The sequence below is a fragment of the Pezoporus wallicus genome, unplaced genomic scaffold (genome assembly GCF_028554395.1).
Source record: "Pezoporus wallicus isolate ANWC-B61680 ecotype Strahan unplaced genomic scaffold, APGP_CSIRO_Pwel_v1 contig_4161, whole genome shotgun sequence".
NCBI classification, from domain to species: Eukaryota; Metazoa; Chordata; class Aves; order Psittaciformes; family Psittacidae; genus Pezoporus; species Pezoporus wallicus.
Window position 1 is genome coordinate 4,655,600 of NW_026639584.1, and position 144,179 is coordinate 4,799,778.

At 40.3% G+C, this 144,179-nt stretch overlaps 1 long non-coding RNA gene across 1 annotated transcript; it reads right to left on the minus strand.

The window, feature by feature from the left end:
- Positions 1-23,003: 23,003 nt before the first annotated feature.
- Positions 23,004-119,300, minus strand: LOC130602325 (uncharacterized). Its single transcript, XR_008972874.1, has 3 exons — positions 119,240-119,300; positions 24,956-25,202; positions 23,004-23,036 (listed from the first exon to the last, which is right to left on the minus strand). It is a non-coding gene; the product is annotated as an uncharacterized LOC130602325 (long non-coding RNA).
- Positions 119,301-144,179: the final 24,879 nt, after the last annotated feature.

The following is a 144,179-nucleotide window of genomic DNA, read 5'->3' on the forward strand; positions in this document are numbered from 1 at the left end:
TTGCAGAGCTGTAACAGTCCCTTCAACTATCCTACCAATGAGAACTCAGAAAGCCACCGCTAGTTTTAAAACTCTGCCACAAGAGCTTCTTCAACAGCTCATAACAAATTTTCTACAGCGCCTCTCTATAGCATTTGCACTTCTTTTACTGCAAACTTGTTTTACTAATTGAAGCTGAGGCACATACCTAGATACTTCTTCATTGGCAAGTAATTGACAATTCCTGATGTAATTACCATTTCAGTCATTTACAAAAAATAACAAAATGGGGATTCTGTCTTTTTCTTAAAATAGACACTACTTTATAAGTTCTCATATAACTATTAAAACCTTTGCAAGCGAAGATCTTGTCATTTCCTACTGGTAAAGATTGTCCCTATCTTTTTCTTTCAGTGACAAAGAGCAGGCTTTTGTGCATGCCCATTTGATGTCATGAGGCATAATTTTAGGTTTGTCAGTGAAGAATGTAGAGCCTTGCAGAACATAACAGCTTATCTGCAATTCGTGTGACTGATCCAACTCTATCATTAACTTACACATCCTACAGTACACATACATAGCCAGTGCCATTCTCAGTGCATACTTCTGGTTTTCTCAAAAATTGTGGACTGATGCTTGAAGTTTTATTGAGTTCAAACTGTTTGGTGGAAAGTGATCTTGCCAAACATCTGCTTTGGCTTACTTTTCTTTGTTTGTTTTTGTCCTGGGTTCAGCAGTAGCAGTCATTTTTCTCCTTCTTGGTAGCTGGTGCAGTGCAGTGTTTTGACTTTCGGCTCTGGAACAGAGCTGGTAACAGTGAAGTTTTGGTTTGGCCAAGGACTTTGTGAGCCTCATGCTCTGCCAGGGAGGAGGGGAAGCCAGGAGGAAGCAGAGACAGGACACCTGACCCAAACTGACCAAAGAGGTATTCCATACCACAGCACGTCATGCCCAGGATGTAACTGGGAGTTAGCCGGGAGGGCTGGGAGACTGCAGGGTTGGAGGAGGTATCGGTCAGTGCTTGGTCAGGCTGGGGGGCCGAGTTATCGGTTGGCTGGTGGTGAGATGATGTATTCTCTTCCCTTGTTATTTCCTTTATCATTGTTATTATTGGTGGTAGCAGCAGTGATTTGTGTTATACCTTAGTTACTAAACTGTTCTTATCTCAACCTGTGGGAGTTGCATTCTTTTGATTCTCCTCTCCATCCCTCTGGGAGTAGGGAGAGGGAAAGAAGGGGGGGAGTGAGTGAACGAGCCCTCTGCCTGGTTTTAAACCACAACAGTTTACTTATTTAATATCAGTCAAAATAGTATCATGTGCCTGGAGATCAGACTTTTCAAATAATGATGTGGTGGGAAAAGACACATATTACTACTGGTATTGAAATAAATCATTTATTTTTATGTTAAAAAGCCTCAGAAGTACTTGTATGTTTCACAGCAATTACCTCACAATGAACATGAACAGGGAGCTGTTTTACTATTGTGGTTTCATAATTTCTGCTCGACTTTCCATCTGTAACATTACAGTGTATTTGTATCCTTTACACTGTATGAGATGGTACTGATAACACCTGCTTTCAAACCTTTCATTTTGATAAATCAAAAGAAATGCTAGGACTTTGAAAAAAAAACACAAACAAACAAACCAAAACCAACTTTGCATCACTAACATAAATTATGTAGATTTAGTATATACTGTAGGCAAACCCATATGCTAATAAATTTTACAGCACACTATAGTCCTTTAAAGTTGCATTTTCTGCTGTAGGGGCTGCTGTAAGACCTAGGTGGAAGGAAAGTCTATTTCATCAGTTTTTCCCTTCTTCCAAGACAGAGTGAGCTATTAAAAAAATAATTTCTCAAGCTAATTTGCAATTGTTCAAGTAGACCTGTGTGCCACCTTGTTACACCTGCATTAGCCTATTTTTTTTTTTTTTAATGTTTGAATAATTGTATTTTTAAGACCTACCAAACAATATATTATTTCCTTTTAATCCACTATTTCTGATTTTGAGTGCACCACATTATAAATGTAGCAATAATCACACTTTGGTATAGCCTGCTCATGCAATATGAGACAGGTAAGTACACAGGAAAATAGGGCACTAAAGCTTATAGAGCTGACAGACCTTTTATTCATCTCAAGGTTTGATGGTTTCTGGACAAATGCACTATGATTGAAATCCCATGCAGAAGTAAAACTTTCAAGGTGCAATAGTATTTCATTTTCATTATCATGCAAGAAAAGAAGAAGAAATGTCTGCAGTAGCAGAATGCCACAGCTATATGTTAAGACTGGCAGTTTTGTGATTTAAGTGTAAACAGGATGGCGTTCACTGCTGTCTTTTCCCTTCCTCCTGATCCTTATTTCTTTCCTTTTCTTTCTCTGCACTTTTCCAGCAGACAGAAGTAATAAACAAGAAATGCTGCACCAAAATTATGTGCTTTTGAAGCACAATTCAGAGCATCGCTGCCTTCCCTGGAAATGAAAGCAACCTCCTTATCTCAGGTACTTTATGAAGAAAGGCAGGAAATGGTAAAATAACCTTACTGTTGCATATTAAGTACAACAGTATTCTTACATATTAAAGAACCAAAATGCAATGTTTTATCTGGTGCAAATCAACTCCCTTCGGGAAAAAGGCTGCTCTCTGTCCTTAATCTTATAGATCTCTCACAACACCGTTCCCAGCACTGCTTTACCTAACATGAGAAGAAACTTCACCGTAACAGTAAAGCAGGGGGTGTAGCTGCCAATACTCTATGTCCTTTATACTTCAGTTAGCAGGGTCCTCTCCTGAACAACTGTCTGGAGGCAGCGCTGCCAGACAACATGCATTTTATGACCATATGTAACCATCAGATTTTTTGTGCTGCTGCCGACACAAGGGAGTGTCGAGTGGAAATAATCAACCAGTCCCAGTACAGCTGAGAATAAACGAGTAACGTGAAGATTATTTTTTTCCAAATTTCTCAATAGAGAACTAGCATTATATACAGAAAGCTCCCAAGATTTGGTTGACTGAAGTCATGAGCAGGAAGTCCACTACAGATGCAGGAAGCAGTTGCACTCTGTAGTACATTTTCAGTCTGAATACCAGGCTCCCCAGGAGAAGCCTATCACTAGGCTCTGTTAGGAAGTGAAAAAATAAGGTAGAAGAACTGTTCAGACAATGACTTCCTTACTCTTTGTCTGAGGCAAGAAGGCCTTTTTAAGGTCTTGAGGAAGTTAATATATAACTTATTCTTCTGAAAAAGAAGCAGGAAGGCAGTAGAGCTGGGGCAGGACAGGCAGGTCCTGAGGGGCTGTGGGGGGAAGCGCTGGGAAGCTCAGAGCTGCCAGCCATGAGAAAATGCTGGTGTGTGGGGTGGCTGAGGGAAGGAACAGAGATTGGATTGCAGCCTGGTTAGCTGGTTTTTTATCCCTAAATTCAGCAGTATCATTCTGTTGTCTTTCTTTGCCACATCCCAATATATTTTTGAATGCTGTAGTTGCTGGGCGAATTTGGCGTCTCCACTATATAAGGGGAACAGCAGCAAGGGTAGTGTTGCACAGGGCCCTGGCATGAAGAAATCCTGTTCAAAATAGTGCACAAAAACTGGAAACACAGTAAAAGCCTGAAATACTCAGGCAGCGGTGAAAATGCTGTTCCAGTGACCCAGATATTATAATTCTTATCTGTAATCAACACTTTATGACACCGAAATATTTATTGCTATGCAGGAAAAAGAAAAAAAAACCCAACAGACGAATCTGTATCATTCCCATCAAACACAGAGAGCCCTACAGTATTAATGCACTACATTATTAATGGATGAAGATGAATTGTTTCATGTTGCAGTTAAATTCGAGACATTGTTTCATTGATCTGCGAAAAGCAAAACACTTAAAATGGTAACAAACTTCATCTCCACCCCACAAGAAACAACTGTTCCTAGGAAAGTTTGTCTCTGACCTATTGGATACATGGTAAAGGGTGTGCCTAAAACATCTGCTGCAAGATAGGCTTCAGAGAAAACTAATTAACACCATGTCCAGGAATTACATGAGCAGATGTATCTTGGATAAAGTCACTGACAGGAGATCACTTTATGCCAACACAATTTTAGCTTGGAAAGAAAAAGGTTTGGAAAAGCCTTTATTGGAAAAATTGTGTAGGTTGAAATGACAAATAAAAACAGCAAAAGAGACAAGCTGAGAGGAGGAATCCCATCATCCCATCCGTGCTTACACTGGAACTCACAACTGTGAAAGTCAACATATTAAAAAATGTCTGGAGACATCCTAGTGAAGAGACTAGCACGTTGAGCTGATAGGAATATTTTAGAGCCTGCTGATGGTGTTGATTGAGATAAAAGCCCAAATAACAGCCTCAAAATAATGAGAGCAGGTATCAGTGTCTTTCTGCTTGCAGTCAGCAGCAAACCAACCTGAAAAACAGATTGGAATCTGCATGACTTCATTGCTAATGTTGAGGTTCAGATCACTGCAATCTACAATAAACTGTGCTGTCACCTAAACAAGGAATCCAGCATGATTTCTAAACAATGATGTCTTACAGCTTTTCGCCCCCTTAATTAAAAACAAACTCAGGCCAATTTTTGAGTGCAGGAGTTTAATCTCTCACTGTTGCATTTTTAGCATACTCTTTAATGTGATTTTCACTTTATTGATTGAAATTGCCAAATCTATTTCATTGCCTCTTCAAAGGACTGAACTCACAGAGGGAGATAAACAAAAACTATCATCATGTTTAGAACTGGTTTTCAGCATCTGTGCTACCTCTCTTCCCAACCACCTTTTGCTGATAGCTTTTCAGAGAAATTTTCAGAATGACTGAAAAGATGCAATGCCAGCCAGGTTTGCTGTAGGTTTTGTGATATGTTTCTGAAAGATTAATGTTTTGATTAAAAGAACTTTGGTTGAATTTTCTCATAGAAAATTGTTCATAAACACGTGACTCTTATTTTTTTGGTCCTAGATTGGTTTTCTTGCTTACAGTGAGACACCATATGTAGAAGCAGAAAAGAAGAGAACAGAGATGCTAAACCCAGGCAGTGCTCAGACATATCATGGTTAAATAGTAGGTGGCAGCACAGAACAACCTGGCAGGCTCAGGCTTCATGTTAATTTTAGAGCCAGCTTGGACAACAGTCCTCCTCGATCAGAGTTCACAGGTTCCCATAAATAACAGATGATTTCATTGTAATGTCCACTAAATATTTTACTTGTGACAGGTCATGTTTCAGGAATGATAACAGATATGACACAGGTGGCAAGTAACATGTTCATTCATTTTGACTTGCAATTAAAGAATTGCCACCTCAGTCTTATTAAATGCTTCCAAGGAGATTGACATTTTTTGTAATTTTTTTGTCAAGTAGAGTCATGCATTAGAACAATCTTTTGATCATATATTTATGGAGTAATTAGTGTCTAGTGGGTAGAGAGGAAGCAGGCGATGAGGCTTCCTCAATTTTACTTTTAAGTTCAGCCACTGATCTCTGTTGCTTTTGGCAAGTTGCTTTTTGTGTTAGAGTTGATCTAAGTATAAAATACTGTAAATAATGCAGGTGTGCTGAAGTCACAGGCAGGATTTAAGCAAAGCAGATGCCCAAACACCACTGTGATAGGAGAGATCTGAAATACCAACTGGATTAGAAAAATCAGTAACATGTTTATTGAGGTTTCAAGGGTCAGCCTCAAAACAAGCAATTTTCAGGTATCATTCACATACTACTTACATCTCTGTGATTTTTTTCATTAAAAAGATTTCCTTCAGTCATTGACAAAATGACAGATTCTGTTAAAGCTAATGGTAAGGGCAGCTGTTTTTCCTATTTTAGTTTCATGCCTGATTTTCCATCAACTTGAATCCTGAATAGTCCTTTTACATTATGATTTTGCATTCACTTTGAACAGACATAAATGAGAATATGCATTTTAAGGCAGTGAAGAAGTAAGCTTTTGATGCAGAAATTTTAATAGTTCTGCAACTATTATTTAGCTCTCATTTTAGTATCCTGAGATGGGATGGAAGTAGAGATCCCATCTCCAGGATCTTATAATTGCTACAAAAATGAAGGCAGAAGGATATTTTCAGCTGGTAAATTCTGTAGTGCTCATATGTAACAGCAGAAGAGAAAAGTAGAGATTAAGTTATATATCAGCCTTGGAAGGATAATCCGTGCTTAAGAGACAGTAAGAAAGAAGTTATCAAGATTTTTAATGAAATTGCCAAAGAGGAAGGAAGCGAAGTATCAGTAAAATATACATGGGTAGACAAAGGAAGCCAGTATGCAGCAGAGCTCTGAAATTAGTAAAATAAATTTGGATTTGGTGTTGAAAGAAATGCAGGCTAAAAATATATCAAAAAAGGGATGCAGGGTGACAAAACAATGCAGAAAATATGGAAAACCTGGGGCCAACATGTCATTAGGGAAGTAAGAGATTACAGTCAGGCAGTAGCTGCAGTTTTAAGCAAGAAGCAAATACAGAAAGAGACCCGACAATACCATGTAAAATAGAGATGAATGTTAGGTTCCAATTTAGGAGCACAAAGCTTCAATGGTCGCCCGGCCCTTGACAGCAACCACAATGCAGTCAGCCCCCTAGTGGGGCCCGCGTATAACCCAATGCAGTCAGCTCCACTTGGAGCCTGCCTGTAGTTTTATTGGTGTGCTCTACCCTCCCGCGGATAGAGGGCACCTGTTTCTAAGAATCCTGACTGATAAATAGATTCAAGATCCACAAACGAGGCACGGTAATGGTAACCCAAACTCGTGTCATTTTATTAATTACACTCCTGAGGGCAATTATCTAATGTACGGAGAAAGAAAAGAAGTAGAGAAAGGGGAAGAGAAAAGATGTTAAAAGTAAAACTAGTCACCACCCTGATCCAGCGGCATCCCGTGGATCTGCTGATGGTCCTCAGCAATCGGTGGTGGGCGCACACATGGGTTCTTCAGTGATGCTCTTATAGTTTTTAAATTCGCTGAGTCATTCCATGTGAGCCATCTTACGCCAATCACTTTCTCGGTGACGTCAGCATTGCTGAGTGTGGCCTAGAAATTCGCGCCCCTGAGCCTCCTGTTGCTTGCCAGGTACCTGCAGTGGGTGCCGCCTGCAGCCAATCAGTGTCCACTGCACGGGAACAGGAGCAGGAGGAGGACAAGGTGAGGGGTAAGGGGGTATTTGTGGCTGACATGGAGCTGTCCTTGGCCCCCTAATACACAGTCTCTGTGGCCATGACTGTCCTTGTTCGGTCGGCCATTTTGAACAGAAGGTAGAACTTCAGATTTTCTGAGTCATCACAAAAAAAGGCAGAGACGAGTCCCACACCACTCTGTGGCTCAGAAGATCTTTTGGGATGTCATGCATTGGGCTCACAGGGGTTAGGAAAAAGGGGGGGAGGAGAAAGAGAGAAAAGGAAAGAAAGAAAAGAAAGAAAGGAAAAAAAGGAAAACGTAAAAGGAAACTGGTATGCGTAACTATTCATAAACAATTTATACAATATTTACAGTTTCATTCAATTTATACAATGTTTACAGTTTCATTTTCAACATATGCAGATACTCAATAATTTTTGTGTTTCTGAGGGATTGGCTGGGGTAGCTACAAAATGTATATTGGTAACTAAGGGGGCTTATAAGGATGCTGGGGAGGGACTATTCATTAGGGACTGTAGTGATAGGACAAGAGGTAACGAGTTAAAACTTAAACAGGGGAAGTTTAGATTGGATATAAGGAAGAAGTTCTTTAGTGTAAGGGTGCTAAGGCACTGGAATGAGTTGCCCAAGGAAGATGTGAATGCTCTATCCCTGGCGGTGATGAAGGCCAGTTTGGACGAAGCCTTGGGTGGCATGGTTTAGTGTGAGATGTGCCTGCCCATGGCAGGGGGGGGTGGAACTAGATGATCTTAAGGTTCTTTCCAACCCTCACTGTTCTGTGATTCTATGATAACTGCACTTTTAATTGAGTGTATTATGCAAGGAATTACGCAAGGTAATATAAGCAACATAAGACGTCCCCAAATTAAGTAATAAAATATCTTTTTAGTCCATGGTTCTCCTGGAAGCCAGGACCACATACCAAAGTCCCACCTGTTCCATGTCTGAACAGGAATGTGTGCTAATTTACAAATTCCTGTAATCTACAAATTCCTGTAATTTACAAATTCCTTTACAAAATCCTTTTAACTACTTCTCCACTATCATCAATTTGTAGGCTACAGTTGGAATCATTTTATTTTCCAAAAACTTATCATTTCTCTGCTAGTAAGTAATCGAGACCAATCTATGTTGTAAAATTGCCATCCATATTTGAGTGGCTTACGCAGCCAGTGAAACTAAAGCTGTTGCAATTTGATTTGTAATGATTTCTAAAATGGCTTATAATCAAATGATACAGTTTAAATTATAGATAGGTTCTCGAGCACCACTGATGGGTTCGTAAAGGTTCCAGTTTGCAGGCCCATAATGTTTGATAATTTGCTCGGGGGACCATTCATCATTTCCCCATCATTTTGCAGAACTACCAGTAAAGGAGAGGTCAAGGGATTGTTTACTTTTAGGTAGATCATCATAAATTGGGACACCGAATTGACCACCTTTTTTATAATCAAGTAAAAAGAATAAGGGTCAGATCACTCCACTATAACACACCCCCATCCCATTGGTAGGCAGGAGGTTATACGCATAATGTCCACATATCCAGTAGTGACCTTTTAGGCTGGGACAACTGTTTGAAATGGTCCTGTCCAATTTATGTTAGCCATATATTTGCTCCAATTTCCAAAGTACAGGTCTTTGGGAAAAGGTGATCCCACTGTGTTGAGACACCACCATGCTTGGTATCCTGGGTTATGATCACAGGTGCAGTTTCCCCCATTTATGTCTAAACTCCACCAGGAACCCAGGGTTTTCCAGTAATCTCCAGTGGAGTTGTACCATCCCCATATGGGAACAGCGAATTTGTTACTGCAGTTTGAATACCCACTGCAACCCAGCCTAAAAGTGCACTCACATTGAGTTTCCCCCATCCAGACTCCATTTGATTGGTTACGAGATAGACAGAAGTGACCCCTTTCTGGTTATGTTATAGACCAAGGTGTGGTATCATCGTAGAGGACATTTGCTATGGAACTGTAATTGTTCACTAATTGGTCAGGTTCCAAAGGGATGGAAATCCAGGGCCAACTAGACAGTCTCATTGGTCCTCCAGAATTTTGTTAGATTGAAAGCCCAAGTGACAGCTCTCCCGAGTAACAAGAACGCATTATTTTCATTTAGTGGGGAGCTATCATAGAATCATAGAATAGTTAGGGTTGGAAAGGACCTTAAGATCATCTAGTTCCAACCCCCCTGCCATTGTCAGGGACACCCCACACTAAATCATGCCACCCAAGGCTTTGTCCAACCTGGCCTTGAACATTGCCAGGGATGGAGCATTCATAACCTCCCTGGGCAACCCATTCCAGTGCCTCAACACCCTAACATCTGCTTTGTTGGTCTTAAATGGCATGTCTAAAAACTGAAGGCTGTGGAGTCCTTTTGGAGATCCAGTTACAAATCTGGCAGTTTCCTGACCATATGTCATGAACAGAGCAGAGCACAAACCAACACTTTAGCCCAGTTGGTGTAGATCTCAACAGACAGCATTGCTACACCTGTGACTTTCTCTTGGTACAATTTTCAGCGTCAGTATAAACATATTGTACTATAGTAACGAATGCAACCTTGGTTTTATAAGACCTGGAGCCATAATTTTACTTTATGCCATTCAAACATGCAACCACTGAATCACCCAGTGGTCTAAGCTGCTTTTTTTTTTTTACCATATTTTTTCTTCAATCCTCCTATATTTTGATGTGTTTCAAGATGTCTTAATGATGTACTTTACAGAAATAACTCTCACAATAACTCACAGAATTGAATACCTGTTATCAAGAGTGCACTGGAGATTTTCCATCTCCCTGAGTGACCATATAGCCATCTTTCTTGCAGCCCTACACCTAATTCTTTACATTATTTTGCAGTTAAAGTTTTAATCAGATCCTCTTTAAGACTGTCTTAGTCCTATCACCGGAGGAACTTTTGGTGATCCAAAAGAAACAAATTATAGTTAGCCAGATTCCCCTTTCCCATGATAATACAGACATTTTATAAACATTACTGAAACCAAACCACATAAACAAATACATGCAGTCAAAGTCTTTATTCCAAGTTCTTGTCTTCTAGGTGCAGCTCTTCATCCTGTAAATAAATAAAAGGGAATTATCAGTCCCTGTTAGAAGGAAACCGCATCTGGTATAGGTTAGAATGATGGGGTGATCCATCAAGTATTAATTTTGCACTCTTTTCCCACTGTATCCTTTGCCTTCCGGGCATATTCATTGAGTGGGGTGTCAAGCACTAGGGGAACATCTGTTACGATGGGGATCGTTACAAATACTGGTTGTCCAGGGTAATATAATGGGTTTTGGGATGATCAGGACCTTGAGGAGTGGGTAATATTGTTGGAGGTCCTGGGCAAAATGCTGTGATTTTGGGGCTCCCAAATTTTCTCCATCTGCTATTTACTAGAGTGAGAGCCTTCTGTATTCGTGTTGCCCATCCTGGGTTTTGTGGTTTGAGGAACCTTTTAAGCAGACCATTGGTTTTTTCCACTATCCCCTCTGCTTGAGGGTAATAGGGGGTGTGAAAAATTCATTTGACCCCTTCCTCAGTGGCCCAGTCTTGGACAACTTTGGCAGTGAAGTGGGAACCATTGTCTGATTGGATTGATCAGGGTTTTGTGAAGGAGCTGAACCATCCTTTTAGGGCTTGAACTGCATTTTCTCCTGTTGCACGTGTGAATGCTTCTGCATGCACTAACCTGGATACAACTTTGACTCCTACTAATGTGTATTGCTTTCCTTTGGATCAGTGAAAAGGCCAATATAATCTATCTACCAAGTGTCCCATAATCCTTTCCCACTTTTAATGTGTAAGGGGAATTGGTCTAGAGGGTGTTTATCGAGTCAACTATGACGTAGGCTGCATGCGGAAATGCGTGTACGACAGTTTTCTCTGGTGATGGGCCAGCCTCAGGCATGTGCTTCACAGTAGAGATCCTTGCCACCTTTATGCCCCCTTTTAATATGTAGCCATTCTAACAATCATTCCCAATTTTCCATTATGGATTCATTTTTTAGGGGAGCCAAACGAAATAATTAATCTATTGTTCCACTGACTAGTTGGATTGCTTCCATCCTGATGGGAAACCACCCAAGCTATGGCAAAGTTGCCTTGCTTAGCAGTTCTTAGGATATCTTGCCATTTTGCCTTTTGCCATACTGGCACCTGATTCACTTCCCATTCATTTTGTTCCCAGAAGGGAAGCAATTCAGTGGACCTCTTAAAGGCAGCAAAAGAGTCAGTATAGATGTAGACAGCAGAAGAAGGTAGATTGAGCTTCATGTTGGAATATGCTCCAAACTGCAACTAGTTCTCGTACTTGTGCACTGACTTCTCCCTCTGTTACAAATTTTTCCTCAGTCTGAGTTTGAAGAGCCACAGCCTGATATTTCCATACCTTTCCCTCATGTCTATCTGAGGCATCAGTGAGCCAAACTTTTCCTAACTGTTCAGAAAATGAGGGCAACCTGTAGAACTGGAGATGGAGGATCATCCATATGGTTTATGGAAAATTACTCTTGTATAGCTTATTTTTTGGGTGTGCCCTCTGATACTTCGAAAATGGTACAATAATGCTCTGTCTGCGCATACCATTTCCGTAAGGAAGCATGTTGTGCCACCCCATCGGGGGTAGGGTTCCAGGTAGGATGGGTTTTAGTACCTTAAAAGGGCCTCTAAGTATGATTGATTGTTGGCGGATGGTACGGTCTGCCTCTCATAATGCTTGGCTTGCCACAAGCAGTCCCTTTTCCCATACTGCATAGTGTTTTTTGTCATCCTTAAAGCGACGTGAATAAAATACAGTGGGCCGTGGGGGTCCTTCTGGTCCCTTTTGCCAAAGATGGATCGACAGGCCTGACTGAGCAAACCCCCATTCAGTTTGAATTGGGTGAGTGAGGTGAATGGGACACAAAGCTTGATAACTAAAGGCCTCAAATATTAATGAATACAGGGCTTCCTCATGGAGAGGAGTCCAATCCCAAGAAACACCTTTTCGAAACAAATCACATAATGGTCTAGCTATTATGGAAAAATCAGGAATGTGTTCTTTCCAGAAGACTAAGGTTCCTAGCACTTGTAATTCTTGTTTTAAGGTAGGTCTAGGTTTGATGGAAATTCCCCCACCACCATTAGCACAATGATTAAATTATTATCTCCAGGGAGTCTAAGAGAGGTTTGTACCAAAGTTTGTACCTTAACATTTCCCAATGCATCTGATACCACTAGGGGCATTTTGGAGGGTTTAATCCCACATTGCTGGGCATACTTTTTTTGTATGGCGGAAATTTGGGCCCCGGTATCTACTAAAAAAGGAATTGGTATTTGTTTAGGTCCTACAATACAAAATAAAATTAAATCACCTCTTGATGTAAGAGTGAGCGGCCTAATGTACATCCACCCTTTGCCTGTGTCCTGGCTTCAGCAGTAGCAGTCATTTTTCTCCTTCTTAGTAGCTGGTGCAGTGTTGTGCTTCTGACTTTCATCCTGGGAACAATGCTGACAACACCGATGTTTTTCGTTGCGCTCAGTAAAGTTTACTCTGACCAAGGACTTTCTGTGTCTCATGCTCTGCCAGGGAGGAGGAGAAGCCAAGAGGAAGCAGAGAGAGGACACCTGACCCAAACTGACCAAAGAGGTATTCCATACCACAGCATGTCATGCACACTATATAAACAGGGGGCAGTTACCCAGAAGGGCTAGATCACTGTTCAGTCAGGATGGGTATTGGTCGGTGGGTGGTGAGTGGTTGTATTCTCTTCCCTTGTTATTTCCCTTATCATTACTGTTATTGATGGTAGCAGCAGTGGGTTTGTGATATACCTTAGTTACTGGACTGTTCTTATCTCAACCTCTGGGAGTTACATTCTTTCGATTCTCCTCCCCATCCCTCTGGAGGTGGGGGGAGGAAGTGGGTTGAAATGAGAGAGTGGCTGCATGGTTCTGGGTTACCAGCCGCAGCCAGTCAGCGTCTGTGGTGCGGTAACAGAAGCAAGAGGAGGACAAGGTGGAGTGTAAGGGGGTATTCATGGCTGACATTGAGCTGCCCTTGGCCCCCTAATACACGGTCTCTGTGGCCATGACAGTCCTTTTTTGGTCAGTCATTTTGAACAGAAGGTAAAACTTAAGATTTTCTGAGATATCACAAAAAATGGTGGAGCCGAGTCCTACAATGAAAAAAAAAGGAGAAAAAGGAGAAAACCCAAACACACAGCCGGGTTCTTTCTCAAATCCTGTCTTTCAGCTTTCTATTTCATCTCTCATAATATTTCTTCTTCGTACCTCTAATCTTTCATACCCTCACTCTCTGTTCAGCATTCAGCAAGTCTCTCAGCATTCTGCCCTTGATCTGTCCCACATTCTTTCAAATGCTTCCTCCACAAACACAAGTCAGGCTGTAGCTATGACGTTTTGTCAATCTTCTCTACGCTCCAGACCTGTCTTTACTGAGACTAAGAGAGAGCTGCATCTGTGAGTTCTCCATGGGTCTATATGGTGCTACTTCCATAGAGCTACCTATAAAATTAAGAGAGAGCTCTTAATCCCGTATCATTAACATCTTCCCATATCTCTCCCATAAAACAAACCAATAAAATACCTACAGTCTTCTCAGCATCCCCATCCTGTGCTTTCATTGAGACCCAGGGCATTCTTTATAAATCCAACTGCTCTCTAGGACCTCGTATCAAGAGCATGCCAACCCCTTACAGAACTTTTCTGTATGACACGCAAAACAGATGTGCAACCTTTAATAATTATGCAATATTATTATTATTGAATAATAATTTAATAAATTATTATTACCTACTTTAAATAATAATTTAGGTAATTATGCAACCTTTCCTACTAATCTTTGAAAACACCGTTTTCCTAGCTTAGCTATTTTTCTTACGGGTCCTTTCTTTAGGCACTTCCTCATCCTCCTCTGTTACCTCAAACATGAACTGCTTATCTGCATGTTCAAAGCCCTCCTTGGCCTGTGTCTATCTGACTTGGCTCTTCCTGAGTATTAGGAGGTCAAACCCTGCCTCAGGTAAGCCCATGACCCCAGCATCTTTTATCTGCTTGTTACAATTGAAACAAACACATTCTTCCCTATTGCTCTCACACTGGGAAGAGGTCCCTTAAATATCCACCAAATTATCATTATACATCTTCAAATACCTCTTAAAACCACACTATGATGCCCACAAAAATTTTAATAAAGCACATGCCACATGTTTTGTAAGACCATAACCAACTAATGCTGTTTCATATGTTCCTCCTATACGTCTGAATCTGGTGTACCCTCTCAAATACTTAAATGAAATGCCTGTATAGTCTCTTTTTGATCTGTGTGCACACTTTGTCTGGCATATATATGTGAATTTCCAGATGCTACTACACAGGGATGTAGTTCCCATGTGCTTTATTGTTATATATATAAATATGTGCTTTACTAAATCATGCAGGCATAAAGCCCTGTAACAGTTAGAATGAGATCCTTGTCAATGAAGCAGAGATTTAAACAATTAATTTCAAAGTCTGGAGTTTCATAATGGCTCTATTTTTGTCATAGTGCAAGTATTAGAAAAGAAGCTGTAACTAAGTTTTTGGGGAAGCACTAATGAATTATAACAGAAAAAAACAGGTACTGATTTATAGACTAACACGAAGAACCCCTGTTGGTATTACTCATATATGATTAGACTAACATTCACAGTTATAGGAAAAGAGTAATTTCTGCCATCTTCTGCCTATTAAAAGTTTATAATCTTTTTGCTGCCAAAAACAGGAAATGTGAAGCAACCTGAATTCTAATTTGGAGCAGAAAGTTAATTTCGGGGAGATGTGCAATGTTTTGGTTTTTTTTTTTAATATCAATAATATGTAGGGCTTTTTATTGAAACGAAAATTTAGTGTAAATGAATAAACAAAATATTAAAGCTTTCGGTTCTTCAGAAGCCCTCAGCAGAACGGAGATTCACTCATTCACCTTACTTTGACATATGTTTGACTTCTCAAAGTCATATTTTAAAATAAGTCATATTTTAAAATAAGTCATATTTTAAAATAAGTCAAATAATCTCAGTGTTCTAAATGAAATCATTAATCTGCAGACTGAACCTAATGCTGAAGTAATGTAGAGTCTGACCTTTCCAAATAAATCTCTTTTAATAACTATTCCTCTCTAGTCTCTGGAACAGAAGTTTCTAAGGCATCAACAAACTAGGAAAAAGGGCAAGATGTAATAGTGAAGCAAGAGGCAGTGTGATTTAAGGGTGAAAGGATTTGGACATGACACTGCTGGGCAAAAAGAAGTGGAGAGCCTATATTTTTCATGAGCTCCTGAGGCATCTTGTTGGCAGAGTCTGATGCTCTGGTGAACAGCTCACTGCAATTCTTGTTGTCTATTTTTGAATTTTGTTCACCTGATTTTTAAGTCAGAGAGTTGAAAGGTACACCAGTTCCTGTGCATCAGTTATCTGTTGTCTGCTGTGCATCAATGAAACACCACTACATATACCAGCTGTTCACAATGCCTTTAGAGGTGTTGTTATTATTTTTACCAGCATTGGTTAAGTTTTAATTCCCAGGTACAAAGAACACTTCTTTTAAAAAGTTCTGTAGAAATATAAAATGAAATAATCCCACATAGACCCATCTTTGGTAGGATGATGTTTCACTTTTAAAGTAAACCAGGATAAAGGATTGTAACACAGGTGAGGCAGAAATGATGCTAATAACTGGACAGAAATGAGTATTTGAGAAGAGATTTTCTGAAAGAGGATTAAACAGAGGGGCATAGCAGGGATCCAGAGTCTACAGGGAAGCACTAAGAACATATTTAGGGCACATGTGGGTAGAGTTCTTAAACAAATTGTACCACTTACAGAGTACAGAGAAAGTTCCTTTCACATGTAATAGGCTGTAATGGTTCCTCCTTTGTTAGCCTGAGTATTTCAGCCAAAGAAACTCCAGTCAGACACTAGTTCTTATTGGACACCTGTAGAGGTAATAACATTCAATGACCCATCTGAGTGGCAGGCAAAACACAAAATGTCTTCTCAATTGCATCTAGGATGAGGTTAAGATACACACACAGACTCATACACAGCAGAAATGCTGACAGAGAAGCGCAGCAGAAAAACTTGCTCACACAGCATAAACCCCAGAACTCTGTAGTTCTCCTGAGATTTCAAAGTGATGCCCTCTGCTCAAAGCCATGCTGATGCTTCTTTGGATCTCTTCTATCTAGGTGGATAGCAGCTATGCACCAGTGAGGCCCCATAATGACTGTTCAGGCAGTTTTTATTCAGTGAGTTCATTCTTTAGCAAGAAAATTCTGGATGGATTTTCTTTTTCTCCCTCAAACATTGAAAAGATTCAACAGTTTGCATACAAGCACACTGAAATGTCCTCTAATGATCTTTCAGAAGAAAATATATAAATAAAAATTCCTTGCAAGTTTGGTGACTACTCCTGTAAAGGACACAGAGTAGACCTGCGCTGAGGTAGTACTCCAGTTATGCACTCCTAGGTAATGAGCTTTATCGTACAGGATCAGTTTTCCATTAATAGTTTTCAGAGCTCCATCCAACTTTCAAATTAATTTGATCTGTGAACCTGGGATGTTCTGACGCTGCTTTTTAAATACTGGAATGTAATGCCAACATAACACAGAAAAATTATAGCAGCAAGACTCTAATGGCCAAACTAATGCCTGCTGGAAAACTTTAAGGCATTTTAATGGCAAGTAGACAGTGTAAACTAAGATGGCACCAAAAAAAAAACCAAAAAACCAAAAACCACCCCCAAAGAAACCCCACCAAAAAACAAGGCAGGGATGGAAGAACATTTTTTAAATACCGAGGTTTCTGCTGTCTCTACCTGAGCTGTTGAGTAAGATAATCAAACCAAAACAGCATTTATCAGGATTGTCTAAAGCAAGAAAAAAATGTGCTGTGCTATTGAACTGCAAGAAGTTTATTTCTTCCACTCTGCAATGTTAAAGGAATCAATCTATTAACTAAAGAAAAAAAATAACTGTATTGATAATCAAAATGACAGCTTAGCTTTTGTAGGACAATGAGTGGGTTGTATTGGTGGCGCAATAGTGTAGCTGCCAGATTTGATTGTATCTTTGATGTGCCAGCTGGGAGGTTATGATTACAGGAATCAATTCTTGACAGTGAAAGAAACATCTTGAGAAAGTTCACTGGACTTTCATAAGCAGATCATTAGGAGACCAACTGCATTAATCTCTCAGGATTGTGCATGGCATGGGTACACTTTACAACACATAGTCCAAAGGGCTGAAAACATGTCTGAGTGAACACAAATGAAATACCTGTAGTCAGTGTCAGCTTGAAGTACATTTCTAGCCATGTATCTATCGCTGTGTACATAAGCTTGCATTCCTGACTTCTCTTTTTTTCTTTTTTTGAGGCAGGACTCCTAAAGTGCATTGTTTTGATTTAAAAAAATACCAAAATCTGCTATCCAAAAAAAGAAATTATTGGAAAAATATTTTTAAACTTGTAGAGTTCTTAGCTTTCCCGGAGTCATATATCTCGTTACATAGAATCATAGAATGGTTGGGCTTGGAAAGGACCTTAAGATCATCTATTTCCAAACCCCCTGCCATGGGCAGGGACACCTCACGCTAGACCATGCTGCCCAAGCCTCTGCACAACCTGGCCTTGAACACTGCCAGGGAGGGAGCATTTACCACTTCTTTGGCAACCTGTTCCAGCGCCTCACCGCCCTCACAGTGAAGAACTTTTTCCTTATATCTAACCTAAACTTCCCCTATTTAAGTTTAAACCTATCACTCTTTGCCCTATCACTACAGTTCCTGATGAAGCTCTCCAGCATCCTTGTAGACCCCCTTCAGATACTGGAAGGCTGCTCTGAGGTCATCATGCATCTCCTCTTCTCCAGGCTGAACAGCCCCAACTTCCTCAGCCTGTCTCATGAAGTTCAACAATGCAAAGTTCAAGGTCCTACACCTGGGATGGAGCAATCCCAGGCACAGCTACAGGTTGGGTGGAAGAGTGATTCAGAGCAGCCTGAAGAGAAGGACTTGGGGGTGTTGGTCGATGAGAAACTTGACATGAGCTGCTTCAGTGCGCACTTGCAACCCAGAAAACACCCATGTGGTTGCATCAAAAGGAGTGTGATCAGCAGGTCAAAGGAGGTGATCCTGCTCCTCTGATGATCTTAAGGGCCTTTCTGCATGCACTAGGCCTTTCCAGCCTAACTATTCTATGATTCGATGATTACAGTTCCTGGAGATAATTTGTATTCAGGAATACTGAGCCATAGCAACTGAAGAACTTGGGTCATTACTTAGAAAGACCAAAAAATACCTACCATGACAGACAAACCTCTGAACTTAACCTGTGGATAAAATTCTGTTCCACTCTTCTTAAAAAAAAAACCCAAAACAACAAACAACAAAACAACTAACCACTTTGATGATTCAGTCATACTATTCTGATGTATTTGCTCACTCACTGAATTAAATTCAGTGTATTTAGAGAACATGGCTTATTTTGTGATTGAAACAAAGCAAAGATGTTTTCCTTGGTCTTTGCCTTTCATGGAATCATAGAATCAACCATTCCCCAGCACTGCCAAGGTCACCAGTAAACCATGGCACTGAGGGCCTTTTCTACACAGTTTTTGAACACTTCCAAGGATGGTGACTCCGCACTGCCCTGGGCAGCCTTTTCCAATGTGTGAGCACTCTTTGGGGAAGAGATTGTTCCTAATCTCCAGTCTAAACCTCCCCTCGTGCAGCTCGAGGCTTTTTCCTCTTGTCCTGCCACTTGTTACTTGGGAGAAGAGACCAACCCTCACCTCACTACAATCTCCTTTGTTGTATTCAGTGCCTCTCACTATCAGAGCTGGTGGAAAATTCATAGGTTTTATGCGATACGTATGCATTCAGTTGGCATTTTTGTTACAGAAAGTCCTTCTTAATTTCTTTCAACAGGAGCAAAAATTGCTGTTGAGGACGCTTCAACATATACCTAAACAAACATGCCTGGCACTTATAAATGACTTAACTGCCTATTGCTTGTTACACAAAAGAAATACATTCCTTGTAAATGCTGTACTGAGTAGGCCAAACTTCCAATAATGACATTCAAATCTAAACTTATTACTAAAGTATTGCAGGGCTCAGATTCACTCTGTTCTAGACACTGTCCCTTCATGATGTCTTTTTTTCTGAGACTTTAGTGAATTTACTGAGTATTGAAGGAGTCTGACACACGTCTTTCAAGGCTTGCCTTTATCTCTTGTTCTCAGGAAAGGCAGCCAGAAAATACAGATAATACCTGTATTTTTACACTGCCTAGTGCATGGCACTTGGGCCTCCAAGAAGCTTGCAGTATAAATAATACAGAGTAAATAATAATGACACACACCTTTAACTGCAGAAACCCATCAACCATGATATTGTCTCTCACTGTTCATTAAAAGAGAATAAATCCTGAGGGAGGCAACATTGAATGTCTCCAACACACGAGATCATAACCTCAACCTGCAGTAAAGCTAATAAAACCATATTAAATAAATTCCAAGATTTCCCTTGGCTTAGTCCATGTCACTTGAGGAATTTGTAATTGAAAGGAGAATATGAGATTAGAGAGATTTGAAAATAGTGTGACCTAGAATTTGAAACAAGAGTTTAACTATTTCATCATACTCAGAGGATGTGTTTACAGTACATAGTACTGAAATTTGCCCATAGAGAGTTCAAGTTCCCTGTATTTTCACTTTCATGAATTGTATGTCTAGTGATGTTGGACTCCCAGATAAATGACAAAAATATAGTAAAATCAGTATAGTCAAACCCAGTACATTTTAAGGATGTGTTTGTTACAGTGATTACATATGTATGTACATGTTATATCTGCCCTAACAGTAAACAGCATCCTGCTATCTTGGCTGATGTGGCTTTTAAGTGGTAATGCCTGAGATGCCTCTCTGAACTTGTCTGAGCGTTGAATTTTGTAATGGTGTAACATCAAAGTTTTATTATTTTTATCAAAAAGCTCAACATATAATTAACCAAGAGGCTCTTACCATAAACATTAACTCTTTATGACCACTGAAATTCAGCTTCTGAAAAAAGGTGAACTCTAGAAAAATTCTTTACTAGGTTATTTTTAATTATTAAGATTACATTAACTCTTGTTTCCATTCAAGAGCAACAGTACTGATGCTATCCTGAAACTGTAATAGGAATGCTCGCTTCCTAAGCAGAGCTGGTTTGCCACCTGAGTTCTACTACAGGCCCACAAAAAAAATGTAACAGCAGACACACTAGTAAAATCTATAGTGCATGCTTTTTTTTTTTTTTAATTCTAATATTTACAGAAAAAAAATGTCATATTTATCTTCCAGAGAGATATAATCTCTGGGAATTTTCTTCTGTGCAGAGTCTTCATGAAGTGCTGCAAAGATAAACAAGCTTTATGTGATGACAGCTTTGTTTTTATATTTTTCTGCTGTATTCTGTTGCAAATAAAAAATTTCATTTGAATTGGCCTTGGCTCAAAAAACAACCTGATAATACTTTATACTAATTGGAACTGAAATTCTTTAAATGGTGTCATGGTTTAAGCCCAGCCAGTAATTCAGTACCACACAGCTGTTCGCTCACTCCCCTGCTCCTTCCTCACCTGCTCCCAGAGGGACAGGGAGGAGAATCAAAAGAATGTAACTCCCACGGGCTGAGATAAGAACAGCCCAGTAACTAAGGTATAACACAAACCACTGCTGCTACCACCAATAATAATAATGATAAGGGAAGGGAATACAACCACTCACCACCCGCCAACTGATACCCAGCCCAACTATATACTGGGCATGACATGCTGTGGTATGGAATACCTCTTTGGCTAGTTTGGGTCAGGTGTCTTGTTTCCGCTTCCTCCCGGCATCCCTCCTCCCTGGCAGAGCATGAGATTCAGAAAGTCCTTGGTCAGACTAAACATTACTGAGCAGCAACGAAAAATATTGGTGTTATCAGCTCTGTTCCCAGGCCAAAAGTCAAAAGCACAGCGCTGCACAAGCTACTAAGAAGGAGAAAAATGACTACTACTGCTGAATCCAGGACCAGTATCCACCCCTTATTCCATGCTTATTCCATTCACATCATGCTCAGATCCCATATTTTTCAATATACCATCACTCTTGTCTCATATATATATATATATATATATATATATATATATACACAACCACACATACATGAGAGAGAGACAGAGGTCATTAGTGCATGGACCAATCCCTATAAAGCTGGTGAGTTTATCCAGTCCATGATGTTGGGCTCCGTCTCTTGTAACAGTCTTTCAAAGCAGGAGAGAGTGTGATGTAGTCAATCTGCCACTCCTCACCATATCTGACTTCAGCCTTTGTCCTCCATACCAAAGAGACTTTAACTGCCTGGCTTGCTTCATTGCAGCATGTTTCACACTCGTGATTAACCTCGGCAATAGTGTCCATTGCTAAGTCCACCCCTTGATCATGAGTCCATCTCTATGTTGCATCTCTGCCCTGATGGCCTGAAGTGTCATGGGCCCATCAGGCTCAAAATAATTCACCCTCTCTTTCAGCAGTTTCTGCAACTTGTCACTGGGGACTCCATACAGGTGCTTTCGATCTCCAACGCTTCCAAAGCACTGGAGGGGCCCAGTGGACTAGATACTTGCCCATACTGTCCCACACACCCTGACACTCATGACTGTCCAGCCTTGGGGAAAATCTCTTGCTCCTCCTATATCGTTGTTTAATCCTAGACAAGACCCAAACACGACTCTGTTTAACTTTTGAGATCAGACAAAATGGTCGTGGGTAAAACACACTCTGTGTGTGCGCCAACATGCTGATCCCCATCACAATCAGCAGGCAGGTCTCAAGGGTACCCAAACCCCATTCAAAACCTTCAGAACTCTCAAAAAATTCTGCTGTACTTGTCATTGGGCCTGGTGTAGCTGCTGTGCCTGAGGCTGGAGTAGCTGCACTGTCTGCTGCTCTTGGAGTTTGAGTAGCTGCTGTACTTGTTGCTGGGGCTGGTGTAGCTGCTGTGCTTGGAGTAGCTGTGTTATCTGTTGTAGTCAGTTTGAGTAGCTGCTGTACTTGTCAGTAGGGTGTGTGGGAATGTCTCCCTCATAGGCTGACCACCTGAAGTGAAGAAAAAAGTTATGTAATTGCTATACACTTCTATTGTATACCTCCCAAAGTATAGAGGTGGTGACCACACTGGGAAAGCAAGCAAGATCAATTTCATTATCAAGGATTCTATTGTATTACAAGTCATTACCATAAAGTACAGTGAAACGAGAACCTTAGCCCAAGGCCCCCAGCCGATAAACACTAACACAGCAAATACCGGCTGTAAGTAAGGTACGACATGCTGGAACTGTGAGATCAACACCAACAACTTTGAGAGCCAGTAAATCAGCACTGTGATGAGCAACTATTAATCCAAAACAATGAAGGCGTATCACACATATGACTAGACACACTCCTGTCAGATCTGTCCTTATCTCAACCCTTCATGCCCCACCTTGGGCACCAAAAAGTACTGTTGTGATTTAAGCCCAGCTGGTAATTAAGTACCACTCAGCCGTTCTCTCACTCCCCCCCCTTCCTCCCCTCATTCCTGGAGGGATGGGGAGGAGAATTGAAAGAATGTAATTCCCATGGGTTGAGATAAGAACAGTCCAGTTACTAAGCTATAACACAAACCCACTGCTGCTACCACCAATAATAATAATGATAAGGGAAATAACGAGGGAAGAGAATACAACCACTCAACACCCGCCGACCAATACCCAGCCCAGCTGAGCAGTGATCTAGCCCTTCTGGGTAACTGCCCCCTGTTTATATACTGGCCATGACGTGCTGTGGTATGGAATACCTCTTTGACTAGTTTGGGTCAGGTGTCCTGTTTCTGCTTCCTCCTGGCTTCCCCTTCTCCCTGGCAGAGCATGAGACTCAGAAAGTCCTCGGTCAGAGTAAAAGTTACTGAGTGCAACGAAAACCATCGTTGCTATCAGAGTTGTTCCCAGGCTGGAAGTCAAAAGCACAGCACTGCACTGCACCAGCTACTAAGGAGAAAAATGACTGCTACTGCTGAACCCAGGAGAATGGATTTGACTGGTAAATCCTAAAGCTTATTTTTTTAAAATGAATACCTCCCTTTGAAAGATGGTCTATTTGAGGTAATCAGAGCTTTTCAAAACTTTGCTCATTTGTATAAGCTAAACTACCATGGAAGATTAATCTAAAAACTATGCAGTAACCTAGGAAGTAATTCCAGCATGCTGCATTTTGAGATGCAGTGGGGAGGAATTCACATTAACGCGTTATATCAGGATAAGGTGAAAGGAAAAATAAACTTGCACATATCATAACATCCAAATCTGTAAACTCTCTCTCCCAGTTCATCTCAAGTGCTCAAAATTCTGGGAACTTCATGAGGTTGGCGTTGGCCACCTCTCAAGCTTGTCAAGGTCCCTCTAGATCCCATCCCTACCCTCCGGTGTATCAACCAAACCACACAGCTTGGTGTCATAAGTAAACTGGCTGAGGGCACATTAATCCTACTCTCCATGACGTGGACAAAGATATTGAACAGGATTGGTCCCAACACCAACCTGTGAGGGACACCACTCGTTACTGGTCTAAAATTGTACATTGAGCTATTAACCACAACTCTCTTGGTCTTCAAGAAATAATAAATGAACTGTGACAAAAAAAAATATCTTTGACCTTTCTAAAACTTGCATTAGAGCCTCCTATCTTCTGTCAATCCCATTTGCAGCAAGCTCTACTAATAACCCATCTGATGTTCTTTCAGACAGGAGAGCACAACACACAAGTAAGCACAGGGGTATTACTATCATCACCAGTGAGACGTTGCTCTCCTCCAGCACTGACTGCCGCATTTGCTGCTGCTGCTGTACAGGCCTGCCCTGCACAGTCCTGCCAAAGAAAGTGTTGGATTTGCAGCTGTAGCAACATTTATTTCTAGCCATTCAATTCCACACTGCTCCTAATTTCAGTGGAACTTACGGCTCATAAAAAGAGCAGTATAAGAAATATTTACAGCCTCATCTCTCCTTCTGTCTTCATTCTTGATAGTGAAGATATTTAACTCAAGTCAATCTCTTAAAGAACTGAGGGATTCCTAAGAGAAAACTAAACCAAACTAAAAATGACCATAACAAACAGTTAATTAGTTTAAATGAACTGGTGAACAATTACTGAGACAATAGTCATAAAATGAGTGAAATAATGGAAAAAAACTTTTTAGCTAATTCTGTCACAGTTCTTAAGAGATTTGGTTGAATGTGTAAGGTTTTCAGAAAAAGAATGTCAATAAACTGCATGAGAAATTAAATACGGAATTCAGTGATATGAGTTTATTTTCTCTATAGAATCTTTAGCATCTAAAGTCCCTTTCCTGATATTACTGTTTGTTGTGGTTTAAAGCCAGCCACACAACTCGTTCACTCACTCCCCCCCTTCTTGCCCTCCCCCTACTCCCAGAGGGATGGAGAGGAGAATCGAAAAGAATGCAACTCTCAGGGGTTGAGATAAGAACAGTTTAGTAACTAAGGTATAACACAAATCACTGCTGCTACCACCAATGATAATAATGATAAAGGAAATAACAAGGCAAGAGAATACAACACCTCAGCACCAGCTGACCGATAACTCACCCCACCCCACCAGAGCGAGCACCAGCCGATACCTCCTCCAACCCCGCAGTCCCCCAGCCCTTCCAGGTAACTCTCAGTTACATCCTGGCCATGACGTGCTGTGGTATGGAATACCTCTTTGGTCAGTCTGGGTCAGGTGTCCTGTCTCTGCTTCCTCCTGGCTTTCCCTCCTCCCTGGCAGAGCATGAGGCTCAGAAAGTCCTTAGCCAGACCAAACATTTGAGCAGTAACTGAAAACACTGGTGTTATCAGCACCGTTCCCAGGCCTAAAGTCAAAAACACAGCCCTGCACCAGCTACTAAGAAGGAGAAAAAATGACTGTTACTGCTGAACCCAGGACATTGTCTCACAACACCATTACATTTGGCTAGTAAATCTGAGCTTCCTGCCTGGGCTTGACCTTGAAAAGGCTGAGGGTCTTTAAATCAAGTTATTGGGAGGGCAGAAATTCACTCACAGTATGCACTTGCATTTCACATGCGTTTTCCACTACTTGGGAGCTTCTGCACAGTTACTGAAGGCTCCAGCACTGCCTGGTTAGATATACCACTGACCCAGTGGAGAGACCAAAATACCTACCAGCAGCATTTTCTTAGCAACAGATTTAAGGAAACTCATCCCTGTGAAGTGATTGGTAACTTTTGGCTAATTGGTACTTTGCGAGGTCTGTGTAGCAATTGTCATGGAATCACAGACTGGTTTGGTTTGGAAGGAACTTTAAAGCTCATCTAGTTCCAAACCCCCTGCCATGGCCAGGGACACCTTCCACTAGAGCAGGGTTGCACAAAACCCTGTCCAGCCTGGCCTTGTCCATTTTGTTTATGTTGCAAAATAGTAATCCCCTAAAATGCAGTGACAATAGCTTTTTCTCAGGGGTCTAAACCCAGCTAATTTTCAGGGTCCACTTGTTTCTGCAGGGTACATGAACTATTAAAACTACACAAATCCTTTTGACATGGAATTTAATTGACATCGAATCAACTAAATAGCATATAACTAATAAAACTGTCCCTACTTATCAGAGACTCAGCTCATCTGGAGGGAGCAGTACATGTCAAAGGAAAACTGCCTGACAGCAGAATCCAGGAGCGCAGTTTTCTCCTTACCAGTCTTCGCATGCACTTGCTGACAACCCACTGCTCACTGGACAAGTGACTGTTCCCTACCCGCTGCTAATAAGCATTGATGCCTCTGCTTTTAAATAAGAGAAATCCTTTGCTGTTTAACATGAAACAAGTTACTTCATCATGTCTCACTCCACCGATCTATAGTGACTATATATCCTACAAATGTTTTGAAAGAGATTTTCGCTTACTGCCTTTGGGCACATCCAACAACAGAATCATAGAATCCTAGATTAGTATCAGTTTGAAGGGAGCTCCAAAGATCATCTAGTCCAACCCACCTGCAATAAGCAGGGACATAGACATCTAGATCAGATTGCCCAGAACTACATACAGCCTGGTCTTAGAAGTCTTCAGGGATGGTGCATCCACCACCTCTCTAGGCAACCTGTGCCAGGATTTTACCACCCTCATTGTAAAGAATATTTTCCTCGTCTCCAGTCTGAATCTCCCCTTTTTTTATTTTAAAACTATCACCCCTCAACCTATTGCAACAGGCCCTGCTAAAAAGTCTCTCCCCATCTTTCTTGTTGACCCTTTTTAAGAACTGAAAGTCTGCAATAATGTGTCCCCAAAGTCTCTTCTCCAGGCTGAACAACCCCAACTCTCTCAGACTTTCTTCACAGCAGAGGTGCTCCATCCATCTGATCATTTCTGTGGCCCTTCTCTGGACCCTCTTGTCTTTCCTGTCCTGAGGACTGCTGAGCTGGACCCAGGACTGCAAGTGAGATCTCACCAGGGCAGCATTAGAGTGGCAAAATCACCTTCGTTGACTAGCAGGTCAAGGCCACACTCCTCTGGATGCAGCCCAAGACATGATTGGCCTCTGTTCTGCAAGTGGACATTGCCCACTCATGTCTAATCTTTCACCCACCAGTACCCCCAAGTCCTTCTCCTCAGGGCTGCTCTCAATCCCTCCATCCCCCAGCCTGTATTGATACTGGCGTTGTGCTGACCCGTGTACAGGACCCTGCACGTGGCCCTGTTGAACTTTATGAGGTTTGCATGAGCCCTATCTCAAGCCTGTCAGTGTCCTGCTGGATGGCATCCTGTCCCTCAGGCATGTCAACTGCACCACTCAGCTTCGTGTTATCTGTGAACTTGCTGACAACACGCTCAGTCTCAGCTGGAATCTTTCACAGATGAGTTACTGCCACCGACATGACCGAGCTGATGTGGTAGGACGGAAGGTAAGACCATCATTAGCTAGTTTGGATTTGTTTTCTATGGTGAGGTCTTAAGGACTTAAGGACTGCCAATCCAAATTTTCCTGGAGCAATATGTTTTCCTAACTAACTAATAAATAAATAAATAAATCTACCACAGTTACCAACACAGCAAAGAGTAATTCTGTCTAGATGTCAAAGCTTTAAACTTGTAGTCAAGCCACAAATCTACCATTAATAGTGATAAATCTCTTAATTATAAAACTAATCAAGAATAATATATGAAGAGCTGTATCTGGGGTTTGTTTTTTTTTTTTTCTTACATACTCTGTCTTCTGGATGAATATCTCATCTTCTTTGGTACTTTCAGTCTTTCTTCTCAGTGAGGCTGTCATCATACATTTCATTGATATTGTAAGAATCATGCAAAATCACCATTTACCATTGCCAGAATTGCCTTTAAAGTAGATGCTTTCTGTTTATCTTCATGTGTGTTCTTAACAGCGGCTGTTAGGTTTATCCCCCTAACTTCTTTAGGACATACTGATTTACACCTTAGCATACTTTTGTGTAGCTCTGCCCATTAAAACCAAAACTGAAACAAGAATTACTATTCCTTGAACTTGTATTGCACTAATAAATATGGAATTAAATTTAATGAGGTTACTGAACGACACTGGTGAGCCCAGTCAGCTTTCCTTTGTATATCAAAATGAACTACTTGATGTTTACAAACCACAAGATGTATAAAATGGCATGCAGTTTCACATTGACACTGACAATAGCGCATTATTGTGTCAATGGTATTTAGAACAGCTGGCTTTTTGAAGTAAAGCATATGTTCTATGGAGTATCATTAAGAGCAGTTGAATTGCCCTTCATCTGTTCCTGGAGCTCTGAGGACTAAAAAGCAGTGTCTGGAATCTTTATGGGCATTAGCTGGCTTTCTGTTTTGTTCTGTTTAAACAGCCTTGTCTGCATTTTCACACATTAGGCTCAAAGGCAAAAGGATTTCCAGCAATAATTTCATTCTTCTGATGAAACACATCTTTATCTACTTCTTGTTTTTTAATAAGTGGCAAAAAAAATCCTTTATGGGGACAAGATCACTTAAATCAATAGCGACTTGTCCATGCACAGCAGTGCTCAGTTGTCTGCTTGCTGGCTGCACTGTCAGTGGAAACTCTCACCTGTCCAAGTACTTAGCTCAGTGCTGCTGTAAACAGGGACCTATTTCTTTATGACACTAAATATTCCAAATATTCATATTTTCAGGATTACTGATATCAGGGGCAAAGCCAGGTTTCTGTATTTGTGATAGGAACAATGCTACACTTGAAGAAGTGCTGGCAGGTCCTAATAACTGGACAGCTTGTTGCCCTTATCATAGTGCCATCTTATCATCCATCCAAAAAGTGGTTGGTACTTGCTTCCCAGGAAACTTCTCTTGAATCTGCAGGCTTGGCTCCACCCCGGGTATGTGTCTGTTCTGCTGTCACTGGCCTCCCTGCCTAGATAGCTTGCAAGGTGATTACTACATAACTGTGAATTACACACTTTGAGCAGTCAGTTCTCTTTGGCAGTCTCATGACCCTGCCTGCTGGCTTTTTTGACCTCTGCTCCCTGGACAGCATTTTCTATCACACTTATTGGATATTTAACTTTACATTTCCTTGCATACTGCCCCAGACAGACAGTCCAGTTCTTGCTGACTCCATCCTGCCAGCTAATCCTGGCTGGGCCAAGCTAAAGACATACAAGCTTCCTGACATATAGTTAGCTGGCAAAAGGGGTATGTGCACATTTTGGTGAATATTTGGAGAATAACCCAAGCATAATGATTTTGGCTGGACTATGAGAAGCTCTCATTATTCTATCTATAGAAGTCAAATTGTTCAACTGGGCATTTTCAAGGCCAGGTTAGCATGGATACAGCAATGCAAGCACTGCAAAGAGCAGATACTGGCAGGAAGAGTCACTAACTGGAGTTCCATTAATACCCAGCTTTATAACCCTTCTCTAAATAGGGGGTATCTGCTACTTCCCCAACAATCAAAATCTTCCTTATTGCAGACTATCTTTTATCAGAAAGAAAAAATGTCAGGCTCATCTGCTACAGAGATACTGGTCACTCATCAGGTCATCCCACAGAATAAACAAGTTTTATGGAATATCTTGGGAGCATTTGTGGAGGGCATTTGTCCTCCTATGATGCCAGGAAAAAATGCAGGTTCTGAAGGAGATAATAAAAAACTTCTTCCCAAGAACTGCATTCTCTGAGACTTTTATGCGATAAAAAAGAAAGGTTGCGTACTAAACTATCAAACGTTTTTGTAAGAAAAATGGTTCTTTTAATACATATGAGCAGAAAGCACAACTTTTGGAAAACTGTTGGAAAAAGAGAGGAAAAGAGCAGTTAGTTTCTGCTTTCAGTGAGGCTGAGATACTTTTGAAATAAATGATGTGATTGACCAGACCATCCTTGTCTGGTTACCCACTTCTTTTCATTAGTGGGTGGCATCCTAGTCTCTATCTATCAATCAAGCAGGCCTTACTTCATTAACTTCTTAACTCCCTCCTGGATCTTTTCCCACTCTTGACAGGGGATGCTGTGACACACAGCAGGGAGTTTGGTCAGTGTCCTGGGTTCAGCAGTAGCAGTCATTTTTCTCCTTCTTAGTAGCTGGTCCAGTGCTGTGGTTTTGACTTTCAGCTTGGGAACAGTGTTGATAACACCTATGTTTTTAGTTGTTGCTCAGTAATGTTTACTCTGACCAAGGACTTTCTGAATCTCATGCTCTGCCAGGGAGGAGGGGAAGCTGGGAGGTAGCAGAAATAGGACACCTGACCCAAACTAACCAAAGGGGTATTCCACAGCACATCATGGCCAGTATACAAACTGGGGGCAGTTAGTGGAAGAGCTAGATCACTGCTCAGTTAGGCTGGGTATCAGCGGGCAGGTGGCGAGCGGTTGTATTCTCTTCCTTTGCTACTTCCCTTATCATTACTATTATTGGTGGTAGCAGCAGTGGGTTTGTGTTATACCTTAGTTACTGGGCTGTTCTTATCTCAACCCATGGGAGTTACATTCTTTCAATTCTCCTCCACACCCCTCCAGGAGGGGAGGGAGGAAGGGGTGGGGGGAGTGAGAGGTTGCATGGTTCTGGGTTATCCGGCTGGGCTTAAACCACAGCAGTCAGGTAGGATAAGCTTTGGTCTTCATATCTGCAACTGCTGACTATGCATTCTCACTGATGCATCATACCATCAAAAAGCCTTGCAATCTCATTTTTGAGAGAGAAATAAACAGGGAGGGAAATGGGGGAATGAGAGAAGGAAAGGGGAAGAGACGGAAAGGAGGAATTCGTCCGGAGAGCAGATTTCTGAAAAAGCATAACTTAGAGGGCACTGGCCAAATTTTTGTTTGAGCTATAAGTACAAAGGTATCCTACAGAAACTAGTCTTTTAATCTAGAAATCTACTCTATGAGTAGCACATGCAAAGGTCAACTTGGGAAGGTAAAAAAGAGGACAAGAATTAGATATCACAAACATTATGCAGCCTGCTGGGTTGTACTGATATGGGGTAGGAGGATATATTTTAGCTTTGCAAGTAGCATTGTTGTTGCAGTACACGACATTTTCTTCGATTGTTGTTGTTTGATAGTTTAGAAAGCATTTATTTCCTCAGAACAGTCAGCAAAACTGAGTGTATTATTTTTTTTCCCTTGCATACCATTTCATGTAGTCCTTTTGGTAGAACACAATCAAGAAGACCGCTGCTGTTGACAAAGGGTTCTGTTACAATATCAAAGACAGCATGCAATTAACATAAGCAAATAAAACAGCTCCCTCTGTTCTCCAAATGACAAGGACAAAGGACTATGTTCAGATTATTTTAAACCAGCCAAAGAAATCAAGCTTCTGTTAACATGGTCAATAAAATTAATAAGGCAAAAAAACCTTTCAATTAAGTTAGCAGTCCTCTCATCCTCAGAATTTCAAATTATAAACACAAGAATACCTTAAAAATTCCAGTGTCAGTGTAACACAAATGTAACCCCACAACATATGAAATGCCCCAGATATTAGCAAGCATTTCCTAATAAAAGAACAAGGCAGATTAAACCAAAAGTGACGTTTTGGAAGACATGGCAGAGCGTCCATGTGAACTTCATCACAGCATTTGAATGGAAAGCTAGAAATTTTAAATATTTGCATAGAACTGTAAGTAAAGCAACTAGCCTAGCTAAAACAAATATATTTGTTGAAAGCAAAGCAAAGAGTTCCTGTAGGAATCACTTAAGATCTATGCTGTTATTTACCATTTCATCAATTTCTTTGACATACACACTAGATGCAATGCTAATAAATGGGCTGACATGAGGAGGTATCATTAGAATACAATGAGATTTTTATTATATATATATATACACAGAGAGATATATATGCAATATAAATTCAATGCTGAAAGATAGAAACATGATACTCCAAGGCACAAGGTCAAACGTGTAGAGACTTGAAGCAAGAAATTCTATTCTAAAAAATGAGTTATATCTCAGTTTAAGATGGCAAATGAGACAGACATAAACACAGGTAAATAATTTTTCTCTGAAATATAGTTTGAAAAAAAAACAACTTGTTGATACTTCATGTAATTTCTAGCAGAGGTAGCAAATAGTGGGCCAGCATCCAAAGCACTCATGAGAATGCCCAACATTCTCCCTGCCATTTTACCTATGCCAAAACCACCTTACTGAAATTAAGATACTAAAGATTTTTGCTTGCATGAGTGCGTCTGATCTTTTTACAGACCAAAAAACTTTCCAGGCTACCATGATGAGATCGAGTAACAGATGTGTATATTCTGAGGAATGCCTCATCAATGTAAATAAATGAAAGAAAATTGTTCCTAAACTAAAGTGTGATACTGTCAGAAGAACACATGGATTAAAACACCAAGGAACAAAGAAAGAATGAAGAAAGAAGGCCCCTAACCATATGCATTGCTACCTGTCTATTTTTATCTTTTAACTCAGTTGCTGTTAGAAAATTTTATTCTGCTATAGTTGCGTTTACGAGGCCTGAAATGCAATGCCCACATAGATGAGTTGCACATACATAGATTGAAAATTCATTATAATCCAAATGCTTGTGCAGATCAAACTGCAGAGATCCATTTGGTCTACCACGTTTGAAACTGTTGTGCAGCCAAAGCTCATTGGTACATTCTCAGAAGTCACTCTTTGAGAAAGACAGGAGGGACAGTCCAATAGCAAATCTATCACATCAGAGGAACCAGGTTGCTAAATCACTACCAGGAATGAAGAATACAGCACATGCAAACTGGAAATAGTCTGATATAGAAAGGACAGAACTCAGCAATGCCCTGGATTCCTGGTAGTCCTGTATTCTATGACCAGAGATTATCACCAACAGCCGTGTTGCAGTCAAAAGGACTCTTCCACAGGATAGGATCTCTGACCATTTAGTAAAAGCACCTGGATGAATGAATTTTGACAGCCAGTCAGATCTTTGCTCAGGAGAGATATTCAGTACTCTCATACTTCTCAAGTTTCCTCAGCTAGCTTTTATGATTTTAGCTTTCTTTTCACCATACTAAGGACTCAGCTGCAATTCTTAACAGAGATTTGTCATTGACTCCACCTCAAACGCTGCCTTTTAAAGCAAAGCACATAGCATGGCTTGAAACAGGGAAGTAAAAATAAGCAAGAAGGATGATGCAAGACATCTCCTGTGCAACTCAGATGTGCATGGATTAAACCCGTAGCTCAAAGAGTCAGGCAAGAATCTGATCTATTTGTGGATGAATAGATCACAAAGAATTATAAATTCATCTCTCACTTTTTTTTAATTGAAATATTATTCAGTCAGAAACCTTAGGTTTATGTAAGAGTTACAATTCAATTCAAACAGCTTATGTTACAGAGATTTGAAGAATACTGTAGTCTAGGAATTAAATTTCTAGAAAACCTCAGTTTCATATGAGAAATCAAAATAGTAACTTCAGAAACATAGAAGTTCTGAGACTTGAGTCAGATATATAGTTTTGGAAGGCTTTTGGAATCCTTAAATCAGGAGCTTTGTTTAATGAAAATCAGAGATTTAAAGACTGAAGAAAAATAAGGACAGAAAATGCTGACTGAAATTTAGAAGAATAATGCAAAGAGGAATTTCCAAGCTGCAAAACTGCTCAAATCAAGTAAGTTTTGATAGGCAAAGCTAGACAGAGCCACCATGAGTTACATTACATTACCAACTATGTAATCTGAACAACACAGAGATGCATGAAGAAGTCAAAATCTTATAGGAGCAATACTGAAACTGTAAGCAGAATGACTGCACAAGCAGAATCAAGAAAGTGTTCACAAGGCACAAAGCAAAACCTAAGCACTCTCCTGTTTTTGTAAAAAGTTACTAAATTTGTGAGAAACCAAATATTTTCACAGAAGCTGTAGACAAGAGAAAGTGATGCTCTTTAAGAGGCATACAAAATACTTACCTTGCACAGCAATGAGGATCTAAGAAGAAGTGATTCTTTCTGGAACATTGTTAGAAAACAGAGTTTAGGATTGGAATACAGCCTTGAACAGCATAATCATATGATTGAATTGTTACTAGTGCCACCTTCAAATGTGGACTGTAGAAGATGCGTATGCTTGATGATCACGCGCATCACATCCGTTCTGGGTGATGGTCTCTGAACCATATCAGCAGGCCAGTTAGCCATGGCTACACATCAGGCTCCCAAAGCTGAAACTATTGTGTTGGTGTGAGGTACTGAACTGAAATCTGACTCAACCGTCCATTGTCTCAAAAACTGGTGTGAGGAACTGAGGTCCACTATCTCAAAGATCGGTGTGAAGAGCTGAGATCAGACTCCACCATCCATTGTCTCAAGGATTGGTATGAGGAATTGCTGTTCCTTACTGCAACTGACAGATGTGCAGTTGAAGAGCTGGCTGCAAGACCAGTAAAACTGAATGCATGTGATCTACCAGGAATTAGCAGTATGGGTCATTAAGAACGGAGGTACTTCCCCCCAGCGTATTATAAAAGGGGAAAAAGGTAATTGCTGTTGGGGACACCCACCACAACTATGGATATCTATCCCACAACTATGGATGTCTGTCCCTCGGGATGCTTTTGAATCCACAGTTACAACTCTCTCTGCACTCTGCATTCGTGCTTAATTTTATTTTTTTTTTCTGATCTGTCCTATCGCTATCATTTTTATAATAATTATCTTCTTTATAATAATAACCTTTTTATAATAAACAAACTGATCGATTGCAGTACTTGACCTTGACTTTTGTATCGTAATTTCACTTTGCAGATCACAAACAGAATATTTCCAATACTGGGCTTTATCCAGTCTGACCCTGCATATTGTTAAGGACAGCAGAATGAGTCTTACACACAAAGTATGTGATATGAGAAGTCAAACATTTTGTCTGAGGTCACTAGACAGCCCACCAGATTCCTTACCTCAAGGCTACCTCTGTTTGGGAGGTGGAAAAAGACAAATACAAACTCAAGAAAATTTTCTTCTCAGTCTGCAACAAAATAACATGCAAAGCTATCAATAGACTCAATTCTGCAAAATCTTTACCTTACAAAAACTTTCTGGAAACCTACAAAAATTTTGAAAAGCATTTTTCATGGGATTTATTTTCCCTGATCTTCTTATGTAAGCTTATGGTTTCCCTGCTGCAAACTTCATGGACTGTGTAGCAAGAACACTACCATTTTAAATGCCAAATTGTTTGGACACTGAATTCAAAGAGTTTTTTCTTTCTAGCTATTAATATCTGAAAGCCCTCCCAGACTTGAAGAAATGCCTAATTTATCGAAGTCCTCTGTTTGGTTAGTGGAAAAATACCTTTTTTGCCTCCGATCCAGTCTGGTGTGTGAAAGCATAGATATTTCATCCCAGTAGAGCACAATGCTAAATTTTGTACACTCTTAGCATGATTACTTTGCAATTATGGCATATGTATTATGTCAAATCCCAAGTAAGTTATGAATTCTGTACATTACAAAGGCATTATGGAACACTGATTGATTTGGACAATTTGTAGTTAATTAAGTTCATTTCCAAATCCATCTCTTCACACAATTTCAAAATGTTCTGCATTGAAAGCCCATTTTCAATTTGTAAAGAGGATAAAACAAAAAATAATTAATTACAAAAGTGGCAATCTCCATTTAAATCTTCATAGTGCAGCAATTATTTCTGCTAAGTGTTGAGAAATTGGAGAGTTGTACTTGTCTAATAAAGTTTTTCCCTTGACATATATCTCATATATATTAAACCTGTACAAAGTAGTGGTGTAGCATTTTTAAAGTAAGAAAGATCTGAAGTATTGCTCACAAACCTGTACAGAGCTCCATGAAGTCTGTGCTAATTTGGCTAGAGCCAAATTGTCTTGTCTTGATTCTTCTCACTGCAACAGCTGTCTTACCCTAAGGCTATTCCATTACTTGGACTAACACAAACATCCCTGTTGAAAAAGTAGTGAAGGAATGCTACTGGTAAAACTTTATGCTGACAAATGACTACCCAAAAGCAGTTACCCAGTTTTATTCTACAGTTTAATGCTGTTCAAAATGATATAAACCACTACTGCAAGTTAGTACAGGGAAGAATGGGCAGGAAAGCTTTTAGATAACTTTCTCTAAAGTGCTTTCCACAGGTAAATGCTCAAATCTTCACATATGGTCATCATTGTGAGATTTTGGTAACTAAAGAACCTTATACTATCCCTTTACAGAAAAGGTCCAAACATCCCTTACCAACCTGCTTTTAGCAACAGGTATAAATTAACACTATGTATTGATTCAGAGAAAACTCCAGGAACTCCCCTCGTCTCAGTATGGAACTTTTGTGAACATAAGAGAGGGGGAAGGGTAAGGTTCATCCTTTGCATTGATGATTTATTCTTCTGCAAAACAAACCTTGCTTATCACATGAATACCTTTCTTTATATGAGCCAAATACCTTCAATGCCTATTAAAGAGAAAGAGGAAGAAAAGATTTAATGTATGTAGTGCTGCCACTTAAGCTAATTGCACTGCCTTCACCTCTATCAAAGACTTTCAGCCATAAACATGACGCCAACATGAATGATATGAGGTTAGCTATAACTGCAGATGCATGGTGCTGTAAAACAAGTTTGTTAACTTCCTTCACTAGATTTTAAACTGTCATCTATTGGCCATTTGTCATTGGTACTAAAATCCTGCTTTACAGCCAAGATTACTGCTTTAACCCACTGGCACATGCTTCATTGCTTGATTCATGATTGGCTCATTCCTTCTGTCCTTTTCCTTGCCATTTTAGTAGAAGGCTTTGTAACAACATAGCAACAGTGGAGCAGGAGGAGGAGAATTATGGGCATCAGTAAACAGAGTAAATTCTAAAGGAAGGTAGAAGACTAGGCAATAAAGAGAAAAAAAAGTTAAAATAGGAAATAGGGCTTAATGAAATGGGAAGCATAAGTCAGAGGGAAAAAAATGATAAAGTGAAACAAATGCAGGAAAACAGCCTTGCAGCTGTAAGAATGAATGCAGGTGAAAAAAAAAAAAAAGTCATGTTCTCAGCTTACACCAAGCACTGTAAGAGGGAATAGTCTGTTTCTCACACTACTGAGGTGGTTTTAAGTGCTGCTTTCAATGTATCAGAAGATAATCTATTTTAGAAAAAACTGTGACTCTGTGCGGGGGGTCAGTTCAGATATGGCTGCAGCTCACAGTCAGATACAGACAAACTGTACCAAATGATTCCACAAAAAAGGGTATGAGAGAACCTTTGGAGGTATTATGAGATACAGTGCAGAAAGTTTCCTTGCTTTCTTCACTTCTGCTTGTTTTCTTCATTTGAAATTGCCTCCAGCTGAGAAAAAACACTTAAGCTGGTATGAAATTCTAACTGAATGGAGAGATCCATTGAAGATGATTTCTACCAGCAGCTTATTAGAGGGTATTTCAAATTACTTTACTGAAAGAAAATTACATTTTTATCATCTGGCTTGAAAATATCTCATCAGTGGCACAGTATTTTTTCCTAAACCTAACTGTACAGTCAGGGGAACTACAAATATTTAATTGGTTTTGCTTTTGTTTCCAACAAAGGACAAACTGTGAGAAATGTGTGTGAATTCCTATTAAGCACTCCCACTGAAACATGTCCAAGTTGTTTGCTGAATCCAGCCATTATGCAGTTGAGTCCTACTTTCATCCATCCTAGATGGCTTATCAATACAATGCATGGTTTCCAAATATTATGATGGTTCTCTCTGACAGAATTAACAGTACGAACTAAGGTTTTACACCTTTCATTTTTAATTCCACAACCCTCCTTGTGAATGAAAAGGGTTATTCACATACGTTCTCCCAGTATTCATAATTTTGCTCAGCTACTTCTTCCCATACTTATGATTATGAATTCCTTTAAACGCATCTCACCAGATGGTGCAATATCATACCCTCTGGGAAACGAGCTATGACCATAACAAGAGTCAAAACCTACGTTAATAAACTCTAAATACTGATCCTGAATAATGTATAGTCTCAACAGTGATGTCCTCACTGTTCCAGGTCAACTTCAAAAAAGTGTCACAATTCTCCCTATCAGAGTGAGAAGCCTGTTAACCTGAAAGCCAAATGCCACTTTCTTAATTTTTTTAATCTATTTTTAGTAAGTTCTAGTTTTTAGAAGAGGAGAAATATTTTTAAAAATAGTAGTGGCTACTATGCTTTCTCTAAAAAACACCAGGCATGTAAATAACCAGGGAAGGTAATCCATCAGTAGTCCTGTAACAGTTAAGAAAGGTGACATACATTTTACTCAGACACCCAGAGTTTCAAAGTAAAATTTGTCACTTGCTTAGGAGTATGTTTTTCCTGCATTTCCATAGAAGATTTTTTTCTTTAATGTAGGAAAAGGTCTGTAATTTTGTGTCCTGGGTTAAAGCCTCTTTGGTCCAGAGGACAATGGCTGAAGTACAAATATGGGGAGGCCTGGCAGACTGACTATATCACATGCCCACCAACCTGCCAAGCCAAACGCCATGTGCTTACCATGGTTGGAAGCAACCACCGGATGGCTGGAAACATACGCTGTGCCCCATGCCACTGCCCGGAACACTATCCTGGGCCTGGAGAAACAAGATTTTGTGGCGACACGGCACCCCAGAGAGAATTGAGTCAGACAATGGAACTCATTTCTGGAACAAACTTATAGACACTTGGGACAAAGAGCATGGCATTGAGTGGGTATATCACATCCCCTACCATGCACCAGTCTCTGGGAAAACTGAACAGTACAACGGGCTGTTAAAAACTACACTGAGAGCAATGGGTGGGGGAACTTTCAAACATTCGGATACACATTAACTCAATGCCACCTAGTTGCTCAACACCAGAGGATCTGCCAACAGGGCTGGCTCAGCGCAGTCAGAACTTTTACAGGGACCCAGATATATTTGGTGGGTAATGTGGGAATATGGGGAATTCTGATGTGTACCTCAAGGGGATTTGATTTTAGGGGAAAACAGCCAATGAACTCAATTGTATGCTGTTGCCTGCTATGTAGCACTTTTATAGCCCACCAACTAGATGTCTTCAGGTCACCATCGACTGGCCCTGACTTCCCTCCAATCATCATCCCGACAGAGAATGAACTTTGATGCAACCAGACGAGCTCAGCAGTGACCAGATGAGTTCCGTAGTGTCATCAGCAGGCAACAATCCAACATTGCACACTCTCTGTTCTGCTCTGAAAGACTGTTACAATAGGTGAAGCCCAACATCATGGACCGGATAAACTCAGCAGCTTTATAGGTCCATGGACTAAGGAATGATCTCTGCCTCTCTCTTGTGTATGTGAGGATGTGTATATGTGTATATATATATATATATATATATATATGAGACAAGAGTGATGGTATATTGAAAAATGTGGGATCTGAGCATGATGTGAGTGGCATGGAATAAGGGGTGGATATTGGTCCTGGGTTCAGCAGTAGCAGTCATTTTTCTCCTTCTTAGTAGCTTGTGCAGCACTGTGGTTTTGACTTTCAGCCTGGGAACAACACTGATAACACTGATGTTTTAGTTGTTGCTAAGTAATGTTTAGTCTGACCAAGGACTTTGTGAGCCTCATGCTCTGCCATGGAGGAGAGGAAGGCGGGAGGAAGCAGAGACAGGACACCTGACCCAAACTGACCAAAGAGGTATTCCATACCACGGCATGTCATGGCCAGTATATAAATGGGGGCAGTTACACAGACAGGCTAGATCGCTGCTTGGGTCGGGCTGGGTATTGGTCAGCGGGTGGTGGGTGGTTGTATTCTCTTCCCATGTTATTCCCTTTATCATTATAATTATTGGTGGTAGCAGTAGTGGTTTGTGTTATACCTTAGTTACTGGACTGTTCTTATCTCAGCCTGTGGGAGTTACATTATTTTGATTCTCCCCATCCCTCTGGGAGTGGGAGGAGGAGGGGGGGGAAGTGAGAGAACGGCTGGGTGATTCTGGGTTGCCAGCGGGGCTTAAACCACGACATTTTGATGCTCCATTTCTACACTTTCTGGCACCTGAGCCCACAGGCAGCAGGTACTGACTGCCAGTACAAGCAGTCTTGTCAGTCGCACAAGCAGCTTGTATGGCCAGAGCCTGGGCCTAATAGCAGTACTTAGAATCATGGTATTTTTTGAGTTTGAGTAAAGGACCAAATAAAGCTCATCCAGTTCCAGCCCCCTGCCATGGGCAGGGACACCTTCTGGTAGACCAGGTTCCTCCAAGCCCCACCCAGCCTGGCCTTGAACACTGCCAGGGAAGGGGCGGCCACAGCTTCCCTGGGAAACCCATTGCAGAACCTCACCTCAGACACAGGCTGTGAGAACTATTTTCTTTGAGAAAAATTTAGCCATCAATTCCTATCTATAGATAGAGAATATTTAGGATATATAGCTATCTATATTTAGGATACATATATAGAGAGTATCCTTTATAAAATTCAGGTGCAATCACAATGATTAGAAGATACTGGGGTAGGAATTCTTGGAATCAAGCTCACACTGCCTAGTTTTCAGGTGTTTCTGTGTGCACATTCATGCTTGAACCCAATTAACTCTAAATATTTGGCCATTCTGAATGAAATTTCCCTTTGTGAATAAGAAGTATATTGACATTAATAGAAGTATATAGGACTCTGTGAATTTGACACTTCCATCTGATGTTTGAGCTAAGATTCTTTTTTCCAATATGGCTAACCAAAATAATCAGAAATGTCAACTTTTGTAATTTAACGCACCTATTTTAATGTTACTTTAAATTTTAAAGTACTGTGATTTAATCTCCTTGGAGGTGTGTCTTGTTTCTTGTATGTGTAGCTTAAAGATTAAACATGTATGTGTTAAAAAAGCAGAAGTGACAGCTGATATTTTTTTGCTTATGATCGTCATTCCAGATACTTCCTCTGAAAAAAACTCTGTCTATTTTCAGGAAAATCAGTGTTGTTGGTAAACCTGGCATTTTTCTCTTTCTCTCAGCTAACTCCCAGACTTCCCTTGGTTGAAAAGAATCAAAGATGGAAGACAAATTGGAAGTAAAGCCCTACAACACTTCTTTTTCTCTTTTCACAGCTTATGTAGAATGAAAAATTATGTCTATGAAGGGAAAAACCTTTAAAGGTGAAGAGAATTTTTGAAATTTGAAATGAACTGTCCCTGATAATCTTTCCCATCACTGCAGCTGTCTTTGCTGGCTGAAGGTGAACCAGTCACTCAGTGGCCTAGTAGTCTGTCAGACGACTTGTGCTCTATAACCTCTGCCACAAAGTTTCATGACAAATCTAAATGAAAATACTAAATTGACTTTGTTTATTTTTTAGAGCTCAATGAAATATTCCAAGCTTGTGAGATCCAGAAACCAAGTTTCTTATATGGGAATAAGGCTTAAACTAGCCAAGTTCATACTGGTCTGACCTCCTTCAGTTCATATACGGTGGTACAGAAATTGCTGCTTTCCACGTAGTGTTGTCATCTCCTCCTTTCCTTGGCAATTACACAGGACCACTGATAAACAGATGATTTGTCATAGGAAAACCAAGGTTTTGAAACATCTGTAATACAAGTGCTTGTGAGATCTCCATTAACTATAAACGGTTTACAATATCACCAAATACAGTTGGTATTACAATTAGTCTAACTTTCAGTTTCATTTCCACCACATACACTTGCACAGTGCTTACCACCCTGTAAAGCTTCCCAGTTACTACGATTACTTCATTAGTATGTATGAAAAAACAAAAATATTGTTATATAATATCTTGAAATCTAACCAATTTTAAGATTTATTATCAACAAAAATATTTACAACTAACTGTATTCTAACCCCACAATCTTTTATTATCTGTTTAATAAATAAATTAAAATCCTTAAGATCGTGATTTTTACCACCTGTCAGACAATACAGGAGCTTACAGGGCTGTTTCCAAATTGCTGCTTACTTCCTTCCTCTCTGTTTCAAAAAATTGAACTTCTAACTAAAGATACAAGCACATTTATCAACCAATAACCATGCTATCATGTGAAAGAGTTAAGGCTATTACACATCCTCCTATAACAGAGGTGAAAATCTGTTTCTCTACATGGCACTGGGCATTAAGCTCTTCCAGCAAATTCAGCAATCTTTCTTAAATTCCTACTTCTTTCTTTCCTCTTTTATGTAAAAATTTTCCTCAGTAGCTTCAAAGCTACAAAAAAAAAAAAAAAAGTCTTAATACATGAATTTTTTCCTTCTCTATAGCTTGCCAGGTATTCTGCAGTATAATGCCACGTAGTGCCACTTTAGGGAGATTCCTTATCTAAATGAAATACTGCAATAATTTAAAAAAGTTGCATTGCAATGAAGCAATCACCAGAAAAGGCTCAGAGGAAGTTAGAAAAATATCATTTCTTTTATGGTGGTTTTGCCATAGTTTTTTGTGTGTTTTTGGAAGAACTGTTCAGGGCTTTATTTTTCAGCTACACAGGCAAAAATATATGTAAATTAATTCTATCTTTTTGTTTGTTTGCTTTGTCCATGCACACTTGGCTCTGCTGCTTTGCTTCGTCAGCTGGGGAGAAAGTGCTTACCACAGTGACCCTACTCATAAAAGTCATATAGTGACAGAGAAAGAAACAAGAAAGGTGCAAACACTGAAAAATCTATGCCTCTCAGGAGCTTATAAAGAACAGACTCCCATCTGGGTTTTAGGCTTTATACCATAATCTTGAGAAAGCCACAACAGCTTCTTCTAAACACACATCACTAATGGAATCACTGCTCACTGCTCCTGCGCTGGCCTTGCATTACAGTAGGAAATTCTCCATTATCTTTGTGATCTGCCTCGACGGCACTTTATAAAACTAAAGAAGCACAAAACACCTGTGTAAGTCCAGAGATCTGGAACCACTTCTGCCACTTAAATCAACAGCTGAGCTCCCATCAACATCATCAGAAATAAGACTAGGTCTCATGTTCCTTAACAGTTTCTTCAAAATAATGGCAGTAACAAGAATGAGACTGGGGGATGACAACCATTTACATGCAAGTGTGACCTTTTACTCAGTGGTATACTTTGTATCCTATTAGTAACATACTGTATAGTATTTAAGCAATAATTGCATTTTCTATAGAGACAAATGACATGTAAATCAATAAATGACAAAGCTGCAGGCCAAGAACGCTATTGATTTTCAGTCATGTTCATCTCTGATCTTTATGCTGAGAAAATACAGTATATGCTATGATTTTTTTACAATACATGGGACAGATAGATAGAAATTTTTTGAGAATTAAGAAAGGTCTTCTCCAGCTGAGAGAGATGAGATTAAAAAGGAATGAGAATTTTACAGCTGTAATCAAAGTTAACACACAGTATCTTAAAAGCAAATGCTGAATAGATCAATAAAGGCTTGTATGACAGCCTTGTCATCTACTCATATGTTACGGCTGATCAAACCATGCATGCATATCACCTGTATTAAACCAGTGTTTAAGTGTAATATCACACACTAAAATTAACAGGTTTACAGCCATCTCAGTGAGAACTGTTCTCACTGCTTTTGCTCTTTGAGAGAAAAACAAATGATTCAATAGGACCCCAGCAAGAGGCAGATATGGAGAAGGGTCTTTCTGAAACAAGAATAGAGTGTTTCCAAATTTACTGCATTTTTAGATGACAACACAAATTAGAAATTTTAACACAAAACTGAGAAGGGAATAATCTCCCTGTTTCCCTTTTATAAATAAATCAAATTCGAGAGTCAGATTTTCGTAGGAATCTGAGAAGGCTAAGTTTCAGAGGAACGCAGCTTTAATTTAAGAATCAGGCTGTTAGCTAGAAAGGATAATGTATTCTGATACTTAAATGAGAACTCTGTGTTTAAGCAAGTAAGTTTCTAGAAAACACAAACTTTATTTTGTGATTCCTCAGTTCTGTAACTGCGGAGGAAGAAACCAAGAAGAATGTGGAATGGATTTCCCTAACAGATCAAAAAGTGATCCCTACCCAGGCTCTGTGCAACATGCATGAATGGTCTGAGTCTCCTAAAAATAGAGCAGCAAGTGAAGAAAAAGTTCAACACAGGCACTCAGCCTCAGGCGTTCTAGGAAGACACAAGCAACCTCAGCTAGCAAAGGTACCAAGTCATCACTTGTGGCTAAGAGACAAGATGTTTATTTGCTCTTCAGGGTTATGACAAATAGTAAATTATGTTACTGTAGCAAAAGCACAGACTTTCTTGGATCTCTTCCTAAATTATTAATAAGGTTATTCACTAAGAATACTTTAGGAGTCAGCTTGATTTGGGATATTTTTCCCATAAATTTCTGTGTGACAGCCATGACTTAAAATTACTCCATTTTTAAGCTCTTTACTGGGGTTGAGTAAATAATATGAAAGAAAAACTCTTAACACAGCAGTCATAATACCCACAAGCAGGGTTTACCTACATCTTCGTACAAGGGACCATCCTGCATTATCCTCTCAGGCTGACCAAATCTTTCTATACCATATAAAAGGAGCAGACACAGACATTAATTTCCCCTACAACGGCCATTTTTCCTTCCACTGGAAATTATTTTGAATATGGATTATACAATCTAAATGCAGTTGTTCAGTATGTAAAATTCCATAATATCCTACAATCAAACCAACAGGTTAAGATACTTGTCATCTGACTGTACTAAATTATTGACCTATGGGCCCCCTTTTCAGATTTTAAATCACCCAAACAGAAGGAAAAATAAATACATTAAGACTTTACCAATCTCACTGAGAAAATATATGTAGGTAATTTGAGTCCCAGCAGTAAAAATAATCACACAGGGTATTTTACAGTAATCCATCTGATTTTGAATAAACCACTCAAACACCAGTATATTTTTTAAATATATTTTTAGTTTGCTTGGGAGTTGACTATGTAAAGCCCCATCAATCAATTTCTGCAGTTTGGGTTTTACAGTCTGAATAATATATGCCATTGTCATATGGATAAAATAACAGACTTCACTCTTCAGCACGCTATACTTCTTGTTCCATATGTGACATAAAATAAAATTTTCCTTGAATTCCTGAAAAGGAATTTAGAATAAGTAAATTATGACTGCATCAGAGAGTGACACTAAGTTTTATGGGTTTGTTTTTTTTTTTTTTTAATTCTTTTTTTAAAATGAAGAATACTAAGGAAAATATCAAGAATTATTTATTAAATTCAGTTAGGCCCTCATAAGGGCCAAAAGATTTAGCTGAAGAGTGGTGTTTTCTCAAAACCACACCTGAATACCTGCATTGAACAGCTTTTTGAGTTACCACTTCAAAAGTTTCTTAAGTCCTTATGAGCCTTTCAGTAGCCAACAACAAAGGCTGACCTTGACCACCTGCAGGTGTGAATTCAGATGGATTCAATCCTAGTCACCTTGTCTGTATTTAAAAATTTTTGGTTTTGTTTTGTTTTGTTTTTATTCACTACGGAGGCTCTGGCAACCTTTTCCAAAGCATCAGGAAACCACACCTGCTCCTAAATTCCTGTTTGGCAAAGTCATGATTTCTATTTCTGAAACAATCCAAATAATACATTTAATTATCTGGTTCATTGCCCTTAATGCAGCACTATGGGTTTGCCCGGATGCTAACTACAGCACCATATAGCTTTGGCAGCATAAGTAGTCCTGAAAAATTACAACCTGACAAGAACCACTATTAAGTGGTTATTTGGCTCAGAATGTATGAATGAAACCTCTTTTCTACATATTTTTGGGCTGTGGCCTCCCTCCCCCTCTTTCTTTCTGTGCTTAAAAGGAGTAAAATGAAGTCTTAGCTTTCCCATTTTTCATTTCCCCAGACATATTAAATTCTTCTCATGCAAAAAGGAACTGGAGCTTCATTTTCATAGAAGAGTCAGGAAGAAGCCTGGTACATATTTGCTTTGGACCACAGATTCTTGATTTTTCTGACTTTTTTTCTGGGTTTTAACATGTGAACTCATGCAGTTATTGGGACTGTCACAACAATTGTGTAAGACAGCATGGTGTTTGGTCAAAGGCTAAAAATCCATAGAAAGAGCCAGGAGTGGAAGAGTCAAATAAATACAGGCAAAAAGTAAAACATAACGGTGAGAGAGTTTTGCGAGATGAGCTCCTGCTCATCTCATGCAGACTGTGATGGGGAGGGCTCTGTGTCTGGTAATCCATTTTTAACTACAGCAAGATTAATTTTGACCAGAGTAAAAAACTATTTCTAAACCATGGAAAGCCTAATAGCTGCCTTTCTAAGCACAGGAGTAGGCGGTAAAGAAAATAGTCACATGAGATTTACATTTTCTCTTTTTTTTTTTTTAAGATACAGGGACTTAAAAATCTCAAAATAAGAAATAATAAAAATACTCATTTCATTGCATGCCATGTAATGCTTATCACTTAATCATTTTAAAGTGCTGAAAGGTTTAATTACAGCCTTCAGTGGCCCAGCAAGATGAGTAAGTCATGAATCTGAACACCCAAATCCAATGGTGATGGTTAGCTTTCTCCTCCCTTCCAAGGGCATACTGGATTCCTTAGAAAAAAACAACATATTTAAGCACCTGCTTTTAAGCAGAACTCCAAACTAAGCCTAGTAAAGTGTGTTAAAATCTGGTTTTATAGCAGGGACTAAAGTTTACTTACAAGGCAAGCAGTAACCTAAATCAGCCTCCCTCTGCATTAGTTACTGCTTAGTGAAGCAGGAGCTTTGCAGAGCTGGGAGGACCCTATAGATACTGAATAGTAGTTATAAGCAAAAGATTCCAATATTAGTTCCTGCAGTCACTGGGCAATCAGAAAGACAGAAGCATCTCAGAAAGCTTCCTTACAGCAACCAGACAAGCCTGAGCACTGGTATGCCTGCCACTGAGAAGTGCTGCATTCTTCCCAGGGATAGAACTCCAGGAAAAGACCTGCAGAGAGTTGTTTTCTCCTGTTATACTCTATCTCACAGGTATCCTGCAGTCATGACTAACCACTAAGCTTTAAGCTGCTTAATTTCCCAGGAGCTTGTTTATTCATGAACATCTCCAAAATTTACAAACATCTGAAAATTTTGAGGAATTGCACTAAGAATCTAATCAGTGAACAATCTTGCACTGACTTTGGTACCAAGTTGTATTTTAGACAAAGATATGAAACACTGTTCAAGATAACTGCTGTGATTCTGCAGCTATTCTCTGATATTTTGAAGAACATGATAGATTTATTTATGTATGTATTTATTTCTCATAATTTGGAGAAGAGTTGCTGGCCTTTGGGGAATGCCCTGCTGGGCAGAAGTTACAGAAGACCAGTCTGCATGTCCAGTTTTCTGAATAGATTTATTCACATATCCTGCCATAAGAAAAATCAATACAATAACAAATTGAAGATGGTGTCAAAGTTCCAGCTCCATGGCAGCCACCCTTCATAGTTAGATCCCTTGCTGACATAGGTGGCCTTGGCAGCTAGGCAAGCCATTTTCCACGTGCAGCAGTGTTACCAGCTTCCCTTGCCATGGTACTGTTTTACTACTTCCAGATGCCGATACAGCAGGAATGAGCCTGATCCAAAATTCACATTGTTCAGTAGGATGCCTTCATTTATTTTGAACTGGCTACCAGTGAGATTTCCCTGACTTTTTTTCTCTGTTGTTCTTCTGCTTTGCTCTTGTTCGCTGTTTGAACAGGAATGCAAAAATCTGGTTGCTTGCCCTTCCTGCGTTCTTTTCTGCTCTCACTGAGTCCATTCCTATTTTTCATATTTCTTGTTCCCAGGGCTGTCTGTAATTGGAAACCCACTTCCCTTATTGCTTCCTTGAAACAGCTGGTGTCTCCTAAGCTATTTCAGTGACTTCGGTAATCACTAATTAATATGAAAATATTGTAATTATATAAACACCCCTCTCTGAAAAAACACATGTAACAATACTTAAGACCTGAGATACTTAAAGTCTTGCGTGCACAGAAAGATAAGTGAATCACAGAATGGTTTAGGTTGCAAGGGACATTAAGGATCATCTAGTTTCAACCCCTTGTCACAGACAGGAACACCAAAAATTAGTTAAGTGAATTTCTCTAAGTATGAACATATGGTTGGGTTTTGTATTTTTTTTCTCCTGCCTTTTCATTACATTCAAGCAGATTAGTAGTTTCAATGTCCACTGTTTAGAGAAGAGATAGGACATTGCTGCAGCTCCTTTCTGACCCAAATGGGCTGTCCCCTTTCACATATAAATACTCCATCTTGTCTCTTTCCACATTTTTAGTTCAGCAGCAAAATAACGCTTTTAAGGAAAAGGAAAGCCTAAGACAAATATGGGGAAAAAAATGGGTCCATTAGAGGTATGGAAATAATTTATTCATACCCTAGTGTGCAAAACCATGCTCAGCAAGATACATGCATGTGACAGAGCCCTTTGGGAAATCAGCTTCTATAATAGCACACATTTGGAAAGGTAAAACTGATAAGCTACCTGAAGTACATTCAATGGGCTTCTTCCTTTAAGCTTTTATAATTACAGCATTACATTCTATGCTTTTTAATGCATTAGACACACTGAGGACATAGGACATTCAATCAACATTATATAGAATGGGAGAAGTGAGGACTTAACAAAAGAACTTGAGTGGAATTGGCTTATATTGTACATAGCTACACTGAGCTTTTTTGAGAAATAGGAAGAAGAGGGAGAAACATTGGTAGTGGAAAGAAGGATCAACTTTTGCAATATTAAGTCTGTTGACTGTTACTTTCAAACACTACTTTTAATTATGTTTTATTTCAATGAATATTATATGTGGCTATGTGGAAAAATTAAATTAGTTGGATAGAAAAAACCTAGCCCATCATCTTCAAAGCTGCATTCCTATAAACAGGAACCTAAGCTTTGACAAAGGCACATAAACGGAAATTCATCTCAGAGCAAGAATTAAGAGGCTCCTTATACAGCATAATTAGACCCCCGTGGAGAGGATGGATTGAGAACTCAAAAATGCTTATGACTTTACATAGTTTCCAAATAGATGTAAAAGTAAGAGGTTTCTAGTAATCTGTCTTCTAAGACAGTGGAAACACTGCAATTCTCTCCCGCAAGTGCATCAATGGTTTTCACAGTACCTTACTACCGACATTCATTTTCCTTTTTTATATAGCTCTGAGGAGAAACAGCAATTATTCTAGAGTGTACAAAAATAATTCATCCACAGAATACAGCATACAGCTCTGAGTATCTTGTTTTATGACACTTGTGATCACCTTCCAGTATCTCAAAGAAAAGTAACCAAAACCAAACAACCCCAGGAGTACCTTTCCAGAGGTCAAAACAAATATCCTGTCTGCATTTCAAAATGTCTTTTAAACTTGTGTTCTGAAACAAGGGGTTAACTGAATAATATTTCTATACAGTTTCTGGCACTTCTATTATGTCATCCATTATTATAGTGCCAGCTTCTAACAAGAATTTCATCATATATTCAAATTGGTGAGCAGAATCATTAAGCAGCCACATCAAATCGAATGCAGCAGGCTTTATCAAGAACTACAACGGTGTCAAGTGGTCAGTCCTTTTTTAATGTCTAGATATACAAGATTCAAATTCCAACAGCTAGTTAGAATTCATTCTAGACTCTCATTCTGACAGCTAGTCATGGCAAATAGTTACAATTACTTTCTAACATACTCATATGGGTAAAAAATATTACTAAGCTGGGGTTGGGGCAGTTTGGAATGCAAAATAAAGATTTATTTTATTATAGACATTTTTAATTTCTTTTTATCTTCATTGACCACACTCATGTCTTCCTAATCAGAAAATACTGCAGTTTGTACCTTATTCCAATGTAGAAAAGTTCAATAATTATATGAATTACTTTTTCTTTCTTTCTACATCTGCTTTATAACAAGCTCTTTGTATCTAGATTTTAATCATCACTTAATGGTGCAATGCAATGTCCTACTATAACTAACATACAGTGACATCTGCCAAACAGGTATCTCACTCTCTGTACAGCAAAAAGGGTGCCAGTGGTCACTTAGAACATGGAATACTGTCTGAATAATAAGCATAATTTGGTCTGATATCCACAGTTGTGTGGATCCCTTTCCCTACTTGGATCAGTGGATGTCGAAGCCTCACTGACAACTGATACTGGCCTAATGAAACCAGTTAATATACTGGCACTCTCTTGTGGTTCCAAGGCTTGGAGGACACAATTAGGTCACTGGCAATTCTCAACAAGCAATGTAAAAGCTTAATTAGTTATTCAGTTCTTCAGCCAACAGCATCTTTTCCAAGGGCCTTATTTAGTGATGCTAAGCACTTTCTTTTAAGTTCCTTTAACTATTGAAAGTTTTATTTTTATTTGGCACTACCAAACAACTTCTCTGACATATCAGATCTCTGAAGTCCAATCTACTGTTTATGCAGCAAAAGTGAAGCTGACACTCCTTCCTCAACATAATTGGAAAAAAACCAATCACTGTAAATCAAGCTCCTGCTTCAAATGTAGATAGAAAACAATGCTGGAATAACATGTAAGCTTAAGGTTTGCTTTCTGAGTTGGCCAGGTTGGTAAAATTTTAGCCATGATACTTGTGTGAAGAAAATGAACATACAAAAGAAAAGGTTCACGTGTGAACAAACCATTTAAAAATATGAACAATCATGAATACTATTAGGGATTTTATTACTTTTTCTGTGTTGCGCATCCATATTCTGAGCCTGGGATGCATCTTACAGCAAGCCATTTTTAAAGTCCTTATGAGCCGTAAACTCATGTTTCTATTACCAGTGTGCCAGGCTATCAACTTATGCCTGTTCTCATTTTCAGCAGAACAGCTTGAGGTACATGCTGATTTTAAATGGCAGGTGTAGTTTGCTGTTTGCACACAGGAAGATCTTCTGTGACATACATTGGGATAATTCAGTGTATGTAAAATCCAGTGGAATGCAAAGGGAAAAATTCAGCTGGTTTCACAGTGGAATACTGTAGAAGCCAAGGAGTGGTTAATCCTCTCCTAGACCAGTCAACCTTATGTATCTGCAGCCTTATTTAGACTTGCTGCTGGGGAAATATGACTTAGATTAGAAAGCTACACATCACTGGATAAATGAAAGATATCAGTTAATAAGTTTTTAAATTTTCTTCAGTGTTTTAATTCTGGAGTAATTTGAAAGAATTCTCCCAGAATGTGTACCAAACAAATTGCAATAGAAGCTGCTTATCTCTATGCAAGTTATCTTTCCTATTCATTGACCAGTTCTCAAACTCCAGGTTCTTGTTTCACAGTGTTCTAATTAACCATAAAATGCTTAGTGAACAACATCTAACTAATTTCTTTTTTTCCAGAGTACACAATACAACTTTTGATAGCAGACATTTTTTTAGCATACCCATATTTCACTAAACACCAACATTAATGCTTGGGAGTCAGTCATCCCATATTTGTCAACCATGTCCTGGGCTGCATCAATAGAGTGTAACCAGCAGGTTGAGGGAGGTGGTTCTCACCTCTGCTGTCATGAGACCCCTCCTGCAGTCCTGCATTCAGCTCTGGAGCAACATCACAAGAGGGATGTGAAGCTGCTGGAGCAAGTCCAGAGGAGGCCACGGAGATGCTGAGAGGGCTGGAGCAGCTCTGCTCTGGAGCCAGGCTGAGAGAGCTGGGCTGGGTCAGCCTGGAGAAGAGAAGGCTCCTGAAGGGGAGACCTCAGAGCAGCTCCAGTGCCTGAAGGGGCTACAAGAAACCTAGAGGGGGGCTTTGGGCAAGGGCCTGTAGGGACAGGACAAGGGGAATGGCTTTAACCTGCCAGAGGGGAGACTGAGATTAGATATTAGGAAAATATCAGGAAGTTTTTGCCTGTGAGGGTGGTGAGGCGCTGGCACAGGGTACCCAGAGAAGCTGTGGCTACCCCATCTCAGGCAGTGTTCAAGGTCAGGTTCGACAGGGCTTGGAGGAATCTGCTCTAGTGGAAGGTGTCCCTGCAAGTGGCAGGGTCTTTAAGGTCCCTTCTAACCTAAACCATTCTATAATTTTACATTCATCAACAACATATCTTCAACATATACCTTAATGAAGAAAGAAGCATTTTCATTTCTTCTGCACTACCACAGCCTGGTTAAGGTCAATCTACCCAACTTCAGCTCTACTGCCAGGACCCTGAAGAAGTGCTGTGTAACACTGCTGATTCATGCAACATCAGCAGTGATGAAACATGAAACTTGACTACATCTGATAAATTTCAAGTGATGGAAAGAATTTCAGTAGGTTGCCCAGGGGAAGCAGAATATTTATTTCATCAATCCTCTAATTTCTAAATAGTCCTAACTAGGATGGTTCCAAACACAGTAAGATTACACTGCTGGGTCATTACTATTCTAGCAGATGGTGAAGACTTGCAAAAGCAGAATGTAATGCCACTTTGTTGTTGTAACAAATTAAAACTGAAGTCTTGAAAGTTAATTCAATCAACAGCAATAACAACAGAAATGTGACATTTAGACCTTTGATAAATATAATATAAATTTATATATATTTTATGGGCACTTATGCCACCTTCTGAGAAATGCAGACCTGTGAAAGAGAGTTTTTCTGTGAAGATTTTGATCTTTTTTCTTTATACATAATTTAGATATCCAGTCATAGTTCATTTATCACTTTGCTATTAAGTCATTATAGCTGCCAGTTCTTCAAGTTCTGGCGTGGCACCCAAAAGCTTCAGAAAAAACTTCTAACAAAACCACAAAATGGATTGTAAACTTGCATATAAGAGAGTTGTTTTTGCATGTGCTGCATTATTATAGCCCTCTGTGGAATAATTTTCTTAGGAGTAAGAGATGGTTTCACTTGCTAGCCCAAATACCTGAAATATAAAAAGATAATAATGCCAATGTCATACTTCAGATGTCATCTCTTACTGTCTTCAGGTCATGAAAAGTTTATCTACAACCTTTAATCCACACACTGCTGTTCTACAGCTGGAACCATTGCCCTGTACTCACTGGCTGGCTGATGATACTTAAGGATGATTTCTGACTGATTCATTGACTACAGCTATTTTTCTTACAATTATTGTGTCTCTTAATAAACAATTTTATTGAGACACAGTCTTTTATTATTATTTATACTTATTTATATTAATACCAGATTCAATAATATATTTAAATAAGAGTAATATATCGAGTATATGATGTATTTAATTATAATTTAATATAGACTATTTTTTCAAGTGATGAATATTTAAATATTTATTAAATAATAGATAAATTTCTGCGCATCATACAGCAACACCTGAAATGTTTTGTTGTCTGCATGAACTTAGACTAAATTGCCTGGTGAAACAGATAATCATCATTCCCGTTATACAGATGAGGCAGAAGGATGATGAATCTGTTTTTTTTTTGGGGGGTTTTGTTTTTCATTGGTTGGTTGTTTTTTAAAAGGCATTTAGGTGCCTGTCTGTTCCACAATACAATAGTAAGCGCTTCATTAAACACTCCTATTTTTACAAGCAAGTTTAAAACACTCTTAATCGAGGCCAGGTTAGATAAGGCCTTGGGTGACATGGTTTAGTGCGAGGTGTCCCTGCCCATGGCAGGGGGGTTGGAACTAGATGATCTTAAGGTCCTTTCCAACCCTAACTATTCTATGATTCTATGATTCTAAGGCAGATGTTCCTTAACTAAGATGCTTTGGAAATATAATTTATGCCTCAGAGAACTAACCAGATCCATACTTTGAAATACGGGCTATGAGAGTATCAGAAGGTCACCCAGGAAGTTCACAGAGAAATAAGGGAGTGAACCACAGCTCTATCAATCTGCACTTGGTGCACTGAGACAGCCCCTCTCTCCTGCCTAATCCCCTCCCTTTAAATTCTCAGGCCCATCTTTTCCTTTGTCTGCTCTCCTCTCTTACCCTCTCTTGCTCCAAAGCTGTCCACTTCACTTTCAAATAACTACTTCCCTTGCTAAACCTTTTAACAAATTACATATGATCAAATCACTTTAATTTTTATGATACCTTTCCCTCCTCATTTGTCTTTCTGTAGCCCCAAAGTGCTACGGAACTTGCTTAGCATTCATTTGTGTTTGTACAGCATGTAGAAAACACCTCACTGATTCACTTTGGGATTTCTTTGGTTACTATGGAGATCAAAGTAACAGCAAAAGGACTGAGGATGAACAAGCCTAAGAAGAAAAATACAAACCTATAAAAATTACATCATGCTATCTAGACCCTTTGAACTCAATACAATAACTGATTAGGGTTATGCTTCTTCATTGGCTTATTTAATGAGGAAGGAAATAATTTTTTTTCTCCTTGATGCACATGAAGAAGCTTCAAGATTGCTTAAAGCTTTCTCAGTAATCTTAAAGCTTCCTAACCTTTAAACATCCCTTACTCCCAAAGTAAGGGAGGTTGTCGTGGTTTAAACCCAGTCAGGCAACTCGTTCACTCACTTCCCCCCCCCCTTTCTTGCCCTCCTCCTGCTCTTGGAGGGACGGAGAGGAGAATTGAAAAGAATGCAACTCCCACGGGTTGAGATAAGAACAGTTTAGTAACTAAGGTATAACACAAATCACTACTGCTACTACCAATAATAACAATGATAAAGGAAATAACAAGGGAAGAGAATACAACACCTCACCACCAACCAACCGATAACTCGGCCCCCCAGCCCCCGACCAAGCACCGACCCATACCTCCTCCAACCCTGCAGTCTCCCAGCCCTTCCGGCTAACTCCCCGTTACATCCTGGGCATGACGTGCTGTGGTATGGAATAGCTCTTTGGTCAGTTTGGGTCAGGTGTCCTGTCTCTGCTTCCTCCTGGCTTCCCCTCCTCCCTGGCAGAGCATGAGGCTCACAAAGTCCTTGGCCAAACCAAAACATCTCTATCAGCTCTGTTCCCGAGCCGAAAGTCAAAACACTGCACTACACCAGCTACCAAGGAGGAGAAACATGACTGCTACTGCTGAACCCAGGACAGAGGTTTATCTAGATTTAGAGATACATTGTCTGGAAATCTGCTAAGGTATGCTATGAAACCATAGAAATACCCAGTTAGCGTGTTAAAAACTGTTAATTTTGATTGATGGGTCTGGCTTAAAAACCTGCACAGATTTGCCAGTCTTTCTGAGATGTAAATATCCATCCTTATTAGCTACATTAGCCTTCTTTCACAAGATGCTCTTGTTCACTTAGCTGCTCTTCCTGCTTTGTTCTGTATTTCCTCCCTCAATTACAGTTCTGGAACGTCTCTCTTTTAGTACCTGTGAACAGATGTATCCCAAGTGAACAGATTAAGCTGGGTCACTACAAGGCCAAGCACCTTCCTCTGTGGTAACATGACTGTCCATGTAGCTGAGCTCCATTTACCACCAGTAGCCTGAGCACCAAGAAGCAGAGACCCCTGAACAGCAACTCACGCGTTGAATTTCAGCATACAAGGGAAGCAAACAATAGTGGACCAGGTGGTTCACAGAGCTCTTGAGATAGACACGCCAGGACTTTTTTCACATACTATCACTGATTCATAACTTTTGCCAAGACAGTGTAATGATTCCATAGAGGTTCAGCAGTGTGAAGTGAGCGACCAGGATGATGGCAAGCTGAGGATCTGTGGGAACTTCCTGATGAAAACAGTAGCATCACCATGGTATTTCTACACAACCTTTCATCCCAGATAAATTTACTAGGATCATTTAGCTATAAACAAGAATGGATTATAGCTAAGGGCTGTGATGCTATTCAATACTGGAGAGCAAAACTGCACAGGAGTTTAGGAGAGGAACTAACAATGAGCATCACATTCACATGAAATTTTAAAAGTCTTTAACCATAAGAATATAACTACCTGATTGGAATCTGTCCAGAAAACAAAAGGTACAAAAAAGTACCAGGTGATAGTTAATGTGTGTGACATTGTCTGAAGAATGATTTTTCCCCAAGGCCCCTTAAACGTAGATTATTGTGTTCACACTTTACCTGTGTTAACACTAACAATCTCCTAAAGACATGTAAAGATAGATATATACATATTTGATGCATTACATCTTATATTTTTATAATGTCATTTTCCTTTTGATACATAACTTCTTGCTGAAAATATAGTAAAGTTGTTACGTTAACTCAGCTTCAGGTTTTTTGCACAGCATATGAATAAACTAAGCAGTCACATGTGCCCCTGTAAAGCACGTGTTTGCAGTGATGCAGCCACCTACAGGGGATGGCTATTTGCTGCTTTTTGCTTTTAGCAAAACCCGGGTGCTCAGATCCCACAGACAGGTTCCAAAATCAGAGCCACAGCATTCAGTGAGAATGAATGAATTACAGGAATTTAGCAGCTGACCTTTTGCAGGTCCTTCTCTACCTTTCCAGTCTGTATTGCTCAGTGAGGCAATTAGAGCATCTACAATATAACCTTTGCCTTCAAGTTTGTCATACCTTGTGGGTCATCTCTGCTACCTCACTCTTATTAGTGGACAGATCTGACAGAGTCCTCCCTAACCTCAAATATACAACACTGAGTAAGTCTGCCTGTGACCAGCACTCTGCTGCTGCTCAGCACATCTGCTTTCAGCACTTTACTGCCCAGATAATCACGAGAACCTGCCTAGGCCTCATGCCCTTCTCTCTTACACACGTGCTTTCCCAGAATTTCTAGGGCTTTGCCTATCAGCAGTGTTTAGGCAAGTAAAAATTTTCTACAGAGATGACAACTTTTGCTAAAATGAGAAAAAGGCTGGTATAGAAAATCCACATCCTTCAAAAAAGTAAACCCAGCATGCTTACTTCCGTGATCTATGTCTGTGTGCAGAAAAGCAACTGACAGCTGCATTTGCTGGTGGATATGGTATAATTTAATCATCTAGTTCACAAAGACACACAAAAGTATTTTGCAAGTAAACATTCATAAAGTGCAAATTAGTGGTTTCACAGCTCTCTTCCCTTTCTTTTCCTCCTATAAGCTGTTACAGTAAAACCTCACTTCACAGAAACCAAGTAAGAGAGGTTTTTCCCTTGATCTATGCTTATGCATATCACTTCTCCAGATTATTTAAAATACTGATTATTCAAATCTTTCTGGTGGCTCTGAAGCATAACATGCACATGTTGGTACTGATCTTCAGCTACAAAAATTGACTGGAAGTCCCAGAATATTTTGGAAAAAGGCTGAAAGATAACTAAGTGGCTGTCTCAGAAGTTGCAGAGGTAACGTAAGTATCACCCGTAGTCGGTACTTCTTGGAAAAGTGGATCTCAACAGTGTGAACTTCAGACTACGCTCTTGTAGAAAATCATATTCGTTTTACACAAGGAGAGGTGTAGTTCAGAAATCTTCGGTATACTGTGAAGGAGCAAAACAAGAGTCTCCAGCAAAATATAAAAATGCTTCTCCCTATTAAGCAAGGTGCCTAAAAGAAACATAAATGAAGCTACTATAAAATACATAGGTCCACTCCAGAGGCGTGACTCCATAAAGTCTCTGTACTTGAAAACACCTAATCTCAGCTGCACATTTTGGTTTCCTTATACATTTGGTGAAAAGACTGAGGCTCGTTAACTCAATATTGTCATCAGAACAATTATGCAGAAGAGACCACATTGCAATGAAATCCATCCTGATCTCAGTACTGAAGAAAGATCACCTCCAGCTGCCACTGATGCAGCTGCATCTATGGATCATTCTAAGTATGGACACATACAAAGGCCATACACATAATGTCCCCATTACAAAGGCATTGCATGTGCTTTTTATAAATGATAGAAAGTTCCAGGAAAACAAAGCCAAAACAAAACAACATTCTTTTTAAAACTTAGGCTTTCACTCCCAGATTCCTAAATTAAGAATATTTAAGTATTTAGCATGTACACCAAAGAAATTTAAGCCCTATCATTTGCTTATACACAGTAAACACATGCATGATATCTGATTTGTTTACAGCACTGTTGTATTTAAAGAAATAATTCTTAGGAAAAAAGTCTCTTTTGCAGCTTTCTTGTGCTCACATCCGCTGCAACCTATGTGGCCATCACCCAGCCCTTTGCAGTGTCAGAACTGCAGATGGGACAGTGGACAGCACAGGAGGAGACTTCCCACTGGCACAAACTGCCTCACAACCTAAGGAGGTTATTTTATATTGGTTTAAATGCAGTAGGAGAAAAGCAGCAGTCATGGAAGATCCACCTGTTTTCCTTTCTTCGCTTCCCCCATATTTGTTTTCTCCATCATCTAATGCCATTACCAAAGATGAGAACAGTTAAACATTTACACCAGCTCCAGGCAGACATGGAGAATCCCTTTAAGAATTCCCATGAAAATTCCGTCTTTCTGATTCACTTTGCAGTGTACCAGGAGACAACCATTCTTTCCTGCAAATTCAGGTGATGCTATAGTTCCGCATTTAAACTATTTCCCCCCCAGTTTCAGACCCCATGCCTGTATAAATACAGTTTGTACTGGTTTATTCCACTAGCTTTATCAATGGAGCTAATCAGTGCTTGAGTGATTGTTGGATATTATTTATTTGATACAAAATAAGCACTGAGTGAATTGGTAATTAATCAGCAAATTATATTACTATCTCAAATAGATTTAAGCTCCTCCACATGAAACCGTAAGTTATTGTTATATGACTTTCATTACTAGTTAAATGCATAAAGCCTACAAATGTACAAAACATCAGGAATGATATTTATAAAAATAGGATTAGTAGATAACAAGAACAGGGTGGATGCTGGAGATGTTGCTGACATTTAATATTAAAGCCAAAAATTGTTACGAAATTGAGCCAAAGTGTATTATAAAAGGGAAGAAAAGCTGATCATCAATAAATTTCATTTATTAGAGTACTCTGTTGTTGACATTTTATAAATTAGAAATTATGAGATTGTTGCCTTTCAACTTGACTGAGAGTAGGACCATCTAATAGCATATTGAGAGAAGGCAACCAGCTGGAAGTGCACAGTGAGCGGAGCATTTTCTCACTGAAGTTTATAATATTCTATACAAATTCATTCTTCCGCTCTTCTAAAAATAGATTCAGGAGAGTGATTTTCAGTGACATGCATAAGCAACACCTTCTTTCAGTCCATGAGAGAGAGAGCATGGAAGCATGAATGCCCCAAGCAGTGTGAAGATGTGGGAAGGAAGAGTTGGAAGAAGGCTTGGAAGGAACCACCTGGTGCCAGCTCCCTTTGCTACTCTGCCTGCTCCAAACACTAACTGGAGGAGCAGACCACTGTAGCTGATAATTAAAATTGTCACTCTCTATCAAGTGCAAAGCAAAGCAATTCAAGCTTCCATAGCAAGCTTCTTTATTATTTTACTGATTTCAAGCTAGGCAGGCATAAAGCACAGTTCATTGCATTTTTGACCTCTTAGCCAAAGAACTGTATTAGGCTCCTAATCACTCATAAAATTAAAAATATTTTATGTCTGTGTATATATATGTGTGCATATATATCTAAGAAAACATTGTTATCTACACAAAAGTCTTAATTATTCAAACGCATATTCCAATAGTGTTCCAATCTCTATAATTTGTGTATTTGCAACACCCTGTATTTTAAACATTTCCAGTACCCAAATGCTGCATTTCACCTTTGTTTATCTATTCCCAATAGAACCAACATAACTTACAATAAGAAAATCTGAATGGCATATTTCTGAGGCAAATACATGATTCATGATTTAGCTTTAAAAAGACCTCTTACATTTAACATTCAAAGTACAATCAAACATACTTTGTGTGAATATATCAAGAGATAAAAAGGGTACAAATAAACCAGACAATTTTCTTCCTGTTAGACAAGCTATAATCACTCCATTAGAGTTTCTTGCTATATATCACAATTAAGGAACTTAAGAGTCTGGTTGAAGGCAATGAGAGATGTGAAGGGTTCACGTCCTTGGGGTCCACGTTCATTTTTCCCCTGTGGGCCAAATCAAAATATTCTCCACAGAGCTCTCTAAGTGACGAAATTAATTTGATTTGAATTACTTGAGATTTATGCATACCAAGGCATTCCTTTACCCTGATGGAGGGTTATTCATCCAGTTATGAGATAACCAATCTGTGTCCACACATTACCCTTATCCCCAGCTGCTTCACCCATAAAAGACTCACAACCACAAATGTATTTTATCTCTACATAGGTATCCTGATAAGAGGCTGAACTGGCACCTCCCGCCATTGTAGAAATATGTGAATTAATGTTTCCATCCACAAACTTAATATTTAGGGCTTTTTATTTCCCCTTTTCACATGATAAATAGCTTCATACTTCACAAGTAACTATTTTGGTTTTTTATGGAAAGACTATACAGCCATTGTTTATACCCACGAGCCTTGCATAGATGCCTGTATGGCTGGATAATGTGTATGTTTATATAGAATCACAGAATCATAGAATAGTTAGGGTTGGAAAGGACCTTAAGATCATCCAGTTCCAACCCCCCTGCCATGGGCAGGGACACCTCACACTAAACCATATCACCCAAGGCTTCGTCCAACCTGGCCTTGAACACTGCCAGGGATGGATCATTCACAACCTCCCTGGGCAACCTATTACGGTGCCTCACCACCCTAACAGGAAAGAATTTCTTCTTTATATCCAATCTAAACTTCCCCTGTTTAAGTTTGAACCCATTACCCCTTCTCCAGTCACTAAAGTCTCTAATTAAGAGTCCCTCCCAGGCATCCTTATAGCCCCCTTCAGATACTGGAAGGCTGCTATGAGGTCTCCACGCAGCCTTCTCTCCTCCAGGCTGAACAGCCCAAACTTGCTTAGCCTGCCTTCATACAGGAGGTGCTCCAGTGTCCTGATCATCCTTGTGGCCTTTCTCTGGCCTTGTTCCAACAGTTCCATGTCCTTTCTATGCTGAGGACATGAGAACTGCATACAATACTCCAGGTGAGGTTCACCAGAGCAGTGTAAAGGGGCAGGATCACCTCCTTTGATCTGCTGGTCACGCTCCTTTTGATGCAGCCCAGGATATGGTTGGCTTTCTGGGCTGCAAATGCACACTGCCTGCTCATGTTCATTTTCTCATCCACCAACACCCCCAAGTCATTCTCCACAGGGCTACTCCGAATCTCTTCTCTGCCCAGGCTGTAGCTGTGCCTGGGATTGCTCTGACCCAGGTGTAGGACCTTGCACTTGTCATGGTTAAACTTCATAAGGCTGGCATCAGCCCACCTCAGAAGTGTGTTGAGGTCCCTCTGGATGGCATTCCTTCCCTCCAGCGTATCAACCAAACCACACAGCTTGGTGTCATGGGCAAACTTGCTGAGGGCGCACTCAATCCCACTGTCCATGTCAGCGATGAAGATGTTAAACAAGACCGGTCCCAACACTGATCCCTGAGGGACACCACTCGTTACTGGTCTCCAGCCGGACGTTGAGCCATTGACCACAACTCTTTGTGTGTGGCCATCCAGCCAGTTCTTTATCCACCGAGTGGTCCATCCATCAAATTGATGTCTCTCCAATTTAGAGACAAAGATGTTGTGTGGGACAGTGTCGAAGGCTTTACACAAGTCCAAATAGATGACACCAACTGCTCTACCTCTGTCCATCAGTTCTGTAGCCCCATCATAGAAGGCCACCAAATTGGTCAGGCATGATTTCCCCTTAGTGAAGCCATGCTGGTTGTCACCAAGCACCTTGTTGTTATAGACATACACGCACACATACAGGACAAGAGTATGAATTAGAACTTTTCTCTATATGATTCAAATGATATTCACTGATAATCACATACTAAACTGTGGCCTGAATTAGGGTCCTATTTGAATAATTTTTCAAAGAGAAGGGTCACTTGTAAAAATTAATATGAAAATTAATATTAATCAGAGAGGCCAATTCACCACATGTGGCACATTAGTAGCTCTTTTCTGTGGTTCAGTTGATTCGTTTTTTCACACTTGTTTAATAGTTTTGCATTCTACCTCATGACACAGGTAAAGAACTGAAACACATAGGCAAGCTGTATGTACTGAGTCACTCACCCACCACACTGCCAGGCTGGCTTTTGAGATCCTCATCTACCCAAGAGAGGGCACAGAGCAGTTTTCCATCAGTTCAGCTACAGGGAGCACAGACTCTCATTGGCTTCGGAATGGTTTTGAATCAGGACCATGCTGTGCTTTTCTACATCAAGTTTTTTAACGTGTTTTACAGTTCTTTGAAAATCCCAGCATAATTCTAGACTTTTCTTGGAACTATCAGAACTCAGACCTTTCTTACAGGACAAACTAACTACTACAAGAGTTTTCATCTCAAATATTCTGCAGAAAATTAGCTGCGAAGGAGACAAGAGGCTTTTGTGGCAGAGCTGAAAGTTTACAAAAAACAAATTACAGAACAAACGTTTTTTAATAGGCTTAATGTTTTTATTGGTGAGGATGCCGAAGTGGCTGTCAATTCAAGTTTGCCTCCAAATTGTCAAACATAATTGCTTATATATGCAACATAATAAAAATCTTCCTTGTAAAAGTCTTAAGAACACTAAGTAATATAACACTGGCTTTTATAACATTAAAAAGAAATAATAGACTTGAGTCCAGTTGCTGTATTTAGAGAAACGCAGAAACCCTATTAGACTTCCTGAAACACAGAAAAATTGTTAAATGTTTTTTTTCTGCTATGATTTGCAAAAAACATTTTTTTTGGAACATTTTCAAGTGAAATTTTCCTCCTTAAAATATGCTTTTCAAGCTGCATTAAAATAAAATGCTATATTCAGATGCAAGCACTCTACTAATAATTTCTCCCTGTTGATAATTGTATTAATCGAGTAGCAATCTGTACATCTGTGATACTGTTGTGACCTCTTCAGCTGAAACCAACTTCTAATAAACACTCTGAAAATTCAAGAGTCATTGACATAAGTGCAAGAATGTTCTATTTACAAAGAAACATGTTCAGCTGGTAAACAGGAAAAAAAGAATTCAAGATAATCTGAAAGATGAAGCAAACAAACTGTCATCAATTGAAGCGTAATAAGAAAATGGAGTGACAAAAAATTTAAATGGCTCTCCTACTGCCACAACCAGCCCATCATGAAAGTTTAACCTCTTTCATTAAGCAGAACATATTCCCTTGAAATGCTTTTATTGTAACCCTAACACATGTGGAAACTTAACAAGGGCATATTCTATTTCCAAGGTAAAAATCAGACGGGCAAAAACAAACTAAAAACTAAAAACCTCTCACAAGTATACTGGGAAAAAAACCCTCTGAAAGTTCATGTCAATATTTATGGAAAATACCTAAGTGAAAAATAATTAGAAAGTGATGAGATTATAGTGAAGATTCAAGCTTATTAAATATAAGTTTTACCCAGAAAAGATCCCCTTGGACAACCTCAGGAAAAGGAAGCATGAGAAAACTTTTGTAGCAAGACATGGATGACTTCCCGATTCTCTGGACTCACCCTCAAAGTACAAATCAACAAAGAGAACAGTCAAAAAAAAAAAAAAAAGAGAGAATTTTTGTTCTCCTACTGTTTTTTTATAACTGAAAGAAAAAACTGATAAAGAAGCAGTCAGAAGGAAAATGATGGCTTCATACTTCATCATGCTTTGAAAATAAAGTCTCATTAAAGTATTTCATTTATGCATAATAGGAAGTTCAAGATTTAATTTTCTAAGAAGCCAATATGAATGAATGGCAGCCTTTACATCTTCAAAGTAATAAAAAGAATAATCCATTCCTCATAAAAACAAATAATGTACTAATAGCACACAGGAGCTATGACATAATTTTGGAAAGGAGTATTTTATCTGAAAGTAAGTGCCACACAGCACTCCAAGTGTCCTCAATAGTCTTTGAAGGGAAAGAGAGTGTGAGACTCATACAATTAATGGTTAAGAACATAACTTGGTTAATTTGGGAGGCTGGTCCCTTTCACTGCATGGGCAGCAAGTCCAGGAGTCACCTCAGACTACCAGCAATGGTGCAAGAATCCCCTTCCAGCTACATTGCCCCAACTCCTTTTCCTTTGATATGGTAAAGACATTTAAAAATAACCAGCTATATAAATGTTAGAAAATTACATGCTCCTAGAGACAGCAACCACTCCTCCTAATTCAGAATCAAACTAGGGACAATGGAACTACTTATTCACTAAACAGAGTCCTCCCTCTGTGAGCTTTCTCTTGTAAATCCTGACCAGGTCCTAACTTCCACATGGAGCAGCAAATTTGGAGATCTAAATTAAGGCAGAATTCAAGAACAGATGCAACAAGTAGTATGAGGGAGCAGGGGGTGTGGGAGATGTGCGGGGTTTGTGTGTGTGTGTCTATTAGGAAAAGATATAAATAGAACAGAAAAGAGATACATGAGAACTGATTTCTGGACACTATTTGGCTATTATCTGGCAGTAATTTACTTCAGGCTTCACATTAATAAGTTTTAAATGTGTGAGCTGATCTTCAGAGTTTGAAGATCACCTCCAAGATGCAGTTATTAATGTTCCCTTTAATTTTCTGTAATTAAATCTTCAGTCAGAAACTGTTGATCCTACTATAGCTGGTGTCTTGAAGACACACTAAATAAGGCACTATCATTCCAGCATCAAGCCTGCAAACAACATAAGTAGGATGTGTTGACAGCAATTAAAATCGGGAACTCTTAAGGATGAGAAGTAGAGACAGTCTGTGCCTCTTTTGCATTTAGGAGGCAAATTCCCCTCCAGACTGTCCCTGAAGCAAATGTGAACAGGAGCCACCCTTAGCAGTACCTATATAGACAGCCCCTACAAGAGTTGTACAGACTCATCAGTTTATGACTTTCCTATATGTATTATCATTATTCTTAGGAAGAGTTTATCTTCACTCCCCTTTGTGGGAGTGCTATTATGACAAAATTTTAACAGCTCATCTCTCCTGTGCCTGGATTTGATTTCCTACTTCCTTCAACAACTACTATCGTCCCCTCAAAGGAGAAAGGAAAAAAAGAAATGATTTAAGCTGCAGGTTTCCAGCAGGGTTTCACAGTATCTCAGTAGTCAAACTGGACAGGGAAGGGCATGCAGTTGGAAGATAAGAGGATTCAAGCAAGTGCTGTTCCAAAATTAGAAAAGCAAAGATATTTTTCTTTTCAACCAGAAAAAGAAGCCCACACATATTCTGGAATTATTTTTCTACCTTCCTACTTAGTCTTCTCCTTGTGCAGCATTTCAAGGAAGGAGGCTACGATAGCAGCAGAGGTGGGCAGGAGGAAAGCTTGCCACTTGGCAGTTTGAGGAAGACACTGCCTCTCAATCTTCTTTCTCCTCCACAAAACAGATCAGGTGTTTTTAAGGCAAAACCTTCAGCCTGTTCTGAACGCCTGGGCTTATCTTGAACTTGCCACCAGTGGAAAGGAAGAAATGAATGGCATGGAAAGACATCATGGGTCAGGAGACAAGGCTAAAACAAGCTTCATGTCCTCTTCTCCTGTGCCAAGGAAACAATCAGACTGTAAAACACTGAAATATCAAGTTGGTTCTACGCTTAAGTCATTAAGAGGTTCTCTTGAATTTAATTCTACATCAGAGGCAGACTTTCTCTGGATGACCCACTCTGCTCATGCCATAACTGAAACAGGAGCTAGCCTCCCACTTATGTAGCTAAGGGACAAAAATTAAAAGGCTTCCTTCAGGTAGCTGAAGACAATGTTTACTTGAACACAGTGATACCGTTTGGGGTAAAGGCTTAAGAGCTTTTTTGCTTTTCCCAGGTCAGGAAAATCTGTTTTCCTGCCTCAGAGCCAACCCACCTGTCCCCATCCAAGCACCACAGGGAGAGAAGCCAGAGAAGAGAAAGCATAGTGTCTCCACAGAGGTGAGAGAAGATGAGATGCTGTCAAAAATGGATCCTCTTCAAGTTTTTGAAAAATTTGGAGTAAGTGCAGAGGTGATTTCTCATTTTTATTGTTTCAAGATGGTATTCTTTCCTTCTGAATCAATGTCCTGTTTTCAGTCATTCATTGATAACTAATGCACATCAAGTACATTTCTGGCCCTTTCTACCTCACAACCTCTAAAAGCAGTACAAGTAGCAGATTTTCAGCAAGAGCCATCTAATGCCCTCTCTCCTTAAAACAAGTTCCTTTTTGCTTCTCCAGTTCTAACTTCAGTCTTAGGAGATAAATCCTACATTTCAAAAGACCACACCTAAGAATGGCTGAAGTCCAGTTTTCCCATGCTTGTCCTTCATGAATTATATTAATGAATTATTAAAGTACATTTTATATTAGCTTTAATTGTAATAGCAATTTCAACTGTATATACAATAAATCTTGCATGTCATGCCAAAATTATAAAAAAAAAACCTGGAAAGTGGGAGGATCTGGGTTTTCTTTTATATTTGTCACAAAACCCAATACTGAGAGGTTTTGAAGAAAACTGGAAGAAAAAAAAAAAGAGAAGAATTAGGGCTTTTTTAAGAAAAAAGGATAACAAACCTTCAGATTGAGCCCTTGTATAATAACTATGGCCCACAGAGACAGGAGCACAGCTGCAGGCACACTTCCTTTGCTACTTTCTTATGACATGAACAATTTAACTGTCTCATCAGAAGTGATGTATACCTATGAACACAATACCTTCAACTAGTGGCTGTGTCTCAAGAGAGAATACACTAGAAAAATTTCAACCTCCTAATACACACAAAAGTGCCTGAACAAAATACAGGTTTCCCCCTTAAAGGCATAGATTTTTATTTTTACATAAAACAATTGTGTGCATTGGTTTAGGAGAAAAAAAAAATCTGATTAAACCATGTTTTTATTGAATTAAATACAAGAAAGAGCAGTTCATTTAATTGAATAAATAGAACAATAAAGAGAGATCTAAATATCAGATCTTTGTAACAGCAGCATTTATGTTCAACTCTCACATTAGCATCTGGCAGACAAATCAATCACAAATTGAGAAACTCGTGAGCAGCCTGATTCCGGGAAACAGAGGGCAGTGGCACAAATACACATTACACATTCTGCAAGGTTAAACTAATGTGAAGTAAATTCCTCAAGTTATGTAAATGAATTACAGTAATGTTGTCTGACAGTTTGTATTAAATAAGATTGATTCAGCAAACACAAAATTATGAAACATGCAGGGGACTTATTCCACCCATGTGTCCCTATGCACACCAGTGAAGATTCTGCTGTCAGAAAGCCCACAGAAGCAAGTCTGCTCTGCTGCTGTTCTGCAGTGGCAGGGCTCTTGGATGGCTCTGTAAAAGATCATTCCTGAGATTCAGCCCATCGTACTACACAGTGGAGACACAGTGCATGCCTGCAACACTCACTCTAAGAGTACATTGAATTCTGCAGAAATACTGAAAGAAGCAGCAGCTGGAAAAGTGAAGCAGAGCCCCTTCTGCCTTCTACAGAGATGCAAACTGACTATGAAATAGGCTCGTAAGCTGTCCAATCTGCAGAAAAAAGCAAAGAACTTCAAAATACTTCAGAGGAAAATGTTTTGCAAAATTCAAGATTCCCCCCCGCCCAGGGTTTGTATTTTTGTTTAAAACCTCAAAGTAACCCTAGCTATGGATCACATAAAAACTGAAGCAGAGACATTGAAAAGAGTCCTCTGTCCAAAACCCTAAACTACTCATTCCAAAAAATATTGCCACTTCAAAGCACATTAGAATAGGACTGACTTTATCTATCTGTTTGCAGGCATGACACAAGCAAGTAAAATTGTTCTGTCTTGTTCGGTTTAATCTTACTTATTAATCTTCACTTCAACTTTCATCTTAAATTTCCTGCTTTCAAATATCAAGCCAAATTGATTTGATGCTTAATGCTTGACAAATAAGTAATGAGCCTCTGAATTAGCCCACGTGTGATAAGGCAATGATCCCATTATTTCTAACATTTTTATAATCAGGGAATGACTAAATTATTTCTAATGTCCTTAGCATGAATGCAAAAATACACTAAAAAGATCCTCAACAAAGCTCCCCAGCATGTTTTTTTTTATTAAATGCTCTTAATTTGAGTGTTTGATCACATGATTGCACTAGCTGGGCCATAAGAGCTTATTTTAATGAGAATGGAAAGAGCTCAAACAGTGGGTGTTCTGTGTATCTCTGACATCTTTACAGCCATTTGCCGTTTTCAGCTTGAATAGCTGAATAGCAACTGTTAGAAAAGTTGACTAATACTTTTAAAATATTCCAGATCTTTGGGTAGCACTTAAGTTTGTTTTCTAGAGGAACAGACTGAAACAAAGATTTCCACCATCTCCATCTGAGGACACAGCACAGCTTAATGTGGGCAACAAAGAAAAGACTTCATGCTCAGCTCACTGCCAGCATTGCTGGCATTTCTATTTACAGAGATCTGGACTCATATATGATATCCAAGGACTTATCTTAATTAGTATCGTGTCCACATTAAGGCGTGAGCACATTTCTGGTTACAGAAATAGTGTAGGCAGTGTGTTTTTAATTCATGCCTCTAGGACACTGCTGCTGATAGCAGACACCTATTAAGGTGTTCAGAATCAGCATGAAATGCCATTTAGAATCATAGAATTATAGGACAGGATTGGAAAGGACCTTAAGATCATCTAGTTCCAGCCCCCTGCCACGGGCCGGGACACCTCACACTAAACCATATCACCCAAGGCTCTGTCCAAACTGGCCCTGAACACTGACAGGGACAGAGCATTCACAGCTTCCCTGGGCAACCCATTCCAGTGCCTCAGCACCCTTACAGTAAAGAACTTCTTCCTTATATCCAATGTAAACTTCCCCTGTTTAAGTTTTAACCCATTACCCCTTGTCCTATCACTACAGTCCCTAGTGAAGAGTCCCACTCCAGCATCCCTGTAGGTCCCCTTCAGATACTGGAAGGCTGCTATGAGATCTTCACGCAGCCTTCTCTTCTTCAGGCTGAACAGCCCCAACTTTCTCAGCCTGTCATCATATGGGAGGTGTTCCAGTCCTGATCATCCTCGTGGCCTCCTCTGGACTTGTTCCAACAGTTCCATGTCCTTTTTATGTTGAGGACACTGGAACTGTACACAATGCTCCAAGTGAGGTCACATGAGAGCAGAGTAAAGGGGCAGGATCACCTCCTTCAATCTGCTGGTCACGCTCCTCTTGATGTAGACAATGAAGCTGGCTCATGTTCATTTTCTCATCCACCAACACCCCCAAGTCCTTCTCCGCAGGGCTGCTCCGAATCTCTTCTCTGCCCAACCTGTAGCTGTGCCTGGGATTGTTCTGACCCAGGTGTAGGACCTTGCACTTTTCATGGTTAAACTTCCTAAGGTTGGCATCAGCCCACCTCACAAGCATGTCAAGGTCCCTCTGGATGGCATTCCTTCCCTCCAGTGTATCAACCAAACTACACAGCTTGGTGTCATGGGCAAGCTTGCTGAGGGCGCACTCAATCCCACTGTCCATGTCACCGACAAAGACATCCTCTTTTTTAAAAAAGTTTTAAAAAATTCCTACAGGTTGAGCCTGAAGAACAAAGAAGTACATTAAAAGTGCTGATAAGTGTATTAAAAGGTACTATTTCGTGTATGCCTATTTTTTACATTAATATTGAATCTGGCTGTGATACGTGTTGCCCTGGTTAAAATTACGTATTTCTCTTTTTCATTGAATCAGAGAAGACAGTTACAGGAAAAATCAATATCTAAAGCTTACAAAGCCAAAAATCTTTCAGTACTAAGATATCACAGTGATAAAGGCCATGAAATAAAAATCAGAAACATGCAAAATAGACATTAGACATTAGATGCACAGAGACATACATAACATGTACTGAAATTAGTAATGCATTGTTCTTACAGAGGCTTGCCCTAAGAGCTACTCCTGCCAACATAACACACCCTCTTCCTTCCATTAACCCACAGGTACATAGCACATGTCAACATCGAGCAGGCTTGCCCAACCCGTGACTTGCGGAGAAGAGATGGGTAAAACTGCACTGTTGGCACTAAAACAAGCAAACACAATCTTTTGTCATCCACCCTGTTACTCAGCCTGAGGCTAACAATCATCCATTTGAAACTGCTCTTCTGGAGGAATCTTGGGATGTTTCAAGTCTCTGTAGACAGCAAAGACATGGTTTAAGCTCACCAGGATTGTCTGATTTATTGAAGACCTCTGTGAGAGACAGACAAAATTCTTTGATGATGAGGGAATGGAAATTATATGAAGCCAGAGACACATATCTTAATGTGCTTTTCCACTGGCTATATTTCATACATGTTTTCAAATACCCACATATCCATCCTGAAATTCTCACTGTCTAGCCAACACAGAAAACAATTATTAAATAACAAAATGCACCACTCCTGGCTATTACAAAATGCAGGTTATGCAGAATGGTCTTTTCCAACTGGTAAGTTGCACACAGCCTGATGACACTGTCTCCATGAGCAGAAAGGTTGCAGGACACTTTTGGATGCAGTCTGAACCAGTGGATGCCAGACCAGCTATTGAAACTGAAGCAGCACAGACTATAATTACCAGCTTTTGCCACCATTAATTTCTTTCTAGAGTACTGAAGGAAGGCTAACTGGAATAATTCTTGGTTAAGTCATATTTTCACCATATGCCTAACTATTATGAGGATGTGCACACATGGTCATGCTGCTGGTCATCTGCATACTTTAGATAAAATCCAGAAAGCAGTTATAAGGCAAACTTGCCGTGGAAGAAACAAGCGTAATCTGTTTCATCGGCCCATAATTTTCAGACCTCCCTAGGTGGCCATTCTGGCCTCTGAGAGACGGAGATCTCCAGAATGAAAATCTATAATGTTTTATTGAGAGACATGGAGAAAACATGGAACAAAATGCAGGCATGGAGAAGACAGCATGTCTTCGTCTGCGACTGAGGAAAAACTGCAGGGGAATTCCCTGTGCTTATACAAAGCAGTTTAGGTGTTCACTGGCAGGTAGGACTAATCCCTGACTTCTTCACATTTGCCTACACTAATTTGGTTGTATTAAGATGACAAGTAGACCTAAAATGTATTCACCCCATCAAAGAGCAAGAAAGGGGTCAAAAAGAGGTGGAAAAAGAACAAGATAATAAAAACACAGAGAACAGGTTCCCTGATATCTCTCTGAGGAAGGTGCTAGGATTGGTGTCCCCTGACCATAGCATCAACTACTGCTGCCTTTCTTGGGCAACAGCAACAATCCTTGCATGGGGAAACCCAAGCAGGAAGACAGTTGTCAGTCTGAATCCACTGCCAAGCTCCTCTATGCCTTCAAGTTTGCCTTGGTGTAAATCCAATTTTAAGGAGAAAGGGGCAGAAAGCAACACTGTAAGGTGGACTGAAGGAAAAGACAAAAGGGAACTGGAATGAGAAAAAGAGTTCAGTGCAAAGTGGTGGACGGTGTAGGAGAAGAGGAGTTTGAGCTTGGTCAGAGTATGCTGAGTGACCTTAATTCTTTGGGGAACTAACTTTGAGCAAGACTCTGTAATCCTAGCTCTTTGGAGAGCTAACCTTGAGCAAGAAAAGTGGAGCAAAGAAGCAGAACAAAGGGGACGAAAATGAGAAGTAGAAGAAGGAACTGAGAAGTGAGGAGAAGGTTGAAAGGAAGATGTTGAAAAGGCAGACTAACTGGTATTGTGCGCGTGGACAGCAGCAACTAACCAATTGCATTGTAGCTCTGAGCGTGTGGACATAATCTAGAACATATATAATCTTTGTAATCTGAAGTAAAAGGGTCTTCAACTTGCAATCAGAGTCCATGTCTTCAATCCCCTCAAATGGTGACCCCGAAGTGATCACGGAATGAAAGGCTCAACTTGTGGAAGAGGGCTGCATACTCCAGAGGAGACTGTCTTGCCTGATCGATTGTTTTGCCAGCCCAACCAAGCACACCAGAAATCCCCAGGTGTAGCTTCACCTGCTTCAGAGAAAAATTCAGGTGAGCAGCCGAGAGACAGTAGGGAAAGAGAGAGGATGGGTTCGAACACCTTGAGTGAAGAAAGGACGATAGCTAGGATGATGCAACAAATGTTAAAATGACGAGGAGTAAAATATGAAAGAAACAATCTGGAACTGTTGCTAGCATGGTTAAAAAGTAAAGGCTTGCCTGCGGAAACACCGCTTATATCTGACTGTGAAATTTGGAAAAAAAAGCTGGTAATCTGATCTTTGACAGTGCTACAAGGGGTCACTCATAGGCCGTACATATACAATCAACGTGGCATTTGGTATATGAGAAGCTAAAACAGATGCATCGTGAAAAAACTGTGACAGAGGTAGTCAGTGGAGTATTAGTGACTGGAGACCTGAATGAGGAATCCAATCATAGTGGAGAGTCAGCAAAACAGGAAATAGCAGTCCAGATGGACAAGAATGAAGCAGAGCTGGAGGAAAGTGAGTCAGAAAGTTCTGATGAGGAGGGGACTGTGGTCTTATAAAAGATAACATCATTGCCACATATGTGACCTGTGGTTTCACGTAAAAAGGGCTCAGGCAGAACAATGGTGGCTGCAAGCTGTGGGGAGCAACAAGAGGAAGATGAAGGGAGTAAAATAAGAGAAGGGTGGAGAAAGGTGCATTTAGATGGAATCAAGGAAGGGGAAAAGTTGCAATTAACCCCTCACTTGGCATTTCTGGTGGTGGTCCAGCCCAATCAGCCTGGGACATATCAGGCTTTCAATTGGGAACTGGTAAACGAGGTTCAAAAACCTGTGATGCAAAATGGGTTACAATTGCCATTTACCCAAACATTATTGGAAAATGTCTTGGATGGACAGCCTGTGACCCCATTTGATTGCCATCAATTAGCCACATTGATTTTAACACCAACCCAAAAGTTGTTGTGGAAGGACAGATGGGCGGAGCTTTGTGAGGTGCAGGCTCTAGAGAATTAAAATCAACAACAGGGTAATCCACACCTGGAAGTAAGCGTAGATCATCTAATGGGGGCAGGTGTGTTTGCTGCTCCTGAGGTTCAGGCTTGAACGGTGCCAGACATTTGAAGAGACTCAGCATGCTTAGCATTAAGGGCAATTGCAGCTATTCCAGAAATGGGAAAACTCAGCTGCGGACTGCATAAGCTCTCTAGAACAGCAATAAACAATGCTAGCTGGCGCATTTGCTGTGGCTATGCAACCCCTAGGAACAGCAAATAAAAGTTGTTATGTTTGCGGCAAACTAGGTCATCTTAGCTTCCAATGCCCGAAAGGAAAAGTGGCCAAATCCGGAGGCCAATCAGACCAGGTCGCAGGATTGTGTCCTGAATGTCAAACGGGTTGTCATTATGCCAACCAATGTCAGTCCAGATATGATCCCTTGACCAGGGATCAAGAAACCAGAAGCAACATACTTCTTTATCCCACCCAGCCTCTGTTCTACCTGCACTTAAACCAAGTTGTATTTGTCATGACTATATGACAATGCTGAAGGAACAAATTTTCATTTTGTGCCCCAAGCATCAAGGGTGGCAGAACATGCTAATGCAGAGGAAAGGGCTCATTTTGAAATACACAGAAAATAAATGGAAAGGTAGGAGAATGCATACGTTGTTACATTAACTTTTGAAAAATTAAACCATTATGAGTCTGAAGAGTTTATGTGGGCGCTCCAGTACAGTTCATCCTAGAGGGGGGAAAAGATACAGATCATTTTATCATCCAACATGTCAGAGTCCTGCCAGTGGAAAAAATGTCCTTCTCTTTCATGCATGCAGCTCTTCTCTCCACACCCTGTTAGAAGAGAGATGATACTGCTAAGAAGACAAATATTCAGTGGGCTCCTTATCCAAGATGTCCTTGTGCCATCCAGCTCAAAGTGCCGGCCCTTTCAGCTGGATGCACAAGGCATTGCTTTCTTTGGCTGTGCTGGTAGAGGTGCTATTTGTGAATATGTCAGAGCAGCATTGGAACCACAAGTCCTACCCAAAAGTCAATCATTCCCTATTAGCATCATACCCCATTAGCTTTTATATTATGATCCCCAAAACTTTCCCCAGCAAGCTACCCCATGTAACAGCCTCTGCAATCAGATGAGTTTGCCTACAGCAAAACAGATATTGAACAAAGAACCTTCTCTTGCTTTGTGTACATGGGGATATCATATGTCTGCAGAAAATTGCCCTTAATTTTTCATGAGGAAAATAAAACCACCAAAAACATTTAGTCTCTCTGAAAGAGCAGTGAGCATGCTTGTCATTTTGCAGCAGGATGATGGGCTGTGGGCGAAATACTTGCCAGGACTCCAGGCAGCATTGCCACCATTGCCCCTCACCCATTTAAAGCCAGAGCAGAGAGAGCACCATCTTAAGAATTCACAGCTAAGTACACAAACCATCATGCTTATTTTCCAGTAATAAAGTGAAGCCCTTTCCTTGAAGCTGATGCAGTGAATTATTAAATGCATAATTAAAGCACAACTTAAAAACGCTCCCCCAAAAATGTTTAACAACATGTAAATATGAATGGTGCCCTCAACTACCAGGAAGTCAGTACACATCCTCTGTATCACCTGGCATCCATCACCATGGATGACAAAATAGAAGGCACTTCAGAAGTGGTTTGGAGCCACAGGCATCAATGAATTGCTGCCATTAAAATGACATATATCAGCACACTGTCAAAAGGGCTTTAATTTCAACAGCAAATGGCTGGCCCTTGGGAAGATTCTGGGTCAGTAAACACGTGAAAGTGCCTAACAGCTACATTCTTACCCACACTACTCAGCTAGCTATTATGAGAAGCAGCAAAGTAGTTACAACAATCTTGTCTTATTCCCTCCAGAATGCAATTCTACCACTATGCCCATTTGCTCTTTTCTGGGAGTGCTTCATCTCAACTTCTCTGCAAAGAAATGAAGGGGACAAGCAGTTTTTACCTATAGGACAAGATAAATCCAATATCATGATCATTTAATGAGGACTACAAATCCTGTCAAGTGCTTTTTTCATTTATAAGCCCTAGATAAAATGTCAGAAGAAAGTATGGTCCCCCTCAAGAATGCTCCAGACGAAGGCAATGACAGTTTTGGCCTCATGACAGTATGTTAATACAAGAAGATCTGCAACAGAGCCTTTATGAAGAACACCACAGAGTATATGTTTCAGTGATTATGCTACAATACTTGTATGTTTTAGGAATGTAATTCTCCACCATTGCAGTCATGCTTCAGCAAGGTGCAGTCATTTTCCCATGATAACACTCTAACATCATTATATCATTTTTTTTTGTGTAAAAAAAACCAGTTCCTTGATTTGGCAGATGCTGGAGCAGAACCAAGCCTATTGTTCCTTGCCACTGAGGCCTAGTTATGCTGCTTTACAAAGCATTTTCACATGCTTGTTCTCCTTAACAGATCAGTCAATGGGACATTTCCAAGACAATCTTTATATTCTCTGTGTCATAGTAAGATTCATCAAAGACAGAGGAATCAAACTGTATTGGATCAAACTGCAAAGTAACTCCCACAGTCCTCTTGCATAGTCTTTTGGTTTTGAGACCCTGGAAAAGCCAAGCAACCAGATCTGATATTACAGGACACATAAGAATTATGGTCTGCTCAAACTCAAACATTGTCTCCAGGTTGTCTCACTAAGAAAACAACCTGAAGTACCATCTTCACACCATAGGTTTTCACAGCATCCTCAAATATCAACACGCACCTGGAGAAGCAAAGAAACTTGAGATATCGAGGTAAAGCAGTGACAGAAATATATGCAGCCCAGGCTGCATCCAGTTGGCAGCACATAGAAGCCTAGCTTAATACATTCTGCAAATAAAAATGAAGAGTGAAACGATGAAGCATTTTCTTTTCAGGTTACCTTTGCTTCCCTCTCCTCCAAGTTCCACCCAAACTGTTGCCTGGAATCTTTCCAACAACATGTACGCATGAGAATTGACTTTTACACATTATTTCAAAATAAATGTCCAGTGTCCGGGTCAGACTGAATGCAGAACAGGCAGAGCATCATGTGCTTGCATGTCAGATGTCTTGAGTGAAACTATCCAGTCCCCCTTTCAAGAGACAAAATAGCCTGCTAACTTTTCTTCAAGTTCCTCATAGCTTTGCTTTCCTCTTTATCAGCTACGAATGACTAGCAGCCAAATACATCTCTACGACCTAAATTGAAGAGGACATGCTGCCCCTTATCAGCTGTCAGAGCAGGACTGAGGAGCAGAGGCTTTCCCGGTTCTGGGGTCCCTCCATCTGCAGTCTCCCCAGCTAGGGTCACCAGCCCTTGCTAGAACATTTAGGTTACAGGAGCAGAGACCCAGACTCCAGTGGCACAAGCATGAATTTAAGGATTAAGAAACATTGTCTCTTTTACCTACCAGACAGCACAATGAGAAATAAGAAAAGAACATTTATCTGATGTTTCCCCACTGCCAGAATCTACCAATAGAAAACAACTTCTATGAATATAGCCTACATTTAGATGGACTGTGATAATTCTTTTGTATCTATAACCAATGTTTATTTGTCAGGGTTTGCACCTCCAGCGCACTGTACAGCACTCCGATGCAGAGAGAAATAACTTGCTTTACCCACACACTAGTTTATGTTATCAGAACAGACATGTTAAACCATGGACACTTACCCTCTTAACCATTTAGAAACACCGTAAGAGCTGATAGAAGACTTGCTATCCAACTGATAGCAAATGTTTATTTTCCTCTTCCAGAGGCAATAGGGTAGATTGCACTGCATTTTGCTGTGTAGTGCAGTGTCGCATCACAACAGGACATGATGAGGGGCAGTCTCTGAGATGGGCACCTGGATTTGCCAGTAATTCCTATTCCAGTGAGCCCTCCAAGTTGATGTCTGTTTAGCATCTACAGTGTCTCCATCAGTCAGTTTCACTCTGACAAAGCTATACATACGCATCCATGTATTTTCTTTACGTGTGTATGCCCCTGTGAACTAACAGCTATCTGCTTCAGCAACCTGCTTCAACAGTCAATCCTCCTTTAAACAGATCCCCATTACATATGACCATCTACATCTTTGCATGGTGCTTTACCTCATCATGCCTACAAAAATGCCTTTATAGGATCATAGAATGACAATTAAATTGACCTTTTAGCAGAACAGTTCATCTGCTGGAGAAGGAAGGGGGATAGGAGGAAAACACCAATTGTATAAGTGAAAATTATGAAACAGATAAAGACTGCACCTTTTAAAAAGGTTATTAATCAAGTAGGTCATCCTCGGCAGCTGAGAAGCTGAGAAAAAGCTTATTACATGAAAAGTGCTTGACAAATCTGGTACCTCGGGTTTCCCCTTGAATTCCCAAAGAAGACTAAAATTACTAGACTGTACAACACAGAGCTGTGCAGCAGCAGTTCTTCAGGCAGCCCTGTTCCTAATTGCAAACCCAGAGGAAAGAAGGAATATATTTTCATCCCTCAGGAATACAAAACAAAGAACAGAAAATGTCAAGGCAGACTCAGTGAAAAGTTGTTGTCATTACTGTGTTATCACCTAATCTGAGCTATTTAGCAGATCTAGGTAAGGTTTGGCTTGCAACCTTAGGTGATTATCAAAGACCTCCTGCTTACATGCAACTTTCACAGAAGAACTTCATACAGGTATACAGTACCTTGAACCTACAAATTATTTTGGAAAAAAAAGTGTTTCTTGTGTTAAGGCACAGTCTCCATGCAGGTTGGTGTTAGCAAAAAGAATATTGCAAGCTTCACTGATACAAAGCCAAGTTAGGGACAGCCAGCTCCCACTTACCCCACAAGCGTGGAGGATTTCACTGTGAAAATGCCCTACTGGCAAAGCCTCACCTGCAGTACCTCTTAAAACAATCTGCAATTTTTTTTTTTTCTGGCAAACGCAAACACAAAAATAATCACTGTAGTTTTTCCAATCTGCTCTCTTGTCGTTACAAATAAAGCTGAGACACAGGCTTTTTGCAACAAAACATAGCTTACACTTTGAATAACATAAAGGCACTGAAGGCATGTTGATACATCAGTCAGATGTTTCCAAAATTCCCATCCTTAGAGGAAAATGGAAGCCTTTTGCCCTTTTTCTTTTCCTTCTGAGACAGTTAGTGAAAATATGGCTAGGAGGTGATTCAAAGATATCCTGATTTCTTGAATTAATTTCAATATATCCTGATTTCTTGAATTAATTTCAATAAATTAATTCAAGCCTTGCTACAGCAGGCTAGCACAGTGAGAAAATGAGAGCAAATTCTATTTCAGCAGGAATGAGAAACACATAACCAAACCTGCTCAAACTGGCACAAAGAAGATGAAAAATGACAAAAATTTAAGGTTTTTTTTTAATCTGAATCTATGATCCCTGATTTTCCTGAAATGCCACAGATTTGCTTCAAAAAGCTTACAAAACCACATCTTAAAGTTTTGTCCAGCTTGAAATAAAAAGACCCAATTGACAGCAAAAATAGGTATTTGCTAGTAGTCAACAAGCTTTGCTTTTCAGCCTCTCTCCCTTTCGTGGACAACAGCCCAGATTTTGGCAAATTCTTTCATTAGGTGAAAATTGCAGTTTAACTAAACATGGCTTTCTCAACAGAAAATTGGTATTAATCATTTCTCATTTTCTTAAGCAGACTGAATGATTCATCTCCAGGAAATCTCTATGATAATCTAGAGTTACAGCTGATCAGAAAAAATTAAAGGAGCAAATAACTTGATTTTTGCCACTTACACTATTGTATCTCTGTGCACAGGAAAAAAAGACAAACCAAAAGAACCCAACAAATCCCAAAACAAAGTTTCATTACTTGTTTTTTTACATCTTTCATGATTAACTACAAATACATCCACTACAATCTGTTTTCCTGCAGAAAGGTAGAAATAATCCAATCTATAGCCAACTAATACGTTACAGCTACAGCTTTATGACATTTGCTGGTTTCTATTCATAGTAGCTTGTATAAACCTTTTTGTGACTGTGTTTAGCTAGATATCACTCCTAAAATCCTGCTTAGATTCAGTGGGTCTGAACAAAACAGCTTATTTCTGCTGGAGGTGGAGGAAAAAGAAGAGAGGGAAAGGAGCCTGATTAATAATATTATATTTAATACTCAAACATCAAGTGAGGCTTGCCAAAGCAACCACATTTGTTCAGTATTTGACTCTTGGTATCATCTCAGACTTCAATAAACGAACGAACAATTTTGGTTCCCTGGACACCATGAACTCAATAGTGCAGAGGGCACAGTTTCTCCCCAGGAATAATATTAAACAGAGACCTTGGTCTCTTTTCTCTTTCAGTAGAAATACACACGCAACTAATCCTACTAACTTATTTTATCAATTAACTGCATCTACATTTGCACACTTTTCTACAGGATATTACCTAGATAAGCAAATAACCATTCCTGAAACCTCCCATTCCAGACATCCACTCAGATCTTTCAAGAGGGTGCTGTGTCTTCTCAAGCTTAGAGCACAACAGGAGCAAACAGCCTCTATACCCCAGCTGGGCTTCAAGAAACAGGTAGGCTAGATCTCATCAATAACATTAAGTGCTATTTCATGGCCACACTTGAACAGAGTGATCTCATTTGCCCACAAAGATGGGCACCACAATGACCTTTTTGAAAGCTGAGGTTAAATTTGCTCTCTGACTGAGAATTCTAGTTCCTGCTTAAAAGAAACAGAAAGGTGTAGTTGTCCTCCCTGCCTGGCACCTGCAATTGTCTTCACGGTCACTGTTTACTTAACCAAGGCATTTCTGCATCAGACAGTCACTTTAAAATTAGAAGAAACCAGGTGCTTTTTATATAAACATAATTAAGCAATTTAATGAAAATTTGCTGAGTCCATCTCTCCAAGAATATGTAGGGCTCTGCTTGGTTTTGGGTGTACAGTATGCTTATCTGTAACTTTGCTGTCACCAACAGGTTGCCATGAGAATTAGATGTTTGGTTTTTTAGTTTTTTATTTTTTTATTTTATACCTAAGGCTAAAAATAAAAATGTGATACCCAGACAGCGAGTATTGTTTTAATTTATAAGTAGTCCTGTTAACTTGGATGTAATTAATGATGAACTAGTTAGTAATCTCTGATTTAGAGGGATAAATGTGGTATGGGAAGGCAGATTAAAGTTGCTGCTGTTCAGAACATCACAAATAAAGACAGAACATAACTAAATTATCCCTCTGATTTTGAAATTGTAACAGAGAGATGCATTACACAGCATGTCACTTTTGGTTTCTCAGAGAGCTGCTGCTTCTTTTATTATGAACAGAATTATCTCTATTCCCTGCATGAGACAATTGATTGGCTTCAGTATAACTGGATGTTTTGCCAGCCTTCACTATGCTTCTATTCAGTAAGTCATGTAAAATAATGTGCTGAAAACCTGCTGACCTGCCTGTCTGCTTGGTGTTTATAAGGAGTTTGTCTCCATGGTATTTCAGTTCTTTATCTGAAAACAAAACAGGAGATACAGGAAGCCAAAGAAACTGTGAGAGAAAAGCCATAAGAGTGATATACTCAAACAAGATTTAATGCCCTAGACACAATCCTGAGAGCCTAATGACAGGTCAGTGCTCCCATCCCACTTCCTGAGAAGCCCTGGGAATACCACAATTCTCTTCCTGCTTCCACCTTGCTCAGGGCATATATCCTGCTCTCCCCTCATCACAAGTATATTGCATACAAGGAGGCTCAGGTGCCAAGCAGCACACCAGCAGGGAGAGCAGAGCCAGAGTTTGACCTACCATGTACTCCACCCTGTTCAGACTGGTTCTTCCAGGCATCATTAATACTACACACACAGAAAAGGACAGCTAAGGCTTGAAATGCTTGCCGGAGACTAACTGTATGGCAGCAGCTATGTACAAGAGATAAGAGAGAGTACTGGGAAGCTGAAGAAACAGGCTATGTACAGAAGCAGGCATTAGAGAGCACTGGGCATTTAGATCCAGGGCTACTGTTGGGGCCAAGCTAAATCACTTTTAGGAATTGAATCATGTTTGCAGCTAGGACAGCTCAATTTGTCATGAGTTAACCTGGTGTTTTGTCTGTGGGCTAAGTACTTTTTGTACAGAGTGCTCACTTTATCATGCACATAAAGGCTGAAGGACCATAGGAGCAAACCAAAAAGACTGGAAAAAGGATTTAAATTCTCGCTTCCTTTACTCTCTCATTTTGCTTCTAATTTAAGCTCGAGTAAATGATAAAATAAATAATACCATTCTGTGCTTCTGTGAGAGACCCAAACCACCTTCTTATAGCTTTATTTCAGCAATATCTAAGGGCATCAAAAAAGAAACAGTGATTTAAAAAAATCTGTCCTCATATGTAACTTACCTGGGAGACTTAAACCACCTGCTTGGCTTCTAGGGGTCTAGCACACAAAATAGAAGGAGGTTGTTCAGACAGGATTCATGCATTCTTGCGAGTCTCTATACAAGCTCAAAATTTTGACAAAGTCAAACTGGAATTTGAGGCCTGTGAATGCCAAGACTACACCACAGCTGTTTCTACTGCTGTTTGTTGATTACTGGCCTCTATGAGTGCTGCTAACATTTCCTGCACAAGTCCACATGATGCAGAGGGTAATGTGACAGATGATGTATCATATTGCCATGAGGCAAAGTCTTTCATTAAGAATAGGAGGCATTCAAGGAATGTGCACCAGGAGGCTGCAGCTCATCCCTCTGCCACCTCCCTACACACTGGCACAGTGCAGAGAAATAAGTTGTCTCTGCTCACATAGGTGAGACCCAAAGCAGCCCTGAATCCTGCCAACAGGGCTTGCATCAGGGAGCTCAATGAGGCTGTCTCTACAAATGGCCTTTGAATCATGATAGTGGACACAAATACACAATTTTTTTATAGTTCTGCAAAGATAAATTTCTGCTGCCCATCGCTTTTTAGCACTCTGCTTTATCTACTTTGATTTGAATTGGCTTTTCTATTTTTCCTTCCTTAGACAGCTGTCTTTTCTGCTTGTACAGTCATATAGATCAACTATAACTAAGTTAGGGTGTAATTCGTATAATGACAGATGGCACAGCAACAAATGGACCTTACACCATACGGTTTATTCCTTTAGTCATACAGGAAAGGGTTATGCATTAGAGGTGTGCCTCTACCAGGATAACTGCATCTGCTGTGAGGTCTGAGATGATAGTAATGATTAAACTACACCAGTATCATGAAAGTGATGCAACATTTATGTTTAGACAAGGTTATAGAACCCTCCAGCATCTGCTGCTTACATGGGAATCAGGACAAGAACAAGGAGAAACCAGGAGTGAGTGAATTTCAGAAGGCTGTCATGTTAAAATTGCTTCAATCCTGCAGCAGCTTTATCCTGCAAGCTCGCACAAGTGAATGTGCTTGGCAAACAGCTGAACACTACATAATACAAAACAAAAAGGAGCTCACTCACCCCACCAGGTAGGTTTTTTTAGGGTAATTTTTGTCAGCTGTGAAGTACAGTTATTTAAATAACTGATGCAGATATAAACCTCAAAAAAGAATTCCTACAATACATGAGCATGTACAGTACATGTACTGATGCATGTGCTTCAGCTCTGAGGTGTTAGCATACCTTTCTACCCAGAACTACAATGAATACTGTACTTTTCTTTAAGCTATATAGAACCCTGATTTTTAAGCATCTCAATGAAGTTCAATTTGTAGCTATGCTCATGTTTCAAATTATTTGTACAAATGTCTACAATTATTTTTGGTCTCTTCTACGCTGAAACATAGTTTACTTCTTAGTCTACTACTAGAGTCACACAAGTCATTTGCAATTTTTACAGTCATGTTTCTGCAGTCAAGATTTGAATTTTGAAAGGTCAAAGCCTGGGGCTGTTTCAGAATGTTCAGAAACATTTTGATGTGTCACCTGATATACGATTCACATTTTGAACAAGATCACTGTGACCCCTTGACAGCAGCAGAGGTGTCCAGACTTCTTTTTATAATTGCATCACTGTATTACCCTACTTATCAGCACATTTTCCTCCATTAATCGTATTTTTAGTGAAAAACTTTTCTGTAGCTGCTTGTTAATTTCCATGTACCTGACTGCTTCAGCAGATTTTCTACAAATGTTGAGATAAATTTTTATTTTTGCTGTCTTTTATAACATCATAATGTTTGCTGCAATACTTCTAAGAATGTAAAACCCACTTACTATATTTAAAAGATTCTACCTGCTGACTAGATCCACTTGAAAATAGTATGCCAGTTATGCTAAAGTGATACAAAATACGGCAGTGCCACCTGACTCCATGGAACAGGAAAAGAAAATTACTTTAAGTACATTAAAAATGCTTTATATTAAGGGTAGGAAAGCAGGCAGTAACATTTTTTTATATGGTCTTGCATTAAATTTATTTCTTATTAATAAGAAATGACAGTCATTGACACTATTAGAACCTAATTAGTTCAGCAATTTTCCATCAAGTCGTATATAAGTAGTAAAGTATTGGTATTTGGTTTTCCTAATGGTATTCAAAAGTCTAATTAAAATCTCTCTTTTGTGGTGAAGTGGAATGAATCTTTATGAAAAACAAGACACTTTAAATAGCCACATACAGCTTACTTCCTTAAATATCATACTTCACAACTATATTCCTCTTCAGCACTTCAACCAAGTAAGAATGAGAGAGGCAGACAGAAATTGAAATAAATTTCTTAGCTGCTACAATTGTTCAGCTGTGAGCCCCTTTCTCCTCTTCCCAGTACTCTCTCTGCCCAGTTGGTTTACAGGTTGTAAGAGCTGAATAACAGTAATAAGGGTAGGTATAACAAACCTTTTGACTCTTTAAAATTACATTCTCTGAGACTATGGTTTTGAAGTATTTATCAGTTATGTTTGCAAAAGCTTTATTGTGGACAGATGTAAAATGGAACAAATTATTCCTCTAAGTAATCAGCACAAGAGACAGCAATAAAGCCCATTTTGCTGTACAGTTTGCCAGTACACTGTGTTTCACTGCAGGTATTCTAGCATCATTTGGCTAGTTTAGGCTGAGACCTCAATATTATTTTGTAAAGCATAACCAGTAATAGAACGTAAGGTAAAATCTGCTACTGCCACTGGTAGTTTCCCCTGCTTTCATTCACAGAGGCAGCAGGGCAGCTGGCCAGCCAGCCCTTTCATTACTAGTTCAGAATTCCTATCTCAGTGGTGGCTAGTGCTCTCTAGGAAAAAAAAAACACTTCTCTGCCTGCAACCTAGTTAACATTTCCTAGAGACTTCTTACCCTTGCTTATGCTGAATGCTGAATCAAATGTTTATGCAGCAGAAAGCCCTGGTAAGAGAGAGACAGCAGAGGTAAGAAAGAAAGAGCAGCTGGTATCTAAGACATTCAGGATCCCCCTAGAACATCAAGACAAATATACAGTAATTTTGTGAGTACAGAAATTAATAAAACCACCTATCCCTTAACACTCCAGTACTTTGACTACATCTGAGGACCAAACTAGCAGCCATCCTATCCTGAAAGCAGCCTTTCTTTCAGTTATGCCACTTTAATTGCCAGTAGTGATATACAAGGATTATTTTGCCTGTCACTGAGCATTGCTGCTTTATTCTGCAAAAATCAGAGCATTTTACAGCAAAATGCAAATCTGAAGTGCTCCTTTGCTTTTTTGTGTGCTGGCTTTGCTTTTCATTAACATGCACAGATCAATGACAGGTTAATGCTTAGTTAGCATTTATTAAGAGCAACACAGTTTCAGAAACTTCAGACTAAAGGTCAATTAGATGACAGATCCTTCATGAAAGATGAAAGATACTGGGCAGATACTGTCATTTTTTGTCATCAATGATTTATTTGTTGCAAGGTCCCAAGTACTTATTAGAAATAAGATAAGTGAGTATGAACTAAAGAGTACTGTTGATTATTTATTTCACAGAATCTCACTAACAATGGCTGCTATAAAAATAGTCCAGAAATTATGGATTCACACAGTCTTACAGTGATTACCCCGAAGTAACATATCAGATAGGCATTAGGTAGTAAGCCAAGTTGAGGTAAGCCTGCTAAAAGCCTGTGTAAGGGTAACTCAAGGCCATACTGCAAATCAGGCACATCAGTGCTGATTACAAATTAAATTCTCTACTGTCTTTTATGTTGGTGCAGATGCTTGAAACTATGTGAAGTGTCTAACATCCTGTACATAATTACTACTAAATCTGAATGGGAGAAACTCGTATCCACTTGAGCAGTGTACAAATGCTGGCTTCATGGAAGGTCAGCAGCAAGTCAGGGACCCTTCACTAGGCAGCATCTTACACCCAACAGGTTTTCATACCTCTTCAGTTAGTGAAACCTCAACAACTTTCTAGCAAAGGTGTAAACTCAGTGCAGCTGTCTGAAAATTGTCTTGCTTTACCTGTTTGTGCCCTGGAGATCAAACCCACTGCACTGGGTGGTTTGGTTTTTTTTTTGTTTGGTTGGTTTTTTTTTTGCAAAACACAAAAAGGTTAGCAAGAACCCAGACATGTAAGTCTCATCTTGGTTCATCCTTAGAGCTGAAAATACAAATAAAAGTGTGCTATGAATAAAAATTGATATCCATGATTCAAATATATCTAGTACACAGGAATTTTAGAAGCTCCATGGTATTACTTTACAAGGAAGTAAACTGTACAACTAAGCCACATCTTGGTGTGGGCTGTCAAACAGATCTGCTGCTTTCTTTTGTTAATAGTAAGAGTTATGTATCAGAACTTCCAAAGTAATCTTCTAAAGAGATATCACAACATCTATGCTAGAAAAGCCATACTAGCAAAAATCAGTTTTCCCCATCATCTTTGTGAATGGTCTAGACTAATTTTATTTCATGGCAAAGAAGCTGTTGACAATCATCCCAAACCAGCAGGAAGAATCCCCTTACACATATTTATTTTTCAGTGTGTACAGCACTGAACCTCACCTCAGTTTATCAATAATGTGAGCATTAGGAATACCTTCCAGTGCAGGAGGTTTTTCCTTATTCATCACCTGACAGAAGAAAAAAAGTAACTCTGAGCAAAGAAATAACTCAGTGGCCTACCAAATTTTTTACAATTATGGGGGAAAAATAGATCTTTTTACGAAAACAAGGACAGTAAATTCTTTTACAAAAAGGTACTACCAGGAAATCTTTTGCATCTCAGTCAAAAGGCTGCAAGCTACAGCCTTGAGTTTCAATTGCAGATGGTAAGATGACATACAATTAATATGATTCTATTTGTGAAGTCTAATCACGGCATGTGAGAACAAGAAAAACAAATGTAACATATTGTGTGATTTCACTTTCAACATATGATGCACTGAAAGAGACCATTAGCATTTCAATAACAAATTCACATTAATTTCCCTGTGTCTGTAAGAGTTCCGTTTTTTATCAATACTAACATGCCGTCCTGAGCAAGAGGCAAATCTTATCTCTGAGGTGTTTACAGAAACTGCCAAGAACACATTTTTTTCCCCCTTGGAATGTACCAGATGATGTATCAGGTGTCAGATTTTTCTGCCAATGTTTCCCCAAGGCTGGATCACAAAATCTTCCTTGTTATATGTCACTCATCTCATATTTGACACCCCCCCTTCCCCTGCTCTCCATCATGCTTTGTGTAAAAGACAAAAAACAAACACCAAAACCAAAAAAAAACCAAAACCACCCAAACTACTGGAAGAATAATGCTTTGCTTCTGATCACACTGACATCTTCGCTTTCTGTCTCTGCATCTCCTGCAGACATAGAAAACTTCAATGCTTTCCTGTTCACCACATGCACCTGCCTAAAAATCTCAGTACACGGTGCTGTGATCCTGTCCTTTGTTAAATTTTCGTTTCATTGTAGTGACAATGGCTTTCTGTCCATCTGGATTACTTACAACTATAGAGAACAAGGAAAATGTTCTGCAGGGAAAAATAGTATTTAGGTAAAAAAAGAGGCATTAAGATGACTAATAAGTCTTTTCTATACCCTTTAACACACAAGCATAGATACTCTTCCTAACAGCTCCCCTTCTTGACATAACGGGACTCTGCTATTAGCTACCCAATTCTGACATTCTGATATATCACCACATCATGGTTAAAAAAAATAAATTAAAATAACAGGCACATAAACACAGCATTGACAAGGAGACATGTTTCTGAATACAAAAGGGACACACGTATGTATTCTGATCTCTGATCTTCACCTTATTTCTGGTTTAAAGTAGGATTTTCCTTAAACAGAAAAAAAAACAACCAACCAAAAAACAACCAAAAAACAACCAAAAAACAAACACAAACAAACAAACAAACAAAACACAAGAAAACAACAAACAAAAAAAGCCAAGTAGAACAGATCTGAAAATGATGGAATGATGGGAGAATGCCATTTACTAATTTTTCTCAGAATAGCACCATATTCATAGAAACCATCAGCTTACTGTCCCCAGACTGGTCTATTTTTTCCCTACTAATTATTTTATTCTATCAACTGTATTATTTTATTATACCAGATGAGGTAACATGTGTCCCTACATCCTCAACAAGGTGAGACACAGGTACATATACTTCAGCATGGTGAGAAAAGTTGGTTTGCTACACCAACTGCTGAAAAATCCCCAGTTCCTGGTTTAGCTGAAGAACCCCTGTGAACACATCATCCCCCAAACTAACCATTTCTTCATCTCTGAGACCCTCAGATCAAGCACAAAAGATGCTTAATGTTTTGTGCAAATCCATTTCTGTCATTAGATGCCTCCCAGACTAGCACTACAAATATTCATCAGCATTTACCAGAGTTGAATTTCAGTCTCTGTAAGGATCCGGGCATGACCAGCACTGAGCACAGTATGGGGCTGCTAATACAGATCATTAACAGTACATGGGTAATGGTCTGTACCACTGCATGGGCTGAAAAGGATGCTTTTAACAGGCCATTTGGTATTGTTTCTGCTCCCACTTTGGATGAGAATAATTGTATAAACTCCAGCTCAAAACTGTGCATATCTAAACATGCACAGCAGCAAAACTTTCTTTCTCTAAACCTCCCAAACAATATATTTAAAGAACTGTTAAATAATACAATCAAACACCATCATTAGCTCCTATAGAAATTTTTCCATAATATTTTCCCACATTTAGGCTGATCTGTCTGTGTCTAACTTTGCAGCTCAGCTCAGAAGTTGGTCCATTCTTAGTGAACTGGTGAAAATTAATTTTCATCTTGGAAATGGAATTGAAACCAAAAAGGCCACTGTGCTGGGAGAAGTAACACCCTTTCCCATACAGTGCAGGCTGTACTGCCACAGAGTACTACATATATATATATATAGTGTGACAAGCATGTAAGATGTTAAATGAAATATGAATGAATAATTCTCCTTCTACACTTAATTAAACATTTTTAAAGCATATAAGTAAATGTTAATAACAAAGGTTTAATGCCAGTGCATAATAAATAAACTTAAATATCACTGGCATATATTTTGAAACATCAAAGACAGGAAAGGAAAAAGGAATTGTGAAAGAGAACCGTTTAAAGGAAAATTAAGTTTAGGTGACCTAATTAAAGGCTTTTTCTCAGCTACAAAAAGACATCAAAGTGCTGTTTCTGAAGTTCTCTTGCCAAACAAGCAGCCTCAAATTAAAAGACTGCATTAATTTCAAGGAATGAGACAGAGAACTGCTACCATAAGAGCCTTCGGTCCCTTTGTGTTGCAACAGAAACAGAGCATTATGGTTAGTTTATAATCCAAGTGCTCTGTTTATATAAGAGAATTTATTTTTCATTTTCACCTTTCCATTTACTCATCCTGATATATAAGAAAGCCCCTCAGAAACTAAAATGATGCTTCTTCCATGATTGACAGCTGGAGTTTGGATGTCAAACAATGCCTGGTTTATATTGTTCTTTACTAATGGCTTTCCAACAGGAGAGAAAGTGGCAGTCTTCAGTGTATTTGCAATGCAGAAAGGCTGAACTAGTGAGTCTATGGCAAAGCTGGGCTCAGATCTGCTGCAAACAGAGCCAGGATCTGGAGACAAAACAGAGTTCATGGTGGCAAAGTGCTTGAGGGTAGGCATGGAGGAAATGTGTTCAGTGCAAGAAACAGCTTTCTGACAAGCCCAGCTGTCACCAGGAATATTTAGGGGACACCCTGGGCTATCACCCAGGTTTAAGGTACGTGAGGTCCAATTCAAAACTGGTCACAAAACCTAGTTCCTGTTCAATCTGATAGGTTTTAAGAGCACCAGACAGAAGTCTGGAGCAGTATCACAGCACAGGGAAAACGTAGCTACAGCAGAGATGCGACACTCATTTTAAAAGCTGTGCATGCCTTTCTTTCCCCATTTACAATGTCTGATTGCTGATTAATTGTCTTCCTCATGTAGCCTGAGGAGCAGATGCTGTGAAGTGGGGACATGCAGTTCTACATCCCCCTGATGCTGCTGAGGGAGGGAAGCTGAGACCCAGACCACAGGGAGCACGCAGAGCAGCAGGGAAACCAGAAAAGCAGAGGCGCCCCTGCACCCAACACCTCTGCCCCCACATTACTGCTACCAGTGAAATTATTTTTGCTACGGATGTTTCCTGACTTTAATGGCTGTACATTGAAACCAGCATAATCCAGGTCCTAACATTAACATACAAAATTTGGGAAAGATGAGCTGGTATAAACTCCACCCAAATAGTTCCTTTGAGTGCTTTGCTGCAAAGGGTATAAAGTGTAGATTCTACACAAATCCAATATATATACTATGCTCAAAAATACAAGTAAATCAGGTTGAGAACTACCTTCTTGGAAACAGCTAACAACATGCCTTGTTTCTATGGCATTTAATGAATATTCTGACTTGAAGAAATGCATAAACATAAGGGTAATTTACATTCCTTTAGTTAATCAGATTCCTTATACATTTTATGCATCTGCATGATTTTTCATCTGTATTGCTTAGATGCATCTTCTTCTCATTTTCAATATGCATCCAAACACTCTGTTCATAATGCCTTTTTCACTCTTACAAATTTCTAGAACCAAGCCTTTCTCAAGATTTTAGAATTCTGTGGCTTACAACAAAAATGATCAGCAAAAGGTTGTAAAATACTTAGAAATTCAAGGCAGCATTTAACTTAGATGTGAGCTTGCCCTTTTGTAATTCAGTTTTTCTATCAGTAAAACAATAATAGAAGAATCTCCTTCAGAAGCTGGCATATCAGCCAATGTCCAATACAAAGGACAACTCCATTAAAAAGAATGGTTTTTTACATACAAATGTTAGGTATTAAATTTGACAAGGGTACTGCAAATCTTCACTGATTAACATTTGCAAAGGTCCCTGCAATGCAGGGATGAAAGGTCTTCACTATGAAAACAAAAAGTGTATTTGTTATTAACATCATTCTACATTTAAAAACTTTCTCAGTCCACCCTAACTAGATACTAATGAGCCTTCAAACATTTCTCTGGTTTATTCCAGCAAAAAAAAAAGGACTTTCAAATTCTCCTGTGGGTCAAGAGAATTAGATACCTAACAAAATAGGTTATGGTTGTTTCTCAAAATGGCTGACCTTTGCCTGATTTTGTTTAAACTGCTACATTTCCAAGTAAATTCCAGTCAAATCCCCATCTAGTTTACAGAGGTAGAACTGGGATCAGTATTAACTTCACCTTTTAATATAAAACATTTCATTATTTACAAACCAACAAAACAGGTTTAATAATGTAATTTGGGAACTCAAGCACACTGGTTAGTTGAAGGGACTTTTAGATCAGTGAAGCTGCTATTAAAGTGCCATCAAAGCACTTTTGACTCCATAGAATTAATCATGAAATCTGTTCCTGCCAACTCACTTATCATATCTGAAATATTAATTTTGAGTAAAATTAAATTGGACACCTACTGACAGCAACATTTGCCCTTCAGAACTCCCCTTCACATTGATTTATTAACGCTGCCAGAACAGAGTATCAAAGCAATTTATTGCTATTTTCTAGATGTTTCCCTGTGCTTACAAATAGTCCTCCAGAGTTAAAGCTGCTACCTGACAACATTCTGACAAAGTTGCATTTTTCACATTCCATAATATTCTTCAGAAAGGAATATATTCACAAAGGAATTTTTTTTTATTATCAATAGGAATGGGTGATTCACGTAAAAGAAATTCTGTGTTGAGTTGCCTTCAAATCTAACATTTTCATTAGCAGTTGGTGTGACTTCAGACAGAAGAGTCAGCAAATTCTTTTGTTTTATTCATCAGCATCATTTTCTTTGCATGCGAGAGAGCCAAAGACACTTGTAGAGAGCATTAGACAGAAGTGGGACTGAAGGTGCATCATTAGCCAGTAGAGAGCGAATGGCATGCAGCACAAGTGTCTTACTACTTTTAGCAAAATGCCATATTAGAAAGGCACTTCTCATTGGGTGAAAAACAGCCAACTCCCTAGTTCCGCTTTGACCAAACTGAGTTTTCTTCTCTGCAGTTAGGAGCCCTGGGATAGATCCACATAAATCATGAATGTTCTGCATAGGGAGTTTTAATTTGACATCATAAAGGTACAGTTAATGGCAGGAAAATATGAAGTCCAGGTGTGCCAAGTCTATGTTTGAGTTACAACATCAAATGAGCAGCCTGATCCAAGCCCTTAATTTTAAAGCAGCTTCTTTCAGTCTTTGAAACGATTAGTGTCTGGGAGCAGATTCAAAAATCAGGGGCTTTTACTTCCTTTCTGTGGAACTATTCCATCTTTCCTGTTTCTTCCATTTCCCTGTCAATCCCAGTGTTACAGATCCTGTTTTACTGACTTGCTGCCTGAGAGAAAGACAATTTGTAAATACAATGGCTCCTGCCTGTTAATATCCCTGGCTCCAATCCAACTATTCAATCTATGTGTTCATTTTTAAGCCTGAATAGTCCCATTAACTTCAATTGGTCTGCTTGTGTTCTTAAGTAAAACAGGTGTTTAAGGACTTTGCTGGATCAGAGCCTACAAATGCACACTTGCAATCCTCTTTGGCTCTGTTAAAAGTTCCTTCCTAATCATTGTACGTTTATGTAGGAATTCCTCTTGTTTATACTTGCATACACAAGTTATACTTTGCAACAGGCTACTTGACACATTTAATATCAACTGTGTTTGTAGACAAAACTGTCTATGTGGCAATATAAAGTTGTATATAGGCATTGTGTATTGTATATGCTGAGGGAACACACATAGATGGAAGTAAAATAGAAGAGAAGAACACATGGTTGGACATTAGTGGAGGCGAAGCTTTCGGTAATTCACTGGAAGGCAAAATAATTTAAACATGCGCAGAACCGATTAAGACACTTCACGTAAGGCTAGAAAAATGTCATCAGCATGTGTCAGAAAGCAGCCTTTTAAAGCATCAACACTAAAAGTAAAAAAAAACCTGTTAATGCTGTCCGGCAGAGTTGTCAACTCTAAAAATTCGTTAAATACAAATACTCCTATGTTTTCTAGAGCCACCTAGGGAGAACCTGCTGCTAGCAGTTATTCGCATCCCTGTATATAAGCAAGGTCAACATTTCTAATTCTGTGTGAAACTTGAACAGTTCCTTGTTCACAAAACATGAAAATTCTCTCACTGCCATCATGCTCCTGCGCAGGCTATGCCATTTTGTACCCTACACTGATACTTGTCATTAACAGGTAAAGTTCCCTCTTGGGAAGATTCACATTCTTTTGCCAGTCTTTGACAGCGTGCGAAATGTCAGCTTCCCCATACCTGAGTTAGCTTTCTCATAGTATGCAGGTTTTTATTTCACCCCAAAACTTGAGTTGTTTGTCACTGTCCTTTACCTCTCAAAGAGAAAGGAACATGCATATACGTACACCCCCTATGTCACACTGATACTGTCCAAGGTCGCAATTTTGTTCTGGAAGTCCTGTTGTGGGAAGATGGATATCTTGGCACAAGCCAATCTGAGTATTTCCCCAGTCTGGTCCTGAAGGTGGCAGACAGAAATCATGCATCTAGTAGAGGAAAAAACTGAAGCTGGGATTAGGAATTGGAAGGGCTCTCTCTAGTTTATCCACCTACCGATGCCAGGTTTCACATCCTGTGCACAGTTTCAAAAACTATTTCTACTTCCTCCCTTACATTCCTTCTACTATCTAGAATAATTTACTCATTACTTTGGTAAATATCCTTTGATTTAATTTTAATTTTTGTTGTTCAGTAGCACTCTTGTTGTTCCTATTCATAGTTAAAGCAATCTGTCATATTTTCTGAACCTAGTTATCGCTCAGTGTTCTCACATGTTTATAATACATGTATTTTATCATCATTTTGACAAATTGCTTTTACTTTTTTATCTTGCTGTTTTCTCTTAATCAGCCTTTCTAGTCATTTAATCAATCATTTTTGCTGACCTTTTCTGACCTACCTTCACTTTTGTCAGTTGTTGTCAACTTTTCAGATGTGGAACAAATCAGCATTGTCAAAGTAGTATTTGCAGTTTAAGTCACAAATATACCAAGATAAGATTTAAAAAGCACAGTACTTTTCAAAAACTGCTTGAATCCCTTTTTACCAGTCTTACGAGGTAATTCTTTTTCTTATTTAAATAGCAGAAGCTAAAAACTTGCTCTTTTTTTTGTTTGTTTGTTTTTTAATAAAGTAATAAAGAATTATAGCATCAGGAACACAGGGGCTTTCAAGAAAGAAAAAAGCATCCTAGTGGTTTTGGCATTGTAAAATCATACTGGCTTCACTATCTTTTCACTACTCTTTGAGTTGAAGTACTGATCTTGTATTACATTAAACACTATTTTCTCTGCACACTTTCTAGATGACTTTAATTTTCTGTCATATTCGTAACTGCAAGTTCTTTAACTTATCATCTGATCTCACAAGTATTCACAGCTCTTCTAAAATGAAATATAACCTGTGAATTTATTTGCCAGGCTGCTTACTAGAAAGCCTTCTAGATTATTAAATTGTTAAATAAAACCAGGTCTAACGATAAACCCAGAGATATCTCCCTATAACTCAATGTATCTATTTACCAACTTTTAGGACAGATAATGATCATGTCTAAGATAATTTGAACTAATTTTTTTCCATTAAGCTATAGAAACCTAAGAAATTAAATTCTCCCCCTAGATGCAACTGCACAAATACAATGTATAAAACCAATGCAGCCTATTCGGGATGAGTTTTGATGTAGAACTCTGGATTAACCATTGCTTTTGATTTTCCTTATATTCCTAGACCTATACATGTTTTATTGCTTCCTTAATAGGTCCACAATAGTTACTGCTCACAAAAATATTTATGCGTTGCTTTGATCAAAGGTATAAGACAAACATTATAATACGCACATGTTAACAAGTTAGGGGCTGATGGTCCAAACTGTACCACCATCAAAAATAAAGAGTACAATAACCACATGGGGACAAAATAAAACCAAAGTATCGTCAGTGAAGGAGACTGAAGCGTGATGATATACTCCTATTTCACACAGAAAGTGCCCTTATACTAAGGTAGGAAGAAAAGAAGCATTCTACACTGCCTAGTCCCTCTTTCTTTCCTTTTTAAAGCTTTTTGTGCTTTGTTCCTTCATACATCCATCAAAATTAATAAGAATCAACCCAGGATCTGTCACTGAGACAGTCTTCTCCCTTCTTCATCACAACCAAGCAACTACTTGCCTCCATGCCTTAATGGACTCTGCCTCCTTCAACACTGGCGGAAAAAACCCTGCCTGTGTTGTTCAATCTTCTGCAAGTTACTGGCTTCAATTTACAAGCAGGGTTGAATCTAGCTCAGAATCCCCTCCCCCAGTTCTTATCTATTTATCTTCCTTAAGAGAGAGAATTTTAGTAGACAAATGGTCTTCCAGCAGTGATTGAGTAGTGCAACAGTGACATCCAATGGCTGGCTACATCAGTCTCCAAAGAGCTCTCCTGATTTACCGGAGTCCTCCTCTACCTTGTTAAAACAAGCGATAACTGAATATTAGCTGCCCCAGTACATTTTATTCATTTTACCTCTACATTAAAGCTACTTAGGCAGTTTGATCCATGTTTCCAATGAGCTAGGAATTGTCTTCATAGGCAGTCTTAGACACAGACTGACTAGACTTATGGAGCTCTTATCACATTGCTCGCTAACAAGGAAGACTCAGGGACAGACAGATAAGCAGGTATTCTTTTCAGTCCTCATTTACAGCTGGAAAGGAGGTGCATGTGAGGCACTTTTTGTGAAGAATACAGCTCTCAGGAGTCAGCTGCATTTCTTCATGAATCAAAAATGTAACTAGACCCTAGCAAAACCACCAGAGAGTGTGTGTTCAACAGTATTCTGTAGGCAAAGGGAGTGGAAAGGTTATGGAAGGTGTTAAATACAGAATTGCTGTTTAGTTTAAAGGGATTCAAAATTTACATTCCTCAAATCAGACACCACTCATCTCCAAGCCTGAATGAGAAGAGTAAATCTGAGCTTTTCATTGGTTAAAATCTGAACTCTAAATTTGTATTTATACTTGATGTGAGGAGTCAGCTTCTATAGTTTGAAGGCAGTAGATTCTATTATGCAAATTTTGTATTATACTTATTTAATGCTGTTTTGCAATACAGTGTGACAAGGAGTAAGTTTTATAATTCTGTGGACTTTCACTTACACTACAAATACCCTATTCTGATACTCCTCAGGGTGGCTGTGGACCTCGTTTGGCTTGACCACATACAACTGCTCTTACACTTTCTCCCTACAGACGAAATTACTCTGTCTTGACTTTAGAGCTGGTAAGTTAAGTAGCAAAAATCTTCCTCAACACAAGTTAAAATAAAGCCCAAATAAACTGCACCATGCATGACCAGAACAAATCCACAAAAACAAAACCCCTTCAAAGCTGTAACACAAAGTAAACAGTTGCCATACTGATCCAGTATTCTGAATTTGCAGACAACCACCAGACACATTTTTAATTCAGAACACTTACTTTACATGCTCACATAAAGCACTTTACAAAATACATAAGTATTCAAACAAAAGTCCAAAAGCAACAAGTATATTTTGTCACAGGTAGAGCCAAGGTGCAGCTAAGTTCTTTGTTGTTAAAGTTCTGTTTGGAAATGACATACTATAACATATGGCACCTCCTACTTAATCTATTTATTTCATAAATAATGTTGGTTGCCTAAAGATTTGTTATTAGCCAATGCAGTAAGCAGCTGGTATTTTTTAAGCCTGACATGTCTACAACAGCATTCTTATAACTTTTTATTGTATTTGCAGGGAAAAGTCACCATAAGGAAAACCCACTCTTCTTCCCATAAATTGAGGCCTGCAAGCCATGTGTAACTATCCGTTTTCAGTCTACAGGCTTTCCCTTGGGTGCAGGATACTTTCTTATACACTCCTTTCAAACTTGGGAAAAATCCAAGGTGAAAGGAGTTTGCCATTTTCCTTTTGTCCTCTCTCCCCTCCCTTGCCTTACTTGTCTACTTTACTTTGATTGTTTCCACTAATGAATGTTACTTTGCCCAAGTCTTATTGTCAGTTTCTTGAAACTATGCAAAGTGCCTCAAGCTGCTAAACAGCTGGCAAAATACATGAACATTTAAGACTTTAGCCTGAATACGAAATCATGATTTCCAGGAGAGAACAATGTGGTCCTTTATGATTTAATGCCTTCTTTTGAACTGTATGTCATTTCTACTTTCAAATTAATCTGAGTGTGGAAAACAGGTTGAGTGTATTTTTATTAGAAGACACTCCAAATATTTAGACAGTTATTTGAATCATGCTTTGGCAAAATGATTATACTTGTCAGTCTGAAAACATCCAATTTTCATATTTCCCTTACATTAACTGTCTTTAATAAAGATTTATTAAAATCTTAAATGCTATTTACTCTTCCCCACCCTCCCTGGCATGTGTACTTAAAAGAAGCCCTAATAAAAAAAAATGGGATACATTAACTAACATCTGAATTGCAGTTGCAATTCTAGTATAGTCATGAGCTTGTCATTAAAATGCATAGCGCAGTGCTAGTGCAGCTGTATACAGCTTTTATTATTCAGACTGCTAAATGGATAAAACAGATTCTAATTTAATGTAAACTGTACAGATAGAAACATGAGACTATGAAGGTTTTTTATTTCCTCATGAGAAGCCCAGATCCTTGAACCCAGTGATAACTCCTCTTGGCCAAGGGCCAATCTAAATTTATTACAAGAGTCCCCGTGCTGCCTCTCCAGATAAGTTTTGTAATACTTGAAGAAGCTGGTGGGAAAAGTGTCCTTTGAGGCTTTACTACCTCTTTTTATTAACATGTACCTGTTACATAATATTTTCAGGATCTAACTCTCTATTCCATAGCTAGGATACAGGCAAAAGCTCTGATACCACTGGAGTCAGCTTACACAGAGAAGCACTAGAACCCAGGGCCTCACTGCTGAGTTACCAAACAAAAAAGTCCTCAGCTTGTAGCCTTATACAAATGCCACGCCTTTTATTAATGTCCGTATACTCTCTCCTGCAAAGATTTAATCAATCTCTGATCTTCTACTTGAACAGTGCATAAACATACTAACTTAATGTCTCAAGTGTTAGTCTGTGTTACCACGTGCTAAACATCCATTGTTTTTAATCGAAACCTGTGCATTTATCTTTAATTATTATTTTGAATTTCATGTATCAGGTCAACAACAAAGCAGAAGAAATGCTTCGAAGCTCCCACACAAATAAGCTGGAGCAGGTTGGTGGAATAACATGGAGATCCATCCAAGCACACTAGAAGACCACATAGAAGAATACTCTGAGACTGACACTTAAAGAGCTTGGCACATATATTTCTCTTTAAGATACTCTTACAGCAGATAATAATGCAGGCTATAAATGACAGTCAGTGGAGCCCATGAACCAGATGAGCCAACAATGTGAGTAAGTAAAGGCTCTAACCTTGGAAAGAAGCAAGTCCTTTGCCAGATTTCAGCCCTCTGAAAGATAAGCAACAAAGTATTTTCTGGATGATTGTGAGCCCTTCTATTCAGGTGGCAGTGGAGTCTTATTATCTCTGTGGGCTGTAAAAGTGCCTGTAATTAGCTAGTCACCAATGCTCTAACAGAGAGTATTTTGGAGTAGGTATATTCTAATTGTCGCTGTTGGGTAGCTACGGTGATTCCATAGAAAACAACTTTCACACAGGGTATGCTCAGCTTGGAGGCATTGCTGTCTGCTCTTTCATTCATTCACAGCGTTTTAATCCTGGATGCCACATAAAGCCAAGATGGATGTGCTACAATTAAAGACAGAATAAAAATGAAATGAACCAATAGACCAAGGTTAAAAATTGGAAATAGCAACAGCTAATTAGTTCCATAGTTGAAAAGAGAGAAGCCACTGTGCTTCTGTTCAAGAGGCTACTGCTGTTATGAGAATATGCTGGTATTCCAGCAATGTATGTCTCTATTTCTATTTTTAAAAAAAATGAAAATGGTCATTTTTATTATTGATTCCCGGTTGTTAAAGCTTCAGTATTTTTCAGTCTTCCTATATCATCTATGATGCCAGAGTCATCAGCTGCTTCTCCCATACCACAAAAGAGTGTTCTGTAGTGAAAACAGAAATATTAATTAATGACAGAAAATTGCTTGACTCACAGACTTCATCCTCTTTTCCCCTAGCTAGAGGCTAAAGAAGTCATAAAAATTCTATTGACTTTTATCCCTTCCTTACAATACTCACAATACAGATGCTCACACACTTAGAGAGCCAAGTTCTCCTGTAACCCACACCTGCAGAGTTAGGGGAATGTGTCCTACTACAGGCACATATTTATGGCTAAGGACAAAACATGATTTCTTAGTGTCCTGGGTTCAGCAGTAGCAGTCATTTTTCTCCTTCTTAGTAGCTGATGCAGTGCTGATTTTCTGACTTTTGGCCTGGGAACAGTGCTGATAACACCGATGTTTTTACTTGTTGCTAAGTCATGTTTATTCTGACCAAGGACTTTGTGAGCCTCATGCTCTGACAGGGAGGAGGGGAAGCCAGGAGGAAGCAGAGACAAGACAACTGACCCAAACTAGCCAAAGAGGTATTCCATACACAGCACGTCATGGCCAGTATATAAACTGGGGGCAGTTATCCAAAAGGGCTAGATCACTGCTCAGTCAGGCTGGGTATTGGTCAGCGGATGGTGAGCGGTTTTATTCTCTTCCCTTGGTATTTCCCTTATCATTATTATTATTGGTGGTAGCAGCAGTGGTTTGTGTTATACCTTAGTTACTGGTCTGTTCTTATCTCAACTCATGGGAGTTACATTTTTCTGATTCTCCTCCCTGTCCCTCTGGGGAGGAGGAAGGGTGGGAGTGAGTGAGCAGGGTGCATGGCAGCTGGGCTTAAACCATGACACTTAGAAAAGCACTTATGCTATTCTATTGTCAGAATGTGTTATATGCAAGGACCTTGGCCACGTGCTCTTGGGTTTGTTGGGAATGTATTCAGAAGTGCAAAATAATTTAATTTGATTCACACAGTTAGGGAAAACATAAAAGGTAAACTTTTTCTATATATATAACTTTTTTTTTAGCTTTAATGGCTCAGGTTCAAGACATGGGATATATCCCTAGAGGGCAGGGGTCCCAAAACTGTTGGCTGATATTCAAGGATCACCTACTACAATCCCAGGAGAGTTGCATCCCAACTAGAAGAAAGTGCAACAGGAGGGCCAGGAGACCTCCTTGGATGGATAAGGTGCTGCTGAGGAAACAATGAAGATAAAAAGAGGCTTTTAAAAGGTGGAAGCAAGGACAGGCAGCCTGGGATGCTGTCAGAGAAGCTAAGGAACAGGTTAGGAAAGCTAAGGCCCTGTTAGAATTAAGCTTGGCTAGGAATGTGAAAGATAGCAGGAAGGGTTTCTATAGGTACATTGCAAATAAAAGACAGACCAGGGACAATGTGAGCCCTCTCCGGAATCTATTAGGAGAACTGGCTACCCTGGATTTGGAGAAAGCTGAGGTTCTGAATGACTTCTTTGCCTCAGTCTTCACTGGCAAATGAACCACACCACCCAAGTCTTGGAAGGCAGATGCAGGGACTAAGAGAATGAAGACCTTGGGCCCACTGTAGGAGAGGATTTGGTTCTTGATCCTCTTATGAACCTGAGTATGCACAAGTCCATGGGACCTGATGAAATCCATCCATGGGTCCTGAAGGAGCTGGCAAATGAAGCTGCTAAGCCACTGTCCAAAGCCACTGTCCAAAGCCGCGGTCCATCTTATTTGAAAATTCATGGCAGTTACGTGAAGTTCCCGACAACTGGGAAAAGGGAAATAAAACCCCCATTTTCAAGAAGGGGAAAATGGAAGACCCGGGCAATTACAGAGCAGTCAGTCTCACCTCTGTGCCTGGCAAAATCCTGGAGCAGATTCTCCTGGAAGGCATGCTAGGGCACATGAAAAACAACAAGGTGCTTGGTGACAACCAGCATGGCTTCACTAAGGGGAAATCATGACTGACCAATTTGGTGGCCTTCTATGATGGGGCTACGGAACTGATGGACAGGGGTACAGCAGCTGATGTCATCTACCTGGACTTGTGTAAAGCATTCGACACTGTCCCACACAACATCCTTGTCTCTAAATTGGAGAGACATCAATTTGATGGATGGACTACTCAGTGGATAAAGAACTGGCTGGATGGCCGCACACAAAGAGTTGTGGTCAATGGCTCAATGTCCAGCTAGAGACTAGAAACAAGTGGTGTCCCTCAGGGATTGGTGTTGAGACCGGTCTTGCTCAACATCTTTGTGGGTGACATGGACAGTGGGATTGAGCACGCCCTCATCAAGTTTGCCCATGACACCAAGCTGTGTGGTTTGGTTGATACGCTGGAGGGAAGGAATGCCATCCAGAGGGACCTCAACACACTTCTGAGGTGGGCTGATGCCAACCTCATGAAGTTTAACCATTCCAAGTGCACAGTCCTACACCTGGGTTGGAGCAATCGCAGGCACAGCTACAGGTTGGGCACAGAAGAGATTCAGAGCAGCCCTGTGGAGAAGGACTTGGGGGTGTTGGTGGATGAGAAAATGAACATAAGCCAGCTTCAGTGTGCGCTCGCACCCCAGAAAGCCAACTGTATCCTGGGCTGCATCAAAAGGGGCGTGACCAGCAGGTTGAAGGAGGCGATCCTGCCCCTCTACGCTGTTCTCGTGAGACCTCACTTGGAGCATTGCGTACAGTTCTGGTGTCATCAACATAAAAAGGACATGGAACTGTTGGAACAAGTCCAGAGGAGGCCACGAGGATGATCAGGGGACTGGAGCACCTCCTGTATGAAGATAGGGTGGGGCTCTCAAAACTCTCAAAAGTTGGGGCTGTTCAGCCTGGAGAAGAGAAGGCTGCGTGGAGACCTCATAGCAGCCTTCCAGTAGCTGAAGTGGACCTACAAGGATGCTGGAGTGGGACTCTTCACTAGGACTGTAGTGAAAGGGTTAAAACTTAAACAGGGGAAGTTTAGATTGAATAGAAGGAAGAAGTTCTTTACTGTAAGGGTAGTGAGGCAGTGGAATGGGTTGCCCAGGGAAGTTGTGAGTTTTCCATCCTTGGCAGTGTTCAAAGCTAAGTTGAACAGAGTCTTGGGTGACATGGTTTAGTGTGAGGTGTCCCTGCCCATTGCAGGGGGGTTGGAACTAGATGATCTTAAGGTCCTTTCCAACCCTAACTATTCTATGATTCTATGATTCTGCGTAACTTAAATAAGTTATCATCTGCCTGCTGACGGAATTGCTAGTGCATCTGAAAAGAGTTATCAGTCTGTCTTTTCTTTATTAAGCAGATGGTATTTCTCTGAGCACTATGACACCAGGCCTCACTGGCTGCCAGGCAAACTCTAGCCTAGATGAGTTTGTGGTACAGCAGTTCTGCTCCTGCTACAGGTTCCCTTGTAGCATGATCAATGTCTGGCCCATAGCCATACATTTGCTATTTGGAGTAGTATTAATCTTCCATTCAGAGAGAGGCAATTTTACCTTTTTAAATGAGTCTGTTTAGTCATTACTCTGTCCTATCTCTGATGATTACTCAGATTTTTAGATAGCACCAAAAGATCTATGAATAATGCTGTCACATTAGAGGCTCAACAAACACCAGTAACCTCAGTCTGTTTGTATTATTCTTTCCACATATCTGTGATGCATCCAGGATTATTCCTATTTACAGCATGCCATCCCAGCAAGCTTTCCCATTTTCCACATGCAATTCACATTTTTTTCTTGGCTGTTTATGAGAAGATTTCATCCACTTTCTTTCTGAAGTTTGAAGGTTACTGAAGCTGCTATTCAGTTACATTTCACAGACTCATGCATGACTGATAGCAACTGCAAGTCATGGCAGCATCTTTTAATGAATTTATTGCTTTTAATCAGAAACTTTCACTCTGGAGATTTATCTAGCTACTTCATCACTTGAGTATGGAAGCATCTTAATGAATAATCATGGGATGCTGACAACACTGGTTGAAAAGTTTGAGGTTTTTCCCCATGATCACATTGCTCTTTCAACCCTCCTCCTACTCACATGTCTACTATATTATTCAAAAGTAGTATCCAATATAATGTCCCACTTCCCTACAGCTCTGAGAAACATGGTTTAGTTGACTGAACAAAGTAGTTCCTCAGTGTCACATAAAGGATCCAGGTAACTGAGTTTCTCTACCTTTCACTCCTTCTAATCTTGCTGACAGCTTATTCACATTCTGTTCAATAAATAAAATCAAGATTAAAAAGTTGAGCTGCCTGAAGGCATTCTTTACTAACAGAGATTTTCAAATGTATAACGTGGTTTTGACTTTTAATAATATCCACAGAGATACTTTGTTTTATAAATTACCTATCCGACATGTGTGCAAAAATCAGTGGAGCTCCAAAGAAATAACTACATTTTCTATTCTGTGTACCTGCCATCTACTTTTTGATTGTTCTCTATATTCTGGATGAACACATCACACTAATACCATCTAACCAACTTGCTCTATTAGGACAGGAGAGGAAGAATTCACAATGTGAACATAAAGAGAAACCCTCAAAGAGAATGAGGGTGAGAAAGCAGTGCTTAAGAATTGTCCTGCTGATATACTTCACCAGGAGAAAACAGGAATGGCCTCTGGGTGGCATGCTGGGTTTGTTGGGGGGACTATATTGTGTAAAGCCCCAAGCTGGGTGGGATTTGTTGCCAGACCGACAGTTTTCACTGTTCATTAGAAACATTTTTCCTCAGCCAGTGAACTGAAAATGACAAGAAAATAATCAACAGTTGTCTGAAAATATAAGCCACCAGCAAGCAGTCCTTCTCACTAGCATTAGAAAAAAAGAAAAGGAAAAGAAAAGAAAAGGAAAAGAAAGAAAAGAAAAAGAAAGAAAAGAAAGAAAAAGAAAAAAAGAAAAAAAAGAAAAAAAGAAAAGAAAAGAAAAGAAAAGAAAAGAAAAAAGAAAAGAAGAAAAGAAAAAAGGAAAAGAAAAAAGAAAAGAAAAGAAAAGAAAAGAAAAGAGAAAAGAGAAAAGAGAAAAGAGAAAAAAGAAAAAAGGAAAGAAAAAAGAAAGCAGTCATTAAGCTTGCTTAACACAGCTGTAACTGGAACTGGTTCTCTTACTAAATTGCTACTTAAAGCAATGGAAAAGCCCAATTGACAAAGAATTAGCTGTAGTAGCCAAATTACAAATGGCTTGGGAAAAGGGTTTTTCAGATCACATTTTCTTCAATGCAAGATTGGTCAACAGCCTCTGGAGATTGATATGACAAACTGTACCTCCTTCACAAATTAGGGGTTAAGTGCGCCAGAAGGACCTCACTCAGAAAGCTGCCAATCAGGATTTCTCCTCAGTTCCTGACTTTCACCTGGATTTTGCTGCTCTGCAGTTCCCAACCCACAGGCCTGTGCCAGTGCTGCCATGTGCCATCCTAAACTTGGACAGGTGCTGTCTTTAGTGTAGGTATGCCACAGGTTACCCTTCTCTCCCCTCTTTATGCCGTGGGTGTAAGCAGAACATAGGAAATAGGTCTCAGGGAGGGACACATCTAGAGAACGTGTGTTTCAGAATTGTCCTTATCACTTGCTCCCTGATTGAAACCACAAGACTGACATTTGCTTTTCAGGGACAAAACAGCTCCTGACAATTAAATATATGAAAGAGTTCTCTGTTCTCAGCTGAATGGGATCTTACATTAGCACCAAGACACCAAGAAAGAGCATCAAAATCTTTTGCCCTTCTCTCTTGCTGCAAAAGGGGGTTCCTTCCTATCATTCACCTCTCCCATTCTCCTCTTTCCTTTCCCCCTTCCTCCATTAATGCAATTATAATGAAAAATCTGTAACTATAACAATGCTGCACCTAGATAAAGTGGGAAATGGCACAGTATTACTCACATTATATCTTGAAGTGTTCAAGGCTCATAAATAACACTGCAAGCAATTCTACTAGAGATCCTTTGCTCAATATGAGATAATTGCACTTTTGCAGGTTTACTATTTAAATTTCAGCCATTTCAGAGAATTGCTAAAAATTAAAATAGAAAAATAATTTAAAATTTCACCATCTCACACAAAGGTTCTTGCAAAAGATAGAACTAAACTCAAATTCAGGTATTCCTAAGGCAAAGAGCCACCAAGATGGCCGAGATCCCACTTCCTTGCCTAAATGTACAAACAGCAACAGAAATTGAAATTAAAAATACAGAATTATTGTAGAAGCAGGGCAATGCTTTTAGTACAAACACTTTGTTGTGATGAAAAGTCCATTGGGCTGACCAAATAAGCCAGCATGTGTCATTTTTTAATATGCCATTATGAACTTTAAATTGGATCAAAACCTGATAGTACCAAATAGCTTCTGAAATAATACATTTTGCAAAGATGTCTATTGATTCCTGAAGATTTCCCAAGAAGCTCAAATTAGTATATGAAATTCTAAATTCTTGGCCAAATTTCTCAGTTTAGACATAGGCCTCAATCAAAACCCTGAAATCAAATCACAGTGAGTTTTGAGGTTTTTTTTTCAATCCATCATCACCTTTCTGCTGGCAAAGAGAATTTCTTTACAGAGATTAAAACCTGAGTATCATATTTAAGCCTATCATGTCTAACTAATAACTGGCTTACTTAAATGTTTGATAACAGTGAACAGCAAGGAAGCTTCTCGAGAAGAAAGAACAAAAGAAACAAACAGCAAATTGAAGTGATCACCCACTAGGCTGTCTGGAAACTTATTAATTCACCTGTATTTCTATTTTTGAAACCAGATCACAATCACCTGCTGTTAGGCCAGCTAAGAATTGTGAGATTTTAAAATACATAATTCATTAGTTAACGTCTTCTTAGGAATTACCTCCTAGAACTCTAGCAATTTGCCTTTGTGACCCGTATTTCAATTGTGCCTCAGTGCTGTTGGTCCATTTTTTGTCTGTGGCTTTTAGCAGATTTGAGCTTGGTAAGGGTCAGAAGGGCTGGCCACTACTATTTGACCTTGTTTTGTGGTTGGATTTTTGATTCTTCCTTTTGCTGCAGACAACAGATACAGAGGAGGCTTTTCCAACTACCTCCAGAGCCAGACTTACAACGGGCCTCTCTCATTCCAACGTACTTTAAAGGACAGCAAACTAATTTTTCCTGGCTTCAGGAAGGCTTTTCCTATTGAGTAAAACTGAGAGATCTATTTCTAATAAGTCTGTAACTGTTCTTCGTTTCTGGCTGCACACTCTAGGGCTGGCCTGTGCCAGCACTCACTAGCAGGCTGGGGTCACTCCCTCCATTGGCTCTTGTTCAGCTTTTACAGATCACAGAGCACTCGTCCACCTTGTCCCACGACTGCTTTCTTATCCGTTTCTTTGATACTGTGTACATGAACAGAAGTGTTATTTAAATAGCCTGCATCAGCCATTAGTAAGATTTCTGATTATTCATCCAGTAGAATAAAACTGTCATACCCCACCACTGATATCTAAATATTTCCTTCAGATAATGACTGAATAGTCCTTGATATTGTATCTATCACACTTCAAACTCCCATTTGCCACCTGCAATTATCTTTGGCCACCTGCACTCATCATGTTTGTTCCTCTTTGTCAAATTTATAGCAAACACTTGATTTTGGAAGGAACAGTGTACAAAGCAGAATTGTAAAGATAAGAAACAAAATATGGGGAGGGAGGTGTCTCTAACAAAAGCAAGGTGTAGAAGTTATTAACTGTAGAGTTATGGCCCAAGTGATTTAAAGCACAATTTAAATAATTGGCACAATTCATTTGCTTGATGAATCTGAGAATTATGTGTCACCACCTTTTCACTAAAGCACTAAATAACTTAAAATTATTTAGGAAAGCATGTTAATTAGATTATACCGTACTGTGAAAAGCAGGCCTTAACCAACGTATTTAGAATGAAATATTAATATTTCAGACAATATAGGCAGTAAATTTTGACATCATCCAGTCTTTGGAACTGCAACACCTGTACTCAAGGCCCCAAAGTAATAGCATTAATTGTTTCATTTCCTAAAGCAGTATTTAAGAAAAAGAGCATTAATTTGATCAAATGAAACTGAATGAAGACAATTTAGCCCATAATAATCACCACTTGGGTGTCACTGTTTCAGAGGTTTCAAAGACCTGTTCCACTCCGAGGCAGAAATGCAAACTTTACAGACAAGGACATATAAGTGTTCCTCCCTCTATCAGTTCTACGGATAAAGGATAACATGTAGTGTCTTATTTACAGGCACACTGCTTTTTCAAATTGTTTTATGATTAACATAATCTTCCTCTTCTTGGACTTGTTTTCAGATAAGCCTCTATTCCACATACCTATCTGTGTATTCTCCAGGCTCCCCGGTGTGTATTTCTGCACATTCTAGAGCATCAGAAAGAAAGAAAGCCCACATCTCCTGCGCAGGGCTTTTCCCTTGCTCTCAGGGCCTGATCAAAGTCCACATTAAATCAACAAGTGTTTCCAGTAACCGTAATATGCATTCAGTCAGGTCCCTGATTATTCACTACACTCCCAGATTATTCAGCCTACAGAGGATAAAAGCATTATGAAAGGAAAACACACACAATTTCTATCGCCCCTACTTTAAATTATCTTCCTGTGGTAAATGTAGCCTGGGACTGTAGAAGTGTCCTGGGTTCAGCAGTAGCAGACATTTTTCTCCTTCTTGGTAGCTGGTGTAGTGCAGTGTTTTGACTTTCAGCTCGGGAACAGAGCTGATAGAGATGTTTTGGTTTGGCCAAGGACTTTGTGAGCCTCATGCTCTGCCAGGGGGGAGGGGAAGCCAGGAGGAAGCAGAGACAGGACACCTGACCCAAACTGACCAAAGAGCTATTCCATACCACAGCACGTCATGCCCAGGATGTAACTGGGAGTTAGCCGGAAGGGCTGGGAGACTGCAGGGTTGGAGGAGGTATCGGTCGGTGCTTGGTCGGGCTGAGGGTGGCAAGTTATTGGTTGGCTGGTGGTGAGGTGTTGTATTCTCTTCCCTTGTTATTTCCTTTATCATTATTATCATTGGAGGTAGCAGTAGTGATTTGTGTTATACCTTAGTTACTAAACTGTTCTTATCTCAACCTGTGGGAGTTGCATTCTTTTCGATTCTCCTCTCTGTCCCTCCGGGAGCAGGGGGAGGGCAAGAAAGGGGGGGAAGTGTGCGAACGAATTACCTGACTGGGTTTAAACCACGACAAGAAGCCAAAGGGACTGTCCAGGAATTTCCAAGCTGTTTCACTTTTTTATTTTCAGCAAATAAAATAACCAGAGAGTCATGACTGTTGGAATTACAATGAGAGTACATATGTTTTTAATACTGTTTTCTGCATCATGTCCAAAAGTAATTTCATTACATTCATTATTTCTGATGATACATGGAAGATAAGATCTTGTGCCAAAGTATCGTAAGTAGACGATTTTCTGTATCTGTAGGACAGAAATATGACTCTGAATCCCGTTATTCAGTATTGTACAGATACATCCACAACATTCCCCTCCTTCCCTAGCAAAACAGGTTAGCAGTCCAGCATGTGGGTTAATTAAAAACTAGCATTATGAATAATTAATTAGCAATGAACAGTAACTGTCATGGATTATGGTACAGTGACTGCACTTGGAAGATGTAAGGCAATTCCTGAAAAGTGTCAGAACCCTCACTTCTATATTTAGATAGGAAATACAGTGCCATGTTTGGGCTTTCTCATGGTTTTACTCTTCTTCTCCATGACTTATTTTCCACTTATTTACCACCTAATAAAGTTAGCCTTAATACCAGTGCTTTCATCCGCCAGAGCCAGTTCGAAGTTGTCTGATCTCAACTCACAATTTTTGTGCTTTTCCTCATTCACACTCTATCAATTGCAAGCACCTATTACAAGGTGTGAGGGGGCTGCATATCGAGAAAGCTTTTATTTCTGGAATATATAACATTTTGATAAATGCCAAAATCTTAAGTGCTTTAAAGCCTGCTTTATATTGTTAATGAGGCCATACAATAAAAAAATGGTAATTGCGAAGAATTTCTTTAAAGGTACTTTTGTTGGAAAATAAAATGCCTGCACAAATTTGCCAGTTAAAAATCAAAATACTACATGTAAGACTTTAGTACAAATAGAATTTCTGACAGATTTATGTTCAGGATAAAAAAATGCTGTCAAATGCAGCTATAAAAAATAAAGCATCTGTTTAATATGAGGCTTAAAATATGGTGAAAGTAGCATTCATTATCGTAAATACAGTAGTTTGATTTAATTATGTACTCTGTACTAAGTTTGTCAGATAACACAATTTGAAAATGCACAGCTAAATCAAATATGTTCTACTTACTTATTGAGTGATAGTGAAATTGCTTATAAAAAGTCTTCTTTACAGTCAATTTTGAGATGCCATAACTTTGCAATAGGTTTTGCTTTATTTTAGGATTTTATTATCAATTTACTAACCTATTTTATAGTTTTTTTTTAACAGGAGAGTGTCTTTATACTCGAAGACAATAGATGAGTTGTTATATGAAGCATCTTATCACTGTTTATCTTCATCTCACACATGCTGTCAAAGTACTCATCTTTTGCCACTATGCTTTGATCTGTAATTTAGGAAAAGGTAAGATAAGTCTTCACAAACTGTATGATTGAAATGGAAAAGCAAGGCACAAAACTGAAGGTCAGTTTGCTTGGTTTTGTCCTGGTTTCAGCTGAGATAAAGTTAATTTTCTTTGTAGTAGCTGTTGCAGTGCTGTGTTTTGGCTTTAGTCTGAGAACAACACTGGTCGGACTCCGATGTTTTAGTTGTTGCTCAGTAGCAGCAACTTACCCTGATCAAGGACTTCTCAGTCTCTTGTGCTCTGAGGGAGGGGAGCAGAAAGCTGGAATGAATCAGAGACTGGACAACTGACACAAACTAGGAGTATTCCATACCTCAGCATGTGTCATATATATATGTGTCATATATATATGCATATGTCTTACTACATATACAGTCATGCTCACTGCATAAACTGGGGGGAGACACTTGGAAGAGACCTATTGATGCTCAGGGACAGGCTCGGGATCAACTATTTATGCCTGCTGATTTAAACCATAACAGGTTTCAACATCAAGATTGTCAGCATCAGGGACAAAAGAACTTGATTTGTATCACGCACCTTAAACACATATTTTGTGTGATGGTCTGAATTCTCTGCTTCTTCATTACTGCCTCCTTGCAAAGTAAGGTTGTGATCATTCCCTTGTTTTCAGGTTTGCAACTTCTTTAATGTCAGTCTCATTGCACTCCCACAGCACCTCTTTTTACATATGACCAGAGTCTCAATAGGATTTGCAAAACTGTGTTAGCACAAGGAAATTGCCTAATTATTATCAACATCATTTCCATTCCTGTCATTGGCAGAACTGATCCTACTGTCGCATTCCCATTCTATTTGATGCATGCATGAAACAGCCAGCCAAAAGACCATCCCTGTTTCAAAGAGCTCACTATGTTTGCTCACTGACAGAACGTAAAAATGTGTTCTGTAAAAGCACTTTGTGCTCTCCCCGACTTAGGGAAGATGGCTTATTTATCAAAACATCTGCATTCCGTCTTTATCCTGACTTAATGTCCTCTAAAATTTTCAAACTTGCAAAATCAAATTTATATCCATGAAAACCAGGGCAAAAATCCAATGCATAAATAACATAACTTAAGGCTGAAAAGATACATAGAAGAAACTGAGGAAATTGAGAGTACATACACATTTAGAAATTACTCACACAAAAGCTAGTATTTTCTTCCAAATCACAACAATAACGGTCCACATGAAGGTATATGAAAGACATGGTGAGAACCATCATAGATGCCCCAGTAGCTGAAGAAGGCCCATAAGGATGCTGGGGAAGTACTCTTCTTTAGGGACTGTAGTGGTAAGACAAGGGCTAATGGGTTCAAACTTAAAGAGGGGAAGTTTAGATTAGATATGGTGGGGCACTGGAATGGGTTGCCCAGGGAAGTTGTGAATGCTCCAACCCTGGCAATGTTCAAGGCCAGGTTGGACAGAGCCTTGGGAGACACGGTTTAGTGTGAGGTGTCCCTGCCCACAGCAGGGGGGTTGGAACTATATGATCTTAAGGTTCTTTCCAACCCTAACCATTCTATGATTCTGTGATTCTATGATTCTATGCCATACATGTGGTACAAGTTCATACATGCCACCTATGGAAAATCCGATATGGCTGAATGCCAGAATTTTCCTCACAAACAATTTATCTCCTGAAACCAGAAGGCTTTACACCACTGCATGGCACGATTATTTTCCAGTTGGTGAGTATAATTATTTCATGGTGTGCTCAACTCTGAAGTCTAAGCTCATGCTTAATTTGAGGACTTGGCAAATTTGTCCTCAAAGTGCAGAATGAGTCATCTGCTTGAAGAGAGATCACCTCCTTAAGGACTCTAGTAAACCCAAATCATGCTGGGAAGGATCTGTTTGCTACACACAGCAATCAAAACCTTGATTTTTGAAGACCTCATACAGAGTCACTCACAAAAGTGGACTTTAAAAGGAGAGCAGTAAGGTACTATCTGGCACACCACTGTTTCCAAATGATAGTACAGCCATAGATCAGAAAGAACAAAACATGGCTGAAGGATCTGAGAATGCTCCTGATGCACTGGTTATGGACTTTTGTGCTTGTCAGTTAGAAGCATGCAAACAAAAAAAAAAAGCCATCCATCTGAACTATTTTGCTGTGTAGAAAAAATAATTCTCAGTAGGTAGATTATACACAGCTTGTCCTTTCCTAATACAGTTATTATAAAGGAAAGAAAAACCTCTCAGATTTTTTATGAGCTTCTGTGACTCTTTCTGTTTGCACGTCTCCATGTTCTGCTCAGAATGTTTGAAATGGAAATGGGTGGCACAATTCAAGAATGCTTAACATTTGTCTGGGATTTGGGGACCTCTGGGAAGCTGGTTCAAGCTGCTGCATGCTGTACATCTGGAAATCCTGGATATTTCTGCTGAATGAAACAGACCTGGTGCCAAGCACTTGTAGAGTAGATCTGAGAGTTCAAAAGCCCTAAATATGATGCCCCTTAAAAGCACTGGACATATTTTGCAGGGCAGCCTGCTGTACCTCGTTCTATCTTAAAGAAAAAAATATTTTTAAAAACATGTTGCAAATGTTCAACTGTAAAAATGTAAGGAATGAATGCTGAGTAAATATCCTATGCAGGTTGGCATTAAACACTTCCGACTTATCTATGAGATAATTATAACTTTAGAAAATGTATTTTTTTCTCTCTTTTTAGCAAATACTAATATTGAAAGAGATTATTAGGGAATTAATGTAAAAATATTTTAGTGCTTTCTTACAGTATTTAGTAATTGATACTGACCACTACAATTGCTAAAAAAGGAGCACTAAGTACTGTGGAGCCCTGAAACTGTTCATGTGCACCTAAAACTGTATGTTCACATGCCTACGATCCGGCACATTCCTCTTCTTATGGGCACCCTTTTCTCATTTATGGTTTCAGTTGAGCTGAGCATTTTGTATTATGGTTTTCACACTTCATTGACTTCCAATTTTGCGTAATTTGAGCCTTTAACTATCCTGATTTTTACATTTTGTCTCACCTTCATTTATTTTACTTGATTTATTCCATATGAGCAAAGTACAAGTGACAGTTTTTGTACAGCACAATCCAATCTGAGATTATGACAACAATAAAAAGACAATCTGGATAAAGCTTTGTATAAGATACAGGCCACAATCATCTGTGAGTATCTACTGTCCTCAAAAAGCAGTAATACAACTCTTCCATTCAAATGAAATGCTGGACTTCAGAAAGTAAGCACTCAAATTTAATCTTAACAATACAATGCCAGTGACTAAACTTTTTCCCCTCAACATTCAGCCCACTGTGATACTGCTCAAAATGTGTGAAGAATTAAAAAGTCTTGAAAAATATTAAAAAAACAGATACTCTTTTGTCCTGGGTTCAGCAGTAGCAGTCATGTTTTTCCTTTGTGTTAACTGGTGCAGTGCTGTGTTTTGACTTCTAGCTTGAGAACAGTGTTGGTGAAGCCGATGTTTTCGGTTGTTGCTAAGTGATGTTTACCCTGACCAAGGACTCTGTGAGGCTCATGCTCTGCCAGGGAGGAGGGGAAGCTGTGAGGAAGCAGAGACGGGGCGCCTGACCCGGGCTAGCCGGGGAGGTATTCCATACCACAGCATGTCATGCCCGGGGTGGGGGGTAACTGGGAGTTACCCAGAAGGACAGGGGCTTCCGGGTGGAACTCGCTTTCTTGGCCGGTGGTATCGTATTCTCTTCCCTTGTTATTTTCCCTTATCATTGTTTTAGCTGATAGTAGCGGTGGTGATTTGTTGCTGGACTGTTCTTGTCTCAACCCGTAGGAGTTGCACTCTCTCGATCCTCCTCCCCGTTCCTCCGGGAGCGGGGAAGGGGAGAGCCCCGGTGCGGGGGGGGGGGGAAGGACACGGACCTCGATTGTTGTCAGCTCGGCACCACTCACTGGGAGTGAGTGAACAAGTTACCTGACTGGGTTTAAACCACGACATCTTTTCATAACATTATAGCTAAACAATGAATTGAAATCACTCTATTATTAAGACCTCACAACTGGGGCTTACAGAGGAAGTATTGGCATACTCTGAATTAGAGTTACAATAATAAAATTCTTGATTTTTAATATTTACATTTTTTCCCATGGTGATTATAATAATACTACTGTGCAATACAGCAATTAATCTAATTAGTTCATTTTAATGATAGCTGTTATTACTATAGGTCATAAATTAAGACACCATAATATTGCACAAGACATTCTCTGAACATGAATAGAGATGAAACACATTTACTCTGCAAAATGGACAAAGCAACAGTTGTTTCCTTGGTGAAAAAAAAAAAAAAAAGGAATGATTATCAAAAGATGCAAATAAAGTTTCTTTCACTAACCACTGTGAAGGTTGAATATTGCTGACACAAAAATAATTTCTCTGGAAAGAAAACAGTCTCAGCCCAATGTAGACCAAGGAAAACGTCATTTCCCGATTCAAGACCTATGACCTGACAACACGTCCCCTCCCCTATTCTTCCCCTGCCCCTTCCCCCATAAGAAACTTCACATATTAAGCTACATTTATCACTAAAATTTTAACAGCTTGCTTGCTTTCTTTCTGTAATGCATTTATGGTGTTTCATGTATGATCTTTTGGATATACATTTGTATGCGCTAACAGTACCTAAATACTTATGTGAAATGTCATATATGATAATAAATGCGTATCTTGGTATGCGGAGGCGTAAACCTTGGGAAAAGTTGCAGAAATGTGATACATCAATTATTTATACGCTCTTTATTGCTTCACTGGCCAGATAATTCTGTTTTCCCTGGAGCTTTATTCTAACATCTCAATCCAATGAGCAGATTACAGCATCCATCATTCATTTGAAATCAGCAAGCCACATAAATACTTCTTCCACCTGCCTCAAGTGTGAAATGTCACCTCTTTTCTACAAGCACCAGTAAGATTCAGTCTTGGCCGGGGGGGAGGGCGGGGGAAGGAAAGGAATGGGGGGGGAGTAGAAACTGTGTCTGACTGGATTTAAACCACAACAGTTCTTTTTGGCACCCAACGTGGGGCATGAAGGGTTGAGATAACGACAGATCTGACCGGATTAATAGTCACTCGTCACAATGCTGATTTATTGGCTCTCAAAGTTGTTGGTCCTGGTCTCACAGTCTCGGTATGTTGTAACTTACTTACAGACGGTATTTGCTGTGTTAGTGTTTATCAAGTGTGGGGCTTGGGCTAAGGTTCTTGTCTCACTGTGCTTTATGGCAATGGCTTGTAACACGGGCAGGCTCCAGCAGCAGGGCGGGACGGACGTGGCTGTGGACTTGTACGTGGCCATCCAGCTGCTCTTCACCGGCCTGGCCTTCGTCCTCGCCTCCGTCTTGGTGAGGCTGCGGGGAACCGAGGGTTAGTGGCCGAGGCCGCGAGGGGACGGCTGCCGAGCAGCAGGAGGAGGCAGCGGAGGAGCCGAGACCCGCGGCCGAGCCCATCCCCGCGGAGGCCGAGAGCATCCCGTGGCAGCCGCCCGCCGAGCCCCGGGAGCCCCAGCCCCAGGAGGATGCAGGAGGCCACACAGCATTTCCCAGCAAGGCAGAGGAAGAAGATCTGGACTCAGGAAAAGAGAAGCTGGCGGTGGGAGAGCCGGCAAGCACAGCAGCTACACCAGCCCCAGTGACAAGTACAGCAGCATCAACTGAGAGTTCTGAAGGTTTTGAATGGCCTTTGGGTATCCTTGGGACCTGCCTGCTGATTGTGATGGGGATCAGCATATTGGCACACATACAGACTGTGTTCTACCCACAACCATTTTGTCTGATCTCAAAAGTCAAGCAGAGTTGGGTTTGGGTCTTGTCTAGGGTTAGACGATGATGTAGGAGGACCAGGAGATTATCCCCAAAGCTGGACAGTCATGAGTGGCAGGGTGTGTAGGCCAGTATGTACAAGTATCTAGTCCACTTGCAGCCTCCAGTGCTTTGGAAGCGTCGGAGATGGAAGGCAGCTGTATGGAGTCCCCAGCAACAAGCTGCAGAAACTGCTGGAGGGAAGGGTGAATAATTTTGGGCCTGGTGGGCCCATGGCACTTCAGGCCTTCAGGATAGAGATGCAACATAGAGATGGACTCATAATCAAGGGGTGGTCTTAGCAACGGACACTATTGCCCCAGGTGATTCACGAGTATGAACACTGCACAGAGCCTCTCCTGCTCTGAAAGACTGTTGCAAGAGATGGAATCTGACATCATGGACCGAATGGACTCAGCAGCTTTATAGCGACTGGTCCATGCACTAAGAAATGATCTCTTTCTCTCTGTCTGTGTTTGTGTATGTGGATATATATATGTAAGAGCGATGGTATACTGAAAATGTGGGATCTGAGCATGACATGAATGGTATGGAATAAGGGGTGGATACTGTCCTGGGTTCAGCAGTAGCAGTCATTTTTCTCCTTCTTAGTAGCTGGTGCAGTGCTGTGGTTTTGACTTTTGGCCTGGGAATAGAGCTGATAACACTGATATTTAGTCTGACCAAGGACTTTGTGAGTATCATGCTCTGGAGGAGGGGAGGCCGGGAGGAAGCAGGGACAGGGCACCTGACCCAAACTAGCCAAAGAGGTATTTCATATTGCTACACATCCTGCCCGGGGAGGTAACGGGGAGTTACCCGGCAGGGCACACTCTGCTCAGTCGGGCTCGTTTCGGCGAGTGGTATCGTATTCTCTTCCCTTGTTATTTCCTTTATCATTATTATTATTGGTGGTAGCAGCAGTGGTTTGTGTTACATCTTAGTTACTAAACTGTTCTTATCTCAACCCGTGGGAGTTACATTCTTTCAATTCTCCTCCCCATCCCTCCAGGAGCAAGGGGAGGGGGCAGAAAAAAAAAGGGGGGAGGGGGGGATGGAAACTGAGTGGCTGACTGGGTTTAAACCATGACAAGTCTTAAAAGAGCTCCAGGTTTCCCTGCTATAAAAGCTTTAGTGTCTAACAGCTCCCAAACCAAGGAAAATTGTGTCATCAAGGCAGGACATTCCAGTGCCCTGCTTACATCCACTCCAAACATTGGAAGACCCCAGATTATCTACCTTGAATGCAGGTAAATCACGTGGAAATATTTAATCAGACATACATATCACAACAGTTCATGCTCACTTGAGTTTCCTAGGAAGATTCACTAGATTCTCTGTCAGTCTCTGAAGCCCTCCATGGAGGTCAGCCTTATGTACCCCAAATATTGCCTCCCTCTCTATATCTCAGATCCTGCCAGAAAATATCTTGCAGGGGACAGCAAGACAAGACAGAGAGAAGAGCAAAGCGGAATTTGTAAGGAGGGTTTCTCAAATGACAACATTTGAGGAAGTAGCAGACAAGAGGAAGGTCACATAAAATAACAGCTTCTGGGTTAGCAGCGCCTATGACTTACCCCTGAGTCAAGTAATCAGTTTCACCTGGTCACAAAAATTATTTAACACTGGCACAGACTGTCTGATTCTTTCATAAAGAAATACCCTATAAGGAACATATGCTTACCATATCCTGAGCAGCATCCTTCATGTATTACTCTAGTATACTAAATTATCAAAAATAGGGGTTATATTCATAGACAGAAATATGCCATTTGTCCACTTCCTTCTTAGAAGCAGCTTTTCTGTAACATTTCTACTCCTTCACCTAGCATCCCTGATCTATCCTTTTCTGAGTCTGACATTTTCAATTCACTTATATTGCATTTTCCTACCCTAACAGTTTAAGTTAATGCCAGTTGACACAGACATGAGTGAAACTGAAACATTACTAAACTTTAGTGTCTTCATATCCAAAAAAGAATATGATAAGAAGTCATCATCTAAAAACACATAAGGAATTACAATGATAAGGTTACACTTCAGCTGGGAAGCAGCATCTGATTTAGCTTTCAAATATAAACCCAGAGAAACCACAAACCAGGTGACACTCAAAGTATGCTAATTAATCAGAATTTGTGGATCCTTCCTAGGCATGGACCCATTTTTGTTTAATGTGCACCTTCAGTGGGGGTCTTAAGCAAAAAAAAAAAAAAAAAGTTATCTTCTGTGCATTTTTAAAAGGAATGATGGGTAATTTAAGTTCAAGGAAGAAAGCATAGGAGCAATCAATCTTTCCTTTCCACGGTATTATTCACGTTGGCCTTTCTTTTCATAAGAGGCAAGCTCCTCTTTCTTTAAAAAATTATTACTTCTAGAACAATTGTTTTTAATTACAAAATCTCAAAATGTTTTTGAAGCATTGATTCTCATTTTGTAAAATAAACTCAATAAGAAAACAGGAAAAGACAAAAAATGCATAAAATTTTAATAATGTTCAACAGTGATTTTTGCAAAAGTGTAACAGACTATTAGTATTTTTTCCTATGAGCTGTTCTATTTAGAGAAAGAAAAATGTTAGTCTGTTGAAGGATCTAAATTAAAACAAAAAAAAAAAATAATCCCAACCTCTTAAAAACAACAGAACTTTTAGGAATAGTTCTACTCAATGGCATCATTTTCCTCGACCATCACCTGTTCAGAGCCGGTATGCTTCTGGAAAGATCAGCTGAGACAGAAGCAAATGTTTCCTTCAACAATTCATAATTATTTTTCATTCTGCTTTATATTTTTGTTAATAAGCCAACTAACATTCATGCTCTATTACACAGTATACTGCAGTATTACAGCTTTCTTAGGACCTGATTCTGCTTTTGCTTTCCTTTTGTTTTCTTTAATTTGCCACTGCCTATCTTTTCTTCCTTTTATTCAGTGTTGTAAAAGAAGTACGGATCTCACTGGTCCTATAAACAGTTGTGATACAATCTGCTGAAAAACATGGCTGTTCCTTTCTGTTCTGGGTTCAGCAGTAGCAGTGATTTTTTTCTCCTTAGTAGCTGGTGCAGTGCTGTGGTTTTTGCTTTAGTCTGAGAGCAATGCTGATAACACACAGATGTTTTTAGTTGTTGCTAAGTAATGTTTACTCCAATCACAGACTTTTCAGTCCAGGGAGGAGGGGCATGGGAAGCCAGAAGGAAGCAGAAACAGGACACCTGACCCAAACTAGCCAAAGGTTCCACCCTACAGCGCTTCATGCCCCAGTATCGAAACTGGGGAGAGTTATGTGGGAGGCCCAGATTGCTGCTCAAGTCAGGCTGGGTATTGATCAGCAGGTGGTGAGCAATTGCATTCTTTCCCCTTGTTATTTCCCTTACCATTATTATTATTGGTGGTAGCAGTAGTGGTTTTGCATTATACCTTAGTTACTGGACTGTTCTTATCTCAACCAGTGGGAGATACATTCTTTTGATTCTCTTCCCCATCCCTCCAGGAGCAGGAGGGAACAAGCTGGGGCAATGAGCGAGTGACTGCCTGGTTCTGAGTTACTGGCTGTGCTTAAACCACAACGCTTTCAAAGAAATGCAGTAACTCCAAGTGATAAAAAAATTCTTCTCCTTCTCCACATATGAGCAAGCTTTTAAAGGTCTCAGGGTTTTGGTATTCATTCTTTTATTTTGCTTTGCCTTTTTTTAGGTCTTTTTTCTGTTTGATTTTGTTTGTTTGTTTGTGGGGTTTTTTTTGTGTTCATGTTTTCAAATTCTCTCTGGAGTAATGAGAAGCAGAAAAATGCACTTTAGTTGGCTCTTGCAAAGCTGTATTAGCCTGGGAGCTCGAGCTTTATAAATACTACCAAATACTACAAGGAAATAGGAACTAGGGAAATAATTGTGAGAGAGCATTCAAGACAAACTGCCTTAAAGGAGACAAATTTTCTTAGAGAAATCTGGAAGGCAAACATGTCCAACCAGGCTCTTTTCTCTCATCCTACACTGGTGTCTTAATGGTTATTCATGGGATACATGCTAATGGGCACTACTGGTAGATTACTGGACGACAAAAATCTAAGAACATTGTTCAAGATCCCATTTTTAACTCTGGTACTTTCTCTGTGCTTGTCCTGGTTTAAACCCAGTCAGGTAATTCGTTCGCTCACTTCCCCCCCTTTCTTGCCCTCCCCCTGCTCTCGGAGGGACGGAGAGGAGAATCGAAAAGAATGCAACTCCCACGGGTTGAGATAAGAACAGTTTAGTAACTAAGGTATAACACAAATCACTACTGCTACCACCAATAATAACAATGATAAAGGAAATAACAAGGGAAGAGAATACAACACCTCAGCACCACCCGACATAACTTGCCCCCCTCAGCCCGACCAAGCACCGACCGATACCTCCTCCAACCCTGCAGTCTCCCAGCCCTTCCGGCTAGCTCCCAGTTACCTCCTGGGCATGACGTGCTGTGGTATGGAATACCTCTTTGGTCAGTTTGGGTCAGGTGTCCTGTCTCTGCTTCCTCCCAGCTTCCCCTCCTCCCTGGCAGAGCATGAGGCTCACAAAGTCCTTGGCCAAACCAAAACATCTCTATCAGCTCTGTTCCCGAGCCGAAAGTCAAAACACTGCACTGCACCAGCTACCAAGGAGGAGAAACATGACTGCTACTGCTGAACCCAGGACATTATCCACCCCTTATTCCATACCATTCACGTCATGCTCAGATCCCACATTTTCAATATACCATCACTCTTATCTCGGTGCACTCTTATCTTAGTGCATGGACCAGTCCCTATAAAGCTGCTGCCTCCATCTGGTCCATGTCAGGCTCCATCTCTTGTAACAGTCTTCCAGAGCAGGAGAGACTGTGTGCAGTGTTCACACTCGTGAATAACCTGGGCAATAGTGTCCATTGTTAAGTCCACCCCTCGATCATGAGTCCATCTCTATGTTGCATCTCTGCTCTGATGGCCTGAAGTGCCATGGGCCCACCAGGCTCAAAATAATTCACTGTCCCCTTCAGCAGTTTCTGCAGCTTTTTGCTGGGGACTCCATACAGCTGCCTTCCATCTCCGACGCTTCCAAAGCACTGGAGGGGCCCAGTGGACTAGATACTTGCCCATACTGTCCCACACACCCTGCCACTCATGACTCTCCAGCCTTGGGGAAAATCTCTCGGTCCTCCTACATCGTCTTTTGACCCCAGACAAGACCCAAACCTGAATCTGCTTAACTCTTGAAATCAGTAGTGGGCAAAACACACTCTGTATGCGTGTTAGCATGGTGATTCCCATCACCATCAGCAAACAAGTCTCAACAGCATTAAAAGGCCATTCAAAAAATTCAAAACTCTCAAATGTAAATGGTCTGGGGGGACGACTAGGAGGGTAAAGGATGTCTCCTTCACAGGTTGAGCACCTGAGAAGGAGAAAAAAGATGTGTAATTGCTAAGCACCTCCATCATATACCTCCCAAAGTATAAAGGTGGTGACCACACTGGGAACATAAACCAGATCAGTTTCATGATCAATGATTCTATTGTATTACAAGTCATTACCATAAAGTACAATGGGATAAAAACCTTAGCCCAAGCCCCACACTTGAAAAACACTAATACAGCCAATACCGGATGGACGTAAGATATGGTATACTGAAACTGTGAGATCAAGAGGAAAAACCTTGAGAGCCAATAAATCAGCATTGTGACGAGTGACTATCAATCCAGTCAGATCTGTTCTTATCTCAACCCCTCGTGCCCCACGTTGGGCGCCAAAAAAGAACTGTCGTGGTTTAAACCCAGTCAGGTAACTTGTTCACTCACTCCCAGTGAGTGGTGCCGAGCTGACAACAATCAAGGTCCGGGTCCCGTGTCCGTCCCCCCCCCCCCCCCCCTGCACCGGGGCTCTCCCCTTCCCCGCTCCCGGAGGAACGGGGAGGAGGATCGAGAGAGTTCAACTCCTACGGGTTGAGACAAGAACAGTCCAGCAACAAATCACCACCGCTACTATCAGCTAAAACAATGATAAGGGAAAATAACAAGGGAAGAGAATACAACACCTCAGCACCACCCGACATAACTTGCCCCCCCTCAGCCCGACCAAGCTCCGACCGATACCTCCTCCAACCCTGCAGTCTCCCAGCCCTTCCGGCTAGCTCCCAGTTACCTCCTGGGCATGACGTGCTGTGGTATGGAATACCTCTTTGGTCAGTTTGGGTCAGGTGTCCTGTCTCTGCTTCCTCCCAGCTTCCCCTCCTCCCTGGCAGAGCATGAGGCTCACAAAGTCCTTGGCCAAACCAAAACATCTCTATCAGCTCTGTTCCCGAGCCGAAAGTCAAAACACTGCACTGCACCAGCTACCAAGGAGGAGAAACATGACTGCTACTACTGAACCCAGGACAGTGCTTCTTCCAAAAGTACTAATGTACAAGCTTGGCACTGAGGAGGTCAAAACTGACTGAAAGCTTATGCATAAATACCCTCTGCTTATGGCTTGGCTGGTGTCCTGGGTTCAGCAGTAGCAGTCATTTCTCTCCTTAGTAGCTGCTACAGTGCTATGTTTTTGACTTTCAGCCTGGGAACAGTGCTAATAATACCGATGTTTTTAGTTGCTGCTCAGTAATGTTTATTCTGACCAAGGACTTTCTGAGTCTCATGCTCTGACAGGGAAGAGGGGAAGCCAGGAGGAAGCAGAGACAGAACACCTGACCCAAACTAGCCAAAGAGATATTCCATACCACAGCACGTCATGGCCAGTATATAAACTGGGGGCAGTTACCCAGAAGGGCTAGATTGCTGCTTGGGTCGGGCTGGGTATCGGTCGATGGGTGGTGAGTGGTTGCATTCTCTTGCCTTGTTATTTCCCTTATCATTATTATTATTGGCGGTAGCAGCAGTGATTTGTGTTATACCTTAGTTACTGGGCTGTTATCTCAGCCCATGGGAGTTACATTCTTTTGATTCTCCTCCCCATCCCTCCAGGAGTGGGGGGAGGAAGGGTGGGAGTGAGTGAGCAGCTGCATGGTTCTGGGTTGCCGGCTGGGCTTAAACTACGACAGCTGATAATGTGCCTTTGTCTATCTGATGAAGACAGTGGAATAATAGTGACACAAATAGCAAGAACTATAAGACCTTCAACACAATGATTTCTTCTATAAGGCACACATATCCACCACTGGCTTACATTTGTAGCTGTCAGTCATGACACCAAACATAGAAGTCTAATTTAGATACTGTTTCCAAGCTAGCATAGCATGTATTTGATGTTTGTTGCCATGAAATCTATTTCTTGCCACCTTCAAAACCCAGCCAGCAGGTATCCCTTTGTTCATTTTGTTGCTGCACCAATCCAGGTGTTTGCCTTAGTTCCACTCCAGTCAGAAAAATCATGAAACATTTTCTCATTTCCTTGTGGGCTGAATTGTGTAAGCACAGCTGGTATAAACCAGTGTCTAAGAATCTGCCTGGCACTAGGTGGATAGGAGAGACTTTCCTGCAGTGCTATGTTTCAATGATTGTCAGTCACATACATGTTGTATCTTGAAATGAGGAGCTGAAACCCACTTCTGAACATATCTGGACCATCTGCATCACTCGAGATCACCCACTGCAGGCCTTTGTCACTGCAGCTACATTACAGTCTTGCAGGTCGTCTGGACCAGTCTCTTTTCTATCCAATGTAGAGGATGGAACAATACTGCCCTTACTCAGGATTTTGACATGAATAATGAACTTGAACCCTTATGCTTAAAACCTACGCCCCTTGAAGGGTAATCAAGACACATGCTTCTGAGTATGAGGCAGTTCAAGACAGTTTTTAAGATGTTACCCCTCATTTGGAAAACTAGCATGGTAAGGAGTCTTCATATTCTGCTGCTGGAGATGCAGGGCTCCTCAAGAAATGATTATCAGAGGCCAAAGCATGGAAAGCGCAGGCATCCAGTGGGGCTCCTGCACCATGCAAACTTCCTCTGCCAGGAACAGCCAGGCATATCCCACTGCATTCACTAACATGCAGGGCCCAAGTAGTATATTCAAGAAAACTCTTTGTTAGCATATTTTCCAGGGGGAAACAGATCCTCCTTTCAAGTCTATCTGTTCCTAAAATTTACTCTCTGTGTGACGTGTAATTCTCCTTTTTTTATTTCCATGGGGCTGAGCACATGCTTAGACTGAGGAAAAGCACACCTTTGCTAAGGCCTAATTCTTTTGCTGAGTGATACTCAAAAATGTGCTTAGGTTAAATTCTGATGTTTGACTGTCAGAACTCATTCTATTAAAGAATAATGAGTGGAAATTGCATAGCTGTGTCATTAATAGGTGATAATTTAATGAAGTGAAACACTTTTGCACAGGAAAACAGAGAAAATTGGCATTTTTTATGGCATAAACTGAAACATGAGTCATCTCTCCTGCAGTAGGAACAAATAAAACAATTAAAAGGGAAAACAGGTTTGCTTCTGGAACATATTATGAGTTTCTTTTACTCAAATCCATGAATTTTAATCGGTAAGTGCCTTTATGTGTGAAGGGAAAATGGCAGTTTTCAAAGATCTTCTCCCTGGAAGGATATTACATTATATCCTTTCCATTCTGAATGTCCCAGACATATTTCAAAAGACCCTACAGATACTTTAAAGGTGGGATTGAATTCTGTATTTAAATTGCAACCCATTCCTAGTTTCAGGTCACTGAGATACAAAAGGTCATGAAATTTGCCTCTCATTTTTCTTCTCTCGGAATACTAAACATTGAGACTATAAAGAATGCTGTATGAAATATAATTTCTTGCCAATTGCATGAAGAATATACAGTGATTAAGTAAGTAGTTTGACCTGAGTTGCTTGATCCTATTCATGTAGGATCATCTTGAAAAATTTGGCTTCTCAACGCAAGTATGAATATTTTAAAGAATACAGGAAAAGATTCAAGGTGAAAAAAGGCCCCAGAAGTCTAAAATCTTGCTTAATCTCTGGGTCAGAAACATTGTCTCTGAATAAAAACAATGAAAAAAGGTATGAGTAACCTTTCTTTTACAGTCAGCATAGAATATATTATTTTCAGTGTGGAAGCTGAGAAGGGAGCTAAGACAGAGATTGACTCTCCTCCTACCCCAAAAAACTTGCAGACAAGCTTTGAACTAAAGCTTTCAGTTCCTATTTACACACAACCTGATTTTACAGTCATACTAGCGAAGAAAGGAGACAAAGCCATTAGACTTTGCATCTGCTTTAAGGCCACTTAACACTTCCAGATGGATTTGAAAATGTCACAGTAAAAATGACAGTCAGAGCCAGCATTTCTACTGGAATTGTTAGATTCACCAATTTTTAGGAACTGAAACGGACCATTATCATATCCAGTTTGACCCCCTGCATATTGACAACCACAGGGTTTTACCAATTTATTCCTGAAGTGAGCCCATAATGTCTATTCCAGCTATCATATCTTTTGAAATATACCCACTTTGAGATATTAAGGAATGGATATTCTGTCTCATTTCTCAGGATATTTTCAGTTGGTTAAATTAATCTCACTATTAAAGCATGATCCTTCAGTTCCAGGACAACAGCGAGTCCCATATCTTTCATGTACTCTAAATATATTGTCACAGCTTTGCACTTCACTTTTGCCAAGCACATATTTACGAATCAAAGCAAAGGCTGTCTTATAGCATCCCACAGCAGGGACCCACAGGCTCAAATTTGTTCATAGAAGTTTCTATAATAGCAAGTGAAATTTCATTACTGGGTAATGAACTGCAGCTAGGCTCAGGAATACAACTCTGAAGGCCAAAAGCCTATGGGGACAATGTGCCTCATGATATTCAGATTTTGTTCCTTTGGTAGTTTCAGGCATTCAAGGCCTGTCTCGAGGTTTCATTATACAAAGTAATGAACAGATGCACCCACAAAAGTATGGTCTTTCCTCAAACTGCTTATCTCTAGCTTATCTCCTACTTGACCCTCTGTGAATCACAGAAGCTCTCTGCTGTAGGTGACCAGCTCCAGTGCTGGAAGACAACGTAGCCTCAAAAAGCTGAACACTTTTTGAGTATGAAAGTGTATCCTCCTATTTTATTTTTTCTTTTTAAGAGAAAATTTCACATTTTGGAAAAATTTCACGTATTTAGGGAAAACTTCACATATTAAGAGAGAGATGCAAAGCATCTCTCTCATAATACTTCTATACATTCATAGCTGTTACAACCCAAAAAGTAGCTCAGACTTGTGATACTTGTTCCCTTTATCACCACACCTCATCCCCCCAGGTGTGCTAGCAGGTTTTGGGGCAGTGACTGAGCTGGTTGAGCTTCTGGTCTTTTTCTCTTTCTCCTTTGTTTAACTAGAACACCACCTCAGGGAGGTCAGACAACAGATCCAGAATGAAGGCATGGAGGTGAGGCTGCTGGGAAGAGGCTCCATGTGCTGAGCACTGCATGACAGAGAATGCCCGGCTATGCACAGGGGCCAGGGCACCAACATCTTTCTTCTGGTAGCCGTTCCAGCAGCAGCCCTAGGTATAGCTGGGACTCATCACAGCTCACTTACAGGTACACACAGAGACCAACGAACAGAGACAGGAGCATGACACATTGCTGTAGCCAGACTCATTTGTGGAATCAAATCAGTACTGAGCCCAGAGTGAGCAGTCACAGAATAATGACATCACCCATACCATTATCAACCTCCTGATTACCCTTTGAGAAGCACATTCAAACCAGCATTTTTCAGAGAGGAAGGGCTTTCTATTTACACAGCTGTGGATCTCCAAAGATAACTGAGGATTTATTTTTGTTTTTTTTTTAATCTGCTCCTTTTGAAAAGATAAAGTATTCAGCAGGTTCATAGAGCTTTCAGCTGCAGCTCTCTTGCTTCCTGACTTTTAAGTCTAATAACTCATCAAAATGCAACTTGCCAAATCTGCTGCTTTTCCTCTTTCCCCATCAATTTCTGCTGTCCTTTTCACTGTCCAAGGTTTTAAAGAGTTTCTGCTTATGGTGTATATAGGCAAAACATTCATATCTCTGCAGATGCCGCACCACATTACTAGCTTTTTTAATATTGAATCAGTATCTACTTACTTTTAAATATATGATGGATCTTTACTAGCTATCTGTTTTGTAAAATTTACGTTTGACTTTGTGCTGTGACTGCTAACTGAATGCCTTCAACTGATGCTAAACCACTTCATTCTCTTTTCGTAACCACCACCTAGAAATACCTATTTAACTTCCCTGAATATATTGTCTTACTTCGTTGTGCATTTGTGCTCTTACCTTTATGCCAAAGTCATATTTTTTTATAATTTAAAATCTTGTTACAGAGAATTTTCAATCAGTTGTTAAAATTTGGCTTCTATGCTAAAAAACAGGGAAGAACAGACAGAAAGCAAGATCATGATGGACTTATTATCCAGGATGCTTGTCTGCCTTCACACTAAGGGTATTAGAAGGATTACTTCCTCAAACAGGAACTAAAGATAAAAGAAAGATTAGTTTGACACTGAAGTACTGGGAATCATTTTTTTAAGTGGTATTTAGAAAAAAAAAAATATAAAACCTAGCTTATGCCAAACCTTCCTCCCACCCTTGGCTCCACTGTAGGTTACATATGTATGCTACATTTTCAAGTAATTTATTATTTCAAAAGAAAATACCATTGATTTGTTTTCTGCTAAAGACATAAAAAACAAATAAATCAGTTCTTTCACTTTGAAGTGTCAGGTGTTACTTTTCAATGCAAAGTTTATTAGCCTTAAAAGTCTTTTTCTTCTGTTTTCTGCTACTGCATTTTTTATCATGTGTCAGATTATGTAAATCTTAACTAACATTTGAGAATGCTCTGTTTGTACCACAGATGGTGTATTTTCAATTCATATATTTATTTTTATTTACTCTTTTCACGTTTCTGACTTAGAAACTGAATGCTGTCTCTCACACCTCATACCTAGGGGAAGAAAGAAGACTAAGTGGGCAGCATAAAAAGCAATAGCTGCTTTTATAGCTGTTAAATGTGAAATATGCTATTTATAACTGAAGAATAAGAGCCTGTGGGCCCAGTAAAAATATTCAGAGTCTGATGAGGAGATGCCTTTAGCTGCAGGGAAGAGTAACTTTTTCACTAGTCATTCTACTAAGTTGAACAGGAAATCCTGTGGAACAGCTTAGTGTAAAAGAATCATGTATGTCAAAGGAGAGCAACAAGAAGAACACATCATCCCAGTTTTTCCAGAGTGGAAACTCAAAAAGGAAGCAGCCAATTCAGCAAAGTTTGATTCAGCAAAGATGCTTCAGTTTTAGCTGTGGTCTTAACATTCACCAGGAAAATTGACATTTTTAGAAGTGCATTAATCACTAGAGTTAAACACACATTTACAAAAATCAAGGTGTAAGCACCTGATGTACAATAAAATAGTAAGTCTCTAGCGGAACAGGGATTTTATTGTCATTTTCCTGAACACCTGAACATTATTCCAATGCATTCAGACTGTGACCCATCCCCTCTCTACCTAATACATCTCAGGAAGGGTTTTTTGGGGGTTTCATTTTTTGAAAACAGTCCCTGAGCTCTCATTAGCCAAGCGCATCAGGATGCTGATGCAAAATACTAGTGCCACTGGCACTTTGGCAGCTTCTTGCTCAGCCTTCCAAGAGCATCTTATGCAGTGAGTATTTTAGGCTTTTGAAAAGAATAAAGGCTGCAAAACAAAGCTAGGACAGTGAGGAACTGTCAAGGAAGGAAGCAAGCAGAGTAAAAGCATGTGAAGCATAAAAACAGTTCAAAGCACTGATTTAACCAGGAGATAAGAGAAATCATATTCAGCCCAAAGAAAGTGAAATAAAGTTTAAGATAGGTAGAAATGTTGTCACCAGTGCCTGTTGCCCAGAGTGGGAAGGCAGGTAACTATCCAAGGAAAAACAGAGATGCTGAAGGCAAAGATTTTTATGTATTCCATACATAGAAACCTCTTTGAATCTATGTATGTCTCTATAATTGTTTCAATGTATTCCATACCTAGAGACAATTAGAGACCCCAAGTCTGTGCTAGGGCAGACTGCGCAGAACAGAGAACCACTTCTGAAAGTCCCAATGTTTTTAATATGATATATTTTCAAAAAGTTCATGATGTTACCTGTTGAATATGTTACCTATACACACCTTTGCAATTTTGCCACTCTAACAACGTTGTTTCTGCTTCCTATTGCTGAAATGTCAATAACAAACTTTTATTATGGCAGAAAAACTGGTAAGCTCTAGAGAATCTACTGTGCCTGTATTTACACATCAGCTCAGGAACAGTGTCTTTTATATTACACAGTTAACTTTGCAGCTATTTCCATTATCCCCCTATGGCTTCAAAGATAAATCTTTTGTCATCCCAGGCAATTAATGGGAGTTATACAGCATTGGCTGCATCAGGTTTTGTATATGTGAAAACCAAAACATTGATTTCACAGACTTACTTGTGCTTATTGATATAGTGCCCATCCCCATGCCATTCCCATTTAACGCTTTTGTGCAGTCATTGAAAAAAATTTCAAGACTGTCAAATAAATTGTGTTTCGTCAGAGCTTTATCTGTTACATTATTTTGCAAGTATTTCTAGCTTTAGCAATATGTTTTCAGGCTGGGTTTCAGGCTTGTAAGATCATCTTAAAAGTCAGCATAAACAACTGACCCAGCCAACCATTAATTGAAGTAATTTCAAAGGTTCAGTGTCCTTTTAAGAAAACAAAAATTCCAACTACAAAAATCCATACTGAGACTTCATAGGCTCAGGATGGCTTTACAGACTAATCAAAGTACTTGTGTATCTAACCATCCAATTTGCACCTGCATGCATCTGATTGGAAGCTAAATACTATGAGCATCCATAAAAATTGTTAGTCCGAGTAGCTAGACTTTTTCTCTGAACTGAGCAAAGATCACAGAGACAAATGCAACAGAAGCAAATTCAATCTACAAAAGAATAGCAGCCTTTTGGGAAAGTTGTCCTCATACACCTTTAGCTCACAGCTCATCACCCACATTTGTGCAGACATAATAGGCAGAACACCAAGGGAAAATTACTTTTTTATTTTTTATTTTTAGATATTAATTTTTTTTTTAAATAACATTGAATGGGGAGTCATTTGATTTTGTTCACGCTTTAAACCTCTCCCCACTTCAGGCCTTACAAATGATAGTGCTGGTTTGATCTAGTTTGCAGCGCAGTGATCCTCTGTGCTCCCTCCTGTTCCTTCTTTTCCTTCCTATAGAAGCTATTTCCCAGAATCTGCTGTCAGGATCAACAGCATACATTCCTGATGCTTTTTAGCTTGCTGCAAGAAGCAGTTAAAATAAGATTTGGAAATTCTTGATGAAATACCAATCATCCTCCTTTGTAAAGAGATAACTTACCCTCCACTCTTAAAAAACTGAAGAAACCTGACTTTTGTTTCAACATTTTTATTGCAATGAAATACACTTCATTTCTGCAGGACATATGGCTATAAGCTGTGTGCTGAGCTGTGAAGGGAGTCTGAATGATAGATGGTGGGGTTCTTGTATACTTAGGATGATGATTTTTGGTGTAAATTTGCTTTGCCACTTCAAAACCTCAATTCAAAAATGTAAGTGATAACTTGCCTCTAAGAGAGTGAGGCCTATGTGCAGTGTCTGATATACATAAAAAAATAAGGTACGAATATTTTCATGGCCTGAATAGGTGCGTTCTTTGCTGGGTTGGAAACCTGGCTGGATGGCTGAGCCCAAAGAGTGATGGTAAATGGTAAAACATCCAGTTGGTGACCTGTCATTAGTGGACTCAGTGTTAGAGCCAGTGTTTCATATCTTCATTAGTGATCTGGATGAAGGGATCAAGGGCAATCTCAGTAGATCTGTGGGCAAAACTGAGTTAGGTTTGAGTGTTGATCTGCTGGAGGGTAAGAAGATCTGCAGAGGGGCCTGGACAGGCTGGATCCGTGGGCTGTGGCTGATGGTATGAGCTTCAGCAAGGCAAAGTGCTGGATCCTGCACTTGGGCCACAACAACCCCCTGCAACACTCCAGGCTTTTGGAAGAGTGGCTGGAAACTGCTCATGGGGAAAGGCCTGGGGGTGATGGTTGATGGAGCTGAACATGAGCAGCTTGTGTCCAGGCAGCCAAGAAGGCCAGTGTCATCCTAGCCTTTATCAGCAATAGTGTAGCCAGCAGGACCAGCGCAGACCCCCTGCACTGGGGTGGGGCTGAACCTCAAATCCTGTGTCAGTTCTGGGTCCCTCAGTACAAGAGAGACATTGAGGTGCTGGAGCAGGTCCAGAGATAGGCAATGGAGCTGTTGAAGGGACTGGAGCACAAGTGTGATGGGGAGCGGCTGAGGGACCTGGTGAGAGTTTAGTCTGGAGAAGAGAAGGCTCAGGGGACCTTATCACCTTGTACAACTACCTGAAAGGAGGTTGCAGTGAGGTGGGGTTGGTCTCTTCTCCTAGGTAACAAGTGACAGGACAAGAGGAAACGGCCTCAAGCTGCACCAGGGGAGGTTTGGACTGGAGATTAGGAAAAATTTCTTCCCTAAAGGGTGCTCAGGCTTTGGAACAGGCTGCCCAGGGCAGTGGTAGAGTCACCGTCCTAGAAGGGTTCACAAACTGCGTAGACGAGGCCCTCAGTGGTTTAGTGGTGGCCTTGGCAGTCCTGGGGTAGAGGTTGAACTTTTCCAACATGGTTGATTCTATGATTCTACATGCATTTCCTTAGAGAAGCTAATTCCCTTGTGTTCCTTTACAGTCAGCAGTTTCCTTCAAGAAGATGTTCACCAAACATGAAGTTACAGTCCACCTTCCTCTGCTGACTGTGACTGTGAGGAAATACGTATTTCTCACAGTTAAAACTAGGCTGTTAAAATCACAGTTTCATTTTCTAAAGGAATGTAGGAATCCAATTCTAAAGGAATCCAGTCAGCGGATCGGAGCTAGCCTAGCTAGAGCCACAGCCGGCACGCTTCAGCGACCGCGAGGGTCAACGGAGATGAGGAAAATCAGAGGGGATAGCGCAGAGACATCGCGATTCCCGACATGTCCCGATCCCCAAAGCCCCAGCAGCCCTTGCGAGAGAGAGCGGCTGACCCGGCGGGGGGCGTTCCCACGGTGACGGTGACCACGCCCCTGCCACTTGCCTTGAAAAAGCCTCAGAGAGGGCAGCGACGTCGCTGCCCACCGGGCGCAGGGAGGAACAAGCAGGGCGTGTTGCTGCCCCTGTTGCTGGTGTCCCAGGCTACGGACCAATATGGTTGCCTCCAGAAAGAGAGCTTGCAGTAAGGTGACTGCAGCAACTCAGACAGAGACCCCGTCCCAGACCGTGGCTGTTCAGGTCTCTGGGTGCAGGGAGTGCCAGAGCCTGCTGCTGCCGGGGGAGGGAGGACAGCATTCCACCTGCGTGAGGTGTGAGCAGGTAGAAGATCTGCTTAGCCTGGTGGCAAGACTTAAGGAGGAGGTTGAGACACTGAGGACCATCAGGGAGTGTGAAAGGGAGAACAACTGGTGGAGTAACTCCCTGGCGTGCCAGTCGGAACGGTTCCAGGGAGATACCCCCCAAAAGGGGAAGGACCCCCTGCCTTCTCACACAGAGGGGGATGGCCCGAGGCAGCCCCTGCCCTGTAGCTGTTGCGCAGAGGTAGGGGACCAAAAAGACGACGAGGGTTGGAAGCGAGTTCCAGTTCGACGTCGTGGGAAACCCTCCCACCTTCCTGCCCTGCTTCCCCAGGTGTCCCTCCGTAATAGGTTTGAGGCCCTGGATCTTGAAGGAGAGGTAGGTGAGAATGCGGGGCAAGGCCAGCCCACAAGGCCACATAGGAAAAGGGGGTTGACTTTGCACCTCAAGACTGCCTCTGTTAAGAAAGAAAGAAGGGTCATTGTAGTAGGGGATTCCCTTCTGAGAGGAACAGAGGGCCCGATATGCGGAGTTGACCCTCATCATAGGGAAGTGTGTAGTCTGCCTGGAGCCCGCATCAGGGATATCACTAGGGCGCCCTCCAACCTGGTGCACCTGACAGACTACTACCCGCTGCTGGTCTTCCAGACAGGTGGGGAGGAAGCTGCTTCCCGCAGTCTGAGGGGGATGAAGAAAGACTACAGGGCCTTGGGGCAGATGGTGAAAGAGTCTGGGGCTCAAGTGGTCTTCTCCTCACTCCTTCCATCTTCCACTGATGATGTGGGAAGGAATGGGAAGATTCAGTTCATAAACGATTGGCTTCAAGACTGGTGCTACAGTCAGGGCTTTGGATTCTTTGATAACAGCTGGTTTTATAGGGCACCAGTCTGGACAATGACAAGTGAGAAAGGTTTGTCTCACAGAGGCAAAAGGATGCTGGGGCACGAATTAGCAGGGCTCATTTGGAGAGCTTTAAACTAGATTCGAAGGGGGATAGGGTTGTAGCTGGGCTTGCCCTGGTGGGGCAGCGCTCCAGAATTAATGAAGACTGGGAGGCCTCCTATAATCCTAGGGTGAAATCGGTGTGCTCAGCTCGCTCCCTGGAATGTCTGTACACCAATGCGCGCAGCATGGGAAATAAGCAGGAGGAGTTGGAAACCTGTGTTAAGTCAGGAGACTATGATCTGGTGGCAATTACAGAGACGTGGTGGGACAGCTCACATGACTGGAATATAGTCATGGAGGGCTATGTCCTTTTCAGAAAAGACAGGCCAGCCAGGAGGGGTGGTGGGGTTGCTCTTTATGTGCGGGAGGAACTACAATGCACCGAGTTCTGTCCAGGGACAGATGACAAGAGAGTTGAGAGTCTGTGGGTGAGAATTAAGGGGCAGGCTGGCAGGGGCGATACTGTTGTAGGTGTCTGTTACAGACCACCAGATCAGGGTGAGGAAGTTGACGAGGCCTTCTACAGGCAGCTGAGAGCGGCCTCACAGTCACAGGCTGTGGTCGTCGTGGGGGATTTTAACTTCCCTGATGTTTGCTGGAAGGACCACTCAGCAACCAAGCCGCAGTCCAGGAGGTTCCTCCAGTGTGTGGATGATAACTTCCTCCTGCAAATGGTGGATGAGCCGACCAGGAGAGGAGCGCTGCTGGATCTCATCCTCACTAACAAGGAGAATCTGGTCGAAGCAGTAAGGGTTGAGGGCTGCCTTAGTTGCAGCGACCACGAGATGGTGGAGTTCAGGATCTTGTGTGGTAGGACTAGTAGAATAGCAAGTAGAATTGCAACCCTGGACTTTAGCAGGGCAAACTTTGGCCTTTTCAAGCAATTGCTAGGGGAAATCCCATGGGCAAGGCTGCTTGAAGGTAAAGGGGCCCAAGATAGTTGGTTGACATTCAAGGATTGCTTTTTCCGTGCTCAAGATCGGAGCATCCCGACACGTAGGAAGTCAAGGAAGAGGGCCAAGAGACCTGTGTGGCTAAATAGGGAATTGCTGGGTATGCTCAAGTGGAAGAGGAGAGTTTACAGGTCATGGAAGGAGGGGCTGGCCACTTGGGAGGAATATAAGGCTGCTGCTAGAGGATGTAGGAAGGCAGCTAGGAGGACTAAGGCATCCTTAGAATTAAACCTGGCGAGAAGGGTCAAGGACAGCAAAAAGAGCTTTTTCAAATACATGGCAGACAAAACTAAAACCAGAGGCAATGTAGGCCCACTGATGAACGGGATGGGTGCCCTGGTGCCAGAAGATACAGAGATGGCAGAGTTACTGAATGCTTTCTTTGTCTCTGTCTACTCTGCTGCAGGCAGTCCTGAAGAGCCCTGTACCCCTGAGACCTTAGATGAAGTCAGGTCGACGGAGCGGTTTGCCTTAGTCGATGAGGAATGGGTTAGAGACCAGTTGAGCAATCTGGACATCCATAAATCCATGGGTCCAGATGGGATGCACCCGCGGGTACTGAGGGAACTGGCGGAAGTCATTGCTAGACCACTCTCCATCATCTTTACCAAGTCTTGGGAAACGGGAGAGGTGCCTGAGGACTGGAGGAAAGCAAATGTCACCCTGGTCTTCAAAAAGGGCAAGAAGGAGGACCCAGGTAACTATAGACCGGTCAGCCTCACCTCCATCCCTGGGAAAGTGATGGAACACCTTATCCTTGGTACCATCTTAAGGCATATCAAGGATAGGAGGGTTATGAGGGGCAGTCAACATGGCTTCACCAGGGGGAAATCATGTTTGACCAATCTCTTAGCCTTTTATGAGAAAATAACACAGTGGATGGATGATGGCAGAGCGGTGGATGTGGTCTACCTTGACTTCAGCAAAGCATTTGACACAGTCTCCCACAGCATCCTCATGGCTAAATTGAGGAAGTGTGGTCTGGATGATCAGGTAGTGAGGTGGACTGCGAACTGGCTGAAGGAGAGAAGCCAGAGAGTTGTAGTCTATGGGGCGGAGTCTAGTTGGAGGCCTGTAACTAGTGGAGTGCCTCAAGGGTCAGTACTGGGACCGGTATTATTTAATATATTCATCAACGATTTAGATGAGGGAATTGAGTGTACTATCAGCAAGTTTGCTGATGACACTAAGCTGGGAGGAGTGGCTGACACGCCAGAAGGCTGCGCTGCCATCCAGCGAGACCTGGACAGGCTGGAGAGTTGGGCAGGGAATAACTTGATGAAATATAACAAGGGAAAGTGTAGAGTCCTGCATCTGGGCAGGAACAACCCCAAGTTCCAGTATAGGTTGGGAAATGACCTGTTAGAGAGCAGTGTAGGGAAGAGGGACCTGGGGGTCCTAGTGGACGACAGGATGACCATGAGCCAACACTGTGCCCTTGTGGCTAAGAAGGCCAATGGCATCCTGGGGTGTATTAGAAGGGGGGTGGTTAGTAGGTCGAGAGAGGTCCTCCTTCCCCTCTCCTCTGCCCTGGTGAGACCGCATCTGGAATATTGTGTCCAGTTCTGGGCCCCTCAGTTCAAGAAGGACAGGGAGCTGCTGGAGAGAGTCCAGCGCAGGGCAACGAAGATGATTAAGGGAGTGGAGCATCTCCCTTATGAGGAAAGACTGAGGGAGCTGGGTCTCTATAGTTTAGAGAAGAGGAGACTGAGGGGTGACCTTATAAGTGTCTATAAATATATAAAGGGGGAGTGTCACGAGGATGGAGCCAGGCTCTACTCGGTGGCAAACAATGATAGGACAAGGGGTAATGGGTACAAACTGGAACACAAGAGGTTCCACTTAAACTTGAGAAGAAACTTCTTCTCAGTGAGGGTGACGGAACACTGGAACAGGCTGCCCAGGGAGGTTGTGGAGTCTCCTTCCCTGGAGACATTCAAAACCTGCCTGGACACATTCCTGTGTAACATTATCTAGGTGTTCCTGCTCCGGCAGGTGGATTGGACTAGATGATCTTTTGAGGTCCCTTCCAATCTCTAGCATACTGTGATACTGTGATACTGTGAACTCAAACCAGAACATTTCAGGTATCGTGTTACTGAGGAAATTCAGAGAATTTGAAGATAAGAGCTGAAGTTTTCCAGATAGGTGACAAAGAGAGGTATGTGATAGACACGTCCTTGCAGGTGCAGGATCACACATGTTTTTTAACATATATGATAGATTCACAAAGTCAAAATGAACATGAAATATTCATCAGAAACTCAGCACCAGAAGAATCTGAATAGGACCTATAAACCTTTCGGCAAAATTAGTCCCCAGAGTTCACTTTGGTGAACTGGGTTCCTATAAAAATTGTGAAACCTGATAAGTAAATCATTAGGGAAATCCTGCAGTTTTTCAAATTCCTATAAAAAGGTGATAAGCATAATTATTTTAAAATGCCAGGATGTTTATCTCCTGGAAGCAAAGCAAAAGAAAGTTCTTACAGACCTGAGTTTCCATGATTAATTTAATTTTAAAGACAGTGTGGTTCTGGGAAGACCATAGAAGGTGGTTTTGTTTGTGCATTTTGGATACCTGTTTTGACTTGCTGGCTCAGGAGGCATTAAATTCTGTATTTTGATACGTAAGTGAAGTCTTCTCTGTGCCACTTTATTTTTTTTTTTTTTTAAGAGAGATTGAATAGTGCACGTCAAGAACTTAGAATCCTCTGCATTTTCTTTCAAGCCTTTGTGTACATTACGAGCTAGAATAACCTCCCTGAACTTAATTATCCTTCCATACTATGGTTCAGTGAATATCATTATATTTCAGCACAGCTTGAGTGATTTTTAATGCCAAAAACATCAGCAAGAAATAGGAACATTACAAAAATATTGAAACAAATACCATAACACCCCCCCACCCCTACCTACCAAAATCATAAACACTTTACTTTGCAAGGTCTGGAAGGTCAACTTAGGTATAGTGTGGAAAATTAAAATGCTCTATGTGTGAATGCCTTTGGAGGGGAAAAAAAACCCAACCAAAAAAACCCAGTGTTTTACACTAAAAAAAAACAGAATTTCTATCTGAGTCCAGTTAACAATAAAAACTATTTTTCTGGTAGGTGGAACTGATGAAGTTAGTTCATCCATGATTGTTTTGTGTTTGTCACCTACATGTTCTTAAATACAGCATAATTAAAGCAGCATTAAGAGAAAATAGAAAATCAGTGACAGCTTTCATGCAAGTGATGCACTGCACATCAGCTGAAGAATGTGGCAGAATGAAATGAAACATGTACAGGCAAGAAGTGATATTTGTGACCAGCTTTAATTTGGACGCCTTCCCCTTTGCACCCAGGTATTCTGTTGATGCACAGCCAGTCTGTCAGAACACACAGGAACGGGGGGGGGGAAGGAAAAACAAAGAAGTTCTGACACACATTGCAGATTGCTGAGGAGGAATTGAGCTATTAATATTTTACCCAATCTTCCTGCACTCTCGGTTACTACGCTGCAACTGGAAACTTGCCTTTGTCCATTATCTTGTATCAGCAGCTGTTCTCTTCCTTGGAAGTCTAGCTCAGTGCCAGTGTTCCAGTATTTATACATGTGTTCACATGCTATCTTGGCTTTTAAAAAGAGAAACCTCAAAACCTGCCTGCCTGTGCTGGGTTGTATTTCTCCATGTATGTTTCCATGTATCAGTGACTTTTGGATAAAGTGGTGTATGCTTGTCTGCAATAGCCTCTCTGAACACTGACTTGTGAATGTTTCACTTGTATATGGGTCTTAATTGATGGAAGGAACCTGTGATAGTGGGAAATACAAGGAAATTTTTATCTTAATCTGTAACTGTTAATGTAAATTATATTGCTAGCAGCATCTCCTATGGATACTCACAATAGGGATAAAACGGAATGAAATGGTTTTGCTAACATGAACTTTGTGATGTCTCCCACATGGCATCCTTGTCTCTAAATTGGAGAGACATGGATCTGATGGATGTATCACGCAGTGGATAAAGAATTGGATGGATGGCAGCACGCAGAGATATATGGTCAATAGCTCAATCTCCAAGTGGAGATTGGTGACGAATGGTGTCTCTCAGGGGTTGGTGTTGGGACCGATCCCGTTTAATATCTTTGTCAGCAGCATGGACAGTGGGATTGAGTGCGCCCTCAGCAAGTTTGCCAGTAACACCAAGCTGTGCGGTTTGGTTGATACACCAGAGGGAAGGGATGGTATCCAGAAGGACCTTGACACACTTGAGAGGTGGCCAATGCCAACCTCATGAAGTTCAACCAAGCCAAGCACAAGGTCCTGCACCTGGGTCAGGCAATCCAAGGCACACATACAAGTTGGGCAGAGAAGAGCAGAGAAGGATTGGGGGTGCTGATTGATGAGAACCTGGACATCAGTCAGCTTCAGTGTGCACTTAAGCCCAGAAACCGCCTGTGTGCTGGACTGCATCAAAAGAAGCATGACCAGCAGATCAAAGGAGTTGATCCTGCCCCTCTACTCTGCTCTTGTGAGATGCCAATTGGAGCACTGTGTGCAGTTCTGGTGTCCTCAACACAAGAAGGACATGGAGCTGTTGGAGCAACTCCAGAGGAGGCCATGAGGGTGATAAGGGGCTGGAGTACCCCTGTATGAAGACGGGCTGAGAAAGTTGGGGCTGTTCAGCCTGGGGAAGAGAAGGCTGCGTGGAGACCTCAGGGCAGCTTCCAGTGTCTGAAGGGACCTATAAAGATGCTGGAGAGGGACTCTTCATTAGGGACTGTAGTGATAGGACAAGGGGTAATGGGTTCAGACTTAAACAGGGCAAGTTCAGGTTAGATATAATAAAGATGTTCTTTACTGTGAGGGTGGTGAGACACTAGAACAGGCTATCCAAGGAAATTATGAATGTCCCATCTGTGTTAGTGCTCAAGGCCAGGTTAGACAGGGCCTCGAGCAACCTGCTTTAGCATGTGGTGTTCCTGCCCATGGCAGGTGGGTTGGATGATTTTGGATCTAGATCCTTTCAAACTCTTAACAATTAAACACTACAATGTTTGATAGCCTTTTGGTGATCTCTGGTGGAATGGTTGAATATTAAATCTGAAGTTTTAGTCCATTTTCAAAAGCTGTGACTGCCAACTAATGAAATTCCTGTTTAGCAGAAATTATCGTCAGTAGCTGGCCTGTTGAGCCTTTTCTGTGAAAACATCTCGTGACATATAAGACGACAATATCTATCTGAGAACAGCATGCAACGAATGCACAACCATCTAACAAATATTTTTATGATCTTGTTAATACTTCATCCATTTTAATAACTCCCCTGCACTTTTTCTCATCTCCATTTTCAGGATTCTCCAGCTTCTGACAGCATAGAGTACTCTATTTTTAAAGAACATGATATTACAATGTCTTAAAAATTTCCCCCTGGGTGTTTTCTGCCTAGACATCCTCAGGGAGAGCTATGAGATGGATTTGGGATCAAGCCTATCAATACCTTCATGTTATGTGTTGGAACAGCGGGTAAGTAAACTGTTACGCTCACTTCAGGAATTAGTAATTTTTATTTGCAGAATCATAAAAACCAACAGACTGATTTTAACTTAAGGTTTTATTCTAAGTGAATATTTTTAATCAAAGGATACTTTTATTCAGACTTTGACTTGGTTCTTCATATGCAAGTTCTGATTTCTCCACAACAACGTACGGTGAATTTTATGCAGTAAACTTCACAATGATGTGGATGACAGGGCAAGGTTTGATCTGCCCTGAGGCTACAGGATATGAGAAGATGCAGCCATAGTCCTCCATGCTGGCCTGTATAAGCATGGATACCAGGATGATGATATGGGAGCAGTGGTCGCAGTGGTACGTAGATCAGTGCTGTGTTGCTGGCATAGTAAAGGCACATAGAGTGGGTATAGCAATAAGAAGTTTCAATAACTTGCTTGTATGTCATTCTTCACCCTAGCTTAAATATCATTGGTATGTTTTTCCAATCCTACTTTATAGCAATGAACAGGAAAAAAAAAACAACAGTTTTGGGTAAAAATAACCATAAAACATGCTTCCTGAATTTGGCCGAATCCTCAGCCAGATTTATAAGGCTGCCCTGCCTTTGTAAATCAGCAAATTGAATTTAAAAATAGTGTGTAGGGCTAGAACCTTTTGCCAAATAGGCTTTTTTGTATTGCCTGGAAATTGTAAGGCAATTTCTTCATGAATAGAACTACATTAAAGGGAATTGGAAATGAAAGAAGTCTTTCTTGCCTCAGAAAAATCTTTTTTTTTTTTTTTGCCTTAACCTCCTCATAGTAGTACATTTTGCAATCATTAGGAAACTTCCTGGCCTTTTAAAGAAAGAACAGTAGGTAAACAGCTGATACTGTAAATTGGAGTTCAACTTTTTATGCAGTTGCTTCTGTTCTGTGTAATTACGCCATCAGCGGGAATAACATACATGACCACTGAAAATCTAAAAAGTCAGGGATGCTGTCTCAATGTGTGAGCTGACAGAAGCTGCCTGTGATACAGAAGGCTGCACACTTCCCACAGGTAGCCCTTTGCCCTGTGGCAGCACAGGCAAGCATATTAGACAGACACAGTTGGCTTACAAATTATTGTAATTTGTGAAGTTATTCTTCCAGAAGAACTTAAATACAGGTGTTTGGTTGTTTTTTTCTCTATTTTTTTCCTATAAAAATTATATCTCTGATTTGCAAAATAGGGAAGTCTGTCATTTGTAAGAATGCCACGACAGCTGTTCAGGTTGTAAAAACTGCCTTTTAACAGAACGAACTTTCTCTCCTCTTGGGCTCATATTAGAAAATTTGATGCTTAGTAGCTGTATGATGAAATTATTACACCAGCTGGTACATATTTCTTTGTATCATATAAAATTCATTATCAGCTTTTTAGATCTTGAAAGGACACAAGCAATTACTTTGCATTTAAACCTTGTGAAACCTGATAAGTGAATCATTAGGGAAATCCTGCAGTTTTTCAAGTTCCCATGTGAAAGTTATAAGCATAATTATTTTAAAATGCCAGGATGTTTATGCAAATAAAGGGTCTGCATGGACAACAGTGATTTTAGCTTTCTTGGCTCAAGCACACCACACACACAGAGGGGTTGAAAGCCATTGACTGCTGGTCATTACTAATTTAATAAGCAGCCCTCACAGTTCTTGCAGATACAAAGGAATCTGGCTTTACATGTGTAATATGCAGTGTGCAGAAAATACTTAGTGCTGTTCTCTTTGAAATCTAGAGGACAGTTATTAAAGTTTTATGGTTCAAATTAAAATTTGAGATTAAAATACAAGATCAAAAGAATCAATGCTGTTAGGAATAAGCCTTTTGGAATAATAGAGCTCAATGTCTTCTTCCTCCTTCAGAGAGCTAGATTAGAACTAATCAAAGCTGACTACAGGAACGTAACTTTTTTTTTTTTTTTTTTGAGAGGAAGGAGCTTTTATTACTTTTTAATGTATTTTGTTATTATAGAGTCACGAAGTAGTAAGTACTGCTTGGGAACCAGAGTGACAGTTTTTTGGAGAAGCAGTTTGTTTCATGAGCAGAAGGGAAATCCACAGCTGCAAAACTGTTATAATGAGTTGGAGGATGCCAGACGATTCACTGTTTTGTCAAAACAAAGGGAAGCAAGGGGAGGCTCATGCAGTAGCTTGGTCTGATTAATAGTTACCAGAGAGCTCATTCTAAGGTTTCATGCCATTAATATGCCTCCCAGTGTCAAATCTGGTTGCCATTTCTCTTGTAAGATGCTTTAATAATAAACTGCAAAATTGGTGACACACAAAAACAACCTTAAAAGAAAGAAGTGCCTGATATATCTTAACTTGAAACACAAAGTCACAAATCTGCTTTCTAGTTTATGTATAACTATCCTGAAGCTTTACCAGGGTGCTCTACTCTCTGCATAGCTCAGCTCTAAGAATCTGGTTTTGTTGTTCAGAAACAGCTATTTGTCACTTGGACACCACAATGAAGTCGTAACAGGTTCTGGATATAGATCACAAAGGAGGCTGCAGATTGTTGCTTAATTTCATCATTGAAGTGTCATAGAACTTACTAAGGTCACTAGGAATGCTGCTATTGACTTCAGTTGTATTTGGATAAGTCCTTGAAGGCACCATTCCCATGGAAGGCTGTTGGAACATAACCTGTCTGACACTGAGCACTGTGGTGGTTGTGTGTAATTTTACTGTGTCCTGTATTGGTGACTGACTAAAGCCAGAATGTGCTCAGAGGTTTTCTTAACCTTTGATAAATAAACAAATAAATAAAATATATGCATATACACACATCCGGACTTTTTATCATGCAAAATTTACCTTATTGCTTGAAATTCATAAATGCTAATTCATTAGCAAAACTTCACCAAGCTCTGCCACCCATTGAATAGTTATTCACCTATTTCAATAAAGTGATGAAATCCATTAGTTTCATTTTTATGCAAAATGTGTATATACCTCTGGTTTTTTCCATGACTTTGGGGCTGAACCACGACAGCTATAATTCTAGGATGTTTTTTAAAACTAGAGAAATTATGGGATTGATGTCATGTAAAGGAAAACAGTTTTCCCAGAACTGATGAAACAGAATTAAGCCTTCATCCTGTCTTCTAAGTTTTCAAATCTTAAAGCAATAGAAAATTATTTAATTTCCTTTTATTTCATTGAAGAGCTTAAGGTGAATATATGACCAGCATGAAATGCAGCATAGCATTAATTGAACAAATGCAGAACTGGATTGCTCCAAATCTGTTAGAACAGTGAGAGAAAAGCACTGTGTGAAAACCATAAGCTACAAAATTCATTAAGAAAGATAATTTTCAAATGAGGCCTGGGAGACTCTCTCTTATTGCAGAAGTCAAACCGTAGCCATTTGTGGTTATCAGTTTTTTAGAGTTGTGCCATTGAAGTGAAGTTAAAGAAGAAGATGACTACACCAAGTTGGAGAGAGAGAACTACAAAAAAAAAAAAAAATGCTTTTTTTCATGGAAGAAAACGAAAAATGGACTAAGATCAATGAAAGAAAAGGAGCTGAGGGAACAAATATGAAAGAAAAAGGGTTGTTATATCCGTAGATGGGGAAAGCAAGGATAGACTACAGGAAAAAGGTCAATTTCTGGGGACAAGATCAATATATTTACAGCTGATATCTCATACAGGTTCTCTGCTCACCTATATAAAGATAGGGATTGTCATTCCTTTCTACAGGAGGACAAAGATGCAATGCATTTTTCATAATATCTAGAAAATAGATACCTCCTACCAGAACTGAAAGATCCCTGAAGAAGCTATGAAAGAATGATTTCTCTCTTACCAATGATCATGGAGAAGACATGCACCAGGTAGATAAGTGGCATATGTAAAATAAACCACAGATTCTGGGTCACAATCCTTCTGAAGGAAATACAGAGGAGCAGGAAACTTGATTGTTCTTCTAGGTGTAACTAACTGTCATGGTTTAAACCCAGCCGTAAATCAGAACCACGCAGCTGCTCACTCACTCCCCGCCCCCGTCTTCCTCTCCCCGCTCCTGGAGGGATGGGGAGGAGAATCAAAAGAATGTAACTCCCACAGGTTGAGATAAGAACGGTCCAGTGACTAAGGTATAACACAAACCACTGCTGCCACCACCACCAATAATAATAATAATGATAAGGGAAATAACAAAGGAAGAGAATACAACTGCTCACCATCCACTGAACAATACCCAGCCTGACTGAGCAGTGATCTAGCCCTTTCGGATAACTGCCCCCAGTTTATATACTGGCCATGACATGCTGTGGTATGGAACGCCTCTTTGGCTAGTTTGGGTCAGTTGTCTTGTCTCTGCTTCCTCCTGGCTTCCCCTCCTCCCTGGCAGATCATGAGACTCACAAAGTCCTTGGTCAGAGTAAACATGATTTAGCAACAAGTAAAAACATCGGCGTTATCAGCACTATTCCCAGGCCAAAAGTCAAAAAATCAGCACTGCACCAGCTAAGTGGAGAAAAATGACTGCTATTGCTGAACCCAGGACACTAATAATCATAGATTTAATCACAGGCAAGTAGGTGATAGCAGAAACTATGATCCACTTGGCCTTTGGTTCCTGATAGCAGATGATAACTATTTAGAATTCAGGCAAGCTCTGGTGTAGTTCACCTTTTGACTTAACATATTTGCTTGTTTAGAACCCAAATGTCAGCAACTTTTAATCAGATCATTGCCACATGACCCACTTTACTAATGGAATATTTTACAATGATGACACAACGCTTCCAAGTGCCACTTCTCTGAGTTGAAGGAAACTGTAATCAGATGGCTCAGTAGAGAGAAAATTACATTTGAATTTATTTTCAATATGCTTAACAGGATGTCTTTCTCCACTGTTTTTAATTCTAGTATTTGTCTTTGGCCTGGTAAGAAAGGGTGTCAAAGTTCATCTGGGTAGGCTTTGGATGCATGATTACTTAGGTCAGAGCTAGATAATCCAACCTGAAGTGCCCAGAAACATTCAGGAAGGATGGGATAGGGCTGTCAGTTCCCAGGCAGCCTCGGTAGCTCTTTCTGAAGCTGTAGTGGAAGGTGTTTTCCTGGGTTATAATGTATCTAATGAGGTACAACTTCAGATACAGGACAGTAATGTGTCTATTTTACTTGCCAAGGAAAATATCCATTAAAGTGATCTTTAGTCCATAAAAGCCTGTTTTGCAGAGTATTTAAGGAACTATTACATCCAGTGGCAGCCTGTATAATTTGTGTTTACCCAATAGCTATTTGGATTTAAATTTGGATACTGTTCTTACAGTTCCTGCAGCAGGAAACAGCAGCTGGGAGGACCTTACCAGCTGCAGTACAGTGAGTTTAAAGGGCATACTAGAAAACAGCATATGAGTAGATGATTCTGTGGCAGGATGAAGCTGGAGCTGGAACTCAGAGAGAGGACTTGGATTTCTGCATTTATTTAATAGAAATGCGAACAGAGGAAAGTGAAAATGTCTGGGTAGTAACAGGGAGCATCTTCCTTCCCACTCAGAGGCTCCTGCTGCTTGTGTGGGGTTGTTACATGTTAGGTGAAACGTGCTCACGAGACATTCGTGGCTATATTGAAGAATACCATGAACTGTTGCAGGCACCATATAAAATCAATATGTAGATTGACTAAACAGTAGCCAACCTGTAAGCCTAACAGTCTGATAACTGAACTGTCGTTAGTGCAGTCAGATTTCACAACACTCCTGAAATCTCTGACTTTAGTAGAAAATTAATCTACTTGATGTGGTACGCAGTAGCTC